The sequence below is a fragment of the Phacochoerus africanus genome, chromosome 1 (genome assembly GCF_016906955.1).
Source record: "Phacochoerus africanus isolate WHEZ1 chromosome 1, ROS_Pafr_v1, whole genome shotgun sequence".
Classification (NCBI taxonomy): Eukaryota; Metazoa; Chordata; class Mammalia; order Artiodactyla; family Suidae; genus Phacochoerus; species Phacochoerus africanus.
The window spans coordinates 214,610,438-214,754,616 of NC_062544.1; the positions used below are offsets into that span (position 1 = coordinate 214,610,438).

Here is a 144,179-nt window from a genome sequence, read left to right on the forward strand (position 1 = left end):
CCAGAGCAGTGCTCTTTAAACATCTTTGACAGTTTTACAAAGAGGAGGGTGAGCGCTGCTGGGGAAGGGTGTGGAGGAGGCACTGGGTGGCCACCTCCTCCCCTCCACAGTTCCCAGCCATGCTGCTCTGGCCCCAAACTTGCAAACCCACTCAGCAAATCTGAAGCCCTGCCCTTCCCCAGAAGACATTTTTTCACAAAGCAATTTAGTAACACATCTCTTGTTACTCAAGCCTGCCCCTGGAGACTCCCGCCGCTACAAAAAATATTCCTACCAATGACATCTAGTTTTCTCCTAAAAGAAGTTCTGGTAAATACAGCTTTCGCCATCCCATTGCATTTCCATGAATATTTTAGCAAATCAAATGGGTTAAGTTGCCCAGTGAGTCTGCCTGTTAATCTGGATCTGGATTTTTTACACCACCTTCCCTCCTGTCCCCCAACAGTGCACGTCCCAGAGCCTTGTAGTGCCTCTACCCACAGGAACCTCTTCTAGATATTCCTCTGGGCTCCTCAACCCAAACAGACCTTCCCAAGCGAATCATCCAAGGACATCTTACATATATGAAGGTGGGTACACAGAGAAGCCATCTTAAGCACTGGCAAATGCTTACTAAATGTCTGAATAAATGAATTACTAAACAGAAGGAGGTGGGTCATGCCAGGGGCAAAAATGGCTCAATGAATGAATGAATAAATAAAAGAGACTAGAGACCAGGTCCCTTTGGCCTGCTAGCCTGGTCCTCACCTGTCTCCTGGTTTGGGGCCGCGGGGCTCAGCCACAGCAGGAGGAGGAAAACCAGCCACATGGCTCCAGGCATCAAGCGGAGACAGTGTTTCAGGGATCACAGCCAGGACTTTGAATACCCACCCACCCCAGGAAGCTCATTTGGTATCTGCAACCCTAGGGAGGAGCCAGCTGACACCTGGGCTGTCACTGGCAAAGGGCAGGGGTGTGGCACCAAGACAGGGGCACAGGTGTCCCAGCAGCTTGGAATAGCTTCCCCAGGCAGAGGTAACACAGGAGAAAAAAAAAAAAAAAAATCTTGCATCTCATGGGGGTTTCCAGGCCTTTGGGAAGAGCAGAATCAGAGAAACCAGAATGTTCGCTGTCAGGGACTTTGAAATCTTTCAAGTCTGACCTTCCCATTTTACATATAAGGATACTGAGGCTCAGGGAAGACAAGAGGCAACCCGGTTCACACAGTTCAGTTACTGAAGAGCTGAAGTGAGACTCTTGATCTCCTGACTCACTCCAGTATTCTTTCAACCAAGTGTGGTGGAGGTATTCAGAGATGCCCCTGGGAGGTCCCATCAGCCAGGCAAATCAGCTAGGTGGCTCTATTCCCGGTATAAATTGTCGGCACCACAGGGCTATTAGAATGCTGACAGCTTCCCAGCTGGAACCATGGAGGACGAAGAAGAGAAAAAAAAAGATTCCTGCTGTGCCAGAAACCCTTAAGAAAAAGCAAAAGAATTTTGCAGAGCTTAAGATCAAGCGCCTTCAAAGGCAAGGTGGAATCTTATCCAAGAAAAAGCTAATAAGCACTATCACAGAGAATACAGGCAGATGTACAGAATTGAGATTTGAAAGGCTAGGATGGCAAGAAAAGCTGGCAACTTCTATGTGCCCAAGGAACCCAAATTGGCATTTGTCATCAGGATCAGAAGTATCAATGGTGTGAGTTCAAAAGTCCAAAAAGTGTTGCAGCCTCTTTTTCTCCATCAGATCTCCAATGGCGCTTGTGTGAAGCTCAACGAGGCTTCGATTAACATGCTGAGAATTGCGGAACCATATATCACATGGGGGTACCCAAACCTGAAGTCAGTAAATGAATTGATCTGAAAGCGTTTACGGCAAAATGTAAGAATCGAACTGCCCTGACACATAATGCATTGATTGCCCAATCTTTAGGTAAATATGGCATCATCTGCAAGGAGGACCTGATTCATGTGATCTATACTATTGGAAAATGTTTCAAAAAAGCAAAAAACTTCCTGTGGCCCTTCAAATGGTCTTCTCCACGAGGTGGAGTGAACAATGAGACCACTCATTTTGCAGACGGTGGAGATGCCGGCAACAGGGAAGACCATATCAACAGTCTTATTAGAAGGATGCACTAAGGTATCTACCATGATTATTTGTAATCTGGTCAATTAATAAATGGTGACAACTTTCCAACAGAAAACAAAAGAATGCTGACAGAACAGGAGGAGGTTGAGGGACAGAGATTTGAGGAGAATATCTACTATAGGGAAAGGTAAAAGTAAGGTCATTCCACCGGCCACTTAGAAAATGCTTCATTACAGTCTGGTACCAGTTATGCCCTTGGCCCTGTGAGGTTTCTGTTCAGTGTCTGCATGTGGCAGAAAGTCTGCTTTACAAGATACAATGAATGGGAGTTTGAGTCATGGCTCAACAGAAATGAACCTGACTAGTATCCATGAGGACACGGGTTCGATCCCTGGCCTCACTCAGTGGGTTGGGGATCTGGCATTGCTGTGAGTTTTAGTGTAGGTCACAGACTTGGCTCAGATCCCGAGTTGCTGTGGCTGTGGCGTAGGCTGGCAGCTATAGCCCCGATTCGATCCTAGCCTAGGAACTTCCATATGTCGCCGGTGCAGCCCTAAAAAAAAAAAAAAGCAAACAAACAAACAAAAAAGAAACAAGAGACAATGAGTGCTTAAGACAGACTCCATAGCCATTCCTACCCACACCCTATCACCCTCTGCTATAGACACCAGAAAAGTTAAATCTTACTTTCCCTACCTTTTTCCTTTTGTGATCAGTGATATAGTTCTTGTCAATAAAACACAGATGGAAATATGCTGGAGAACTTCTGGAGTTTTGCTTTCTTATAAAAGGGACAAGGGGAAGAGGAGAGCTTGCGGGCACTCCTCTTCTCCCTTTTTACTGTTTTTAATGAGATGTGATGCCTAGAGCTGTGGCAGCAATTTACAGTCATGAGGCACCAGTTACACAAGGATGTATATGGCTTGACTTCCTGTTTGTTTCTTTTGATGTGCCGCAGCTTTAAATTTTAAATTAAGGCAAATTTATTAGTCTTTTCTTTTGTTTTTGTGCTTCTTGTGAATTGTTTTAAGAAATCTTTCTTGGGAGTTGTGCTGTAGAGCCGCAGATTAAGGATCTTCTGCAACAGCTCAGCTCACTGCGTGGGTTCAATCCCTGCCCGGGAACTTCCACATGCAGCAGACATAGCCAAAGGAAAAAGAAAAAGAAAAAAGAAACCTTTCTCTATGTCTGATTTCTTAAAACTTAATTTTCTTCTAAAAGTACCTGTATGTGTTTAATAGGGCTGCTGTAACAAATTATCATTACTTTGGATGCTTTTAAACATGAAAATTATATTCTTTTATGGTTCTGGAAGATAGAGGTCTGAAATCAGGTGTTGGCAGGGCTGTGCTCTCTTTGGTGGTGCAAATGAGGAGCCTTCCTTGCCTCTTCCAGGTTCTAGTGGTTGGTGGCAATCCTTGGCATTCCTTGGTTTATAGGAGAATCACTCCAATCTTTCCTTCTGTTGTCACAAGGGGTTTTCCTTGTATGATTCGCCTCCTCTTTTTATAAGTTCACTAGTCATATTGGATTTAGGGTCCACCCTACTCTAGTACAACCTCATCTCACCTTGACTTCATCTGCAAAAACTCTGTTTTCATGAAGGTCACATTCACAGGTATCAAAGGTTAGGACTTGAACAGATATTTTGGGGGAACACAATTTAAGTCACAAGAGTAATAAAATTTTATTTTTCACATTTAGGTCTTTAATCTACCTGGAGTTTATTTTTGTATTGATTTGGGATGTGAATCTATTTTTTTTTTATATGGATAGCCAGTACTAAATAATCATGTACTAAATAATGTATTAATACCTTACTGATTTGTGTTACCACCTCTGTGGTATATCAAGTTTCCTTATATGTTTGGATTTATTTATGGACTTTCCATTTTGTTTCATTGATCCTAATTTGTCTTTTCCTACACAAATGCCACACTACCTTAATTATGATAGCTTTAGAATATATTTTGATATCTGTTAGAGCAAGACTATCCTTGGAATTTCCTTAGCTATTTTCAGCCCTTTACATTTCCATGGAGAATTTTCCTATTGAATCTGCTGTTTCTTTCTCATGGCAATTTATAACATTAATTTTTTAAAATAAACTTTTAATTTTGAAATAATTATAGATACATATGCAGTTATAGGAAATAATACAGAGACAATCCACATATCTTTTACCCCCTTTTCTGCAATGGCAACGTTGCAAAACTATAATACAACATCACAAACAGGATATTAACATTAAAAGAGAAAAGAACATTGCCATGGCAAGGATTCCTCCTGTTGCACTTTTATAGCCACATTCACATCCCTCCTGCCCCATCCTCCCCTTAACCTCTAGCAACCACTACTCTGTTTCATCATTTCAAGGACATTATATAAATGGAATCATGCAGAATGTTTGGAGATTGGCTGTTTTCCACTCAGCAAAATTCTCTGGAGATTCATCTAGGTTGTTGCAAGTATCAATAGTTTATTCCTTTTAATTCTGAGTAGTATTCTAAGGTATGGGTGTACTATAGTTTGTTTTACTATTTAGCTATAGAATGATATCTGGGTTGTTTCCAGTTCTTGACTAATAAAGCTTCTATTAGCATTCATGTACAGGTTTTGTATGAATATATATTTTAATTTCTTGGAGATGAATGTGCAAGGATGAAATTGGTGGGCTGTACCATAGTTGCATGTTTTAGTCTTATAAGAAACTAACAAACTGTTTTCCAGGGTGGCTATACCACTTTACACTCCCACCTGCAATGAATGAATGACAGTCTCTGCATCCTTGCCAACATTTAGCATTGTTACTATTTTTTACTTTAGTGATTCTGATAGATATGAAGTTACACCTTGGGGTTTAAATTTGCATTTTCCTAATGGCTAATGATATTGAACATCTTTTCATGTTCTTATTTGCAATCTGTGTATTTTTTTGGGGGGGGTGAAACATCTCAATATATTTTGTTCATATTTGAATTAGATTGTTTATTATTATTGAATTGTTAATTTAACTTAATTTTTAAAAGTTGAGGTATAATTGGTATTCCTTTGTGGCTTAGCAGTTAAAGGATCTAATATTGTCACTGCTGAGGCTCAGGTCACTGCTATGGTGAAAGGTCAATCCCTAGCCAGGGAACTTCCACATGCCACAGGTGTGGCCAAGAAATATATATAAATATATTATATAATAATATAGATATATAATTGACATACATTCATTGTTGAGTTTTGCTGGGGGGAGGTGTTGTTTTTACAGCCACACATGCAGCATATGACTTCCTACGCCACAGCTGTGCCAACACCAGATCCTTCAACCACTGTGCAGGACTGAGGATGGAACCCGCACCTCTCCAGCAACCCAAGCCACTGCAGTTGGATTCTTAACACACCATGAAACAGCAGGAAGTCCACTGTTGAATTTTGAGAGTTCCTTATATGTTCTAGATACTAGCTCTTTGCTGGATGTGTGGTTTGCAAATATCTTCCAGTTTGTAGCTTGTGTTTTCATTCTTTTAACAGAGTGTTTTGCAGAGCAAAGAAAAATTTTTTTGATGTGTTTTATATAAACCATGCTAAGACTTCTTTTCCTAGCCATAGATACTGAGTTTTCTTTTTTTTCCCTCTAAAATTTTATAATTTTACATTTAAGTCTATGATCCACTTTGAGTTAATTTTTGTATATTTGTGATAATAAATCAAGGTTCATTTTTTTTTTTTGGCCTATGGATTTCCAATTGTTCCAGCACCATTTGTTGCAAAGGCTGTCTTCATTCCATCAAATTGCTTTTGCATCTTTGTCAAAAATCAGGTGGACATATTTGTGTAGGTCTATATCTAGGTTCCGTATTCCATTCATTTGATCTGTGTCTATACCTCCAATGATACCACATAGTCCTTTTTTTTTTAATGATTTTTATTTTTTCCATTATAGTTGGTTTACAGTGTTCTGTCAATTTTCTACAGTACAGCAAAGAGACCCAGTCACACATACATATATGCATTCTTTTCTCACATTATCAAATCATGCTCCATCATAAGTGACTAGATATAGTTCCCAGTGCTATACAGCAGGATCTCATTGCTGATCCATTCCAAAGGCAATAGTTTGCATCTATGAATCCCAGATTCCCAGTGCATCCCACTCCCTCCCCCTCAGCAACCACAAGTCTGTTTTCCAAGTCCATTAGTTTCTTTTCTGTGGAAAGGTTCATTTGTGCCATATATTAGATTCCATATATAAGTGATATCATACAGTATTTGTCTTTCTCTTTCTGATTTATTTCACTTATTATGAGAATCTCTAGTTCCATCCATGTTGCTGCAAATGGCATTATTTTGATCTTCTTTATGGCTGAGTAGTATTCCATTGCAGATACATACCACATCTTCTCAATCCATTCATCTGCCAATGGACATTTAGGTTGTTTCCATGTCTTGGCTATTGAAATACCACATAGTTCTTAATTACTGTAGATATATATTATCTAGAAATTGAGTAGACATACTCCTCCTTTCTTCTTCTTCGTAATAGTTTTGGCTATTCTTGTTCCTTTGCCTTTACATATAAATTTTAGAATAATCTTGTCCATAAAAAAAAATTTTGCTGGGATTTTGATAGGACTTGCATTAAGTCTGCATATAAATTTGGAGATACTGACATCTATAGATAACTGACATCTATACTATGTTGGGTCTTCCAATCCATGAACAGAATATATCTTTATTCTTTACATCTTCTTTAGTTTTTTTCATCAGGAACTTGTACTTGCTGTATACAATGCCTGTACATATTTTGTGTGATTTACACCTAAGGGGTTCTTTTTTTTCCCCCCATTTATTGTAAGTGGTATGGTATTTTTAATTTTGGTGTCCATATGCTTATTGCTGTATTACAGAAATACAATTGACTTTTGTGTGTTTGTCTTATACCCGGCCCCACTGTTAAACTCATTAGTTCCAGGAAGGTTTTTAAAGATAGATTCCATGGGATATTTTACATATACTGAAATATGTACAAATGAAATAATTTGATGTCTGAGATTTACATCAAAATAATCTTGGTAGGGGTAGTGGGTGGGGATATGGATGAAACACAATTGACTATGAGTGGATAATTACTTAAGCTGCATAATGAGTACATGGGGGGTCAATATTCTACTCTCATAACTTTGTATATGATTGCAATTTTCTACAATAAAAAAATGTCCCCAAATGTTATTCCCTGTTTACAGAGGCCCTCATTGCAGGGTAGTTATGTTAGTTGACCTATCATTCAAAGACTTTTATGGTCTGATCTCCCTGCTAACTATTCAACTGTTTCTTGAACAATTCCAAAAGACCCCCTCTTGGAGTTCCTGTTGTGGCTCAGCAGTTAACAAATCTGACTAGCATCCATGAAGACACAGGTTCAATCCCTGGCCTTGGTCAGTGGGTTAAGGATCCGGCATTGCTGTGAGCTGTGGTGTAGGTTGCAGAGGCAGCTCATATCTTGCGTTGCTATGGCTATGGCCTAGGCCTGGCAGCTATTAGCTCTGATTCAACCCCTAGCCTGGGAATCTCCATATGCCACGGGTACGGCCCTAAAAAGCAAAAAATAAAAATAATAAAATAATAAAAACAAAAGACCCCCTCTCTATGTTTCATAACTGTCTAAACACTATTTTCAGATCTAGCTTTGTGTTTTTGCTCCTGCTGCACTGACCCTCTTCTCTGTCCCAGAAGGTCCTTCTTCCTCCTCTCAGAAGATTAAAGCCACCCTGCCTCTGGGAGCCAGCTCCAGAACCAAGAGGATCTGAGGCCTCCCCTGATCACTCTGGCCCCACTGATCTCCCCCTTCTCTGATCTTCTACAACTCTGTCGTTAGCATTCATTTTGGCATAACATAGTCATTAAGAGTGGTATTTTGGAGGAGTTCCGATTGTGGCTCAGTGGGTTAAGAACCCAACTACTATCCATGAGGATGCAGGTTCAGTGGATTAAGGGTCTGGCATTGCTGCAAGCTGTGGCGTAGGTTGCAGATGCGGCTCGGATACCAGTGTTGCTGGGAACTTCCAAATGCCACAGATATGGCCCTAAAAAAGAAAAAAAAAGTGGGGTTTTTGGAAACAGACTGGCTGTATTTGGCTCCAGGCTCCATTGTTTACCAGCTATGTCACTAGGCAAGTTATTTCAATTTCTCTGTACTTTCATTACTTCTTTATAGACTGGAAATGATAATGGTATCTACTTTATAGGGTAGTTGGGAGGATTAAATGAGTCAAAACACGTAAAGAATTTAGAATTGCTCGGCACACAGTAAACAATCCACATGTAATGATTTCATTCATGTAGTCCTAATTTATAATTATAAATTCCTGAAGGGCAGGAACTGCATCTGAGTGTTAAGTCTTGCATATGGTAGGTAAAAAAAAAATCACACACCCGTGAAGTGGATCAGTTCAAGTCAGACAAATAAAACCAATATTTGATTGCATAATTTGTCATTGCCTTCTCTTTGGCCCTTTCACTGCCTGTACCAGGCTCTTTGCTTGCCAGCAATAGAAACTGTCTCCTGCTAACTTAAGAAGAAAAAGGAATGTACTAGAGAGATTTGAAGGGAAAACTATAGAGGTGGACTCAGAACAGGATAGGAAACTGGTGGCCTTAGAGTCCAGGAGGCAGGAGTGACAGTCTCATCACCATGCTAGAATGAGAAAGTGTCAGCTCACTTTTTTTTCTCCATTTTTGGCTGCCCTGTGGCACCTAGAGCTCCTGGACCAGAGATCAGATCCAAGCCACAGTTGCAACCTAAGCCGCAGCTGCAGCAACGGCCAGATCCTTAACCCACTGTGCCAGGGCGGGGATCAAACCTCCGTCATAGGGCTTCCAAGACCCCGCTGATCCCGCCACGCCACAGTGGGAGCTTCAGCCCACTTATTTTTTTTTTGCCCATTGCCTTATCTGTTCATGGTTCAAAATCTAAGGAAAGAGTTCAGGCAATCCAGCTTGATCCATGTGCCCACTCCTTGGTCAGGGATAGAAAAAAAAATGAACTGGAGTTCCTTGTGGCCTAAAGCTCTGGCATTGTCACTGCTGTGGCTCGAGTTTGATCCCTGGCCCATGAACTTCCAAGTGCTGTGGGTGCAGCCTTAAGTAAATAAATAAATAAACAAACAAACAAAAATGAACTTGCTCCTAGTAGTTTTTTGGGGGGGTGGGGAAGATGCTAACTAAGAACTGAAGAGAAGGCTTGCTCTATCCATTTTTCTCTGGGACCCTTGACTTGCACATTGTGGAAAGAATGCAAGCTGGATAAATAAATCTGGCTGGCTGGTAAACCTTTTGCCTCTAGTTTTAAGACTTCACTTCTACTTAGATCCAAAGGGGGTATGAGTAAGAATGAGCAGGCGCAAATGAAGGAATGGTTTCTGTTCACAGTGCTTATAATGGGAGCTCCATGAGCAGAATCAAATAGCTACAAATAGGGTTTGCAGTCTCTGAAATAGCTGGAGTCCTAGAAGCCTCTGTAAATCTGTCCAGATGGTCATTGCCTGGATCTTCCACTCTAAAACCTGGTAGTCAAGAGAATTTTCCTGAGTCCTTGGACTAGTCCTATCTGCCATGGACCCTATCCTGCCCCAGCCTTCCCAGGGATCCTGATTAGTTTGAACCCACCCGAGAAGCTGAAGTTCCTCCAGGACTAAGGTGGTGGTGGGGACCTTACACACTACCAAGGATGGAAACCAAGGTTTATAAGTCTGGATATGTAGACAGTTGATGGAAACTTTTAAGATGTCCTCTCCCTGTGTGCTCTCAGGACAGAAGGGCTGGACGAAGGCACCAGTTCTGAGGAACTATGCGTGAGGCTGAGGAGATCAAGAAGGAAGGATAAAACTGGGAGAAAAAAAAAAAGAAAGGATGGAGTCCTTCATGTTTTATGGGCCAATTTGGGTCAGCTTATCTTGTGCAGAATAATGCTTACAGGTGTTTTAAATTAAGAGCCCTCCAATATCTATATACTTTTGTGCACTCCCTCTGCATTTCAAGGGAAGATATTTTTTCCTTAAAATGAAACAAAAGTTAATTCTTAAAATTATAGAAAATAATATGACCACTTTACAGATAATTCCATAAGCAGATAAAAAGGAAAAAAAAAATCATCCCAGAGTCCCATCATTTCCACAGAGCCAAACTTATTTTATGTATTTCCTTCTCTCCCCTTGTGTATTTTTCTTTCCAGGAATGTTTTTTCCATAATTGTAGGAATGGGGTATACATACTTTTTTATATGTAAACTTCCTACTTTGGAACAATTTTAGATTTACAGAAAAGTTGCAAAGATAGTGAGTTCTTACATATCCCTCAGTTTGTTTTCTCTAATGTTACCATCTTATATTTTTCGAAACTAAGAAACTAACGCTAGTATATTAATTTTAACCAAACTCCAGATTTCATCAGTTTTGCCAGTACTATCCTTTTCCTGTTCTAGGATCCAGTCCCGGATAGCACACTGCATTTAGTCGTCATGTCTCCTTAGGCTCTTCTGGTCTGTAACAGTTAACTCAGGCTTTCCCTGTTTTTCATGCGCTTGACAATGTTGAGGAGGTATTTTGGAGACAGTCCCTCAAACTGGGTTTGCATTATGTTTCTCTGAATACCGAGTGGTGATGTGCCCATCTCATCACAGGGGTGCATAACATCCACAAGACAACCCTGGTGACGATAACCTCGATCACTTGGTGAAGGTAATGTTGGCCAGCTTTCTCCACTGTAAAGCTGCTACTACTCTCTCTCCATGCTCTTCTTTTAAAAGTGAATCACTAATTCCAGTCCAGACTCATGGGGAGGGGCGTTTAAACCCACCTCCTGGAAGCGGGTAGAATTTACATAGATTGGAATTCTCTTGGGAAGATTTGTCTCTTCTTCCTCATTTATTTATTTATTCAATTCTTTATTAGTATGGACTAATGTATACTTGTCTCTTTTTTTTTTTTCATAAGACATTGTGTTATAAGGTTTTTTCGGTGTTAACCAGCATGGCCTTTTTTTTTTTTTTTTGTCTTTTTGCCATTTCTTGGGCCGCTCCCTCGGCATATGGAGTTTCCCAGGCTAGGGGTTGAATCGGAGCTGGAGCCACCGGCCTACGCCAGAGCCACAGCAACTCGGGATCCGAGCCGCATCTGCAACCTACACCACAGCTCACGGCAACTCCAGATCCTTAACCCACTGAGCAAGGCCAGGGATTGAACCTGCAACCTCACAGTTCCTAGTCGGATTCGTTAACAACTGCACACGATGAGAACTCCATTCTTTATAACTATAATTTTAATGGTTGTGTCTACTTTTGGATATTTTCCATGAACTTTGTGCTCTTAAATTATGCTGCTGTAAACATCTTTTGAAAGAAACAATGTTCTTTGTATTCCAGATAGGGCATGGTGTTTGGAACACAGAAACAGTAAATATTCAATAGGTATTTATTTAGGATAAATGGATGGATGATAAATAAATGAATGAATTCTGGGCTGATGATGTAATCTCAGTGCCCACCCCCCCACCCCCCACACCCCGCTTCCCCCATTGAACAGTCTTCCCACTTTGGCCTACAAAGATCTCAAGTTTAAATGTTGGGGAGTTCCCGTCTTGGCGCAGCAGAAACGAATCTGACTAGGAACCATGAGGTTGCGGTTCGATCCCTGGCCTCATTCAGTGGGTTAAGGATCCGGTGTTGCCGTGAGCTGTGGTGTAGGTTGCAGACATGGCTCAGATCTGGCGTTGCTGTGGCTCTGGAGTAGGCCAGCAGCAGCAGCTCCGATTAGACCTCTAGCCTGAGAAACTCCATATGCCGCAGGTGTGGCCCTAAAAAGACAAAAGACAAAAATTGATTAATTAATTAACTAAATGTTGGGAAGAGAAGCTTGAAAACTGGCTAGAAAGTAAGCTTTGGCTTCCTGTGCACCACACCCATATTGTTTGTAACAATAAATAAAGGCCCTTAGAGCCGGTGAAGATTTTGAACTGTAAGCTGTTTTTCCATGATTAGAAAACATTTAGATATTCTATCAGCTTCAGCCTTCTTTCACATGGCCTTATCATTCTTCTCTCAGCTTACCTTGTAGACGTAACTTTTTAAAAAAATACCTTGGGTATTTTTAGGGCATATAAATATCATTTTATCTCTCGGTTTAGTCCTTGCAAAGAAAAAGCTGGCAGTTTAATAATAAAGTGAAGGATATTTAGAATGTTAACTACTCTGATAATGACTGCTGGACAAAACAAAACAGAAACAGTTGCAGACAAAGCTGAGGGAAGAAAAGGGAGATGAAGTAATTTTCATCACTACAAGACTTGGGAAAGTAATCACTGCAGATACTTGCCAGCAAGACAAGAAATAAGAGAGCTAAGAGGGGAGGTAATCGAGCAAGCTCAGAACAATCCCATCCCATGTTCCACAATGTACTTTTGATCATTCTTGTTCCCAATGACAGGCAGAGAGGAAAAACGTCATCAAGAACAAAATGTTTCCCAGGTAGTTCTCTCACTCTCCAGAAAGAGTCGTGTCTATTTGTTGAACCCAACTATTATGAATAGTTGAAGCCACAAAGACTCTGAGGGGGTGGACACCCATAGAATTTAGAGTCCCTTGTGGATCCCTGATCTGGGGGAAAACAGCAGAGATACCTTAAAGAAAAATCATGCGATGAGACTAGAGAGCCCCAGGGTTAGTTGGTTTCATATTCATCTCATAACTGGGTGGGTTCAGGCTCTTTTGGTTGGAGGAAATCAGACCTGCTCCTTTGGTAGTAAAAAGATAGAGGGAGTTCCCATGGTGGCGCAGTGGTTAACGAATCCGACTAGGAACCATGAGGTTGCGGGTTCGATCCCTGCCCTTGCTCAGTGGGTTAAAGATCCGGCATTGCCGTGAGCTGTGTGTAGGTTGCAGACACGGCTCGGATCCCGCGTTGCTCTGGCTCTGGCGTAGGCCGGCGGCTACAGCTTCGATTTGACCCCTAGCCTGGGAACCTCCATATGCCGCGGGAGCGGCCCAAGAAATGGCAAAAAAAAAAAAAAGACAAAAAAAAAGATAGAGGACAGTTATTATGGACAGCAAAGAGAAAACAGACCAAATTTATCTGACTACAGGACCCAATGTGAGCTAAACCGGTCAGGGCCTCCTGTCTGCCTAAGACCTCAACATGGGTTCTTCTGGCTTAATTTTGAAGGGCTGGTGCTGGGTCTTTGGGAATATCACTGGGTTTTTGCAGAGGGAATACTGAGCCTAGGGTGGCTAAAGAGGACAGGAAAGGCCACTGCTGCAACAAAGGCAATCCTCGTCAGAAAGGACCCTTGAAAGGTCATTTCATCTGTCCACGCGCCTCTACGTAGACCAGGCAATTCCTTACATTCATTCATTTACTTGTTTATTCTCTTGGGGAAAACACTACCTTAACAAGACTGTGTGAGACGTGCTCGAACAGGAGGTTTAGCGAGAATGTCAAGGGCTTACAGGGGGAAGGTAGAGAATGGTCAGGGAGAGCTGTGAGGTAGCTGAGTGAGCTCTTTAAAGGAGGAAAAATCAAAATGTATTTAAGAAATTGTTAGTAGTTCAGGGAATGGCAGGAAATCAGGCTATGACGCTCAAGTGTGGTCATGTATTGAAGATCCTTTACGTGCCAGGAGAAGGAACCAAACTTTACCTTAACGGGGAAAGAAATAGTGGTGATTTTAGGCAGGGGAGTATGACCCCACATTAACGCTTTCTTTCCTCTCCACTGCTCCAATCTCCTTATCCCACTATTGGCAATACTTTTCAAAATTACGGACACACTTATCTTTTGTGCCAGCAATTCCACTTTGGAGAATTTATCCTACAGATATGCTTGCCCCATGTGAAATGACATATGACCAGGTTTTTCACTGCAGCATTGTTTATATTAATAAAAGACTGAAAACAACTTAAATGTCCCTTGATAGGTAAATGGTTGAATCAACATAATCTATCCATACAATGGAAAATGTGCAGCTATAAAAAAGAAGCAGCTCTTCATGTAGTGAAAGAGAAAATTCTCTAAGATATACTGTTAGGAGACAAAAGCAAGGTACAGAAATGGGTACACAGTATGCTCATGTGAAGAATATGATGCATGTGTATGATTTGCTGGTATTCACATAAACTCTGTTAAGGAGAAAAAGAAAAGTCCTGAGTGACTAGCAAAGGGAGAAAGGCAGAAACTGGGCATGTGGCTACAGAAATGGGAAGAATTTTTCACTGTATGACTTTCTGTGGGTTTTAAGCATATGAATGTATTAGAAAATGATACTTACACATTCATATTTAATTAAAAAGCTGTATTTATATATTTTATGGCTGCACCCACAGCATACGGAAGTTCCCAGGCCAGGAACTGAATTCAATCAAGCCGCAGTTGCAGCAACAATGGATCCTTTAACCCACACCTCCACAGTGATCCGAGACGCTGCAGTTGGGTTCTTAGCCCACTGTGCCACAGAGGGAACTCCTTAAATATTCTTCGATAACCAAGAAAGAGAGAAAAGGGAAGCTCTGTTTTTTCCCCTTTTTCCTCTGCATGCCTCAGTCCTGCTTTTTACCTTGTCAGGACTTTCTTTTGGCTAGCTCTGTGGTTGAGGGCTTTCAGTGATTAAGGGAGGGAGACATACTTAACATACTTTTTTTAGACCTTTGTGTAGCGAGACCCATTGTTGGCATCTAGCTTGAATTTCTTCAGATTCTAAGTAGAAAAAGGCTGAGAGGTGAGGGGGAGAGGAGATAAAGGTGCCTTTTACTTCCCTGTTTTCCTTTCACCCCTGCTAGCGCTAGAAGCAGTTTGTGTTTGCTATGGAAACAGGAGCTTGTGGGGGAAGCTGGACCTCTGGCTTCTGTACCTGCAGTAGGCCAGCTGCAGAAATAAAACCATCTGGGAGCTATAGGCATCACAGTTTGAAAGGTAAACAGGTGAGAAATTCTGGGGGCTGTGAGAGAAAAGGACAAGACTCACCTAAGGCTCATTGCCTGATGCTTACAGGTCATCTGTGCTGTGCTGTTGCAGACCTGAATCTTACTGGTCTGCTGTAGCCTGAGAGGGCTGGTCACTTAAACTCCCACTTACATCCTAAGAACATTCCCACCATGCAAAGTTTCTTTTAATCCACAAACTCTCTCCTCGCTGGTCTGGTATGAAATATACCTCCAAAACCAGACCTCAGCTCTCTGCTTTCTGTACTTTCCCCAGAAGCAGTTCACAGCATTGAGGGAGGCAAGGGTATATGCACAGCACACCCCCATGTTCTCCACACTCCTAGAACAGGAGTGCTACGTAGATTCTCTTTCCTTTTGAATCACCTTCATCTTTGATCCCAAGAACATCAAGCTTGGGCCAATCTGGCAGCTGCTTCACTAAAACTTTAAAAGCAAACAGTTTGACACCCTGCAGATTAGAAATGGGAGCGGACTTGATCAGGAAAGAGCCAGCAGGATATGGTGGGCAGAGTGATCCCTTTCTCCCATTCTCTAAGCCAAGAGTTCAAAAGAAGAAGGAAGGAGGGCTGGGTCTCATTTTAATCAGGATGCTCTGAAACTTACACCTATGCCTACTCTTCATACCATTTGAGAGCAGGCAAAGTAACCCTACGCACATCTGAGGCCACAGAAAATGATGAATGACAAAGTCAATGCCACAAAGGATGAGCGCCCAGCTCAGAGTTCCCCTTTCTTTGTGGTGTGTCCCTAATCCTCAGGAGGGAGTCCCCATCATAGCCATAACTCTACCCTCTGGCCTGTCTTGCTGGCAGCAGGCTCAAGAGGTCTGCAAATCCTGTAGCTGAGGTTCCAGAGATGCTCTGGCCTCTGCCCTTCCTGACACTTAGTTGTTAATTTTCCTTGGATTCTGTAATGTATCTAATATCTTGCCCCCCCAACCCCAGCCTTTTGTTCCCTGCTTAAAAATGTCAGAGTCAGAACAAAACATTTGGAATTTATCTTGGTTTTAGAGGCTCAGGACTAATGAAGTGACAGTGATGACGATGATATCACACCCTAGTCCAAGCAAACTTGACTTCTCTTCTGAACTACTGCAGCTGTCTCCCTGGGATATCCACCACTAACACTCTGGTTTTACTCTATTTTCTGCCAAATGGATGCTGACATTTTAACCAGTCACTCTTCTGATTAAAACTCTTCAACGGCTTTCTGATGGTCTTAGAAGAATATCTAAACTCTTTGGTGCCCAATGTTCTTATAATAAAACCTAAAATTCTTAGTAAATCCTTCTTGCAGTTTCTTGCCCAAATTCTTCCCATTTCAGGCCCATCATACATGCTAATCCCAGTCTGAAGCCCTTTTCTCCCTACTCTTAGCCTTAGTTTTTAGGCCTTGGTTGAACCTTCACAGGAACCTTAATTGTCTCCAATCTAAATTAGGTCCTCTTGCTATTTTTTTTTTAATGGCATCCACTCTTTCCTCCATAGCTCTATCACAGCTTGCGATTACATATTCATTTTGGCATCTCTGGGCAATGTCTGCCTCCCCCACACGACTCTAAATGCCTTAGAGAGGTAGGGACTATCTACCTTGCTCCCTGCTAGAGCCTCAGAGCCTAGCACAGAAACCAGCATACAGGAGGTATCCAAATATTTGATGGATGGTTAAATAGGAAGAGACCTGTATGCTGGAGTTAGTTGAGGTTTAAGATAAGAACATGAATTTGTGTACCAGTGGTAGAAATGAATGAGATAGCTTCACTTTTTTTTTTTTTTTTTTTTTTTAGGGCCTCTCCTGCAGCATATGGAGATTCCCAGGATAGGGGTCTAATTGGAGCTACAGCTGCTGACCTACATCACAGCTCACGCCAACACCGGATCCTTAAACCACTGAGCAAGGCCGGGGATCGAACCTGCAACATCATGGTTCTTACTCAGATTTGTTTCTGCTGTGCCATGACAGGAACTCCAGAGATAGATTTATTTTAAAGAGAAAAACCAACAGAATTTGATGGCAGGGATTGGGGAGGAGATAATGGTTTCCTGTCATGCGTGCTGCCTAACTCAGAGAGAAAAGAGTCCCCCTAAAAACCCCTAAATTTTCAAACTGGGTTAGGCTTGAGGAAATATGATATCTGTTGGTTTTAGACATATTGGTTGGAGATGACCAAGGGACACTGAAGGGGAAATGTTCAGAAAGTTGAAGGGTGGGTAGAGCCAAAGCTCCAGTGGGACAGGCGCATAAAAGAGAAATTCAGAGCCCACAGTTCACAGAGGTGGGAACTGAAGCGTCTAAGACAATTTAGATGCTGTGCAGAGGAAAATCTACCTCGTTTCATGGGAGAGTTACACCAAGGGGACAGGCAGGAGCACACCCCATGCTTTGGAAAGGGCTATGTACCACCAAGTGCTTCATTCACGAGGAACAGAAATCTAGAGAGATGAGGTGATCTGCTTATGGCCACATTGCAAGTCAGTGACAAAGCATTTCAACCTACTTTTCCTGATTTGCAAGGTCCAGTTTTCTTTGCATTATAACACAGAAACTTCCTGAATTTTCAGACATGCCTGATTTACAGTGCACACCCAATACCATTTCCTGATAGTCAAGGCAAATAAAAAGCAGAATTTTATTTCCTTAGTTTATTAAAGAGGACACTGACCTGTTAGGCTGTGTATGAATTACAGCAAGTAGAAACCCACTTTGGAACATGAGTTGTACACACATAAGAACATCTCTCTTTAGACTCTTGCTCCTTTTACGTTAATTCAAAGAAAGCTCTAGAGCCTTGGCAGAGAAAGTCAGTAACAGCCTCATATAAGTGGAAAATATATGCCCTCCACTCTTCTGCTATATCTTGACTCTTGTCTCCACCTTATAAGTAAACTTTTTTTCCCTTTATTTATAGAAAAGAACACTTCTTCCCTCCCATTTCACTCAGAGGAACTCTCTTCAGTGCATTCAAAGTTTCTCCCCACAACATCAGGGATTTTCAGATACTGGTAAGTTGCAAAGTGCTTTCAAAAGATCCCATCTTCTTTCCTCTCACCCCTTATCCTCAAATAAATAAATTAATGGGTATTTGGACAGTGGTGACAGTAGAGTGTCACAGTTACTAAAACAGATATGCAATCTAAAGGGACAGAGCGGAGGAGGTGGGGAAAAATAAGTGAGAAACCGGAAGCATGTGAGATTGTTGAGCTCAGCTTTAGAAAGTGTCAGCATTGTCCATCCTCTGAGCCTGTGCTACAGGAAACACACCCGGCAGTAACGAGAGTACGTCTCTCCTCCAGTGTAGTGACTTGGAGTAAGGAGTTGGATTTATAATTTAAACCAAATTTGGAAGTAGAGTTCACCCTTTTCACAAACCCCTTAGTCTGAATTTGAGGGCCAGCCCTCAGTGAGACTTGAGTTTCATAGGGTCCCAAAGCTCCCTGAAAGACAAGGGAGCTTCCAGATCGCTCTTTGAAACTGGGCTGTGCTGGAGGCCTTGGCTTTGACATCACCACCCCATGAGCTGAAGGGAGAACAGCTTCAGGGTCTTTTAGCCTGAAATAGCCTTAAGAGCCCAAGTTTGAGGCGGAGGGTTCAACTCCATAGGTCATTTTCTCCCTGCTCCCTCTTGCTCCGGTGGAGCCTCAGCTCTGGACGTGACCTGACTGCCCCTTCTACCTCCTGTGAGACTCCTGGTTGCCTCTAACTCGGGCACTCGTCAGCTTCCACCAACCATGTGCAACTTTCTGTTCAGCTTCCCAGGGCAGCACCCACAGCAAGTGTTTTCTGCTAAAAACCTGCTATGGAAAGGCAAGTAACAGGAAGAAGTCAGTCTCAAAACAAAAATGCTGTGGGCTTTAGCTCACAGAGATGCCAGCCCTCAGAGCAGTGCCCCTGACCAATGTTTTACACACAGATCAGGAGATTCAGCAACTTAAAGAACATCACAAACATATACGCGGTCCCATCAAAAACATACATGAAGAAAGGGTGCGTGTGTGTTAAAATTAGTAATGAGAAAAGGATAACAACATATTAATATCACCAGACTAAAGAGTTAAGTGCATAACTGGCATAAAGGCCCTTGTTATCCCAAGAACACAGGAGTATTCACCTTCACATCTACAAACCCCCCAGTTGCCTAACGCCACTAGTACCAGGAAACTTTTTCTTCAATCTTGACAAAAGAAACTAAGGCAAGAGATCAGCCTCCAGGGAGGGTCCCAGCTCTGCTGCAGGAGGGGAACAAGAACATGGAGTCAGACCAGACTTCTACTCAGAACCACAATGACACCTAACACAGGACACAATGCCAAGAGACCCACTGACAAGACAGTGGATGAGGTTCGGTCATCAATTTAGGATGGCATCAGGGACTTGCCTGAGTTTGAAGGATCAAACTTGTACCAGAGCTATGCTGACTAAAAGGGCCCTGATCACCCAGGAGGAGGCCACCAGCTCCTCAGACTGAATAAACGCTCCTTAAACAACAGAGCTGTAGCCTCTCTTGTGCTTGATGTAAGGCTACAAACAGGCCTGGCCTAAGTATCAGTTCTGCTTTTTGCGTCAAGTTCACCAGGGTAGATAAAGAAAGTCAGCCTGTGACATCGTCTATGCCTAGAATATTTTAAACAAGGAAGTCATGACTGCCTCTTTGAGGCCTCTGAAGATTCTGTTTTTATGGCCTCAAAAATACCTAAATAAAAAATGCCCGTGATGCAGTCTCATTCTCTGCTGCTTCTCCTCAGGGCACACTCTGACCCTATTCCAGGATTGGAGACAGAAAACCCCACCCTCCTGTTTTAGCAGCAAAGGAGAAGTGAGTTCGCTGAGAAAGGCCCGGCTCAGAAGCTCCAGAACGAAAACAAAATAAAACGGAAATGATACTTGAGATGCAGCTGAAACCAGATCTGGTCCAAGTGGAGAAGGCCATGGATGTCAGAAGAATTGGGTTTCATTGTCCATTCCCCTGACAGAGGCACTAGAAGCTTCACTTAAGGACCCATGTGTCAGTTCTGATGGAAATACCTGGTACCTACAAACTGTCACAACAGACTGGTCCCCACCAACCTAACAAAGGTTGACTATACATGGACATTAGACAGGTCATAAAAATTAATAATGATAATAATAAAAAAAAAAAAACAGTGGGGAAAGTCCTTAAAAGGGTGGCTCAGTTCTGCACTACAAGTGACCTAGCCCCTAGAAAGAGCGCTTTACGTGCTTCCTTCAGGTGGTCTCCAGAACAGTGGCCTCCACGGCCAGGGCTTCGGTGGGTTCCTCCTCGTAGTCCGACAGGTAGGACTCCAGGCTCTGCTTGGCTAGCAGCTCCCGCCGGGCCTGCAGCCGCTCACACCGGGGACAGTTTCCAGACTTGAAACAAGCTTTATGGTAACACGCTTTACACTCTACTCATGTAGGGACGGGGAGAGAGAAGAGAACAATGTGTGTTATTTTAAGCTGGAAGTGAGTCACTGCCATAACCCTTCTCACCACCATGGCTTGGTGCACTTGTGGTGAAACACAGAGAGTTGCTGAATCAAACCAAACTCTTAATAATAGCGGTGGCTTATCCAGCACAAATGAACATCTCCTCAGAAAAGAAAATCATGGACTTGGAGAAGAGACTTGTGGCTGCCTGATGGGAGGGGGAGGGAGTAGGAGGGATCGGGAGCTTGGGCTTATCAGACACAACTTAGAATAGATTTACAAGGAGATCCTGCTGAATAGCATTGAGAACTTTGTCTAGATACTCATGTTGCAACAGAAGAAAGGCTGGGGGAAAAATGTAATTGTAATGTATACATGTAAGGATAACCTGACCCCCTTGCTGTACAGTGGGAAAAAAAAATAATAATAAATAATTTAAAAAATAATAATAATAGCGGTGGCTGATGGGAAATCAATTAGTTTTATGTCTTGTCATTTACCCACTCCACCCCAGGCACCAGCCCTCACCTTCACAGGTCCGGCACTTTTGGAGTTCAAAGGGAAAGATGATGTCATCCTCATTCTGACAGAACTCACAGATGAAGCCCTTGGCTTGGCAGAGCTGAGGAGAAAAGGGACAGGCAGCAAAATGAAGCAAGGCACAGTAGGAACTGGCACAAGAGGGCAAACACAAGTGAGGGGAGGGTGTTCAACAACATAGATGGTGTTCCCCTGCCTTGAGGAAAGAGACCAGGATGGACCTGGCGTGACAGCCAAACTGGGGCTGGGGCTGGAGCTAGAGCTAGGCAGTGCTGGACAAAGCTTTACGATGAGACAAGAGAGGAACCAGCAGTTCCTGTCATGGCACAGCGGAAACGAATCTGACTAGGAACCCATGAGGTTGCAGGTTTGATCCCCGGCCTTACTCAATGGGTTAAGAATCCGGTGTTGCCGTGCGCTGTGGTGTAGGTCGCAGACTCGGCTCAGATCCCATGTTTCTGTGACTGTGGTGTAAGCCAGCAGCTGCAGCTCTAATTAGACCCTAGCCTGGGACCTTCCATAAGCCGCGGGTGCAGCCCTAAAAAGACAAAAAAAAAAAAAAAAAGAGAGAGGAACCAGCCATGAAAGTGGTTCTCAATGAAAAGAAGGAAGGAATGATGCCACAAAGGTGCCAAAATTCCAGCCTAGGTAATGATTTTATTTTGAAATAGGAACCACAGCCAACTAGGATAAAATGTAAAAGGCAAGGAGAGTTCCCCAAAATAACACCCAGTCCAGTTACGGTGAAGCCTTCCAACTGCCCCTGCTACACAGGATCTCTACATATGCCCACTGTAAGCTCTAATTCTGAAACTGTTAGAGGAACACACACACAGGACATAGTCTAAGAGGGAAATTCTAAAAATGGAATTTCGGAATTTCTGGCATGTTGGATTTCAAGAACAATAATAACTCCCATCTACAGAATACTTATAGTTTACACAACACATTATTTTAAATTATTTCTTTAATCCTCAAAAATACTGAGAGGAAAGGACAGTGAGCATTAATCATTATCTTCATTTTATTATTATTTTTCTTTGTCTTTTGAGGGACGCACCTGCAGCATATGGAGGTTCCCAGGCTAAGGGTTGAATTGGAACTGTAGCCGCTGGCCTATGCCACAGCCACAGAAATGCCAACTCCAAGCCACGTCTGTGACCTACACCACAGCTCACGGCAATGCCAGATCCTTAACCCACTGAGCAAGGCCAGGCATCGAACCCGTGTCCTCATGGATACTAGTCAAATTCATTTCCGCTGAACCACAGCAGGAACTCTCCTCATTATCTTCATTTTAGAGACAAGAAAATTGAGGCTCACACCACAGAGGGCAAAGTATTTCCCTTGGTCACAGAGACTAAAAATGATAAAGCCAAGACCCAGTGCCTCTCCAAATTCTAATTCAGGTCCTCCTCCCACATCCTGACAATTCTTTAGTGAAGGCCTGCTTAGTCCTGCCCATTTCCCAGTAGAAATGCCAGCAGCAATCCTCTTCTAATTCTACGTTATTTAAATCTGGATGATTTAGCTGTTGGCCAACCCAGGGAAGAGCAATCCTGTCCAGTTTCCCTCACAGTATTGACAGGTCAACTGAACTTCTTGGAACTAAATGGCAAGAACCTTGGATCCACCCTACTCTCCATGTCCCTAAGGAAGGGATATGGAGCAGCATGCTAAAGTGAATTTCTTACCATGCATCGCTCTACATGGGCAGCCCCTGCCCTGGTGAGCTCAGCAAGCCGGGGTCCCAGCTCCCCCTTCCTGGTTGCAGTCAGGTCGTTCAGTGAGTACAGGTGGAGATCCTCTGTCAGGTGGCCTGGAACTGTGTCAAAGGAATCCAGAAGCCTACAGGAAGCGAGGGGAAGTAGATGGCAGCAGAGAACGAACATGTCATGTGGCACATCAGAGTATCAGGGCCTCTATCCAGAAGCAGGATAGGGAAGGGAAGGGTCCTAGGCAGAGGTTATGAGGGTGGGTAACACTCAGCCAGCCCAGGCCACCCTGGCCCTCCATGCTACAGGTGTCTGGATGGCAGAAGTGACTTTTATGCCCTTGTGCAGAGTGATTCATGCCAACCTTCTCTCCAGTGGACCTGCCCTGGAGAGAATAACCCCAGAGCTCCCCTTCCAGGGAGGAGGATATAGGCATGGTTCCTGGTGTAGGAATCTCATTTACTATTTCTGGAATTTTCTTCAAGATCCCCCTACTTTCTTTCTTCACAGAACAAGGGCCACCTGTTGGGACATGTTTCTTCCAGAGACATTAATTCAGCCAGAGGCCTCTGGCCTCCACACAACTTACTCTTTGGCCAGTCGGCATGTCTTAAACATGTTCTTCATGTGATACAGCTGGATCCGCAGCAGCTGGAGAGGAGGGCATTGTGGTGATGGGAAGAGAGTTGGAGGGAGTAAAAAGGAGAGAGGCAACCATTAGAAAGACCAGTAGTACCTTTAAATTCTGGCGGTCTGGAAGCTTTGCATCCTGCAGCCAGAGCCAGATCCTCTCTGCTGTAACTCAACACCTTGCTTCAAGGTCAGGGAAGGCCTTTCTGCTAGGTCAGCCTGCCCAAATCACACACACGGCTGGGAGCCACTGAGAAAACCAGATTCCAAATTGCCCCCCTGCTACCCTATTCTCTGTTGCGTAATATTTTCATCAAAGGGAGAAATCCTGCTTTTGCCATCAAGTGTTATCTATTGCTTTCTAGTGGCCTTGCCGGGTTTAAGACTCTAACTGGACAGATACCTCGAAAATGGCAAGAGGAAGTACACAGAGAAAGGGACAATGACGAGATGGTTACAGCTCTGCCATGGTGACAAAGAGAAATGTGGTGATCTTGGGAAGCTGCTATGAACAGAGGGTAATCTAGGACTAGACCTTTTCAAGGGTCTTACCCGGACTTGATTGAGCAGCTTGACCTTCCTATAGAGAGCACTGTTGATGTCCTGCACATTGAAGAGAGGGTCATTCCAGATCTTAATGAGCAGATCCTTGGAGAAATTGCTGACATAGTACTTGCTGAAGTCCCACTTGCGCAGAACCCGGCTGGGGATAACCATCTGGGCATTCTCGTGGCAGCACTGACAGAAGTACTTGCCCAAGTACTCACAGTACCGCAGCCGCTTGATATAATCTGGAAAAACCGGAAAGTCAAAAGGTCCCATCTATAAGCTGGTGAGGGAGCCCTGCTGTCTCTTTTGAAAGAGGAAGAAAGGTGGCCAATGGGCTCCAGCCACCTCTGCTTGAGCTCCCAAAGCTGGAAGAAACTCAGGTGGTGGGACCTATGGTTTCTGTGTCCCAACCTGGAGGCCATGGAGGAAACAAACACTACCAGAGTTGATAAAAATCCAGCCACCAAGAACCTGGCTGAAAGTACACAATTTTCTCCCATATACGATCCTGGTAATGTGCTCCTAGAAATCATTTCACTCTGACTACCATGTTCTGGCCTGGTTCTACCCCTTTCCCCTCTCCAGGCCCCTTCCCTCTCTTTCCCCATTTCTGCTCTGTCACTTCCTCTCACTACCTCTCTGACCAGCCCCCTCGCCCAAGTGTGTGAGAGGGTGAAGCCCTTGGAGGCAGCACGGGGGTCAGAGAAGATGCTCACCGGGATCAGTCCGGATGCCACAACCTGCACAGCGGTAATTCTGCTTGGCCACAGCGATCTTCCTCCTGAGGAAAGGGAAGGAGAGGGGAGTGGCAGATACCAGCTACATGAGGCCTCTGGGATGTAAAGAATGAGAAATAGACACAGGGCTCCTGTAAGGATGGGAAGAGGGAAATTCACCTATATATTTAGAGCTGGACAAAATGACCCTACAGGGAGAACCAATTCAAACCAAGGAGTATAAGGGGAGAATCTAGGTCTAGGCAGTGACTCTCTCCAATGATGAACCACACTTTGTGTACAAATAAGAGATGAGAAATAGAAAAGAGGAGAGAACAGTAGGAAAGAAAAGCATCCATTCATCTTAAGAAGAGGACAAAAACAGGAGTTACCAGCAGTAATGAACCCAACTAGTACCCATGAGAACTCGGGTTCAACCCCTGGCCTTGCTCAGTGGGTTAAGGATCCAGTGTTGCTGTGAGCTATGGTGTAGGCCACAGATGTGGCTTGGATCCTGAGTTGCTGTGGCTGTGGTGTAGGCTGGCAGCTATAGCACCAATTTGACCCCTAGCCTGGGAACTTCCATATGCTGCACTTGTAGCCCTAAGAAGAAGAGGAAAAAAAACAGCTCATAAACTATTGGGAAGGAAGGCAACGCGTTGGAGGCCAGTGATAAAGGCCTCATTTCTGGTTAGATTGGGGAAGGAACGGAGGACCAAGAAAGAGTAAGCTTGCAACAAGATAGGTAATCCTCTCCCTCTGCCTTTTAGAATTGTGTGGAAGGTTAGCTGGAGGTAAAGACAAGAAGGTGAGGAGACAGCTCTGATAATCCAAAGAGAATGTATCTGTTTATTTTTTTTCACCAAATACATATGTTTTTAATTTTTATTTTTTTAATTGTGACTTTATTTATTTTTATTTTATTTTGTTTTTTTGTCTTTTTGCCATTTCTTGGGCCACTTCCATGGCATATAGAGGTTCCCAGGCTAGGGGTTGAATCGGAGCTGTAGCTGCCAGTCTACACCAGAGCCACAGCAACGCGGGATCCGAGCCGCATCTGCAACCTACAGCACAGCTCACGGCAACGCCGGATCGTTAACCCACTAAGCAAGGGCAGGGACCGAACCCGCAACCTCATGGTTCCTAGTCGGATTCATTAACCACTGGGCCACGACAGGAACTCCTAATTTTTAATTTTTATTTTACATGGACTATAGCTGATTTCCAATGTTGTGTTAAGTTTCAGGGGTACAGCAAAGTGATTCAGGTATACATACACACATATCCATTCTTTTTTGTTGTTGTTGTTTTAGGGCCACATCGGCAGCATATGGAGGTCCCCAGGCTAGGGGTCCAATCGGACCTGTAGCCACCAGCCTGTACCACAGCCACAGCAATGTGGGATCCAAGCCATGTCTGTGACCTACACCACAGCTCACAGCAATGCCAGATCCTTAACAAGGCCAGGGATTGAACCCCCCTCCTCATGGATACTAGTTGGGTTCGCTAACCACTGAGCCATGATAAGAACTCCATTCATTCTTTCTCAGATTGTTTTTCCATATAGGTTATTAGAGAATACTGAGGAGAGTTCCCTGTGCTATACAGCAGGTTCTTGTTGATGATCTATTTTCTATATAGCAGTGTGTACTGCATCTGTTTTCAAAATGGCATAGCCACTCACTACTCACGTTGGGGCTGGATGAACATTAAAAATTATCTGAGGCCGGGGTGGGGCCCACTCCAGGTTGCCACGAACACGAATACGCAGCTTGTAGATGTCAGCATGCTGCCCGTCATCTGGTGAGATGGGCAGGGAGTCGGGGATGGGCAGGAGCTGCAAGAGAAAAGCACAGCGTGACCTAACACGCACAGTCTGGGGGAATACATATGCTTGACCCTTCTGGCCATGAAAGAAGCATAATTAATGAAAGACATTTCAGGAACACTGAAATGTTCCTGAAGCAAGGGCTTCAGGGAAACTCGGCGCTTGAAATAAAGGATAACACACCAGCCTAGCAGAAGTGGGGGCCTTGGGTCCCAAGAATCAAATGGAATAGAAACAGCATCCCAGTGTGGTGGCACCCACGGCTAATGCTGGCCCTGAACCCACCCTGGGACCCTTGGTATGCCAGGGTGCTTCATGCCTTATTCAACTGCAGAGCAAAGAAGAATCCGAATAGTTCACTTTTCCAGAGTCTCAAACGTGGTCACGACAGAGGAGTGCTGCGTCTGGACTAGTGAGGAGTCATGCGGAATGAGACAGTGAAGGAGCCATTATCTCCTATTCTGACAATTACTAGGGAAAACCAAGGCAAGTATTCATTTATTCATTCCACACATTTGTAATGAATGGCTTCTATGAGTAAGGAAGGAAACACACAGGCTCATTCTAGACTGGGGCACATGGAACAAGGGAGAAAGGCTTGAGGCCTCCTGGGGCTGGACAGTGGGTGGAGAAAAAGAGATAAAGAGCCAACCTTCTGAGGGGCGTCGTGCTCTGGAACGAGCCACTCTAGCTCCGAGGCGGCTGGGAGCTGCATCCCCTCAAATTGCTTCAGGAGCCCCATGGCCACTGCCTCAGCAGATGTAGAGTGGAGGAAGCAGTGGGAGCTGAAAAGGAGAGCATCAAGGAAGACTGAGCATGGAGAAAAGACAGGAAGAGGATCTGGATCTGATACCGTACACAGTGAGTGCTGGGCTGAGAGAACACTCATAACACTGAGTCTGCTATGCTTTCTCTCTCATCTTCAGACACACCTGGGCAGTGGAAAACACACTGGTCTACACATATTTCTAAGACTTAAGCTCACATCCCACTTATTGGCATTCATGGCACTGCTCGCTAAGAATTCTGTTTCAGGAGTTCCCGTCGTGGCACAGTGGTTAACGAATCCGACTAGGAACCATGAGGTTGCGGGTTCGGTCCCTGCCCTTGCTCAGTGGGTTAACGATCCAGCATTGCTGTGAGCTGTGCTGTAGGTTGCAGACGCGGCTCGGATCCCGCGTTGCTGTGGCTCTGGCGAAGGCTGGCAGCTACAGCTCCGATTCAACCCCTAGCCTGGGAACCTCCATATGCCACGGGAGCGGCCCAAGAAATAGCAAAAAGACAAAAAAAAAAAAAGAATTGTTTCATATCCCTTCTCTAAACTTCAGTTTAACTGCAAAATGGGGATGACAATATTTGCTCATAAAATAGAGTGAGTAAAACTGCTTTGTGAACTATAAAGACTGTTGTTGCTCTCACATGAACTACTACTTCCCCTAGCTGCATCTACTACATGGAACTTGTTCCATTTGACTTTTTTGTTTGTTTTTGGCCATGCTTGTGACATGTGGAAGTTCCCAGGCCAGGGACCAAACCCATGCCACAGCAGTAATCAGAGCTGCTGCAAGTGACAAGGCCAGATCCCTAACCCGCTGTGCTACAAAAGAACTCCTCAATTTGACTTCATAATCAGAAATCACCATCACTATTCTCTCTTTTAAGACCTGACCTGGAGTTCCCATTGTGGCTCAGCGGTAACAAACCTGACTAGTTTCCATGAGGTTATGGGTTTGATCTCTGGCCTCACTCAGTGGGTTAAGGATCCAGTACAGGCCATCGGCTACAGCTCTGATTCGACCCCTAGCCTGGGAACTTCCGTATGCCACAGGTGGGGCCCTAAAAAGACCAAAAAAAACCCCAAAACCAAAACCAAAACCTGGCCTTCTGGGGGCCTCTGGTACAATCAGAATTAGTGGAGAGGGAATCATCTCCATGCGAGTTCTGCCTCCACCAGAGCCCATCCTGTTTGAACCATGATCTTCTGCTCTCTTCCCGTAGCTCACCACTGTTAGGCAGTCCCATCACATTAACCCTGCCTCTTTGGCTTTATCCCATGGACTTGCTCATCCACAGGCCAAGAACTGGCTTTGTTTCTCCATATATCCCAAAGTTTAATTTTAAAAAAGTACTTACAAGGACTGAGAGGAAATGAAGGATTTGCTGTTTGAGGGGGTGCTCCTTCTGATGTCTGCATCTAAATGGAAACAAAAGTTAAGGGGAGCAGGAAATGGAAAAGGGACATTAATGGAAACCATTCCAACTTATTGCCAGCTAAGCACTCAGGGTGGCAGCTAGGTGCTACATTCTGTGCAGGAGAAGGAGCAGAGTCCAGATGAAGCTCTACATACAATTTATAGTTTGGCTCTGTTCAAGTCACAACCAGGCTGAATTAGTGATATTATGCACGGCACTGAGAAGGTCAAAGTGGCCACAAATCCAGGTGGAAACACACTCAGATTTGGTGCAAAACATGGAAGGAGAAAACGAAGTCTCCTATGGCAAACAGGGACACATTCTCTTCAAAGCAAAAACACAAATAATTCCAATTTCTCCCTCTTTCTCTAAATCTCAAACCCTCTTAAATGATAAACTCTTGGAGGCAAGAACTCTCTTTTTTATATCAGAATAAGTACCTAACACAGAATTTAGATCATAGAGGTTACTCACTAAATGTACGTGGAAATGAAATTTTGCTTCTAAAATCTGACCACTAAAATCTGACCATCCTTCAATCTGACAAGTCTTCCATATCCTTAAAAAAAGTTTCATGGAAAGAGTCCCCTCCTGTCTGGTGGTACAGGGAAGAAAAGAACTTCTCTATGGTTTGGCAATTCCCTGGAGCTGCCTGGTAACAACAAATTCTCATGGAGCTATTCAACAGGATCTTTACTATAGCACTCTTGGGCATAATTATAGGAAACTCTGACAGACTTTCCAAATCCTATTTCAAATAAAGAATTCTGAAGAGGATTTCAAATAATGATATGCCTGACTCTCTGGAGACCTCATCTACCCAAACACTCTTGATGGAAAGAATGTGAAATACAGCAGTCAAGTTCAACAAAGGCAAAGAGAGCCTATTCAAGTCACGAAAACAAGATTGTTCTGGTAAGTCTCATCTCCCACTTCCTTTGAAGCCTCGTGAAAAGACTTTCTTTTCCTAATTAAACCTACACAATGATCAATCTACTGCATTTAAGCCCTTCAATAGAGTGCTAAGCTTACATGACATCACTCTGCACTTAGCCAAGGGCAGTTCAATTGTTCATGTTTCCTCTGTATCTAAATATATATTTGTAAGTATCACTAGATTATAGTATCTCCCTGTGAGGAAATGAGATCATGTCTAATTCTTCTGTTGGGCTGCTCTGTATATAAGCATATACTCAAATAATATTCTTGAAAATCAATGTCTTCAACACTATAAACACAAGTAAGAAAAGAGAATTTAAATCTGTCAGTTTTCACATGCTCTCTACGCATAGAGAAACTTAAGAGAGTTAATGAAATCTTTGACTAGTAAATAACAAATCCTACTATATTTAACAAAGTTCATGTGTATATTCCCTGTCTGAATATGCACCACTCAAATCTAGTTCCCAATATACTGCCAGTTGTGTATTCCATTCTAAACAGTGCTAGTGGAGGAAAAAAAAAAAATTCTAGGCAGTAGATCGTCACAGGCCATTGGATCTGCCTCATTTATTTCAGTAACATTAAACTCCCTCGGATCATACCTAAGCCTTGCTTTGTCCTTATAACCTTCAGAGTGCTTTGTACCTAACAGGCTTTTGAAAATTACTTCCTAAATAAACAACTGGCTAAAAGCAAAAAAGCAAATTTCAGCCTGTTTGGGAGTGATAGGAAAGGAAAAAATGAGAGGAAAATTTTAGGCAGACATCCTTGAAAAAAGAGCTAATAAATGTTGTTACCTTAGGACCAGGCTACTAAAGAAAATACCATACACCAAAGAAGAGAGGTGGCTGACAATTTACAGTTGCTGAAAACCACTGTCTTTATAAAAACTACTTGGCACTTCTTCATCCTCACATAGAGGATGTCTTTGAGAAGAAAAGAAAAAGTCTCCCCTCTTTGGAAAATAAAGTCAAGTCATACTTTATCATGTTTCTTCTTTTTTACCAGAGGTGCAATGACTTCCTAGCTAATCATGAATATTTCCAAGACTAGAAGACTACCCAGGTTTGGGTGTGATGATCTCACCCCAAGAGTGGAGAGGAGAGGCAGCACCTGATGTCAAAAGGGACATGACACCCGTATGTCATGTCAGTATGGAGGTCTTGTGTATACTAGGCCTCTGCTGAAAGCTGCTGATTCTCTGTCAGTTCAAGCAGATGATTAAGTTAATGTGGTTGGAACACTAGTTAAGGATCTAGATAAAAAGTAGACCAGTGCCTAAGATAATTAAAGAGTAAAGAGGATGCAAACTATTGCTTTTGGAATGGATTTACAATGAGACCCTGCTGTGTAGCATTGAGAACTATGTCTAGATACTTATATCACAACAGAACAAAGGGAAGAAAAAAAAAATGTATACATGTAAGTGTAACTTGGTCCCCAAGCTATACAGCAGAAAAAATAAAATTTTAAAAAAGGAGTAAAGAGAAGAAAGCTACTCAATTGAATGGATTAAATACCTCCCAAATGAGAACATTTTAGAAAGAAGTCTGAGAGCTCTTCTTCCAGATGGAAATGAACATAATTACGAAACTTTTTATTAATTCTTTAACAAGAACTGATTTCATATGCTTCTGATGCTTTAGATGGGATGGGGTTATTGCTAATGATTGAAAAAAAGTTCAAAAACAGATACAAACACAAAAACAAAAATAATGACATGTAATAAGAATTTTTGCAGGTCCAGACAATGATATGATCAGGGAAGAACTGGTTAAAACCCTGGTACCCTAGTAAAATCTGTACATCTTTAAGTAAAATAAGTGAGGCAGAAGAACAGAGTCAACTTCAGAATTTACTGGCCAATGTGATATTGGTTTCCACCCTGCTTTCCTTTTAGTAGATAAGGTGACACCTGACATATCCAGAAATCCGACTCTAATGAATCTTCTATAACTGCTGACTCAGCAGGAAACACTTTAAAATGGAGAGCTGCAACTATTCTTGTTTTAGAAGGAGAAAATGCTTATTAAAAAGGGGGAGGTGGGGAGGAGCAACTGATTACCTTAAACTGGATATAATTTTAAAACTTATAAGAAAATATAGTTCATGAACTTTCTTATTTATATATTTTGCCAGTTATCAATTTACTGCCTTTCATCTCCAAAGCTGCCCTTCTTTTTGTCTCCTCTGTGACAATGCTCTGTGATAGTGTTTCAAAAACACTGATCTTCTGCCAGCTGCCGCAATGTTACGCTTTGTCAGTAGAGGGCGCTGGAGGGACACTGGAGGTGACAAGGGTTTCTCTGGCTGGCTCTGGGGTACTCCTCTGGGCAGACACTTTCTTTCAGTTTAGGGAAAGTGCAAGTGACTTTCCCTAGATAAATATGGCTTCAGGAGGCTTTGCAGCACTGGTGGTGATTCCCATACATGACTTCCCTTGGACCTCCCAGAAAAGCTTCACAGCAGGTGCCACAAGCTTGGCCCTTCTCAGGAACCACTTCTCCCAGCACCCCTTGAGTTCTGAGGAACAACACCTCCTTGGGGGCAGCTTCCTCCAGCACCCCAGAGAATGGTCTCCTGGTGAGGGCTGTTGGCATGGCACCTCTCAAGGACGACATCCCCTGACACTCTCTCAGGGCACTTCTGCAGCTTCAGAGAACTTCTCCACCACCCAGGTAGTCAGGAGGTCTGGATCTCAGCCTTGGGGAATCTGACTCTCTTCTACATTTGTTCCTTCCCTGAGGCTCCATCTCAGTCCTAGGGATGGTGACTGCTGCCTATATCTGCTATTCCAGTGCTCTTTAGAGTTCTCCGTACTCCTTATGATGCAGTCTCCCATTACTTCAACCCCCCATTACAGTTAACAATTCTTTATATTAAATTTTCCCTATGCAAATTAGACGCCAGTTTAAAAGTGACTTAGGATAGTTACCTCTCAAGCATGAGAAGACTATGTTAGAATAAATTACGACAGGTCAGGAGTAGAGTAAAAAGTACTTAATTACTTTTTGATATAATCTTTCTTGTTTTGTTTTCTTTTGTTTCAGGGCCACACCTGTGATATATGGAAGTTTCCAGGCTAGGGGTCGAATCAGAGCTGCAGGTGCTGACCTACGCCGCAGCCACAATGACAGATCCAAGCCACATCTGTGACCTACATCGCAGCTCACAGCAATGCCAGATCCTTAACCCACTGAGCGAGGAAACCAGGGATCAGACCCACATCTTCCTAGATACTAATCAGATTTGTTACTGCTGAGCCATGGCGGAAACTCCCTGATTTAATCTTATACATATAATTATTCCAAACGCTAGCGGCTTACAGTATTAATAGTTAAAATCAACTGTGAATTAAAATTTTAAATAAAATAATTAACTGTCAAAGTAATAAGCCCCAAATTTTGTTGTTTTGTGTGTTTTAAAGCCACTTTGAGCAGAAAACTACTTTCTTTCAGTTAACCCCACCTACAGAAAGCCTATTTGTTTCGATCACAAAGCAGTTACCAAGACCAGACATTTGCAGCAATAAATCCTAATTGTATACGAAGTACCTAGAAGAGACAGCTTCCAGAAAGTTGGCTCTTCAATTTCGAAACTCTGAAGAGATATTAAGCTTTATACCATTCTGACTTTTGCTGTCTGAATGTGTGGCAGTAACTGAGCTACAGGTTGGAACTGAAATTTCTTCACCTGACCATTCCTTTCTAAACTGTCCACTACCTGTATCAGCCACAATGACCACTTAATCTACACATATCACCATAAGGAAGAAGCAACAAAGACAATCTCAGGAGGACTGTTGGGGTCACATGAGGAAGAAGAAAATGAGTATCTGAATTGTTCCTGGCTGACTTAAACCCAGTTTTCCCCAGATAGTTCTCCAAACCCTAGTCCTCATAACCCTGAAAGCTGTCACATGATACAGTATGTACAAAAGCTAGTGCAAACATTCACACACATGCATGTATGAGCATACCCACACTTCCAACACAAGCTACCTGAAAGCATGGAGGCCACTGACAAGGAGAGTCCATTCTTTGACATATTAGTCAGGTTAGATCCTTCACTACCATCTGTATAACAATGATTATAAAAGGGGCCCTTTAGCATTCAGAGAGGAAGTAAATCAATGAGAATGACAGACAGCTCTATACCATGAGTTCTTGGAATTAGGACTTAACTTTTACTCCAAAAGATAACAATGCTTTTAGAAAGCTACATCCATAGGCAGGTTCTCAGTACAGACTGGGAGATAGTTACTGCTGCTTCCCCAAACCAGCCTAGCCTTAAAGACCTCCTAAGGCAGTGGTTTTCAACCAGGGAGGATCTTGCACCCACTACAGATATTTGACAATGTCTGGAGACATTTTTTATCTTCATAACTGAGGAGAAGGGCACCTGGAGGGTAAATAGGCCAGGAATTACACTAAACATGGTACAATACACAGGACAGTCTATCACAGTAAAGAATTATCTGGCTTAGAGGTTGAGAAACCCTGCCCTAAAGGTCGTTTCCTTTAAGGATTTCTGTTCTGAACTGACTGGAGAGTTGATTAAACACCTCCTCTGGGGCCACACATGCAGCAATAGTTTCCAATATGAGTGCACTTCATGCCACACCCAGGCAGGCTATTTCAAATATGGCTCCTTCCAATCTGAAAAGCTCCCTCTGGCTTCTTGCTTTGCTGCAAGGAACAGACTGTAGTCAAGTGGACTGTTCCACAGCCCGTGAAGTAGCATGTTTAGGATTTACCTTAAAATTACCCACATGGAATTCTGACTGCTGGTCCTGAAAGATAGGGCAGAAGCCTCTTATTTTCTTCTAACTTGGAGATCAAGTCAATTACAGACTGTGGTTCCTGTGCTCAGGACACTTGGGAACTTGCCCTATGACCTCTTCATGTGACTATTCATCTGTATCCTTCATAATAAACTATACTAAGTATAGTGCTTCCCTGAGTTCTTTGTCATTCTAGTGAATTATCAAACCTGAGTGGGGAATTGTGGGAACCTCTGGGTTTGCAGTTGGCCAGGGAGAAGTGCAGGCAGGACAGTGACCCCATTTGGAGCTGGCATCTGAAAAGGGAGCAGTTTCATGGGACTGACCCCTTAACCTGTGGGTTCTGTGCTAACTCCAGGAGTTAGAGTCAGAAGTGAATTGTAGGACACTAAGATGGTGTCAGGGAACTAAAGAATTGTTGGAAAATCACACCTAAAGGAAAAATGGAGTTTTAAGTGACTATTAGTGTTATGAAAAGAAAATCAGAAGGTTCTAAGGAGAACACAGAAGAAAAACTTCCTGGAGACCTGGGAAAATATGTGTAAAAACTGTGTTTCTGGGAGTTCCCTTCATAGCTCAGCAGAAACAAATCTGACTAGCATCTATGAGGACACAAGTTTGATCCCTGGCCTTGCTCAGTGGGTTAAGGATCTGGCGTTGCCATGTGCTGTGGTGTAGGCTGCAGACTCGACTCGGATTTGGTGCTGCTGTGGCTATGGTGTAGGCCGGCGGCTACAGCTCCATTTGACTCCTAGCCTAGGAACCTCCATATGCCTTGGGTGTGGCCCTAGAAAGACAAAAAAAAAAAAAAAATTGTATTTCTGAACAGGAAAGAAACCCAGCCACCACAGCCTGAGTTGAATGGGTTCTCCAGACTGGTATAAACAGGAAGTCAGAGCCTCCCGCAATAAGAGATGTATTTGTCATCATGTTACAGTGGAGAACTATAGATACAATTCACCTCTGTAAGAAAATTACTCTTGGTTCCACTCATGGGGGAAGAGCTTATACTCCTGAACTGTCTGCTGGGTTTTCCATCTCCTCATTTTTGGTTGCACTGATTGGAAGCTGAAGAAATCTATGATTTTCAGTAATGGATTAACCCATTAACCATGGGTTAACCTGATTTAACACAACTGCCTTCCAAGAGCCCCTCCACTTCTCTAGGCAGATGTTCACAAGAGTCTGTCATTCCACTAAGCAAGTTAGCACTGGTAGGAAAGAAAATAAAGCTCTACTTTGTAAACTTGATTTTTCCTCCCTTTTTCATTTTTCCACCCAGGGACTCTTTGTCCTTTTCTCTTAGCATTATAATAATGCTTCTTTTTAAACACTTTGAAACAATGTCAGTTGTATTATGGGACACAAGAGAAGAGGATTTTAATTTCATGTAGGTATAGGCTAGCTCTAGGCTGTCAGCAGGAGGAATGAGAGTGAGAATCTGAGAGAAAGGTGCCACTGAGGAAGAAGCATCAGGGTGACATCAACAGCCAGCCCACACCACTGGAACACTTCCTTTCAGTGTTCTTTTTTGTTTAAATTTTATTTTATTTTATTTTTTTGTCATTTTAGGGCCAAACCCGTGGCACATGGAAGTTCCCAGGCCAGGGGTCTAATTGGAGCTGCAGATGCTGGCCTATACCACAGCCACAGCAACACAGGATCAGAGATGCATCTGTGACCTATACCACAGCTCACAGCAACGTCAGATCCCTAACCCACTGAGCAGGCCAGGGCTTGAACCCACGTCCTCATGGATACTAGTTGGGTTCGTTACCACTGAGCCACAATGGGAACTTCTCTGCTTAAATTTTAAATGGGTTTTGTTTTTAGCAGGAGAAGTTATCCTTTACAACAGGTGACAACATTCCATAAAGAACCCTATAACATTCCTTACTTAGGAAAAGCTTCTTGGGCTATGATTCATAATTGCAAGAAACAGCTAATGAAGCCTCCCTTGAAACAAAGTGTTAATTCATACCTTGGATTTCAAATTCATCAACTTCATCAGCAGAACCAGAGTCAGAGAACTGTGCTGAATCACGTGAACTGAACTGGGAGCTGCTGGAAGTGACGCGAAAGCCTGTTACGTTAAAAAAAAAAAAAAAAAAGGTAATAAACAGGACAGAAAGAGGTCTCCTACTCTTTCCAGGGTCAAAACAAAAGGGACCTGGTATGATTTTCACAGAGAAGGAAACAGGATACTTGGCTGGGAGTTACAGTGGGGAAATAGAAACTAGCTCTTCTGGCTAGAGCCTCTTCTCGTTTGATCCTTATGCAAGTTTCATATAAACAGAAAGTATCTCTGGGAAGTGGGAAGTATCTCTGGGAAATGAATCTGGGACCAGTGGCCTTAGTTCTCCTCCTATCAGAAATCTAGTTTTTGGCAGATATTTCTGAGGTAGGAAATGAATTCGAGCTCTAGGACTCCAGTCTGGTAGACAACAAAAAAAATTAGAACATAGAAAATCTTCCTAAGGAACTCTTGGCTTGGGTATAGCATCTCATGTGAAGACAAAAAAGAAAGCCCACGAGGTACCAAGTCTTATCCTGAAGCCCTGAAGAAGCGACCCCACTCACTTCCGTGCTCAGTCTCCTGGTACACAGGGAGCAGATTCTTGGTGCGGATCTCCTGGCGACGAAGGCGGATCTTCTGCTTCAGTTCTTGGATCTCCCTGTCACTGTCCTCCTCCCCTTCCTCCTCCTCTAGGCACTGGCTCATCATGTTGCACTTCATCAGCTCAATGGCAGCAATCAGAGACTCTGAGATACTGAAGTGGGCATTCTCCTGGGGAAAGAGAGCATGAAAAAGGGACGCCTGACCAACTGTACTGTTGCAAAGTGGCTTCCAAGATGTGCACTGCTGTTACTTGAAACACCCAGTGCAAAGGCACACTTCTGCCATAAGGAAAAGTGATGGCCAGAAAACCTATTCTACATTCTCTCTGCTCTTCTATCTGCCCACACCTGGCCATCATGTCCCACTTTCTATAAAAAATATGACAGCAAAGATGTCAAATCTTTCCTAAAGCCATACACTTTAGAGAAAGTGCTAAGGTAAATGTGACATGCTTTATAAGCTTGAAAATGCTACAGGGTCATTATTTATTACATATCTGAGCCTTAGAACAAAATATAGAAGCTGATTCTAGAGAAAGTCTTCAGCTAAGCTTCCAGGATCAAGAAATCAATAATCATGTGACTAAAATTTAATGTTCCTCTGATCAAGGTAGTTTTTAAGACAATAATGTAATATTTTGGGTCTCAAGGAGGTACACAGACTCCCCTAAGAGGTTTTCAGAGATGGAACTTGTTGAGCTTATCTTTACTGTGACTTATCTTTACCTGAAGTCTACACCCAAGGTTCCTGCAGTGCACCCAAAACCTCTTTATAACAGCAGCAGCAGAGTGCCTCGGGCCAGATTTCCCAACTCCTGGGCTTTTCAGGTGCTCCTTAGAGTCCTCACCTTTTCAAGGTCTGCACAGCTGCCAAAGTCTTGCTCAGAGAGGTAGCTGATGAGCGACTGTCCCTCTGATGGTCTTCTGAACATGCCTTCCCCTGAGCCCAGGTACTGACTGCCCTCTGAGGGAAAAGGGAACGTGGATATAAAAAGCCCTGATGTGAAAAGCAAATCTTCTTTACAGCCAAGCCTCTCTGAAAAGCCTGATGATTTTAACACCAAAGATGCTCCCGGGTCTTTCCAGATAACAGGTTGGAAAGGTGTGTGTTTTCTAAAGGAATTTCTCTGAATCTCAGAATCCCAGAACACTAAGCCCCTAAGTTTAGAGAATGGTGGAATAAATGGAAGAGAGCCTGGAGACAATCCTTTGACCACCAAAATTTAAAGATGACATACTTGTCCTCCTACCCCACAAAAACGAAAATAAACAACCTGTGCTGAGAGTCAGACAAAGAAACAAACGGCTTCATCCCGTGGATGATGTCCACGTGGAGCTTATCTTCTGGTAATTAAGCCCAGTCACTCAAAGGCCTCTCTTCAAAGTCCCTCTCACCCGCTCAGAGAACCATTCCACCTGGCTCACCAGACGAACACCGTGATAACACCCACAGCATAAGAGAGGGTGGGACCCCTAAGGCAGAGAGGAGCGAGAGAAATGGCAGGGCACTGTGATTTCTAGCACAGCGGCTGAAATGATGAAAGGGAGGGTGAGACTGTACAGTGTGTACCCTCCACAGAGCTAAGATGAGTCACACAGCTGAGAGCGTGGCAAGTCCAAGGGGAGCAGAGAAAACACACAGCTGCAGCCCTGGCCTTCCTAGTACTCACTTACCATACTCCATGTACAGAGAGCTGGGAGAGCTGACTTCACTGCTTTGACCAGAGTAGGACAAGGGGCCTCTCAACTTCGACTTATCACTGCAGGATTCTAGTGTCAGTGGCCACCAGGGAGTAAAAACACACATACGAGGTGAGCGACACAAATATTCCCAACTTCGGAGTTTCAGCATTTAACTGCTCCCATTCCCAATGCCCTCCCATGCAGGAGAGAGGTGGCACAGCAACAGGGAACAGTCCAAGAAGGGAGGAACACATGGAGGAAAGGAAACGGGAAGTCAGGGTATTCTAAGGCGAAAAGAGAAAACATGACCCGGAATGTGGCAACAGCAAGGCGAAAAAGAATCAAATCCAAGTGGGTTCATGAACTTGGTTCTCTCTTCTTCCATCTTCTTCTCAAATGTTTCAGGAATGTCAGCCAATTTCTACCCTCTTGATGAACCAATTTTGAAAATGGTCCTCACGTGGAGATAAGCACAAAGGGTTAACCTCACTAAGGTAACGCTAAGATATGGCCTCTCTTGAACCTGAAATGTCAATCTGTCGTACCTGCAAATTTAACACACTTCTGAACCAGCAGAACAACAAAATAACACCCAGCAATGTCCTTAAAAGAAGCATCAAGACAATGCTAGAGAAGCCAAGGAGGATAGCCTTGTAACCAAAGGGCTCAGTCACAAGGCTATAGACCCAGTCTTCCCAGAGAAGGAAGGGAAAGGTTTCCAGAGAAGGCCAGCAAAATAGGGAGAACCTGGGTAAAAGTTTTCAGGGAACAGCGAGAGCTGAGTGGAGAAACAGCAGCAAGCATGGCGTGCAGGAAATGGAAACTGATATCCTTCAAAGGGAAGCACAAAATTCCCAGTGCCAGGGGAAGAAGAGCAGGCAGAAAAGCAGGTGGGTGCCTGAGAAATGAGCAGGATGCTCTGGGAGAATGAATGTTTGAACGGTCTCCAAGCCATTTCCCTGACAGATGGTGCCAACTTGTCAGATGCTCCTCTCACAAAAAAAATGCCACTGCATGGCAAGTGACAACTCTGTGTTCTCCTGGTGGTCCTCACAGTGGGCTCTGCTCCTCACTACAAACCAGCAATCACTGCACGTGATGTCTAGGCAAGAAACCATGACTTGGAAGGGAACTTTGAGGTCCACAGTCAAATTCAGCCCACAACACAAACTCCAAGACTGGAACCCTATTCCTTTACAGCATGGCGAGGCCATCCCGCTCACTGAGCTTACCACCTCCCTATGCTTCCCATTCAGCTGATCAGCTACAATTCTAAGAATTTCCTTATACTGATCTGAAATCTGTCTCCTTACAATTTCTCATCTCCTTGAGAACAACGCTCTTCTAAACGATGGTCTTGCAAACTTGTTCCTCCTTAACCTCTTTTCAAAGCTAACATACTCAGTGGCTTCATGAAGCATTAGCCATAGTTTTCATTTCTCCCTCACCACTTTGTCTTGCAGACACATTCTAGTGTCACTGTCTCCATGCATTATGGTACCCAGAAGGTTACATGAAATTCTAATTGAACACTACTATAAAAATGAAAGAAACAGACTGAAGTCACTAGAAAAATCCCGTGCAGTGGTTGGGATGAGGGGGTGGGGGAGAAATTTACAGGAGAAGGAAGACGGGTGAAAGAAAAAGGGAACAACGGACTGTAGGAGAGGCAAAAAACATGCACTCAATCCAAGACCATGGGAAGGGGAGAAAACACATTCTGGTGTTAACTCAAGGAAAATAAGGTAATTCACAGTACTCAGTTGTAAGAAACATTCTGCCACTGATTGATTCATTATGATGAATTACACAAAAAGCACACCTCAGTTTTATCTTTGGGCAACACAAGATGGATAAGTCTACCTCCCAGAAGCTGCTGAGAGACTGAATGAGGCATCTGGAAGTGGTGGGCAGAAAACATACCATGCAAAATACTGGTATCAGTTTACAAAAAGGTCCAAACACCGCTACAGGACCAGACTAACCAGATGTGAATTGACACCAGAATGGAAAAGGAAGTTCTTGAACTAGGCAAGATGGTCACAGAGGAGCAGAAGGAGGAGGACGGTGGTGGACGAGGAGGAGGACTGGCTCCCAAACCTGCAATGGGATCTTCAACTATAATGGTGATATTCCTGGGGCCTCCTGTACGTAGACAGACAGGTGCAGAGGAGAGTCCAGAAAAATGAGAATAGACAGAGTGAGAAAAAGAGTGTCCTCTTATCTAGCAAAGGTGGGGGCTTAACTCCTGAGAGGGAACCCTAGCGCAGAGGGAGGGGTGAGTCATGTGAGAAGCTGCACAGGACCCACACTCCCTCGGATCCTTCTGCTTAGGTTTTCTCTAGCTCCCTTTTCCAGTGCAGGTTACCGTGGTTTCTGGAATCCACATGGATTCGAGAATGGGGGCAGGGAAGTTTTACACGCTCAAACGCCAGTGGCCTGGAGTACAGCAGATACCAGGTCTGTTCCAGGCGATGTGAAGGAAGGTTCTAACCCAAACACTCTTCACATCTAAGCAAGCTCGTGGGAAGACAGGCTTTGATTTGGAGATTTTTTCTTTTTCCTAGAGTTCCAATGAGCCAAACCACATCACTGAGGGGACACAGAGACACAAGTTTGCAGTTCAGAAGTCTCAGATGAGGACCTTAGCTTTCACCTTTTAGAAATTACAAATTTCACCTTTTAGAAATTACAGCTTAGGCCATGAAAGGAAACCTTCCTTTTTTGCTCTTAATTTTTAGTTTTATTTTTTATTTTTTGGTGTTTTTTATCTTTTTAGGGCCGCACCGGCAACATATGGAGGCTCCCAGGCTAGGAGTCCAATCGGAACCTAGAGCACAGCTCATGGCAATGCCGGATCCTTAACCCACTGAGCAAGGTCAGGGATCAAACCCGAGTCCTCATGGTTCCTAGTCAGGTTTGCTAACCACTGAGCCATGATGAGAACTCCTTGTTTTATTTTTATATTTTATTTCTGAGGCTTTTCCACCCAGAACTGGCTTTGAGCACAAAGGTCCATGTTCTACTTGCTTTCTGGGAGATTCTCTACAAATGAAACCCAACCAAAGCCTGCCAGACACCAAAAACCTAGGAAAGATGGTGGCAGGGATATGGCAAAAGCAGCGAGATCTAGCCTGGCCATGCCTAGGGTGCTCTCAGATAGCAGCTGGTGTCTGTGTGAGGGAGGTCCCAGCAGCCAGGGCCTCCTTACCTGACTGCCTTTCAACCTGAATTAGCGATGTAGCACTCAGCCCCACCTGCTTGTTTACTAGGTCACATCATCCCACATACACTATTATCTCTGGTTTCAGTAAGGAAACCCTAGTATCCCTCTGCCTTTCCCATACCATTGCTACATCCTGACCAAACTTCTCAGCAATCACAGGAAGGGGAGGAATTTAATGGGACTATTTTTAAAGTTCATTAGTACTTCCCTTCAGTTTGAGAGATGCATTTAGAAGTTGAACTGTGATTAGTCACACTGTCTTCTGATGCTAAAGAACTAGTGAAAGGATCCTGGAAAGTACTTACTATTTAGCAAGGCATAAAGGAACACACACAAATATTCCCAGAGAGATTCCTTGGATAGCCACATTACATTACAAACTTCTCTTTTTCATTATAAGCAGGATACTCATTACATCAACAGAAACTTAACTTCTCTTTCTGCCATTTGAGGACTCTTAAGAACAAACTTTGCCTTCTACCCTACATTTAGGAGGCCCCTTACTGATGAGGGCTGGAGATTATCATTACCTGGAGCTCCTCTGGAGGCAATGTTGGTATCTGAATGGGAGCGAGTATGGCTCTTCTTTGCCCCACTGGTGACAGTGAGTGTTTGCCCCTCGGAGAAGCTAGACCTGCGAAGGACACCGGACAGCTGGCTCTGCCCACCTCCCTCTTGGTCCCCTAGGGAGGAAGCAGCAGAATCTGGCTTCTGGGAGCTGCTGGAGGAGAACAAATTGGAACTGCTGCTCTCAGCATTGCTGTTGTGACTCTGACAGCTGGCCGTCCGGCCGCGGGGGTCCAGGTTGCCGATGGCCAAGTACTCAGGCCCCTCACTGGCATCACTTGGGGAATCATTCTGGCTGCTGACCCAGGATGCTTCTAAAGGGCTGGTCAGAGTACTGGAGCTCATCTCATTTGGGGTTGAGGGGGAGTCCCTGGCTAATGCAGATGCTGGAAGCACAGGAGCTTGGATGGTTTGATCCTCTGCTGATGAGACATGCCCTCTGCTTTCTTGGGGCTTCCGAGGAGGGCCAGACAGTGAAAAGGAAGTAGATCTTCTTTCTAGGATATAAAAATAAATGGAAGGGAAAGGTGAGCTAGAAGCCTTTGGTAAACACGAAGGGCTTCTCCACAACTAAGGACCAAACTCCCTATTGTTACTGGGTGCCCAGGACACATGGTGTCACCTCAGAAAAGATGAAGTCACACAAGGTAAATAAAAAATGCAGCTAAGCCAAAAGCATGAGCTCTTGAGACAGTGGCTTCATTGCTTATTAGTACACATTCCTCATCTATAAAATGAGCAGTAATAATAACACCTACCTCAGAGGATTCTTTTAAGGATCAAATGAGATAATATATACAAATTGATTACAACACAGCCTGGCAGATGGCAGGCACTGAATCAATGCTAGCTAGCTTTTATTACAGAAATGCCTTCTTGGCAACGTGGATTAGAAACCCAGGAGAAAGTAAAACAATATCTCTTTTCTCAGTTACTTTAATGCTTCTACTGAATTATCCTAGGCTTGCTGCATATACTTCTTTAAGATTTCCATATTAAGACATGAAGCCTGACAAACTGCACCAACCCGACAGTCTATAGCCAGCCTGTGAGCACCCAGTAAGTCCTCCACTTTCCAGGGCTGGGGATATGTGCCTTAACTACCCCTTGCTCCCTCCATACCTGAGCTGTGAGTGGGTATGGACTGCTGGTGGCTAGAGAAGGATCCAAAGTAGGAATGCTGAGCATAGCTGGTTGAAGGGGTGTATGTTGAACCAGGCAGAGCTGTCAGGCTCTGGCTCTTTGTCACCAGCAGCGGGCTTTCATGCTTTCTGGCAAACTACAAAGAAAAAACATGTGTCAGAGTCAAGGACAGAGGCCCTCAGAGGAAGAGCACTTAGCGCTACAAACGCTGGCAGGAACTGCCTTTGGCAGCAGGTTTGAACTGCTGCCAGAGACTGAAGGTAAAGCATAGCTATCCTCCAATAGAGCACACAACTCTGAAACCTTGAAGTCCTGCCACACACCACAGCTTCTGCCACTGGAATCCTAGGTGATCCAATTAAGGAGTGCTTAATCATGGAGGCAGCACGGCAAAGTGCTTAAGACTATGCACATGGAGTCAGGAGTCAGATACACTTGGCTCAAACCCAGGCCCTATCATTTACAAGTTATTTGGTCCAAACTTTGGGCAAGTGACTTATCTACTCTGCCCCTCAGTGGCCTCCTTTATAAAATTAGATAAATGCCTATTTTATAAAATCGTGAGGATTAAATAAGATGAGGCATGTATTGTGCATAGCACCATGACTGGCACAGAGAAAGTATTCAATAGATGGTAAGCAAGAATCAAAATTTAGAAACCAGGAGAGACAGGGGATCCCTCTATAAAAAAACAGGGACTGTGATTCCACTGTAGCTGAGACACTATATTAGTGATGGGATGAGTAAATTGGAGAGCTAATAATAAGCAACATCGAACAACAAAATTTTCTCTGTACTTCAAGGACAAAAATGATCCTGTGTTACATTAGGCCACAATAGATCTAATGCTCAATCTATAGCCAGCCTGGCTCAAAACCATATGTCTTCTCCCCAGCTCTTTGTCAAGCCTACCCTTAAGGAGGAACTGACTTAGACTAAGTATTTTTTTAGAAAATAGATACCTCCTTCCTCAATTAGTCCTAAGCTTACTTACAAATAGACTTTTTACTTCAACAAATACTTAGTGTTACCTCCTCTTCTTCTGTAAGGCTTTTTTTTTTTTTTTTTTTAAATAAAGCCTTTCAGTTCACAGTTGCCTAAGTGAAGTAGCTTGAAACAGAGGGTTATATCATGGTGAGGCCAGAATATAGATACAGATACTCCCTTGACCCTTTTACCATAGATGCATCAATCTGAGCCAGGAGACGAGGGTTGTTCTGTTCCACTGCTTCTAGGCACTGGAGCATGGCTGTGACATGGGCGTCGCTTAGCAGGAAAGCAGTATCTGAGGAGAGAAAACTATCACAATGATGGAGACCAGTAGGGAGAACTTTAGCCTCCCTGTAAGGCCTTGGGAGAAGCTCAGGGAAAGAGAGAGGGAAAAGATAAAAGTGACTTGAGGTGAATCATACCCTGTGGACAGAAAGGAACTAGAAACAAAGTTGAGAAGAGGTTAATTAATGTGCAGTATAGCAGACAAGCCATGACAAGAGGCTTCAAGGATCCATATTTGAATTCTGGTTCTGAGTGACTTTGGCCAAATTTCCTGACCTGCTTGAACTCTGCTTTCCTGATTAGAAAACAAGAATATTAATACCCAACTCTCAGGACTGCTACTCAACATATATGTATAAAAAATACATAACAGTAATTGGAACATAGGAAACTCTGAGTAAATAGTAGTTATTCTTTTCTTTCTTTCTTTCTGTCCGTCTGTCTGTCTGTCTTTTTAGGGCTGCACCGAGGCATGTGGAGGTTCCCAGGCTAGGTGTCTAATCAGAGCTACAGCTGCTGGCCACAGCCACAGCAATGTGGGCTCCGAGTCATGTCTGTAACCTATACCACAGCTCATGGCAACGCCAGATCCTTAACTCACTGAGTGAGGCCAGGGATCGAATCCGTGTCCTCATGGATCCTAGTTGGGTTCATTAACCACTGAGCCATGACAGGAACTCCAATAGTAGTTGTTCTTATTGATTTGTGTGTATGGAAGCAGAGAATACCTTAGCGTAAAGTGTGACTGTGTTTACATAGAAGGTTAGAGAGAAGAACAGACACATGTTTCTGATTAGAATCTCTGTGGCATCAAGGGAAAGTAGGAGACCCTGGGATAAGAGTGAATCTATAAAGGAAGAGTGAAGAGGAAGAGAATGAGGAAGTACATGCACCAGTCCTTGCTGGGGTGACCTCCACCTACCTGTGTAGAATTTTCTGATATACTGTCTATCCCCCAGTAGAGGTCGGAGCTGGGCTGAGAGACAATGGCACTGCAAACTATGCTGCAGCCACAGCTCTGCCACGGCACGCTCACTCACGCCATCAGTGCTGCTCTGGCTGCTCTCATGCAAGTTGATGAACTAGAAGGCAAAGAGTCAAAATATATATCCTGGTAAATCCAGCAAGATTGAGGCCTAAGGCCCTGAACTAAACTGAGACAGGTAAGAGAAGGCAATCAGAGGTATTTGTCCTCCAGCTATCAACTAGAGGTGTTAGAGAAAGGACAGGGAAGGAAGGGATTAATGGCTCCACTGCTGGCTTGGGCCACTGGAAAGGGACTAAGCAGTTAAGACCTGATAGTAGCTTCTGGAGAAGACAGAGCTGCTATATCTGTCGCTTTATGTTCTAACTCCAAAGTGGCATCTATTCTGGAGCATTCAGAACAAGAATGAACTTGACCTACTGGCTTCTCTCATATAGTCCTCTATTTCAGGTAGTTTGCAGAAAAGAATGCAAGAAAAACCTGGGAAAAGTGACACCAAAGATTCTTCAAATAGAAACCATCTGATCAGCTCTCATTGGCTCTAGTCACAGCAAAGTTCCCCTATTTGGAACTTCCCTCAATTGGCTGTTTCTAAAAGCAAGGTCTCATAGCCCAGGATCAGTGGTGGGGGAAAAAAAGGAAGATGGCAATTTCAGTCAGCTTCTTAGAGGAAATAACTACAGCAATATATTTTACAAAAGAAAGTTAGAAGGGGGGTCTGGTGGGGAAAATAAAGTGATAAGGACAACAAATCCACACAAGAAAATCACTAGGCTCTAGGTTTTTCTCATAAAAAAGTGTCAGAGCCTAACACCCTACGATTTGGTATCCTGATCATTTAAAAATAGGTTACTTTTCCTGACATCATCTCAGCAGTGAATCTGGCGGTAGGTGTGATATATATGAAACAAGCCTGGCCATGAATCAATAGGTACTGAAGGTGAGTGGTGGATATTTTGGGGTTCATTATACTACTGAATATATTTGAAAATTTCCATGATAAAGAGATAAATAAGCAAATACATAATATTGACAGTGATCGATCAGGAATTAGCTGCGGAACTCCGGCAAAGCCACCTATCCTCCTGGCGCTCTGTTTCCCTGATTGGAAATGAGGGGTACTATGTGAGCTGAGAGGTCAGGAGAGTAGAGTGCTACAACAGCCAAAACTCCCAGGAACATATTAGGCTCTGTTTGATACTGGCCTCCAGATATCTCACATTTCTCTATTTGGTACATTCTCTTCTTAAACAGTCATCATCACCTTAGTCCCATTTACCCCCAACCATTCAGGAAACTTCTTGCTATTTGCCCTGGAATTTGATAAGCTTCACTCTGGTCCCATATTTGCAAATATCTGAAAGTAACAAAAACTTTCACATCTTTCCCAGAAGGAGGGAAAGTAGCCTTGGATTTGCAAGGTTTATTTTTTAAAGTAAATCATCCTCCCCTCCAAATTAGTCCCATAGGAATAATTTCCTCTCCTCAGTTAATTAGGGAACTTCATATACTGTCCTTCTAGCCTGGGAGACTCTTCATACAGAACATCAAACCACGAAGCCTTGTGGTTACCCTCCCTTCTTACCTTTTCCACGTGAAGGGCTGAGTGGGGGCTGAGCCAGCGGATGTCTTTCACAAATTGCCAGTAGTCAGTCTGGCGGCAACACACCTGTTTCAGGAACACATAAAGTAAACAAATCCTCATTTTGAACCACACCTAGTTCTAGTGTTGACATTCAAAGAGAGGAAAAAGAAAAACATAATCTTCCTTTGCCTCAACAAAAGCAATCAAAGGAATATAAACAGATGTGCAAGCTTTAAAGGATAATTGTTAGAAATTACTTTACTCATTCTTTCAAGGAGGTAATACATCCATATGTTATAGAAAGTTACATGGTTGACCCTTGAACAACACAGGTTTAAAAAAAAAGTGGGTTTTTTTCAATAAATATATTGGAAAATTTTTTGGAGATTTGTGACCATTTGAAAATAACTCTCAGACCAACCACATAGCCTAGAAACATTGAAAAAATTAGTAAGACGCTAGATATGTTGGGAATGCATAAAACATACATAGGCAATAGCCTATTTTATCATTTGCTACCATAAAATATATACAAACCTATAATTAAAAAGTTAAAGTTTATGAAAACTCACACATACAAACACTTATGGTGCCATTCACAGTCGAGAGAAATATAAGCAAACAGAAAGATTCAGTATTGCATCATAAGTGCATAAAATTACCTATAGCATATACTATACTAAGGTAATAATTTCGTAGCCACCTCTTGTTGTTACTGTTGTGAGCTCAAGCGCTGCGAGTGTCCACTTAAGACATCATATAACTCTGTTCATTTAAATGTTAGTAGTCTGTCTCCCCGGTAAATTGCATATTGCAGTAAAAGGTGACCTCTCCCAGTTCTCGTGTGTTTTTCATCATGTTTATTTTAGTCCAATGCTAAGGACCCTGAGTAACACTTGTAGACCCATACAAAGTGCCACTAGGATGCTGGCAGTGTTCCCAAGGAGCAGAGAAAAGACATAACATTACAAGAAAAAGTTGAATTGCTTGATATGTACCATAGATTGAGGCCTGCAGCTGCAACTGCTGGGCATTTCAAGATAAATGAATCCAGTATAAGGACCATTGTAAAAAAAAAAAAAAAAGGACATTTGTGAAGCTACTCCAATAGGCACAAAAACCTTGTACTTTTGGAAAAATACCTTTTTTATTTCATATTGAAAATGCAGCTTTATGTGGGTACAGGATTGCTATAGGAAAGGCCTGTACCCCGTAGGCTCTAATAAGATTCAAGAAAAAGTCATTATGTGACAACTCAAAGTAAAATGAAGATGGAGAATTTAATGCCAGCAAAGGATGGTTTGAAAATTTTAGAAAGAGGTTTAGAGAAGCAGCTTCTGCTAACCAAAAGTCAGTAGATGAGCTCCCACACACCATTAAGCAAATAATTGAGAAAGGACATCTGCCTGAACAGGTTTTCAATGCAGATGAAAGTTCCCTATTCTGCAAAAAAAAAAAAAAAAAAAAAAAAAAAAAAGTCACAAAGGACATTTACTAGTAAAGAAGAAAAGCAAGCACCAGAATTTAAGACAGGAAGGGATAGGCTAACTCCACCGCTTTGTGCAAATGCAGTTGGGTTTATGATCAGGATTGTCCTCATCTACAAATCTGCTAACCCCCAAGCCTTGAAGGAAAAGATAAAACACTAGCTGACAGTCTTTTGGTTGTACAAGAAAGCCCAGACAATGAGAACTCTTTTTCTGGATTGGTTTCATCAATGCTTTGTCCCTGAAGTCAGGACATACCTTGCCAGTAATGCAGTAAGACAAAAAAAAATGAAACAAAAGGTATATAGATTGGGAAGGTAGAAATAAAATGGTCTTTGTTCACAGATGACATAATTTTCTACATAGAAAATTTGAAAGAATCAACAACAGAAAAATTCCTAGAACTGGTGTTATTGTAGCAATGTTGCAGGATATATGGCTTCTATATAAAAGTCAACAGCTTTTCTACATACCAGCAATAAACAAGTGGAAGTTGAAATTAAAAACACAATAATACTGTATACATTAGCACCCCCCAACATGAAATACTTAGATATAAATCTAACAAAATATATAAAAGATCTCTATGAGGAAAACTATAAAACTTTGTTAAAAATTATCAAAGTGCAAAGATAATCCATGTTCATGGATATGAGGACTCAATACTGTCAAGATGTTGGTGCTTTCCAACTTGATCTATAGTTCAATGAAATCTGATTGAAAATCCTAGGAAATTATTTTGTAGATATCAACAACTGATTCTAAAAGTTGATATGGAGAGGGAAAAGACTCAGAATAGCCAATCAATACTGAAAGGGAAGAACAATGTTTTTCTTCAAAAAGGACTGACTTCAAGATTTACTATAAAGCTACAGTAATCAATACAAGGTGGTATTGACAAAAGAACAAACAGAAATATTAGTAAAACAGAACAGAGAGACCCAAAATAGACCAACATAAATATAGTCAACTGATTTTTGACAAAGGAGCAAAGGCAATACAATGAAGCAAAAATAGTCTTTTTAACAAATGATGTTGAAACACTGGACAACCATATGCAGACCTTACACCCTTTACAAAAATTAACTCAAAATGAAACACAGGCCTAAATGGAAAATGCAATACTATAAACCTCCAAGAAGATAATATAAAAGAAAACCTTTATTGGATATGGCAGCGACTTTTTAGATACAAGAACAAAGGCATATCCATGAAAGAATGAATTGATAAGCAGGACTTCATTAAAATTTAAAACTTCTGCTTTGTGACAGACAATGTCAAGAGAACGAGAAGATAAACCACAAACTAGGAGAAAATATCTGCAGAAGATACAAATGATAAAAGGTTGTTATCCAAAATACACAAAGGACTCTTAAAACTCAACAATAAGCAATCCAATTTTAAAAAGAGGCCAAAGAACTTAACAGACACCTCACCAAGGAAGATATACAGATGACAAATAAGCATGTGAAAAGAGGTACATCATATGTCATCAGGGAGACACAAATTAAAACAACTCAATACATATCTATTACACTGGCCCAAAGCAGGGGGAGGCAGGGGGCAGGGGAGGAGAAGAATGGCCCAAGTCCAGAACAATGCCTATATCAAATGCTGGCAAGGATGTGTAGCAAAAGGATCTCACATTTATTGTGGGTGGCAATGACAAATAGTACAGCAACTGTGGAAGACAGTTTGGCAGTTTCTTTCAAACTAAAGATACTCTTGCTATATGATCCAGCAATACACCACAGCTCACAGCTCACAGCTCATTCCTTGACATTTATGTATGTCCGTACAAAAACTCTGTCAAATTAAGCAGGGGCAAGACAACTTTCATAGTTACGGGAAAAAAATTAAAATGTAGAAGGTTATATATTCAGTATTACAGATCTTGAAACTGAATAAAGAAATTGAAGCTGGAAGTGCTATGATGTATTATGGGAGCAATTTATGCAAGAAAGATGATGTGGAACTCCATCAATACATTCATACTCACAGAAAAAGTCAGTCCCTATACCCAAAGACTGGTGATGAAATGTGAATTTAGGATGTTTTAAAATGTTTGAAGTGATGTATCTTACCAATGTTTAATTCCCCTCATTTAATCAATCAGCTAATGATTCAGGTTATGTTGCATAAGAAGGCTTTTCCTGACCTTATCAAAAAATGATGTGGCAGTTAACAGGAAAATAAAATGACCTGTAATGTGAATGTGCGGCAGGGAGGGGGGGGAATCAATAACAAAAGATGCTGTATGAGTGAGGGTCTATTCTTTTTTTTTTTTTTTTTTTGGTCTTTTTAGCTATTTCTTGGGCCGCTCCCGCGGCATATGGAGGTTCCCAGGCTAGGGGTCAAATCGGAGCTAGAGCCACTGGCCTACACCAGAGCCACAGCAACATGGGATCCGAGCAGCGTCTGCAACCTACACCACAGCTCACGGCAACGCCGGATCCTTAACCCACTGAGCAAGGGCAGGGACCGAACCTGCAACCTCATGGTTCCTAGTCGGATTCGTTAACCACTGCGCCACAACGGGAACTCCAGGGTCTATTCCTACCATAAAGAAAAGCTCCAAAAATTAAAACTGAGTGATGATGGCACACAAATAGAGAAAAGACCATAACAGAAGTTCAAAAATAGGTCCATGTGCCAAGAGAATTAAATATATTCAAAATAAATTACATATTTAATGGCATAAATGTAAAAATTAAGCCATGAAAAGTAAAAGAAGAAATCATGGAGAAACATTTTTAATAACTGTAGAGTAGAGAAGCCTCTTTAAAGCATCATGCAGAGCCCAGAAGCCCTAAGAGAAATGATTAATCTGACTTCCTAAAAATCAGACATTTCTGCATAGTAAAAGCCACCATGAGAAATTTCAAAAGACAAACTAGGAAAAAATATTTACAATATACATTACAGACAAATAGCTAATTTCCTTTATAAATAAAGCAATTCTACAAATCTGTAGGAAAAGACTAACAATCTAAAGAAAATGCGAACAAAGGGAAAAGTTCATAGAGAAATATTTTAAGGGCTCTTATAAACATCTTTCAGAGTAAGAGAAATATAACTTTCACCTACCATATTGGCAACAGTTTAAGTTTAAGAGCACTCTATACTGTCAAAGGTATGAAGAATCAGAAACTGTTATACAATGCTAGTGAGGGTGTAAAGAGACACGACTTCCTAGAGGGCAACTTCACCATAGCTATCAAAACTGAAATGCATGTACCCTTTAACCTTAGAATTCTACTTCTAGGAAATCCCAGTATTTACTACAGTAAAGGACAAATGACCTATATGCAAGGTTGTTCACTGAGCATTGTTACTAAGAGCAACTGCTTCAAAATAATCTAAATGTTCAGAAGTTCCCGTTGTGGCTCAGTGGAAAGGAATCTGACTAGCATCCATGAGGACGCAGGTTTGATCCCTGGCCTCGCTCAATGGATTAAGGATCTGACGTTGCCGTGAGCTATAGCGTAGGTCGAAAACGTACCTCTGATCCTGTGTTGCTATGGCTGCAGCGTAGGCTGGCAGCTGCAGCTCTGATTCTACCCCTAGCCTGGGAACCTCCATATGCCTCAGGTGTGGCCCTAAAAGACAAACAAATAAATAAATGTTCATTTCCAGGGAACTGATTAAATTATGGTACACACATAGAATGGAATATTATAAAATGACAGTTGTAAAAAGAATGAATAAGCTTGGTAAATAATGAGTTGGAATGAATTACAAGATACATCAAGTGAAAAAAAGCAAAGTATAGAATAATGATTATAGTATGCTTTCATTTAAATGAAAAATCAAAAGACGTAACAAAGAAAATTATTCATTTGTTTTTGTAAACATAAAAATTCTCTGGAAGGAAACTGGAAAACAGTAGTTATCTATGAAATTATAAGGAAACAAGATGTTTTATTGCACATGGTTTTATACTTGTTTTTTTAACCATATAAGTGTATTGTCTATTTTATTTAATTTATTTATTTATTTTATTTTATTTTTATTTTTATTTTTTTGTCTTTTCAGGGCCACACCCGCAGCATATGGAGGTTCCCAGGCTAGGGGTCTAATAGGAGCTACAGCTGCCGGCCTACACCACAGCCACAGCAATTCGGGATCCGAGCCACATCTGCAACCTATACCACAGCTCACGGCAACGCCGGATCCTTAATCCCTGAGAAAGGCCAGGGATCAAAACTACAGCCTCATGGTTCCTAGTCGGATTCGTTTCCACTGCGCCACGACAGGAACTCCTGTATTGTTCATTTTAAAAATTAAAATATTTTAAAGTTACAGAGTGACATATAGAGTATAACTTTACTATTTCAAAAAGTATGTAAATGCATAGAAAAAAAAAGAAAATCTACCAAAATGATAAAGAGTGATTATTATTACTTGATGCTGAGATTATGGGTAAAAACTTACTTCTAAACTCTTGTTAGTATTTTCCAAATTTTCAGCAAATAAAAGTACTCATAGGAGTTCCTGTGGTGGCGCAGCGGAAGTGAATCCGACTAGGAATCATGAGGTTGTGGTTTCGATCTCTGGCCTTGCCCAGTGGGTTAAGGATCCAGTGTTACCATGAGCTGTGGTGTAGGTCACAGATGCGACTTGAATCTGGCGTGGTTGTGGCTCTGGCGTAGGCTGGCAGCTGTAGCTCCAATTCTACCCCTAGCCTCGGAATATCCAATATGAGTGCAGTGCTAAAGCAAAAAAATAAAAAAACAACCTTATATCACTTACATATTTAGAAAAGAAAAATACACAGAGTTCTTTTTGTTATTATTGTTATTTTTCGGGTGGGCCATCTATATTGCCAAGTACAGGTTTCTTCTTAGCGGTGGAGAAAGGGAGGATCTTTGCACTATTATTCAGCTAAGAAAGCTCAGGGATTGAGTGTCTCCACTTTTCTAAACAGCAAAAACGGGGTTGTCAAATATATCTTGCCTTGTGGAAAGACTAAAACGTAGTCTGGATGCAGATTCTCAAGGAAAATGAGATCCTCTAAGAATATGGTCATCATGTTACAGCTTTCCTAAGGCCCTGAGTGATTTTTTAAAATACACTTTACATTCCATAACGGATCCCTAGAAAAGCACAGAAGAGCTATGACCTGCATGAATCGTGGATTCGTCCCCCCCTCTAAGGGTACAACACCCAGAATAGCTTTCTGATGACACAGCAGCCAGAAGCCACTGAAAGCCTTAATCTTTAGGGAGGAAATGAAAGGGAAAGAAAAAGGCCTTGACACAGACTTTAATTTTTAGGTCTTTACAAGGCAGAAGACAGTGGCAGTGAAATTGGTATGGATCTTTTGTTTTTAATTCTTTCCACTAGAGCCTGTGCTTGCTAAAGGTATGTGTGTATGATGGATCTGTCTGGTTTGCTCTGCTTTCACTTACTAACACTATTGCTATTTTGCAGGTGACCACATACTTTAAAATTTTTCATTCTGATGACCAATTGCCTTCACAGATATTATTACTTATTAATAATGATATTATTATTTTGCATTTTCCAAGCATTTTTCATTTTAGAATTTCACTGACTTTACTATTTTATCATGACACATTTTCTCTTTCCAGCACAGACAGTAATCACTTGTAATACAGTAAAGTGATTACTCCAGATGACAATGTAAAATCAGTAATGGAGCCAAGAAAAGAACTTTTTTGCTATTAAGATGCAAGTAACTTGGAGTTCCCATCATAGCACAGTGGAAACAAATCCAACTAGGAACCATGAGGTTGTGGGTTCGATCCCTGGCCTCACTCAGTGGGTTAAGGATCCGGCATTACGTGAACTGTGGTGTAGATCACAGACACAGCTCGGATCTGGCATTGCTGTGACTGCGGCGTAGGCTGGCAGCTGTAGTTCCAATTAGACCCCCTAGGCTGGGAACCTCCATATGCCGCATGTGGGCCGTAAAAAGCAAAAAAAAAAAAAAAAAGCAGGTAATTTAACCACTAAATGACAGCACCACTAATTGAGTATCTATATTGGTCACCAGCCTGGGAAACTTGTATCGGATTCTTACAAAACATTTTGGTGTGATTCCCAAGTTTCTGGCTTGGGAGACTGAATAGTTGGCAACGCCAAAGGTTAATATTAAAAATATCAGGAGGAAGGGCAATCTTATGAAAGAAAATAAATTCATTTTGGGTCAGGTTGTACTTGGCCTATAGAACAGGTAGCCTTACAGCAGAAGCTAGTCATGTGGATTGGCAGAGATGTCTAAGCTGGAGGTTGTTAGTGCAGAGGCGACAGTTAAAGCACTGCAAATGAATGCGACTGTTTTAGGAAAATGTACTAAGTAAGAAGAGATAAGGACACAGGACTGAATCCCATTAAAAAATAAAATCTGGGAGTTCCCTGGGAAACTAGCAGTTTAGGACTCAGCATCGTCACTGCTGTGGTTCAGATTACCGCTGGGGCTTGGGTTCCATCCTTGGCCCAGGAACTTTCGCATGCCTTGGGTGTCAAAAAAACCCACACTAAAATCCAAAAGGAAAAGATTTCAGGGAAAGAAAGGAAAAAGGAATGGTGCAGAGGTAGGAGAAGGTTTCTTGACATCAGAAGATAATAATGCCATATGAGTCAAGGTCTGATGATATTCAACGGTGAAGAACATGAAGACAGTGTCCAAAAGAGAAATGCTCTTGGAGTTCCCGTCGTGGCGCATGGGAAACGTACCCGACTAGGAACCATGATGTTTCGGGTTCGATCCCTGGCCTCGCTCAGTGGGTTAAGGATCCGGCGTTGCTGTGAGCTGTGGTGTAGGTCGCAGACATGGTTTGGATCTGTCACTTCCATGGCTGTGGTGCAGGCCAGAGGCTACAGCTCTGATTAGACCCCTAGCCTGGGAACCTCCATATACCATGGGTGCGGCCCTAAAAAGACAAAAAGACCAAAAAAAAAAAAAGAGAGAGAGAGAGAGAAATGCTCACTGGATTTGTAGCATGGATTTACTTAAACTTCAGTAGCAAGAATACCAGTGATAAGGGAAGAAACCAGATTGCAATGGGTTAACTTGTTTTGTAAATTCCAATGTTTGTAATTTTTTTCCATAGGATTACGTGTACCTTGATACTTAAGAAAAGAAAGGAATATTTACTAATTACTTCCTATGTAGCATGAACTGTACTAGGCAAATTTATATGCTGTTTTATTTAATCTTTCCACCAAACATTATGATATAAATAATACTATCATCATTTTTACGGATGAGAAAAATCTTTAAAAAGTTAAGTAATACCACTAAAAGTTATGTCTGACAGATAACTTTAATATGTTTTCTAGGAGTTCCCGTCGTGGCGCAGTGGTTAACGAATCCGACTAGGAACCATGAGGTTGCGGGTTCGGTCCCTGCCCTTGCTCAGTGGGTTAAGGATCCGGCGTTGCCGTGAGCTGTGGTGTAGGCTGCAGATGCGGCTCGGATCCCGCATTGCTGTGGCTCTGGCATAGGCCGGTGGCAATGGCTCTGATTCAACCCCTAGCCTGGGAACCTCCATATGCTGCAGGGGTGGCCCAAGAAATAGCAAAAAGACAAAAAAAAAAGAAATGTTTTCTAAAGGTTTTTCAGGTTATTATCTCATTTAATGCTCACAACAATCTTATGAGGTAGGTACCAGTATTACTGCCTCATTTTACAAACGAGGAAACAGAAGCACAAAGAGTTATGTAACTTACCTAATACCATATAGTGATGAAGCTAAGATTTTAAAAAAGTGCAGTCTGACTCAAAAACCCATAATTATAACTACTACATCATTTTTCCCCCAAGGGAATCCAAGTTCTGTCTGATCCCAAAGACTTCTGTCAGTCTACGACACAATGTTGCCTCCAAATTCCTGGAATGATGTTTTGTTTGTTTGGTTTGGTTTGGTTTCACTGCACCCAGGGCACACTGAAGTTCCCAGGCCAGGGGTCAAACCAAGTCATAGCAGTGACCCAAGGCACAGCAGTGACAATGCTGGATCCTTAACCTCCTCAGCCACCAGAGAACACTTAGAATGATGTTTAAATAATGATAACCACTGAGAAGTCAGCTTGTTAAGGGATAACACTTTTCTCTGTATCTTCAAACTCTTTAGGAAAGAACACCTCTGGAGTTCTCTTGTGGCACAGCAAGTTTAGGATCCCAAGTCGTCACTACAGCCACTCGGGTCGCCACTGTGGTATGGATTTGATCCCTAGCCCCAGAACTTACACATGCCGCAGGAGCAGCCAAAAAAAGAGGGCCTCACTTTGAGAACTTACTTCAAATAAAGAAAATCTAACCCAAGACAATTTTTCCCCTGAATTCTGAAAATACCCAAGAAGAACACTGTTTTAAAGAGTTTGTTCAGAGGTAATATACACATATTTTTAGAAGAGAGGGTGGCACATTAAATCCTATCAACTATGAATATCTTAATACCAATTAATGGATTAGATGTTTTCCAGTGTGGCTACTAGCTGAGAATAAATTCTGATTAAAAAGAAAGACAAGCATGGCTAAGAAAGTTTCAGGGAAGAATATTAGGCCCTGATATGGAAAGAACATGAATGTCCAGTAACACAAATTATGCAAGTTTGTGAGGTTTAATTTTTTGAAATAAGGGGATCAAACCCAATGACCTACTTGACAATTTTATCCAAAACCAAACCTTATTTAAACAACAGCAGGAGTTCCCATCATGACTCAGTGGTTAACAAATCTGACTAGGCACAACTTGGAATAGATTTACAAGGAGATCCTGCTGAATAGCATTGAGAACTTTGTCTAGATACTCATGTTGCAACAGAAGAAAGGGTGGGGGAAAAAATGTAATTGTAATGTATACATGTAAGGATAACCTGACCCCCTTGCTGTACAGTGGGAAATAAAAAAAAATTATTAAAAAAAAATTAAAACAAAACAAAACAAAACAAAACAAATCTGACTAGGAACCATGAGGTTGTAGGTTCAATCCCTGGCCTTGCTCATGAGCTGTGGTGTAGGTCGAGGACGTGGCTGGGATCCCACGTTGCCGTGGCTCTGGGATAGGCCGGTAGCTACAGCTCTGATTAGAACCCTAGCCTGGGAACCTCCATATGCTGCGGGAGCGGCCCTAGAAAAGGCAAAAAAGACAAAAAAAATAAAAATAAAGAAAATAAACAACAGCAAATGAGTAGTTGCCGAAGATAAAGGAGAAGCCATTGAGTATTATTAGATTCCACTCAGTTTTAATACTCAATGCTTATTAGAATGTTTGAGGATATTAAGGAAAATATCCTTAATAAGTTCAACATCAATGAAGTTTACCTTAAAAAAGGTAAGCTATAACTAAAAATACCATTCATAAGCATCAAGTTATCTACAAAAAGATGCTAATATTTCGAAAATGACAATGTCCTATAAATATTTCTCAGGTACATCCTAGGATAGTCTTCAGAAGAAGAGTTCAATGATTCATCATGATTGTCCTTCTCCTCCTCATCATCACCATATCACAGTCCAGCTCTCAAGGGCTCACAGATCTTCCCCCTGCCCACAACTTAATGCAACTATTTCTTTCCAACAAGAGATTCTAACAAAAAATAAGAAGGAGTCTACATACCTGGTCATGGATGAGCCCATGATAGAGGATGCTCTGCATGTCCCTACAAAGCCTTTCCAGGCCACCATACTTGGACCAGACGTTGGGGCTATTGGCTGATACTAAACCCTCCACAGTAGTCTTCAAATTACCCAGCAACTGCCAGTGCTCCCTCCTGCAAGGGCATCAATTATACCAATGGTTAGTTAGTCTGTTGTACCTGATGCTGACCTTGTCAAAGAAAGTCTAAGACAGAAGCCTCCTGCCCCACATTCTTTCCCCTAGTAATTTTTCACTTGGGCAGAAGACCTAATCCTAAGAGGACTGAAGTTGTAAAGAAAACTAAGGTAAAAACAAAAACCACCCCTCATATTTACATGGCATATTGTGCTTCGTAAGGTGATCTCCATCTACTATCATTTCATCCTCACACAAGTAGGCTAAAACCCTATGTTTCTAAGAGTGTGACCTGTTAAGATCCATTTCTGGGCAATGACATTACATGTGCAATAGACAAAGAGAGGAGGGCATCTGCTCAAAACCAGAAATCTTTTTTTTTTTTGTCTTTTGTAGGGCCCCACCCAAAGCATATGGAGGGTCCCAGGCTAGGGGTCCAATCAGAGCTGTAGCCGCCGGCCTACGCCAGAGCCAGAGCCACAGCAACGCTAGATCTGAGCCGTGTCTTCAACCTACACCACAGCTCATGGCAATGCCAGATCCTTAACCCACTGAGCGAGGCCAGGGATCAAACCCTCAACCTCATGGTTCCTAGTCAGATTCAGTAACCACTGAGCCATGACAGGAACTCCAAAACCAGAAATCTTTTGCCAAAGAAAAAAAACAAAAAAGCAAGTTTTTATTAACTATATTTCTAGCACCAAATACATTTATCTGCACACAAATATTATAGATAAGAATACAAATTGCCCATGACTTTCCTCCATGATTTTTTAAGCTAAAATTGAGACAAAAATGTTTTAATGAGACAAAAATGACTGGCACTGAGTCACTTGGGATAGGTCCCCAAATCAATCAATAATTGGCTTATTCTCCTGGACTATCTGAAATGCTCTAGAGGAAGAGTTTGAAAACTGCTGCCCTAAAGAATCTTCAAGGTTCCTTTAATCCCCAGCAGTTTCCAACCCAATAAAAACTTAAAACTAGTTGCAACTGAATTAAAAGAAGTGGATGCACAGAAACAAACTGGTTAAGGAAAACCTGAGGAGATGAGATATCAAATTCCTTCTCCTTCAACTGTTATGCTGCTCACTTTACCTAGCCTTTTCATTTCTTATTAGAATACTATTATTCTTCCCTCTTCGAGGACCAAGGACCGTCAAGGGAACCATTATAATTTCTTCAAGTAACTTTCAGCATAACGATTTTAATATCATTTAAATACCTATAGGTACCTTTAGGGGTAGGAGGGTCCTGAATTAAAATACTTTTTTATTCTATCAGTACTCAAAACTAACCGCTTGTATGTTTTATACACTTTCTGAGCCATGTTTTGAAGGTGGATGAGTAAAGGTAGATAAATAAAATAAAATGAATGAAGTTGAAGCTAGGTCTAGTACAGGAATATCATATGAAAAGAGAAAGCAGAGAGATCTCATTCTGGTCTTCTCTGAAGACCTTGAGATCAAATTTGGAGACTAAGAAGTTATTCAAATTGGGAGACATAAGGCTTTTTTCAACCTTATGGCATTAAACATTTGAGTCATCACATTTCCCTGTTCTATGTCTTCCCCCTTCCCAGTTTTACTGAGATATAACTGCACAACATAATGATTTGATACATATATATGTATATATAGTGAAATATATATTGTGCAGTTATTACCATATTAAGTTTGGTTAACATCTATCACCTCACAGTTATAAATTTGTTTCTTGTGATGAGAACTTTTAAGAACTACTCTCTTAGCAACTTTCAAATATACAACACAGTACTGTAGCCACTGCACTGTATATTACATCCTCAAAACTTATTTATCTTAAAGTACCTTTGTACCTCTGTACCACCTTCACCCATTTCCCCCACCCCCAATCCTCTGCCTCCTGCAATCATTGATCTGTTCTTTGTTTCCCAGTTTGGGATTTTTTGAGGTAGAGGAGGTTGTTTTTGCTTTTGTCTTGGGGAGCTGTGTCTATGGCAGGCGGAAGTTCCTGGGCAGAGACTGAACCTGCGCCATAGCAGTGGCCCAAGCCATTGCAGCGATGATGCCTGATCCTTAACCCACTGCACCACAAGAGAACTGCATGGGTTTTTTGGATTCCACATGGGTTTTTGGATTCCACATATAAGTGAGATCATATAGTATTTGTCTTTCTCTGTCTGATTTATTTCACTTAGCATTATGCTCTCAAAGTACATTCATGTGTTACAAATGGCAAGATTTCCTTCTTTACGGCTGAATAAAATTCGTGTGTGTGTGTGTGTGTGTGTGTGTGTGTGTGTGTATGTGTGTGTATAAGAGAGAGAGACAGAGAGAGAGGTTTTTGGTTTTTTGGTTTTTTTTACCCATTCATCTGTCAATACACACTTAGGTTGTTTCCATGTTTTGCTATTTTAAATAATGCTGCAAAATCTTGGGGGTGTAGATATCTTTTTGAAACTGTGATTTTTTTTTCCTTTGGATATACACTTAGAAGGAGAACTGCTAGATCTTATGGTAATTCTAGGTTTAATATCTTGAGGAATCTCCATACCCTTTTCTATAGCTATTGCCCCAATCCCACCAACAATGCACAGGGTCCCTTTTGCTCTGTGTCCTCACCAACGCTCATCTCGTCTTTTTGATGCCAACTCTTCTAACAAGTATGAGGTAACACCTCACTGTGATTTTAAATTGCATTTCCCTGATGACTGGTCACGTGGAGTACCTTTTCATGTACCTGTCAGCCTATTCTATTTCTAAACCAGTCCTGAGAGACATTTCAAGATAACACAGATGCACACAGGACTGAGGTGGGCATTGAAAAGGTCATTTATTGCTGAACCGTGAGACACTGCCATCACAGAAATGAACTGACTCCCAAGTTTTGCTTCAGTGATTCTCCATCTCCTACGCTTCCTCAGAGCTAATTTGGCCTGTTCTGACTGATACAGTTTTACATTCCAGCAGGTTACAGTCAACTCTTGCAGGCCTGAAAGCCAGTCTGGTTCCTCAAGTGACTCTGCATATGTGTATTGAGCTTACAAGTTTAACTGTCAAAGGAACACCATGATAAATCTTGAGAGTAGTCACCAAGTACCCTATCACTCTAGGGTTTGATTCCAAATTATACTAAAAGCATTGAAATCCTAGAAATCTTGAACATTCAGATCTACTAACAACCTCTGGATAAAACTAAAGAACTTTGCTTCCACAAAATAAAGTGTCCCTGAGATATCAAAGCTACAAAAGGATGTGATTCATACTCTATGATGTACCAAACCATCTGTATTTGGTGTATGTTCATATTGAAGAAAAGTAAAATTTTTTAAAAAATTGACTTACATAGATAGTCTGCCTAATATCTTTACCTTTTTAAGGGATCTTTTATCCTAATTACACTGTTATCATTTTCAGAGAGTTGAAAGTTCAGTTGAAGCCCATATATAGTGGCTGGATTAATCCATTCATACTTGAATCTTAGATGCAAATAAACAGATCACCATGAGAAATAAAACATCCCTCCCCATTCTTTAACCAGATTTTTGAGCAAGTGAGGTCAGTCTTTCCTAGGCTAAACCTGTTTGGTAATAATTACTTGGATATCACCAGCATTCACATGCAACATTCATCAAGGCACATTTTATGCTGAAAGACTGTGGTCAGGCAAGAACCTAAGATTTTAATGCCAGAAAGCACTTCTTGGAACGTAACGGGTTCATTCTTAAAGTAGAGAAAAATATAATTAAGGGTAATAATTATTGTTAACACTGAGGTAGCAAGAAATTACCATGTTTAATTTTTGTTTAATTTTCTTCTTATTTGGCTCTAAGTTTTCTATTTTTAACTGCACAGTATTTAACTTGCAGAGTATGTAGTTAAATATTTATGATGCTTCTTAAATAAATAATATAGTTATAGAAAAAAAATACTTGAGTCAATACAGTCTCTCAGCTCTGGGGCACCTAGGAGACCCTAACCATTGGCAGTACCATCCCTTTAGTGCCTAAATCTCAAAGTGGAACTCAAAGTCTAGGGGGGCAACCTCAATGCTTAAGGAGGCACTCTTTATAACTTCATACTATTCAACAAATGCTTCACCAATCATATGAACTTTTAATGATATCAAATTTATTACATTTTAATAATGAGTAATTTAACAAAAGGATGGAAAATCTCTTACATCAGAAACCTAACCACTGATGATGTGCAAACTCCTTAGTAGAGTTCAAAAATTCTCCATGCTGCTCAGTACTCCTCAACCTGAACAGTCTCTCTGTCTACCACACTGTCTTACAAACATGCTAACCTCACACCTACTTCCATGATTTTATTCATGCAGACCTTTCCACATGGAATGATTCTCTTCTTGTTCAATGCAGGGATTAAGGTTCAGTTCAATGTTCTTCCAAGAGGGTCTAAATAACCTGACCTGCTACAATTTCTTGTTAGAAACTCCATAATATATGCTGTCAATAGACCATTCCTCCTAATAATAACCCTTTAAAAAAAACCCATTGTTATTTACCAGTATATGGTTGATTTCCTTAAGGAGAGGGACCATGTTTTTTCTATTTATTTTGTATTCTACATCTTATTGTATTTTTTATCACCTATTATTATTTATTCTTTTTTGAGAATTATTATTGTTTATTTTCCTTTGGAAATTTACTTTTTTTAAAAAGTTAAAGCTGGAGCTCCCGTCGTGGCGCAGTGGTTAACGAATCCAACTAGGAACCACGAGGTTGTGGGTTCGGTCCCTGGCCTTGCTCAGTGGGTTAAGGATCTGGCATTGCCATGAGCTGTGCTGTAGGTTGCAGACGTGGCTCGGATCTCATGTTGCTGTGGCTCTGGTGTAGGCTGGCAGCTACAACTCTGATTAGACCCCTAGCCTGGGAACCTCCACATGCCGCAGGTACAGCCCTTGAAAAGATAAAAAAATAAAAATAAATAAATAAACAAAAAGTTAAAGTATAGTTGATTTACAATGTGCCAATTTCCACTGTAGAGCAAAGTAACTCAGTTGTGTGTGTGTGTGTGTGTATACACACATTCCTTTTCTTATATTGTCCTCCATCATGGTCTATCCCAAGAGATTGAATTCCCTATGCTATACAGTAGGACCTCATTGCTTATCCATTCTAAATGTAATAGTTTGCATCTACTAACCCCAAACTCCCCGTATATCCCACCCTTTCCCACTGGCAAACATAAGTCTGTTCTCTATGTCTGTGAGTCTGTTTCTGTTTTGTAGATAGGTTCAAATGCGCCATATTTTAGATTCTACATGTAAGTGATACCATATGGTATTTGTCTTTCTCTGTATTATTTTGTATTTTAATAAACAGACAATGTCATTCAATGGAAAGAGAACAAGCTTCACGATCAGGCGAACTTGAATTTGAACCCTAGCTCTCCACAAACTAGCTGTGCATCCTTGAGCAAGCCATTAAACTCTAAGCTTCAGTTCCTCACCTGTAGAATGGAGAGAACAACAACTGCTTCATAGAGGAGTGTAATTGATAATTTGCAGAAAGCACAACCACTGAGCTGATAATAACAGTATTATTTCTCTTTTCTCCATCCTTTTCTTTTGAACATCTATTGTATAAATCTAACGAATCCAATTAAATCTGAAGGGGTACCTAGAAAATTCTAAGACTGAACTGTCTGCGACGTAACTAAGACTAGCCAGTGCTCCACAGTCAAAGAATATCTTAACTGCATTTAAACTACAGTCAAATCTCTTCTTAGCAGATTCCAAGGCCCTGTTTACGTTCATGGTGCTCTCACTGAAGGAAGATGGCTAGAAAGACTTCCTCAACATTGGATGACCTTGTATATAACAAAGACTCAAATCTGCTTAATGGATAGAATGAAACATAAGGTTTTACTGAAAAACAGTAAGGTCAATTTCATGAGCCAAATATGAAGGTCAGTCTCATTACCTTACAGTCATATCTTACGTTGTCTGGATAGAAGGGTGCTTTACAAGCAAGATAAAGGAGGCAAACACAGGCAAAAGGGGAAAGACACTACCTCAGTGGCCTCAGTTTTAGGGAATACTACTTTAAAGTAAAAGGTAACCATCATTAGAACTAAAACTAAACCATCTCAAAAACTGCTAAGGAGGAGTTCCCACCCTGGCGCAGGGGAAACAAATCCGACTAGGAACCATGAGGTTGCAGGTTCGATCCGTGGCTCACTGGGTTAAGGATCTGGCATTGCCATGAGCTGTGGCGTAAGGCTGCAGACACGGCTCGGATCTGGTGTTGCTGTGGCTATGGTGCAGGCCAGCAGCTATAGCTCCAATTCAACCCCCAGCCTGGGAACCTTCATATGCCACGGGGTGTGGCCCTAAAAAGCAAAAACAAACAAAAAATGCCAAGGAAAGCAAGGAAACAGCAAGAGAACATTTTAAAAATCTTTTTTAAAAGATAATAGAATTAAGACCAAACAGATATGAGATAAAAATAAACATTAATAGAATAAGCTCAACATTTAAAACAAAATATACAATCAAACAAGAAAGTAGGAAACTATAATATTAATATCAAGGTTGTATTCAAGGCAAGAATCATTTAAAAAGACAAAGGGAATAATGAAAATATAACTCTTACTAGTTTTTATGTATGTAATAATATGTCCTCAAAACATTTATCAAACAAAACAAAACACACACACGCACACCAAAAAAACTGCCAAAAACAAAAAAAGAAAAATGGAAATGGAAAAAAGAAAAACAATGGTAATGAGAGATCATGAAAACCAAAAGTAAAAAAGTGATCAGAAGTGACGAATAACATATAGTTAACAAGGCTGTTCTATTACATCTAGAAAACAACATCCTAAAGAATCCTTTTTAAAAGCATGCATAAAACAGTCACAAAAATTGTCCTCATACTAATGCGCACACACACACAAAGTCAATAGATCCTCAAAAGTATAAGTAGTACAACATATTCTATGGCCAGAAGGCAATAAAACAGTGAGCAAATAACAAAAGTAGGAAAAACCAAAACCAAACCAAAACAAAACAAAAAACCCCTTGGAAAATCTAAAATTCTCAAAGGAGTCTTTAGGTATAGCAAAAAATAAAAACACAGTCTTGAAAGCGGGAGTGAAAAGGAATGGCATTATAACCCTCACTACTTTCTTCTCAAAAGTATCCAAATGCAGAGCTCATAGAGAGACTGTCTGAGAACCCTTTAGAAATTATGGGATTCTGCTGTTTTCTAGTCAAAAATCAATCATCTCTCCAATCCAGCAGGGTTCCTGTGAGTTTCACTGGCAAAGAGTATTAGCCCCACAAACTCTGAGAGACAGGTTGCCAAGTCCCTATATAGTCACTACAGTTTATGACTTTCTTTAATAATCTTCTCTCCTCCTGATCAAGTGTGGGTTACACTTCAAGTGAGCCTGAACCAGAGGAACTAAAAACATGAAAGCATGCTGCAATGCTAGCCTGAAAAATGCAGATTTAAGTCTATGACAGCACTGTTCAATTGAACTGTCTGAAATGCTGGGAATGCTCTGTATCTGTGCTGCCCAATATGGCAGCCACTAGCCACAGTGGCTATTAAGCATTTGAAGTCTGTGCAGTGTGACTAAAGAACTGAAAAAAAAAAAAAATTGAGGAGTTCTCATTGTGGCTCAGTGGGAACAAACCCAACTAGTATCCGTGAAGATGTGGGTTTGATCCCTGGCCCCCATCAGTGGGTTAAGGATCTGGCGTTGCCGTGAGCTGTGGTGTAGGTCACAGGTGCGGCTCAGATCTGGCGTGGCTGTGGCTGTGGCATAGGCCAGGAGCTGTAGCTCCAATTCGACCCCTAGCCTAGGAAACTTCCATATGCCACGAGTGTGGTCCTAAAAAGAGCAAAAAAAAAAAAAAAGTTTGAGGGGCCATCCTTACGGCATGTAGAAGTTCCAAGGCCAGGGATCAAACCCACACCACAGCAGCAACTGAAGCCACTGCAGTGACAACATCAGGTCCTTAACCTGCTATGCCACAAGAGAGCTCCTAGAGAACTGAAATTTAAAATTTTTTTTAAATTTTAATTAATTTAGACTTAAATTACCACATGTGGCTAGTGGCCACGTTGGACAGAGCTGGTCTATAACTACCCAGGTAGGCTGGTCAAACTTACAGAGGAAAGATTACAAATCAAAACCCAAAACAGGAAAAAAATCCATTTATGGAAGAAGTGATAAAGCAGCTATAAAAAGCAGAAACAGCTGTGGGAACAGCAGATATTGAGAAAAGATTCAGCTTATGGTCCCTGCTGTCAGCTGATATACCTCCTGCTCCTGGGTTCTGACAATAACATTTCCCCCAAAAGCTTCAAGAGGATGCTTCTAGGGGGGCTTTGGGTACTAATAACTGGACTAGCAGTATATATTACTCAAAAACCATGTGATCCTCTTGCTTTGCTACGAGTGTTATAAAACTGCCAGAGCATGGTCAAAGGAAAAAGAGAAGAAACAGAAAATGGAGATTAAAGTGAAAATGAATAAAAAGGGAAAAAAGAGGCCCCTTCAATGGCAACACTATTACCGACACCTATTCAACCATGAGACGCATGACCAAATTGCTATCATTTTCATTCTTTGAACAAAAATATTCATTAAACACCAATTATATGTCAGGCATTGGGTTATGCACTGGGCTTATGGTGGTTAAAGAGGGAGAGTCCCCAGCTCTTGGGGTACTCAGGGCATTCCGAATGCAAGGGAGGAAGTGAGAAATGCTGTAGTAATAGATGGAAAAGGGCAGGTCAGTGATGCCTTCTAAAGGAGCATTATTTAAAGGACAACCAAGAGCACTCCAGGCAAAGGAGGCAATGCACGGAATGTAGAGGAGCAAGAATCAGAATGGTGAGGAAGGAGATGTGAGAGTGAGTGCCATGGTTTTGTAACTGGAAACTTCATACCGAATACCAGGGAAGTTTTGACCTTCTATTTTCAATGAGAAATCACTGAACATTTCTGAGCAAAATACTACAGTAACTTTGCTTCTGAAAAATTAAGCTGGTAGCAATGTGGAGGCTGTCTGGAATGGAGGGACTGGGTTCAGATTGGGAGCTTAGGAGACTACTGAATGAATCTACGATGAGACATAATAAAGGTCTTAGTGAATATTTTGTTTATATATGCCCAGAATTCATGTCCCTTTCTTTCAGTAACAGAACACTGATTTTTTTTCACAGGGGAATCACCCCTCTAGCACTTAATCTGGTCCATGAAGTTCCAGAAAAGTATCACTCTGCCCCAGGATCCAGGGTTGGGCATATAATTTAGGCCTGAGTGAGCAATATATTTTATACCTGATTACAAGAACAGGAGCATAACACAAGTCAGTCCAAAAAGAGTCAGCCCTGGAATTTTCATTTTGTGGATTGCTTTTTTTTTCTTTTTGGTTGGATTGCTAAACTTGAAGTTACTAAGGGTTATCCTGTAGAACAATCTGCCTGAGAATGAAGCCAACACATCAAGAAAAAGAGCTCACAGATAGGGACAAATTTTTGTTTAAGCACCTACATTTGGCCATTTCTGAGGCAATAATACTCCCTGGATTTTTCAGTAATATAGGCCAATGTATATTTGGAAATAGAGAAAAAGAAACAAAGCTTCAAGAGAAAAATAAGAAATAGAATTCATTGGACCTGATGCCTGCTTGGATATGGGAAATGAAGGAGAGGGGGGTATCAAATTTCACTCTGAAGTTTCTGGCTTGGTTGACTGAACAGAAAACATTATTAACTGAGATAGAGAACAGAGGAGGAAAAGGTTTTAGTCAATGGAATGAGTTCAGTTCAGAAACACTAAAAAGTATTTTAACAGCTGAATTCTGACTCTATCTGGATCACTGCACCAGGAAAACTGTGCAGGTGGCTGGGTTCCAAGCTCAGAAGTAGATTGCATGGCCCAAGGCAGTTGAGGATGACAGAGCAATGCTTAGAGAACCATTCACCAGACAAGCTTCAAATAACTGGCATTTAAGAAACCCTAGGAAAAATAAAGCATCATCCCTTAAGCACTACGGCATTATGCTAGAGTGATGACTAGCTAGATGGAAAACACTAGGGAAATCTATGATATTCCACTCCAAGGGTGAAGTTAAAAGCTAAGCCAGTCCTCAATGAGCTCAACTTGGATAGAGAAGCCCATGGAAGGAGGAAAAACAAGCAATGATACTATTGCAACTGGAAGAGCACACATTCACCCTATTTCAAGAAAACTGGAGAGAAGATGCAAGCAGATATTTTTAGCACTCACTGTATACCAGGCACTCTGTGAGGAGCCTTATGCATATTATCTCATTGGACCCTCACAACTTACTAGTCAGGAAGGCATTATTCTTCCCAGACAGGATGAGCCAAGTGAAACAGCAGATGTATAAGTCAAATGCAGATCCACCGGCCTACAGACTTTATGCACATTTCACCACATCAACCACTTTCAGAAATAACTTTTATCCTTCATATATTAAAAAAATGATGCCATCTCATCAAGGTGTTTTCTGAATTGAGTGTGTTATTGACCATAGAAAGGTTAGATTTATAGTGACTCAGCCACAGTGCCTAAAATCTCAGGCACAAGGCATGTTATTTACCATCTGACTATCTGGAACTAAAGATGTCATCCGTGCCATGAAGTCCCATTAACACATTCTGAGTTAACCAGCCACCAACAGAGAGTAGACTATGGCAACAACGTGAATGATTTTGTGAGGACAATCCCATGCTGAAAAGAAGTTTTGACTAGAGTTCCTTAGTTAAGAGGCAGGCATGGAAAGAATAATAGAAAAAGATAACTGCAAAGGAATGCTCCTATTGGCCTTAATGGTGGGCAAAGAATGCTACACAATTCACTACCTTACACAATCTTTGTCCCAGTAATTAGCATAATGAGAGGCAGTATAGTATAGGTATTAAAAATGGAGCCTGGGGAGTTCCCCCGTGGCCGTGGCGCAGCGGAAACGAATCTGACTAGGAACCATGAGGTTGCAGGTTTGAGCCCTGGTCTCACTCAGTGGGTTAAGGATCTGGTGTTGCCATGAACTGTGGTGTAGGTCGAAGACACGGCTCAGATCTGGCATTGCTGTAGCTCCGATTAGACCCCTAGCCTGGGAACCTCCATATGCCACGAGTAAGGCCCTAAAAAGCAAAAAAATAAATAACTAAAAGTGGAGGCTAGGTTTCAATCCCAGTCCTACCAAGGATTTAGCATATGACCTTGGCATGTTATTTATCCTGTCCTTGTCTCAGATTCCTCATCTGCCAAATGGTGATAATGTGGTACCTCTCTCACCCAGTCATTATAAAGAGTAAATAATACTTGTCAGACTCTTAAGCAATGCCTAGTATATAGTAAGTGTTTGTTAAATACATTAAATAAATAACTAACTCAGGGAAGAAATTTGAACGTGAATTTCCAACCCAGCTTCTCTCACACGAACTGGTGGAAAATAAAATAATCCTAAAATTTGTTGAGAATTTATATGACACCTTCTACATGGAGCATTTTACAGACATCTGGAGGAAGAATGAATAGCCAAATATACATAAGCAGAAATTGAAACATGGAAAAGGGAAGTAAGATATTCAGTTTCACTGACCACATCATTCACAGATCTAAGGCAGGAACCCCAAGGTCCTGTCAGCCCAGGTTTTGTACAGCAGGCCACAGGTTAACTGTGCACATGAAAGAGGAGTCACCCTTTAAAACACCCAGGTCTTCACCCTGGTACAATATTTCATTAATTCTCCCCTGTAGGTATTTTCTCAGAAGTAAATATTCCACTTCCAGTCAAAAAAAATTTCCCTAAGCCACATTCCTGCTCTATCCTGTTCACTCCAGAATCTTAAGAGGCTAAGACCAGAGTTATTAATAAAGCAACCCCTATACATAGGAAGTGCCTCTACAGAGTCCAAGCCACTATTTAATCAGAGTAGTTTTTAAAATCTTAAATTCTCTAATTTCTAGAAGGTATGAACTCAATAACAGAAACTCAGTCTCATAAAAATAAATGGGAACTTGCTTAGCTGCACTGTGAGGACGGAGTGAAGGGTTTAAACATGAAAAGTAAACAACAGGAAGGTCCTGTTACTCTCTGACAAGGATCTAGCATTGACAAAGAGCAACCACTCAACTTCATCTTATTAGCAAGCCGCCCACTCCCATTACAATCGCCCACTTTAATCCACAGGCCCTCCTTCACGTCTTCTTCCTCACACTCATCTTGCCTAAGCTTCTTTCTAGGCCACTCATAATACCTAACCTTTGCTCCCAGAAATTCTCACTCCAACCTTCTTAATATTGGCCTGAATTGCTGTCACCGCAAGTTCCAGTCGGGGCACCAACCTTGTCCCCTACCCCTATCTAGAGACTCTGGCCTATAAAATCTCTTTAGAGCACCTCTCAATATCCACCTTCTCTCCAGCAGCCTAGGGTCTGAGCTTCACCCACTCGTGCTCCTCCTGCCCTCAACATACCCTATTCCCCCTCCCTCACCCTCATTACGCCGGTTCCCTCGTCCGCCCTATCCACGCCCTGCTCGTCCCTCCTTTCAGAATTTCTTCCCAAACAAGTGGCCCACAACAGTTGCCCTCATGCCTGTCGCGCCTGGCACGTCTCCCTGTGCTCTCGGAGCCCTCCCTAAGCCCCCCAGGCTTCAGCGCATCCAGCCGCCAGCGACTCCCCGGCCCCTTCCCAGCCCACCTGCTCTCCTCCGGCAAGCTCTCCTCGCAGCCGCCAAGCTCCATTCCCGCGCCCTCTGGCCGCATCCGGGGCTGCGACGTCGCCTCTTCTCTGAAGAAAGGCGTCCTGCCGCTTTGCCCCTCAGGGCTGCCGGAGCCCCCCGAGAACCGAGGAGGCACCCACGGCGAATGAGCTTAGGGTTATACACTCAGCCGGGTGACGGCACCAACAGTGACTGCTGCCTCAGCTGCGGTTTCTATCCCTGCCTGCCACTTCCGGCTCCAAGAACTACAACTCCCAGCAAGCACTTTCGAAGGCCCGGCTGCTACCAGCATGCACCGCCCTATCCAATCCCAGGCTGAGCTCGCTGCCGACTTCAGACCCTAATTTCAGGCTTGCTGCCGCACTCTCAGCGGAGAGCCAGGGTCAGGAACGCCCACCTGCGCTCGTACCGGGTGTACGTACTGGCGCGGTGGACTCCTGTCCTTACTGGTGTTACACACTCCTGTTACACCTCACCTTTGGGACCGAACTCGGTCAGAAGTCTAGAGTAGAACATAACGCTAGTCTTAATCCAAGTATGGATAACCCCAGTTCAGCGTATCCTAGTTTATCACCTGTTGGTAGTGCTTAGGGACCTCAAATATTTTAATGAAGAATTCACAAACTCAAGAGTTCAAGTTGCTTTGGAATCACAAAAGAAGATCAGGAGGGAAAGGCTTTGGGGGAAGGTTCCTTGGAGGATTGATGGCAGACAGAGTTTTTAAGTATGAGTTAGCCAGTAGAAGGAAGAGAAGGTGGAGAGGCATGCTGGTTTGGGAACAGCTAGTTCTGAGTAGTAATCAGCTGGGAAGCGGTGAAGAACAAAATGGTGTGAGTGAGCTGGAAGACCAGATCCTGAAGTCATTCTTTCTCTTCCTCTCTCTCACTCACTCTTTTGGGGTGGGGAGGGGCGCTGCACACAGTGACATGTGGAAGTTCCCTTGCTAGGGATCAAACTGCACCACAGCTCGGGTAACGCTGGATCCTTAACCTGCTGTGCCGCCGCCGCGAGGGAACTTCCAAGCCATTCTAAAAAGTTTGATTTTTACCCTAAAAACAATTAGGAGCAAATCAAGGATATGCAAATGAAGAAGTGATTTGATCCATCCTGCTTTGAAAGCTACTTTTGACACTGAAGAGAGGAAATAGTGTACGTAGTTTGTTGGAGGTAAGGGCAGAAGAATGGGTACGAAAAGAAGTAGGAAATCTCTATATGGGCCATGCAAGTAATGCCAATGATTGAAGTGACCCTGTTGCAGGAAAATTGTAGAAACTCTCTGAACTGGAACCCCCAGTGCCTCATCCAAGAAGGAAAGTCACACCTTAGCTATAATCCAATGTTGCCAAATGGACACATCTGGGCCTGGACTTGCCAAATACTCTGATTTTTCAATAAAGCTGGAATCCATGTTTTAAGCACAATTTCAAAATGTAAATATTGGCAAAATTTTCTTTTAAATGTAAACATTACACAGGCCTTCCAAAACAAAGTCTGCTAAATGTGGCCTTTGAGATACTAGTTTGCAAGTCTAGGCCTAAACTATGGCAGGAGGTTAGGATTAGAGCCATGGTAAGGCCATAGAATCAGCACTACTCTGTTAGGGAGGGAATCTAGGTTAACTCCATAAAAACTAGTTACTCTGCTAAAAATAATACGTGACTTTCAGGAATTTTCAAATTTCAGAAGACTTTGTAAATTAAAAGTGAAGTGAAAGAGACTTTTAATGTAAATTATGCTAACTTCCATTTATATAAAAAAAAATACTCTGTTCAAACTTTCTATGTTTTCCTACTAAAATGTTACACTGTTTAAGAAAGGAGCAGATGAGTCATTGGGACTTCAGTACCTTCTGTTTCTACAAATGTATGAAATTCTACTTTTTGGCATACAGTATAATTTCAAATTAATGCCACATGATTTTACCATATATTTACATGAAAGTCATTCAGCTGTATCAAGAAATTCTAGAATTAAAATTGTAGTAAAAGTTCTAGAAAACAGGAATTCCATCATATATTCAAGACTGGGTTTACAGTATTTTTTTTAAAGGAGTCAGTTAATAAACTTGACAATAACCTACACTAGCCATGTGCCTGCTCCCCCCATCTCATCATTTTGCTTTCCCTCACTGCAGATCAGCATATCCTAAATTCCTTGTTTATAATTCCACCGCTTTTTTTTTTTTTTTTTGTCTCTTTGCCATCTCTAGGTGCACTCCTACAGCATATGGAGGTTCCCAGGCTAGGGGTCCAATCGGAGGTGAAGCCACCAGCCTATGCTGCAGCCACAGCAACGTGGGATCCGAGCCACGTCTGTGACCTACACCACAGCTCACAGCAACGCTGGATCCTTAACCCACTGAGCAAGGCCAAGGATAGAACTCCGCAACCTCATGGTTCCTAGTCAGATTTGTTAACCACTGAGCCACGACAGGAACTCCCGTGCCTCTCTTTTTATATAGTTTCTTTGCATCTATCCATATTCCTAAAAATTATTATTTAAAAAAAATTTTTGTGGAGTTCCCTTGTGGTGCAGCAGGTTAAAGGTCCAGCATTGTTACTGCAGTGGCTCCAATCACTGCTGTGGTATAGGTTTGACCCCTGGCCTGGGAACTTCCACATGCCATGGGAACAGCCAAAAAAATAATGGTGGGGGCGGGGGTATTAAGCTGTATTTATTCATTGATGCCTTTTTTTGCTTAATATTACATTAAGATTTATTTATATTGTGTGTCACTATAGTTCATTGATTTTTGACTGCTATATAATAGTTCATTGTGTGAATATACCACTTTATTCATGCTATCTTCCACTGATAGGCATTTGGGTTATTTCCAGGTTTTTGCTATTGTAACAGTGCTTCAACGATAATTCTTTTACACCTCACCTTTCATACATTAGCAAGGGTTTCTCTTGGGGACATACCTAGAAGTAGAATTGCCAGGTCACAAGGTTATTGTCTGTTCCAGCTTTTGTTTTGAGTGATGGGCTTGTAGGTGCAGAGTTTTAAAAATAACTAAGAATGGAGTTCCCTTCGTGGCTCAGTGGTTAACAAACCCAACTAGGATCCATGAGGATGTGGATTTGATCCCTGGCCTCACTCAGTGGGTTAAGGATCCAGCATTGCCATGAGCTGTGGTGTAGGTCACAGACGCAGCTTGGATCTGCCATTGCTGTGGCTGTGGCGTAGTCCAGCAACTGCAGCTCAGATTCAGCCCCTAGACTGGGAACCTCCATATGCCACAGGTACAGCCCTAAAAAGCAATAAAATAAAATAAAAATAACTAAGAATGAAATCATAACTAATTATAATCAATTATTTAAAATAATTAACCAATCATGGAAAATGGTGAGAGTATATCATGAACCAAGGATTATGATTAACCCAATTTTGTGCATCTGGGATCCAAAGGCAAAAGTTGTCAAATATGCAAGAATATCTAGCATCAGGGTTCAATAAGCGTTATATTCATGTAATCGTGTTATTAGCAACTGCTTGCAAAATTAATGTTTTAAAAGTCAAAAACTCTGAAGAACTTTATTGATCTTGATCAATCTGTTTGTTTTCAAGATCACCAAGATGAAATTTTTATACAAACAGTAGTTGATCCTAGAATAACAATGGCAGAAACCAAATTTCACTCAAGAATCATTTATCCAAATACCATATATATATATATATATATATATATTTTTTTTTTTTTTTTGGCTGCAGGTGTAGCCCTAAAAAGAAAAAAAGAAAAGAAAAGAAATAGCTTTCTTGAATATATTCAACAAATACCAATTATCGGCATGAATATTTTCTTTTTATTCACTAAAATTATTCTTAGCAGATTGTTTAAAATATTCAAATTTTACCCGATTTGACCCCTAGCCTGGGAACCTCCATATGCTGCAGCTGTGGCCCTAAAAGACAAAAAAAATAAAAAATAAAATAAAACATTCAAATTTTAAAAGGTAAGAGATGGTGCCCACTAGCCAAGTCCAAAGCAATTTGAGTATCAAAATCTGTTTAATTTATGGTATGTATACATATCTATATGCTTTCAAAAGTAAGCACAACCTATACACCCTGCACCCTTTTGCTTTCAGAAGAGAATTTTTAACACAAAATGAGTCTATGAGTGTCTATAAATAAGTATGCAAATAAATAAATAGAAATAGGAAGGAAGAGAGAGTGGGGAAATAAAGCTCTTTTCACAGTAAAACGTCAACTTATGAATGTAGAGGAATGATAGAAAGAGACAAATCACTATTTTTTAGCTATCATGTAATAATTGATTTAGGCAAGAATTATCAATGGACGCTAAAGCTGTCAGTGAAATTTGTTTCTACACAGAATACGTACACAGTCTCAAATCATCTCCCTGAAGATTGCTTATTCATTATATGTGGGGGGAAAAGGTATCTTTACAATGAAGAAATTTGGTAGACATCATCTTAACCTAGTAATCAAAGTTAAGATCACCAATAAGATGAAATGACATTAGAATTCCTGTCATGGCAAAGCAGGAACGAATACGCCTAGGAACCATGAGGTTTCAGGTTTGATCCTTGGCCTTGCTCAGTGGGCTAAGGATCTAGCATTGCCGTGAGCTGTAGTGTAGGCTGGCAGCTACAGCTCGGATTCAACCCCTAGCCTGGGATACTCCATCTGCTGAGGCTGTGGCCCTAAAAAGCAAAAAAAGATGAAATGATATCATGTGCTGCCTGATGTTAGGTCCTGAGAAGGACCTAACATCATTTATGTAGTATTCCTGACAAAAATGAATAACCTAAATCTAATCATAGGCTAAAAATAAGACAAAACCAAACTGAAAGACAATTTATGCAAAAACTGCCTTCAATCTTCAAAAATATAAATATCATAAAAGACTAGGAAAGGCTGACAACTTTTTCTGATGAAAGGAGACAAAGGGGGAAGGACAAAGACATGCAGCATGTGAAGCTGGGTTGGATCCTAGATTGGAAAAGAAATTGTTATAAAAGATAATTATTTATTAGGATAATCAGAAAATCTGAATATGGACTATACATCAGAGGATAGAATTGCATCAATGTTAAATTTCCTTAATTCGATCATTTTACCATGATGATATAAAAGAATATCCTTAGATATATATTATGTAGTCGTTTCTGCAACTTGCTCTCAGATTGTCCAACACCATGGAGAACCTAGACTCCTGACTCTCCAGAGCCTTTCTAGACTACCATCTATTAAAAATTGAGGAAATTAAGGATATATTTTTAAAAAGTAGAAATCTTTACATAACTAGGAGGAAATTGTGTGATTTATGTAAATCAGAGTAGCTTTAGAAAATTCCACAATTAGTCACTCAGTGAATTGACCTGGAACCCTTGATTGACAGGACCCCTGCCTCGCCCAGAGAAGACAAGGCCTAATAAGGAGTGGGCTAGAGGTCCAACCCCTGAGCCCAGGAAGAATTCCCCTTCAAGTTCCTCTGTCTATTCAAGCAGGTTACCTAGTCCAAGAAACAGGGTAATCAGGGACTTGGAGACTAGTCCAGCTATGTCTGCTCTCTTGCCTGTCATGGTTTCAGCTGTATCACTGTACTGTGTAGCAGTGTCTTGTCCAGAGTAGGGACTCAAATTCTTTGAATAAATGAATTAATCCTGAGATTAAAAAGTAGAAGACTAGGGAGTTCCCGTTGTGGCTCAGCAGGTTAAGAACCCGAAACAGTGTCCATGTGGATTTGGGTTCAATTCCTGGCTTTGCTCATTGGGTTAAGGATCTGGCATTGCTGCAAGCTATGGTGTAGGTTGCCGATGTGGTTCAGATCCAGTATAGCTGTGGCTATGGTTCAGGCCTGTAGCTGCAGCTCCAATTGCAGCCCTAGCCTGAGAACTTCCATATGCCACAGGTATAGCCATAAAAAGAAAAAAAAGTAGAAGACTAGAGCAGCTAGAAACAGTCAGAATAAAAGAAAAGGGCAATGCAAAAGAGAAAGAGGAAGTTGTAGCAAAGTGGCAAAAAAAAGCTACTGCAGCAGAAAACAGTGGCACAAGAGGTAAAGAGAAGAACTGAGCAGAAAAGAGAAAAAAAATTGTACTATACATCCAAGTAACTTAAGGGAGTTATGTATAATAATAGGAGTTTCCTGATGGCCTAGTAGTTAAGGATATGGTGTTGTCACTGCTGTGGCAAAGGTTCCATCCCTGGCCCAGTAACTTCCAAGTTCCATGGGTGTGGCCAAGAAAAAAAAAAAGTTATACCTAACTAATATATACTATACCCACATATAATACAAATTATACCTAGCTCCACTATTCCAGTATAATACAAATTACATAAACAAATAAATTCTAAAAATATTCTTCTGCAAAGCATAAGAGTTGATACCAAAATCAGAAAAGACATTATAAGAAAATTATACACCAATATCACTCATGAAAAAGGAAACAATATCCTTGATAAAATATTAGCAAACCAAGTTCAAAAATAAATAAAAGGATAACACACCATGACCAAGTAGGTTTTTTTCTAGAAATGCAAGGGTGGTTCAACCATTTGAAAAATCAGTCCCGTCATGGCTCAGCAGAAACAAGTCTGAAAAATATCCATGAAGATGCAGGTTTGATCCCTGGCCTCACTCAGTGCTCAGTGAGGATCCAGCGTGGCCACGAGCTGTGGTGTGGGTCACAGATGTGGCTCAGATCTGGCGTTGCTGTGGCTGTGGCATAAGCCAGCAGCTGTAGCTCCAATTCAACTCCTAGCCTGGGAACCTCCATATGCTATGGGTGTGGCCCTAAAAAGACAGAAAAAGAAAAGAAAAATCAGTCAGTATAATTTACCATATTAATAAATTAAAAAAAAAACCATTTGGTCATCTCAAATGAAGAAAAAAATTAGATAAAATTCAACATTCACTCGTAACTAAAACCTCCAGCAAACCAGGAGTAGAAGGAACATCCTCAATCTGATAATGGGCATCTACAAACAAATCTAACATCATAGTTAATGGTGAAAGACCAAATGCTTAGCAGTGAAAGACAATTATGCTGAGTGAAATAATCCAGATAAAAAAGAGTATATACTGTATGATTCCATTTATATAAAATTTAAAAAACTTCAAATTAATCTATTTATCATTATCCAGATTATGGTGGTATTTTCACAGGTATGTATTTCATATTTGTATAAACCACACACTCTAAATGTGTCTTTTATTGGAATGCCCTCGTGTCTCAGGAGGTTAAGGATCTGGCATTGTCACTGCTGTGGCTTGGGTTCATCCCTGGCCCGGGAACTTCCACATTCTGTGGGTGTCACCTAAAAAAAAAAAATAGATACATCAAACTAATTAAAAAAAGTTAAGGGGTGAAATATATGAGTCATGCTTACCTTTGAAAAGAGTATAGATCTCTATGCACATTGTGAAAACAGAGCCAGAATGTGTTAATAGAAAAGTATGATGCTGTTAAGGTTGCCAGATTTAGCAACTAAAAACATAAGACTCCCAGTTAAAATTTAATTTCCAATGAACAACAGATAATTGCTTAGTATAAATATATCCAAGAGTTCCTGTTGTGGCTCATTGGTAACCCACTGGACAAGTATCCATAAGGAGTTTGACCTCTGACCTCATTCAGTGGGTTAAGGATACTGAGTTGCCATGAGCTGTGGCATAGGTCACAGATACAGCTCCAATCTGGCATTGCTGTGGCTGTGGCATAGGCCATCAGCTGCAGCTCCAATTCCACCGCTAGCCTGGGAACTTCAATATGCCATGGGAGGAGCCCTAAAAAGAAAAATACATATATATTAATGCACATATATATCCTAAATATTACACAAAATATTCTGTTAAAAAAAAAAAACCTGCTGTTTATCTGAAACCTGGGACAAACTTATATTAAACATTGTTTATTGTTCATTGTTTATTTGGAACTCAAATTTAACGGGACTTGTATTTTATCTGGCCATTCTAGATGTTCTTATTTACATAGTATGAAATCAAGCCTGATTGAATACTTTTTTTTTTTTCTGTCTTTTTGCTATTTCTTGGGCTGCTCCCGCAGCATATGGAGGTTCCCAGGCTAGGGGTCCAATCGGAGCTATAGTCACGGGCCTACGCCAGAGCCACAGCAACTCGGGATCCGAGCCACATCTGCAACCTACACCACAGCTCATGGCAACGCCGGATCGTTAACCCACTGAGCAAGGGCAGGGACCGAACCCACAACCTCATGGTTCCTAGTCGGATTCGTTAACCATTGAGCCACGACGGAAACTCCTTGAATTCTATGTTCATTTTGATTTAGATGAAGATGCTGAACTGAAGACAAAAGCCATATGCTCAAGCATCCAGCACAGTGCTTTATTTACAATATGTGCTCAGAAAATGTTTTTTGCTTTGCAAGTTATGTGAAGATATGGATAGAATTCTTCTTGCTTCCTATTTTATCCCCAGGGCCTATTACAATGCCTGGCGCTCAATGAATATATGATTAAATGAATAGCTGCCTCTCATGCCCCAGAAAATTGCAGGGTTGACCTTTTAACTCCAGCCCTGTAGCTGGCTGGTCAACTTCTTGGACAAGCCCCAGGTCTGATTTCTTGGCTTGTCTCCCTCTTCACTTCACACTGCTGTGTGTCTCACGTTGCCGTTTTGTTTTATATTGTTTTGTGTGTGGCTGACCGATCCTTACCTATGATGCCTCTTTTTTTCTGGTTTTTCTCTTGGGAATCTGGGCAATGGCTCTGAGACCCTGAGACCCTCAGCTCTTGGAGAAATCTGAAAGTCTGAAACAAAACAGCTAGGATTGCTTCATGAAACACTGGGGAGTACAACCTTTAGAGCTAAGGAGATTTGGTATGGAGCTTCAGTTTTGGGGAGATGACCAGGATAAAAGGGAATCTTTATAAACTGATATGGGGAGGATTTTATCCATTTGGGATTCTTATTACCTGTTCTAAACTGCTTATAGAACAAATAGTATCCAAACTCTAAATGCATTGATTTTCTTCCTTTTACAAAATTAAGAAAACCCAACATTCCTCCCTGTAGTTTGCTCCCACAAAGAAGTAGAGATTGCAGAAGTTATTTCTAGTGAGAGAAGGACAGCAAGGAGAAAAATGTCTTTTGCCTAAAAGATTTTAGATCTGTAAGGAATCTTAGAAATAATTAAGTATAACATATATTTAGTTTAACTACTTGCTTTGAAGATGAGTAGGAGGCCCAGACACTCTCCCAAGTTCACAAGGTGAATAGCTCAATTGAGTAAAAAGGTACCACTTAATAAAACCAAGGTCTCTCTTGTACATCTATACAATCCAGTTCCCTAGTTTTTAACAGTAGGGAGAGGGGTGGCAACTGCAGAGTGGAATAGTAGTAAAATCAAGCATATTGTGCTAAGAGCATACACGCTACTCTCCTTGACATGCTGAATATTGTTCTTGGGTCTTTTTGAGTCCAAACATTCCTCTCTCATTTAAGTGTCTTGTACCCCTTCAAAGGTGCCCCTTCCAGCTGATTCACGCTTCTCTTATGGTGTATTTGAGTCTTGGGGGAAAAATAAGTACAGCCTATTGTGGGTTTGAGATACTTTAGGTCACTGGTTCATTTCTACGCAAAAAGAAATTTTAGGAAGTGGAGAGGGGGAAGGTTGCAGAGATTCCTAAATGAACAGAATACTTGTCCCTGATTTTTTCCCAAGATGCAAATGTCTTAGATATTTAAGCTCCTCTGAGGATGATATAACCAAAATACGTCCACACAAGCGGGGTTACTTTAGAGGAGAAGGAGGTAAGAAGACAGGGAATATCATGTTTTGTCAATAGGAGGAAAAAGTTGTTATGCAGGAATTCATCAAATATTAAGAAATTTTCCTAAAGAGATGATTAGGGGGAAAAAAAGAATCTTCCTATCAATTCTCAACGCAAATGAATTAGAGAAAAACGCAGCCAAATAAACAGAAGTACTTACCCCTCTCCCAAAGGAAGGTGAGGTCTTATTAAGATAGCCAGTACCATGCAAATGTTTTGAGAGTGCCAGCTGAGAAGTGGTACAGATATGGGAAACGTTAGCATTTACTTTTATTAGTGTGGTGACGCAAGAATTATCAGTGCAGTCTTTGCTTTTGTGTCCAGACGTGGCGACTCCACAAGCTGCAGGTAGAAGAGCTGGCCAGGGAGAGGGGAACTAGAACGCAGTTCTGCCATCCACACTCGCAGGGTCTGTTTTGCCTCCGAGGCTGCATTGCAGTGGGTTGTGAACATTCGTGTGTACCAAAGCTTAGAGGGCATTTCCGTAGCAGGAAGGACTCGAAGGGCACAGAGGAACATGATCTCATTTAAGGCATGTGATTCTGAGGCGCTCAGGGTCCAACATAATTTGGGTAGCACGGCGAACTGCCGAAACAGCTGGCTGGCTAGTGGCCACCGCAGCGGCTGCAAGGTTTCCTCCCCTCCGGCAAGAGCCGCTAGGCGCGAGTCGCGTGGAAGGGGCCGCTCTCGCCCGCCGCTCATCTCTGTGGTTCCTCCCCCCGCCCTCGGCCGCTGGTGGGAGGGGAGGACGCCGGCGGCACGCGTGCGCACTCCCTCGGTGCAGCTAGTCTGCGTGCGTGCGTGAGTGGGAGGTGACAGGCCTCAGCCTCTGGCCTTCTCCGCTGACTGCTCCTACGCGACATCTCTAACCATGAACCGGTTTGGTACCCGGTTAATGGGGGCCGCGGCGACCCCGCCACCGCCGCCGAAAGCCCGGAGCAATGAAAACCTCGACAAAATTGATATGTCTTTGGGTGAGGAGCCGAGTCGGACCTTGTTGGAGCGGGGGGAGGTGTGGGTGGATCCAAGTACCGCGGTTGGTGGGGGAAGGGGCGGTTGGCCGCAGTTGTAGATCGAGTTTTCTTGCGGGTGGGCGGAACCAAGAGAGAGCTGATGGGGAACCCGGCGAGCGCTCGCTGGTGTCGGGGTCGAGCCTGAGGGCCTGGGGGTGGAGTGTCCCTTCGGCGGAGATGTGTCTGAAGGGGGCGGGGGGCGCTTCGGGCCCTGAGCTTGGGAACGTCGAGGGGGGCGGACCCTCTTCGCCCCGGCGGGGCGCTACCACTCGCGGGTGACCCCGGCTCTTTGTGAGGGAAACCGGCAGATTTCACCTCAGGCTTGTGCACTGTGGGCATTAGCGGGGGGGAGGGGGGTGGGCGAAGGCAGGGGTCCGACGGAGCCATTCTTTCTGAGGAAAGCTGCTCGAGAGCCCAGCTGGTTCGGTTAAATCCGTGCTTCCAGCGATGGGCTGGTTGGGCGTTTTCTGCGCCCGGGCCTACGGCCTGGCGCCAAATAGAAGCTTAAAGACGCCCCGAGATTTGGCCGTTTCTGACGGGCGCTTTGACGGAAAGGAACGATCGTTAGGAAGGCCTTCAGGTGGGGTATTAGGCAGTGCCTAGAAGAGCGCGTTCTCCCCAGCCAGGCCTCCAAGTTAGCACGTTAGCGCAGAACGAAACGAAAACCAGAGTTGGGGAAACCAGATAAAGCGTAGAATCTAGAAAAGTGGGGTGGTATGGTGGTGATTAGGTGAAAAGTAGGAAGACTGGCGATTCAATTAAAAATTTAGGCCTAACACTATTGAGGCATCGGTCTTCTGTGTTTGCTTACTTGGTTTTAAAGTAATTCCGTTTTTGTCGGAATTTAGGTTATGGATTTGATGTATTAGCTCTGCCTGCCCTTTCTGTGGCCTCCAGTTTGTCGGTTTGTCGGATATTTGAAAAGTACCCGGCTTTTCCGAGGGCGGTATTTTTCTTTTCTTTTTTTTTTGTGGTTTTTCTGCATACTTCTTGGTCAAAATTCAAGAACTCTTGGTTTCTATGATTGCCACAAGTTAGAACCCAATGTGTAAATCAAGCAAATCATCAGAAATCATAGGTTTGACCTTAAGTCTTGCCTATTCCTAAAGACCTCCGAAGAAATGAGAAATCTATTGAACTAAGGTCAAGAAAAAATATAATACGAGAAGTTCCCGTCGTGGCTCAGTGGTTAACGAACCCGACTAGCATCCACTAGGACGCGGGTTCGATTCCTGGCCTTGTTCAGTGGGTTAAGGATCCGGCCTTGCTTGAGCTGTGGTGTAGGATGGCGGCTACAGCTCCGATTTGACCCCTAGCCTGGGAACCTCCATATGCTGTACATGCGGCCCTAAAAAAAAGCAAAAGACAAATATGTGTGTGTGTGTGTGTGTGTGGTACAAATCTTTATTGAGTCCTTACTCCTTGTCAGGCAGTGGAATAAGCATTTTTTTTTGTCTTTTTTGTTGTTGTTGTTGTTGCTATTTCTCGGGCCGCTCCCGTGGCATATGGAGGTTCCCAGGCTAGGGGTCTAATCGGAGCTGCAGCCACCGGCCCACGCCAGAGCCACAGCAACGTGGGATCCGAGCCTCGTCTGCAACCTACACCACAGCTCACGGCAACGTCAGATCGTTAACCCACTGAGCAAGGGCAGGGACGGAACCCGCAACCTCATGGTTCCTAGTCGGATTCGTTAACCACTGCGCCACGACGGGAACTCCAGAATAAGCATTTTATATGTGTTGACTAAGTCCCATGATAACCCTATGAGGTATATACTCCTGATGAAAAAAAAAATCACATTCAGTTCAAATTCTGCCTCTGCCACTTAGTAGGAATGTAGTAGTCTTGGGCAAATTACTTCTCAGTGCCTCATCTCTAAAAAGGTGATGATAATAACAGTGCTAATCTACCTCCAAGGGTTGCTGTATTGAATGAGTCAATAGGCATGTATAAACTGCTCAGAACAGTACCTGGTACAAAATAAACACTATATTTACATACATACACTCTCTTCCCATTGTCGTTTTTCCCATTTTGTAAACCTGAGGCAAAGAGAAATTAAATAACTTGCCCAAAGTCATAAAACAAGTAAGTGCTGGAGTCAGGATTTCAATCTGGCTCTAGAGCACTGGGCTATAGATGAAGGAAGTGTTAAATATGTATTTCATAACTAATGCACTTCTTAACTTTCTTAAGTTTTTTCTTTTTTCCCCTAAGTTTTTTGTTTGGTGATTAGGATGTTCAAGTGAAAACTGAGGGATAATTCTTTTTGAAGTTAGAAATGAAGTTCAATGGATAGCTGAAATAGGGTTTGGTCTCTTTACTCCCTTATGAACTTATCAGCCTTCTGTCAGGTGTGTGCCCCCCCACCCCCACCCCCTCGCCTTTTTTTTTTTTTGGAGAATTCAGAGATAGGATGAAGAAATATCTATTTTAGACAATTATTATACTTTGTGAATATCTTATTTTATCAGGTCTGCATAGGTTTTAGAATATAATTTTTTTGTTTAAAATTGTGGCTCTATTAGATGTATATGAATGTTCGTATGGAATTATCTACCAGGATTATCTATAGCTGCCCTCATTGTGGCTCAGTTTCTTAATTTGAAAATGGGTATTATAGTTATTTCATAGGGTTGTGAGAATTGAGTAAATACATGTTTTCAGAACAATCCTGTTAGTAGTTACTGCTATAATCATTATCATGTATATATCCCTAGGTTTTTTTTTTTTTTTTTTGTCTTTTTGCCATTTCTTGGGCCGCTCCCGCGGCATATGGAGGTTCCCAGGCTAGGGGTCGAATCGGAGCTGTAGCCACCGGCCTACGCCAGAGCCACAGCAACTCGGGATCCGAGCCGCGTCTGCAACCTACACCACAGCTCACGGCAATGCCGGATCGTCAACCCACTGAGCAAGGGTAGGGACCGAACCCGCAACCTCATGGTTCCTAGTCGGATTCATTAACCACTGCGCCACGACGGAACTCCCTATCCCTAGTTTTTTATACAAGTAGCTCATAATGGATCTTTTTTCTTTTGATACCTACTCTATCTACTCCTTGATTAGGTAAAACCTTTTTTTTTCTTTTAAATTGCAAATCCTCTCTGTCATAGTAGCTCCATCTTTTTAAAAAGTTATTTTTATGGCCCCATCCATGGCACATAACCACCTGGAAGTACCCTGGGCCGGGGATTGAATCTGAGTGGCATCTGCGACCTTGCCACAGGTGCAGCAACACTGGATCCTTAATGAACTATGCCAGGGATCAAACTCTCAACCGTCGGTCAGGTTCTTAGCCCACTGTGCCACAGCAGGAAGTCCATAGTAGTTCCATTTAATTTGAGGATTTAGATAATAGAATGTTTAAATATGAAGCATAATTTTATATTTAATATGCTTTGCTACTTTTATTTTTCAGTTAAGTTTATACTCTCTGATGCTCTGTTTTTTTTTTCTTTTAATTTTTCTTTTTTCTTTTTTTTTTTGAGGGCCACACCCTTGGCATATGAAGGTTCTCAGGCCAGGGGTCTAATTGGAGCTACAGCTGCTGGCCTACGCCACAGCCATGGCAACACCAGATCTGAGCTGCGTTTGGGACCTACACCACAGCTCCTGGCAACGCTGGATCCTTAACCCACTGAGCGAGGCCAGGGATCGAACCTGCAACCTCATGGTTCCTAGTTGGTTTCATTTCTGCTGCACCATGACAGGAACTCTTGATGCTCTATTTTTTAAATTAACCTGGTTAGTCAAAATTATACTCTGCCTTTTTTTGTAGTGGTTCCCCAGCTCAAGTTCTTTTTTAGGGGGTACTCTCATGGCTCTGAGATTTCAGACTTCTGGAGTTCTGGTCGTGGCTCAGCATTAATGAACCCGATTAGTATCCATGAGGATGTGAGTTCAGTCCCCGCCCTCAGTGGGTTAAGGATCTGGCATTGCCATGAGCTGTGGTGTGGGTTACAGAGAGTCTCAGATCAGGAGTGGCTGTGGCATAGGCAAGGCAGCTGCAGCTCTAATTGGACCCTTAGCATGGGAACTTCATATGCTGCAGGTGCAGCCCTGAAAAAAAAGGTTTCAGACTTCTGATGAAGAATAAGAACACAGTTAAAGGAAAATAGTGTTTTATAAGTAGCGTCTTTCTATTCCCTTTCAGATCACTGAGAATTTAACATGTTCTTGCATCTACTTGTGAAATCTCTGTATTTTTGTAAAAAGCTTTTTGAATGTCTTTACCTTTTTTTAGTTGAAGGATTGGTCTCAAGAAAAATAATAAACTACGTTGAGGAGATTTAAATTACATAATGTGAATATTTGTGATTTAGAGTCTTAAAGATTACAGATGAGTGAGGTATTGTAGTAATATGTAAGAAAGGATTCCTGTAATAAAAGACTTGAGTGATTTATTTTTTGATTGCCAATGGTTTTTTGTTTTTTTGTCTTATTTAGGGCCACACCCTCGGCTTGTGGAGGTTCCCAGGTTATGACTAAATCAGAGCTGCAGCGGCTGGCCTATACCTACACCATAGCTCATGGCAATGCCAGATCCTTAACCCACTGAGCAAGGCCAGGGACCAAACCTGCATCCTCATGGATACTAGTCAGATTCGTTTCTGCTGAGCCATCACGGAACTCCTCCAGTGGTTTTATTGAAGGGTGGTTATTTTAAAAACTGGAGACTTCTTTAATTATGGAAAATAAGTATGAGTAATTGTTGTAAATAGGCTTTTGCTTATTTACACTTACCAGAGAAAGACATACTATGAATAATAGCAGTCTTAATTAGTGGATATGCTTTGGGCTGTTGCTTTAAACTTTTCCTATAAAAACTTTCCTTAGTACTCCAATTGTATTGACTGATTTAGAGCCTTTATGTTCTTAGTTTTATTATGCTCTCATGGAAGTGCTTTCAAAGTAGAAAAGAAATTAGGGACATAAGAAGTCTGTCAACTAGAAAATTAGACTGAGTAATTGATTCATTAAGTTAAAATCCTCACATTTCATCTGTCACAGATGATATCATCAAATTGAATCGAAAGGAAGGAAAGAAGCAGAATTTCCCGAGACTAAATAGGAGACTCCAGCAAAGTGGTACCCGACAATTTAGAATGAGAGTACGATGGGGGATCCAACAGAATTCTGGTAAGTTTTGCAAGTAAGCTTTAATAAAGAGCAGTTATTTGTGGGTTTGTAGTATGCTATCTTTGGTACATACTTAAAACATGGAGGAAATTTACCCTTTGTAATTTATATTTTTTCTTCTCTCAGGATTTCGTTTAACCTTAAAATCTGGTAAAAATTCAAGTTATATTAAACAAGTGATAATACGGTTTCTTAAAAACTTTAAGTCTTTTTTAGTAACGGTAGATAGTCTATATTATATTTAAGGCTGTAGATTTGTAAAGGATATTACATATTATGAAGTCTTAATCTCCTTCCCAGTTAGAATATTTCTTTAACAGTCTGATAGATGACTCTGTAACTCCAGCTTAAATATATTCAGTGGGAGTTCCCATCGTGGTGCAGTGGTTAATGAATCCGACTAGGAACCATGAGGTTGCGGGTTCGGTCCCTGCCCTTGCTCAGTGGGTTAACGATCTGGCGTTGCCGTGAGCTGCAGTGTAGGTTGCAGACGCGGCTCGGATCCCGAGTTGCTGTGGCTCTGGCGTAGGCCAGTGGCTACAGCTCCGATTAGACCCCCAGCCTGGGAACCTCCATATGCCTTGGGAGCAGCCCTACAAAAGGCAAAAAGACAAAAATAAATAAATAAATAAATAAATTCAGTGAAAGAGCATACCACCTCACAAGATAACTTATCCATTACTGGGGATAGCACTCTTTACTACAAAATTATTATTATTACTATTTTTTTTTGCTTCTTTATATGGGGGCTGCATTTGTTGCATATGGAAGTTCCCAGGCTAGGGGTTGAATTAGAGCTGCAGCTGCTGGCCTACACCACAGCTCACGGCAACGCTGGATCCTTAAGCCACTGAGTGGGGCAGTTATCCAACTCATATCGTCATGAATACTAGTTGGGTTTGTAACCTACTGAGCCACGATAGGAACTCCCCCAAATTCCCTTAATATGAATTAAATCAGGAGTTCCCATCGTGGCGCAGTGGTTAACGAATCCAACTAGGAACCATGAGGTTGCGGGTTCGGTCCCTGCCCTTGCTCAGTGGGTTAACGATCCGGCGTTGCCAGGAGCTGTGGTGTAGGTTGCAGACACGGCTCGGATCCCACGTTGCTGTGGCTCTGGCGTAGGCCGGTGGCTGCAGCTCCGATTAGACCCCTAGCCTGGGAACTTCCATATGCCATGGGAGCGGCCCAAGAAATAGCAAAAAGACAAAAAAAATGTATATGAATTAAATCATGCCTTCCTGATAATTGTACAGAGTTACAGGAAGCAAACTCCCTTTTCTATGTGAAAACCTTTTAAATATGTGGAGACTACTGTTCTGCATGGAAAATGACTTATAGATTATTTATCATGTTATCCAGGACCTTTAGGATTTGTTATATCCTCTAAAGGTGACACTGAATTAAATGCTTTAGATGTAATCTAATGATCTTGGACTCTACATAGAGTTATTTTTGCTTTTTTTTTTTTTTAAAGGGCCACATCTGTGGCATATGAAAATTCTCAGGCTAGGGGTCAAATCTGAGCTATAGCTGCCAGCCTGTGCCACAGCCACAGCAATGCCAGATCTGAGCCTTGTTGTGACCTACGCCACAGTTCACGGCAATGCTGGAACCCTTAACCCACTGATTAAGGCCAGGGATCAGACCCTCATCCTCATGGATACTAGTCAGATTCATTTCCACTGAGCCACAATGGGAACTCCCTAGAGTTATTTTTGGTAAGCTAGAAGCTTATTTATTTATAACATCTAGTTCCAAAATGGACTTATGGAGTAACTGAACGCTATTAATTAGATATGACTCATTAATTTTTTTAGTAGTTACATCATCATTTTAGAATAAATATTTGTTCAGATTTTTAAAACTTCTAGATCTTTTTTACGCATATGGAAAAATGTTTGAAAAACTAATTCCTAAGTTGATTTTTATCCTATATGTTAAAATACAAAAAATAATCTCCAGTGAGTTGAACATAATTAATTCTGTTTAATAGTTAATACGCCAACATATTGTCAACACGTCTGTTACTAAGATTAGACCCTAATAATTGTTCACTAATAATTTCATAGCTGAACCCAAGTGAGGTATCTACCTATAGAAAATTAATTCCAGTGATTTATATAAAAGTTTCTTATAAATGCTACTCAGTGTAACATATTTTATATATGACTGTTCTAAAATAATATTAGAGTTCATAGAAGCCAGAAGTATGTTTATTTTTATTAATTGTATGTTAAATACCTGATAAATGTTCTGAATGGACCCAGTTGTCAGGGTATGTAAAGATGGACTTTTTTATTTCAAGCAATTTCTGGTAACAGAGATAAAGTATAAAGCAGAGTTGAGAAATGTCATATAAGAGAAATATCAGTTGTACTGTAGGATTTTAGATAGGGATTTTTGTGCTAAAAAAATTGGTGATTATTTAATGGATAAGGTGAAATAGGATCTGGTTCACGAAGGATCAGAAAAACTTTGCTTTTACAGGGGTTATAATCTGAGCCTTGAGCTAAATGATACCTAGGGACAGCTTAGGATCTCCTAAGATTGAATTTGAGCTTGTATGATCTCCACTTACATATGACAGGGCCTAAAATAGAACAGCTGCTGCTGTCATTGAATGTTCAAAGAGATATGTGATTGTCTTAAGCTCTGATTGGTTAGGGAAAGTTCAGATTTCTGCATTGTAATGTCAGTGAGTATGTTAGCTGGAGGTAGAGAACAAATAACACAGAGAGCCCTTAGCAAATTATTTATTTATTTATTTATTTATTTATTTATTTATTTATTTATTTTTGTCTTTTTGCCTTTTCTAGGGCCACTCCCACAGCATATGGAGGTTCCCAGGCTAGGGTTCTAATGGGAGCTACAGCTGCTGGCCTATACCACAGCCACAGCAATGCGGGATCCGAGCTGCGTCTGTGACCTACAGCACAGCTCATGGCAATGCCAGATCCTTAACCCACTGAGTAAAGGCCAGGGATCAAACCCGCAACCTCATGGTTCCTAGTCGGATTTGTTAACCACCGAGCCACATCGGGAACTCCTGCAAATAATTTATTTTTGATGGCTGAACAAGTAAGTGAATAAAATCTTCCTAGTTCTGTGCCTAAAATATAATTTAGTCACTCAATAAATATTTGTATGAATGAATGTCCTTCAGAAGTGGAATACTATACATCAGCAGTTTTCAAAGTGTTGTCCAGAGACTAAAGGGGTCCATTAGGTCAAAATTATTTTTATAATAATGCTAAGGCATTAATTGTGTTTTCAGTCTTTTTTTTCCTGATTATTTTAAATTTTTTTTCTTTATTTTATTATTTTATATGATTTTTGTTTTTCCATTATAGCTGGTTTACAGTGTTCTGTCAGTTCTCTACTGTACAGCTGGTGACCCAGTTACATAACTTGTATACATTCTTTTTTCTCGCATTATCGTGCTCCATCATAAGTGACTAGATACAGTTCCCAATTCTATACAGCAGGATCTCATTGCTTATCGATTCCTAAGGCAATAGCTTGCATCTGTTAACCCCAAATTCCCAGTCTATCACTCCCTCTCCCTTCCCCTTGGCAACCACAAGTCTGTTCTCCATGTCCATGATTGTCTTATGTTTTCTGTCTGTTCTCTCATGAATATGCAGTGGACTTATCCAAAGTGTACATGGTAAAATAATTAAGCAGATTAGATGCAGAAGCAGAAATGAGAATCTAACTATCTCCTATTAAGCCAGACACTAAAGAGATTTACAAAAATGCAAAACAGTGCTACTCTTCCTAATAAATATTCTTGTTTGTTTAGGAAAATAATAGTTATTTTTCATTGAAAAATTTTTGCTGTACATATAGTGAGTTTATTACTGTTTTAATAAAATAAGTTTTTAAATGTCTTAGTTTTCACTTTCAGTATGGTAAGTATCAGTAAACATAAACCCACAGAAACAAAAACTCTTTGGGGTCCTTAGTAATTTTTAAGAATGTAAAGAGGTCCTGAGACCAAAAAGTTTTAAGAATGGTTATTTCTTGGAGTTCCCTTCATGGCTCAGTGGTTAGCAAACCGTACTAGGATCCATAAGAATGTGGGTTTGATCCCTGGCCTTGCTCAGTGGGTTAAGGACCTGGCATTGCCGTAAGCGGTGGTGTAGGTCTCAGAGGAGGCTTGGATCCCAAGTTGCTGTGGCTGTGGCATAGGCCACATTTGACTCCTAGCCTCCATGTGCGGCCTAAAAAGCAAAAAACAAAACCAAAAAAACCCCCCAAAAAAACAAGGTGGTATTTCTTTTAGAGGTAGAAGATACAGGGGAATATTTGTAAATGGCTTTGGAAAGGAGCCAGTTACATGATTGCATACACTCTGTGATATAATATTTCCCAGAAAATCCCTCAAATCTTCATGTAAGTGATTAGACTACGGAAATTATTGAGACAAGTGGATGTGTGTATAAAAAAATTCATGAAGGGATTGGGCTAAGGATTCAAAGCAAAGATGAAAATTCTTGTGTCCAGTTTTAGTTCTCAACCTTGGTTGTGACTATGGAGCTTTATAAATCAGACAGATGCTCTGGCAGCACTCCACTGCTACTGAACCAGAGTCTGCAGAAATAGGGCCTAGGATATTTTTTTTCAAGCTCTGTATGGGGTTCTGATATATGGCCTGTGTTACACTGATGCTGTAGTGGTGCTGAAATGTGCAAGGATCTTCAGAGAAGTAGTAGTTGAAGTAATGAGAATGAAGTTACTCTGGAAAGACAGAAGAGAACTTACTAAAGGGGTTAAATCGATGATAACTGAGAAAGACCATTGCATGAAGTGTAATAATGAAACCATTAATTTTACCAAATAAAACCATTGTTAAAACTGAGATAGGGCCTGGTCAAGTTTGTTCAAAGGTAGAAAAGGAGGGGGGAGGAACGAATGATCTAGATTTGCTAGAAGGTAGAGAAGAAGCTACTGAAAAGATGGTAGAAAGGATAATAAGTATGGGAACAATGATTATAACAGAGATAAAAGGCACCCAGGAATAGAATTCTATCCCATGCTTTTCTCCTTTTAATTACTTTTATTCTTGTTAATGAGGTTTTTTCATGAATCTTTTTCATTTAAGCTTAAAACTTTGGTATGGTAGTGAATTTCTCCTCTCTTTAAACTTTCTCTTTGCTCTACTAATTCATTAATTCTTTTGGAGTACTTTCAAATATCTTTGTTCTTCTCCCAGTACCTTATCATGTTATGTTTGAGTGTTATGATAGCATCTGAAATGGCCTTAACTGCCTTCTCCTATTCAGGGTAAAATATACTTCTAGACTGAAATAACCTGATCATGAGTTCTGTGACAACCCCCTCCCCCATTTCTTGTGAAAGGTAGTCTTTATCCCTATTTAAAGCCCTCTGATTTGTGCTCACTACATCCATTCATTTCTTACCTTTTTCCTAGATTGTCTCTCAATATGGTGTGGTTGCCCTTGTCTTTGTACTTGTTACTTTATGTCTCTCCCTATTCACTTCTTGCCTGTTTTGTGAAACCTAGTTCAGAGCCTGCTTTTTCTGCAATAGTTGTTTTTTTCTCTTTGGAAATATACCATAGATTGTTTTCTGCCTTTTGTTATTCTCTAGTTTATGTATGTAAGTTTAGAAAAGTGTTAATTTTTCGAGCTACACAAGCTTGCACTTAGATCATGGCTCTGCCATTTTCTTTTTACTGCCACACCTGTGGCATATGCATGTTCCCAGGCCAGGAGTTGAATTGGAGCTACAGCTGTAGGCCTGTACCACAGCCACAGCAGCACGTGATCTGAGCTGCTTATGTGACCTACACTGCAGCTTGCAGCAACTCCAGATCCTTAACCCACTGAATGAGACCAGGGATTGAACCTACATCCTCACAGACACCATATCAGGTTTTTAACTCGATGAGCCACAATGGGAACTCTGGCTCTGCCATTTTCTAACTGTGATGTCTGAGTAGTCACTGTTCTTTGCCTCACTTTGCTCATTTGCAAAACTAAAGTGTAAGCATCAACTTTATTAAGTTCTGTTCATTAACTGCCTAGCACAGTTAATGGTAGCTGCTTCATTATTTAATACAAATAAAAAGAGCAAGTACTTGTAGATTTAATTTGAACATACAGGCTTCCTCAACATGCTTAATCCTCATTTGGTTGCAATTCTAGAAGGAAATCACATATAGAGTAGCAAAAATTTGATTTTAATATTTAAAAAATTGTATCTTTATTGGTTTTTTGCTGATCATAAAAGTAATAAAATCAGTAACTTTAGTGCTGAGGCATAGCACCCAAGAAAGGAACAAATCTGCAAGAACTTCAAACCATACTCAGTTGCCATGCTGGTGGAATTCACAGGGAAGTGATCTGTAGGGTGATGCAGCTTAAATTCACTGGAGGATGAGCAGGGCCAGAATTAAGAGTGATGCCTTAGGACTAGACCAAGATAGATACCTAGGGCCTAAAATTTAAGGCATCACTCACTCTCAGATTTTGTGCCCTAGGTGTCTCTCTTGCTTCACAATAGTCTCAGCTTGTGGGGGAGGGATAATGAGTGCCACTGGGTGTCCTATGTCACAGGAACAAGCCTTGAGGTGCACATTGGAACTTGGAAGAAAAGCTCCTTCTTCTTCTAGAGTCCCTCCAGCGCCCCCTGCTGACAAAGCTTATCGTCATGCCAGCTGGCAAGATATGTTCCAGTAACAGGAGTGAGGCAGTAAAGAGTGAATTGAGAGCTGAAAGGCAATAAATTGGTAAATGGTTCAACCATGATAACATTATGGTTTTCCAACTGTCTTGTTGAATTCTGGTCTCAAAATAGGTACTGTACAAAAGCATTCTGGAATTAGATATATTTGAGAGTGACAGATTATTTATGACTTGAGACTCATCACAAACAATAGTCCTCAAATGCTACAGTACACTATTTTAACTTCATTTAGTTTGACTATGAAGCAGGTTGGAAGACCTGTTACTGTATTGCAGGTATAGTATTCTATAGGATACCATTCTAAGGATAGCCTTCTCCCTCCCACCTCTGAATTAGAATTAAGATAAGACTGCCCAATATCAGTTGTTACTTAGTATAGTTCTCTGGAATTTTTGGCCATTGCATTAAAAAGTAAAAGAAATTGAGGTGTAATTATCGGGAGGGAGAAGGCAATATCATTTGTGGGTGATAACGGTTGTCACTCAGAAATCTCAAGAAAATAATTTGAAAGACTGTTAGAACTAGTATGAATTCAGTGAGATGGCTGATAAAAAGGTGTTAATCAGAATACCTTTGATTATAGCTTTTAATTATAGCTTTCTATAATCATAAGAATGACAGTATGAAAATTATTAATAGATAAGGGATCTTTTTTTGTGATCGGCAACAAACGTGTAGAAATACCTAGTAATAAGCTTTGATGAGAAATGTGCAGGACCTATGGGAGAAAAGGCTTGAAACTTTACTGAGCCAGTTTAGTGACAAAAGAAGACTTGAATAAGTGGAAAGACCTAACATGTTCCTGAATATTGTAAAAATGTCAATTCTTGGAAAATAAATTATAAATTAAAAGTAACTCTGTCAGAACATTGAAGGAACTTAGAACTTTACCCTAGAAAACTGATTTATGAACGTAACAGTTTGTGAATGAAATACAGATAGCCAAAAAATATATGGAAAATGTTCATTTTCACTAGTAAACTACCAAATATGACAATTTTTTTTTCAAATCCTAAGTGATAAAGATTAAAAAGAATAATATGCAGAGTAATGAGTGAAATGTAAAATGGCACTTTTATATTCCTGGTAATTTTAAAAAATATAGTCATTTTAAAGGGCATTTTTTTGTAATACGAATCAGAATTGTTAAGAATTTGTGTTACTCTTTGTTATAGCATTTTGACCTTTGAAGATTTATATATTAAATAATAATGGATGTGTATAAAATGTTATCTATAGTGTTATTGCAATGTTATTTATAATAGTGTAACATTAGAAGTAACTAAGGAGTTCCCATTGTGGCTCAGCAGAAATGAACCCGACTAGTATCCATGAGGACATGGGTTTGATCCCTGACCTCGCTTAGTGGATTAAGGATCCAGCATTGCCGTGAGCTGTGGTGTAGGTCACAGATGGGCTTGGATCCTGTGTTGCTGTGGCTCTGGTATAGGTCAGCAGCTGCAGCTCCTATTCAAAGCCTAGCCTGAGAACCTCCATATGCCTTGGGTGCAGCTCTTAAAAAGAAAAAAAGGGGAGTTCCTGTCATGGCTCAGCAGAAACAAATCCGACTAGGAACCATGAGGTTGAGGGTTTGATCCCTGGCCTTGCTCAGTAGTGGGTTAAGGATCCGTCGTTGCTGTGAGCTGTGGTGTAGGTTGCAGACACAGCTCAGATCTGGCACTGCTGTGGCTCTGGCGTAGGCTGGCAGCAGCAGCTCCGATTAGACCCCTAGCCTGGGAATCTCCATATGCCACAGGTGCGGCCCTCAAAAAGACAAAGACCAAAAAAAAAAAAGGTAACTGAAATGATTAGTATGAATATTAAAGACACGGGATTGATATTCACAATATGTAGTTACTAGAAGATTGACACAGTCCACTTTCTGGGCACTTGGTACTATAGATTTGTAGAATGTGAATTATCTCACGTTGGTAGTCTTGTGAGTTGCTTAAAAACAGTTAAAACTGAAAGTGTTAACTTGAAATGAGGAGTTCCAGTCGTGGCTCAGTGGTTAATAAACCCGACTAGTATCCATGAGAACGCAGTTTGATCCCTGGCCTCACTCAGTAGGTTAAGGATCCGGCATTGCCACGGGCTGTGGTGTAGGTCGCAGACGCGGCTCAGTTTCCAAGTTGCTGTGGCTGTGGCGTAGGCCTGCAGCCACAGCTCCCATTCATCCCCTAGCCTGGGAACCTTCATATGCTGTGAATGTGGCTCTAAAAAGTCAAAAGACAAAAGAACGATGACAACTTGAATTTAAATATATGTATACAAATAAAAAACTCTAGTTTTTCTAAAAACATAGAATGTCAGTAGTTATCTCTATTTTCTTCTTTGTACTTTATATGTTGTTTCTAAGATTTCTGCAGTGAGTGTAGTTTTTCAAAATTAGAAAATAAGTATTTAAATAGTGAATAGGTAAGATACATGATAACAAAGCAAAGTCAGTAATGTCAGAAGTCACAGAGATTAAAATATATCCTTTGGAGCTTACTGCCAACTTTAGCAAAAGCAGTTTGACTACAATCAGACTGAAAATAAGTCAGATTGAGGGAGTTCCTGTTGTGGTTCAGCGGTAACAAACCTTACTAATATCCATGAGGACATGGGTTCAGTCCCTGGCTTTGCTCAGTAACTTAAGGATCCAGCGTTGCTGCGAGCTGTGGTGTAGGTCACAGACTTGGCTCCGATCCAGTGTTGCCGTAGTTGTGTAGGCCAGCAGCTGCAGCTCTGATTCAACCCTTAGCCTGGGAACTTCCATATGCTGAGGGTGCAGCCCTAAAAAGACAAAAATAAATAAATAGAATTTGAAAAATAAGTCAAATTGCCACATAGTAAGTAAATAGATGAAGTAGTGATTCCACTCTAGATCATACCATCCAACAAATAAAATGTAAGCCACATATTACTAATATATTTTGTTTAACCTAGTATTTCCAAAATATCATTGTAACATAAGATTAATATAAAATTATTAATGAAATAGTCTATATTATTTTGTTACATCTCAATTCAGACTAGTCCCATATCAGGTACTCAATAACCACATGTTGTTAGTGGCTGCCACGTTGCATAGTGAAAGTTGAGGCCATCCTGTTTAGAAATGCCAAGAGGATAGCTGGGGGGAAATATGAGAATCCTCTAGTCCTTTGTAGTCCATGACAGCAACAGTACCCTTTCCAGTGCAGCTTATTGCCTCTTTAAAAATGAAATATTTTATGTAATTTTAAAGAGGTGTATATAAATGGTAATATAATAATATAAATTTATATAAGTAGTAATAAATGAAAAAACTTTTGTGTATGCCACACTGCTTAAAAAATAGAATATCCTGGAGTTCCTGTCGTGGCGCAATGGTTAACGAATCCGACTAGGAACCATGAGGTTGTGGGTTCGGTCCCTGCCCTTGCTCAGTGGGTTAACAATCCGGCATTGCCATGAGCTATGGTGTAGGTTGCAGACGCGGCTCGGATCCCGCATTGCTGTGGCTCTGGCGTAGGCCAGTGGCTACAGCTCCAATTCGACCCCTGGTCTGGGAACCTCCGTATGCCACAGGAGCGGCCCAAAAAAATAGCAAAAAAAAAAAAAATAGAATATCCTGTGCCCTGTGTACCACTCAGTTGCATTCTTAGATTGATTTTTTTTTTCCCTCCTATCCTACAGGTTTTGGTAAGAATAGTCTGAGCCGTAGAGGAAGAGTGATGCCTGGGAAGAGACGTCCTTATGGCATTATCACTGGCCTTGCAGCTAGGAAAGCAACTGGAATTCGAAAAGGAATTAGTCCTATGAATAGACCACCTCTAAGTGACAAGGTAGGATGAAGTGTAATCCTGAGTCAGAAACACTTTCCTTACAAATAAATCTGTATTCAAAGCAGAAACAGACTCACAGACATAGGAAACAAAGTTACAGTTATCAAAAGGGAAAGGGAGGGTGGAGGGATTAATTAGGAGTATGAAATTAACAGATACAAATTATGCTACATAAAATAAATAAGCAACAAGGATTTGCTCTATAGCACAGGGAACTATATTCAGTATCTTATAATAACCTATAAGGGAAAATAATTTGAAAAATATAAATATAACTGAATCACTTTGCTGTACACCTGAAGCTAACACAGTATTGGGTTTTTGTTTGGTTTTGTTTTGATTTTAGGGCTGCACCTGCAGTATATGGAAGTTCTCAGGCTAGGAGTCCAGTTGGAACTGCAGCTGCCAGCCTTTGCCACAGCTATAGTAATGCCAGCTCTGAGCCGCATCTGCAGTCTACACAACAGCTCATGGCAGTGTCGGATCCTTAACCCACTGAGCGAGTCCAGGGATCAAACCTGAGTCCTTGTGGATACTAGTTGGGTTTGTTACCACTGAGCCACAAGGGGCACTCCCCAACACAATATTGTAAATCAGCTATACTTCAGTTAAAAAAGGAAGAAGAGTTCCTTCTGTTGGCACAAGAGGATCAGATCGGTAGAGTTGGGATTACTGGGACACAGGTTTGATCCCCAGCCCAGCACAGTGGGTTAAGGATCTGGCATTGCCACAGCTGCGGCTTAGGTCACAACTGTGGTTGAGGTCTGATCCCTGGTCCAGAAACTCCACATGCCTTGGGGTGGCCAAAAATGGAAAAAGAAGGAGTTCCCATTGTAGTGCAGCAGAGATGAATCTGACTAGTATGGATTCATTCATTCATTCAACAACCTGACTCAGTGGGCTGGGGATCTGGTGTTGCCCTGAGCTGTTGGTGTAGGTTGTAGACATGGCTGAGATCCTGTGTTGCCGTGGCTGTGGTGTAGGCCAACAGCTGTAGCTCTGATTCCACCCTAGCATGGGAACTTCTATATGTCAGTGTGGCCCTAAAAAGCAAAAAAAAAAGAAGAAAGAAATCCTTTTCCTTTATTTGTGTTAATATTTCTCTGAAAGTGCTGGAGAGATAAAATATTCATTTTATTTGAATATTTTGATTTTTTAATGTAGTACTTTGGACTTAAATAAAAAATTTAATAACTAAATGATTTTCATTCATGAGGAATACCTAAATTTTCACATTCTCAAATACATAATTTTTTTACAGCTTCCTGGCTTCCCCTGTATGTGTGTGTGTGTGTACAGATTTTAAATAGATTAGTGTATGTGTATGTGTTTTAACAGGTCATACTTTATACTATAAAATTTATTTAAGTGTACAATTCAGTGAATTTTAAAAAATCATCAGAGTTTAACAGTCATTGAAATAATTAATTTTAGAACTTTTCTATCACTCTAAAAAAGAAATCTCACATCCATTCACATAGTCATTACTCCATCATCTGCCGCTAGGTAACCACTAATCTGCCTGCTGTAGATTTTCTATAAATTTGCCTTTTCTGCACATTTCATGTACAGGCATACCTTGTTTTACTGCACTTCGATTTATTGTGCTTCACAGATACAGTGTTTTTTCCAAATTGAAGGTTTGTGCCCATCCTACATTGAGCAAGTCTGTTGATGTCGTTTTTCCAACAACATTTTCTCACTTTGTGTGTATGTGCATTTTGGTAATTCTAGCAATATTTCAGATTCTTTCATCGTTATATTTGTTATCATGATCTGTGGTCAGTGATTTTTATTTTTATTTTTTTGCTTTTTTAGGGCTTCCTTCCTGTGGCATATGGAAGTTCCCCGGCTATGGGTTGAATCAGGGCTACAGCTGCTGGCCACAGTCATGGCCACAGCTACTTGGGATCCAGGCCTCATCTGTGACCTACACCACAGCTCACAGCAATGCAAGATCCTTAACCCACTGAGCGGGGCCAGGGATCAAACCTACATCCTCATGGGTACTAGTTGTGCTCGCTAGGGCTGAGGCATAATGAGAACTTTCTGTGATCAGTTATCTTTAATTATTGCAAAAAGATTACAAGTCACCAGAGGCTCAGATGATGATTAGCGGTTTTTATCAATAAAGGTTTTTTTTTTTTTTTTTTTTTGATTTTTAGGGACTATGGAAGTTCCTAGGCTAGGAGTCAAATTGGAACTACAGCTGCTGGCCTGTGCCACAGCCACAGTAATGTGGGATCCGAGCTGCGTCTGTGACCTACACCACAGCTCACAGCAGTGCTGGATCCTTAACCCATTGAGCAAGGCTAGGGATTGAATACACATCCTCATGGATACTAGTCAAGTTCATTTCCGCTGAGCCACAATGGGAATTCCACTACTTCATCTCTTTTTTACTACTGGATAATGTTCTTTTATATGGATATGGTATATTTTGTTTATCCATTCACCATTTGATGGATGTTTTGGTTGTCCCTACTTTTTGGGTATTGTGTATAGTGTTGCTGTGAACATCATCTGTAAGTCTGTATGGATACAGGTTTTCATTTCCCTTGGGTGGGTACTTGTTTCCTTGTTGAGATTTTTTTTTGTCTTTTTTTGTTGTTGTTGTTGTTGTTGTTATTGTTGTTGTTGTTGTTGTTGCTATTTCTTGGGCTGCTCCCGCGGCATATGGAGGTTCCCAGGCTAGGGGTTGAATCGGAGCTGTAGCCACCGGCCTACGCCAGAGCCACAGCAACACGGGATCCGAGCCGCGTCTGCAACCTACACCACAGCTCATGGCAACGCCGGATCGTCAACCCACTGAGCAAGGGCAGGGACCGAACCCACAACCTCATGGTTCCTAGTCGGATTTGTTAACCACTGTGCCACGACGGGAACTCCCTTGTTGAGATTTTTAATTAGAGTTAACAGTTGTTTACCCACCAGAAGTTAACTGCTTTTCAAACCTTAGCTGAATTTTTGTTTACATTTCAATGAGTAATTTTTGAATTGGCTAATAAGTAAAGTATTACTTAAAATAGTTTCACAAATGGTTTTTCTTTAACTTATGTTTAGTAAGTCTGAGCCACCAAAGAATTTAATGTTTCACCCTTCTATTTTTTTTAATCCTTTTTGTTTCTCTGATTATGGAAGTAATATATTTGTAAGAAAAAATTCAGGATATTCATTTCTTCAAGTTATCTTAAACACAACTGTTGCTTGGTTGATTGGTTAAAGACAACTGTCATTACCCCTTAACTTTTCAGTTCTGCTGTCAGCAGCAGCTGTTCTCTAAAACTTTTATCACAGAACTACCGCCAGTAAAAATTTAAGTTACCACATGTGGTAGTCTTTTGAGTTGTTTAAAAATAGTGAAAAGGAATTCCTGTCATGGCACAGCAGAAACAAATACGACTAAGAACCATGAGGTTTCGGGTTTGATCCCTGGCCTCACTCAGTGGATTAAGGATGCAGTGTTGCCATGAGCTGTGGTGTAGGTTACAGATGTGGCTCAGATCTGGCATTGTTGTGGCTGTGGTGTAGGCCACGGTGGCTATAGTTGCAATTCAACCCCTAGCCTGGGAACCTCCATATGCTGCACATGCAGCCCTATAAAGCAAAAATAAATAGGTAAATAAATATACTGAAAATTTGGGGATTCCCGTTGTGACTCAGTGGAAACGAATCTGACTAGTATCCATGAGGATGCAGGTTCAATCCCTGGCCTCTCTCAGTGGGTTAAGGATCCACTGTTGCCGTGAGCCGTGGCGTAGGCCCCAGACGAAGCTCGAATCCCCTGTTGCTGTGGCTGTGGCATAGGGCAGTGGCTGTAGTTCCGATTCAGCCCCTAGCCTGGGAACCTCCATATGCCATGGGCACGGCCCTAAAAAGACAAAAAAAATTTGTGAAAATTGAATGTCTTACGGAGTTCCTTCTGTGGCTCAGCAGATTAAGGGTCTGGTGGTGTGGCAACTGAGGCTCAGATTTGATCCGTGGCCCAGGAATTTTCATATGCCAAGGGTGTGGACAAAAGAAAAAAGATGGAAGTTAAATTATAGAATACTAAGTATAACTGAATGGTAAAATACATTTATTCAAAATTTGAATGAGTTTGGAAAAAGTATGGTTTGAAATTTACTGATTAAGAACCCTAATTTGTATATAGATTAATGTCTGAACAGGATCGAATTTGGTACTTGTGAAACAGATCATTTTCTAGCAATTAAAAATTTTTGGCATTTCCACTGTGGTGCAACAGGATCGATATTTATGGGGTGTTTCTTATGTTCTGAAAATATAAAGGAATCCATATGAATTAAAAGACACAGTCCATATTGCCAGAGTTTTGAAAAGACTTAATGGAAAATAAGGAAACCTGAATTAGGTTTTAATGATGGGTTGAATTTATATAGATGGAGGGAGAAAAATGGACTTTTCATGTGCTTATTTTCTATGACATTGAGTTTTCTTAATTCCTAATTTTCTCTGTAATCATGTCAACTCAGGCTTCTTTGCTATCACAGCCTCCTTTTTTTCATCCTCATACATTTGTTTTGGAACTTGGCTCTCTTATCCCTTTACTTACTATGAAAAATCTTACTCACATAAACAGTTCCTTAATTTACATCTGGCTTTCTGAGCTTGTGCTCCAGAGTCATGTGCATCCCCCAGAGTGCCCAAACTGAACATACCCAAAGTAAAAGAAATTCATTTTTCTGTTTGAACTGTTTTTTGTTGTTGTTGCACGTGTTTATAATGTGGTCATCTTTTGAGTCACTTAGACTGGAACTATTTGTTTTAGTTTCTCTGTCTCAATAACCTGTACATCTAAGCAGTGGTCAGTCCCTGTCCATTCTTCCTCTGAAATATTTATTGTAGTAGGGCATAGAGCACAAAGCAACCTAATTAACATAATTTCTTGCCTTCTCAAAGAATATAGAACGATATTTTCCAGCATTAAAAAGGAAGGCCAACCTCCTGAGACAAAATGAAGTGCAGAGAAAACCAGTTGCAGTTCTCAAGCGACCTAACCAGTTAAATAGAAAGTAAGTACTCAAATATAAAAGTGTTATCCTTCATAAATAAAGATGGACTTCTTGGATTGAGAATTCTAAGGAATGTATTTGCAGTGATGCTTGTAGTTAGTTATCGAGTCATTTTCAAGACAAATATTTGGGATGTCTGTCTGATCATGCAGTATGGAACCATTCAGTATAGCTTCCTTATATCTTAGACTCCTTGTTATTGATGAATTGAACTTATTATAAACTTAAAAAAAATCAACACTCCGGGAATTCCCTGGTGTTTCAGTGGGTTAAGGAACAGGTATTGTCACTGCTGTGGCTTGGGTCACTGCTTTGGTGCATTTACAGTCCATGGCCCATTAACTTTCAAATGCTGCAAGTGCAGCTAAAAAAAAAAAAAAAAGAATACGTCTTAAAGTTGAAAAAAGGGAAAAAAAGGCATCACTCTATTTCTTTAACTCTCTTGACATACAGAGTAAAATTGTGAAAGGTGATTGTTTTGGTAAAAACAGCTGAGCCAGAATTATTCAAAACTGAGAATTCTGAAAGGTAAGTTTGTTACCTCAGTGGCTCTTAATAGAACAGTGTATGTTAAGAGTTCCCGACGTGGGTCAGTGGTTAATGAAGCCAACTAGAAACCATGAGGTTTCGAGTTCAATCCCTGGCCTCGCTCAGTGGGTTAAGGATCCGGTGTTGCCGTGAGCTGTGGTGTAGGTTACAGACGTGGCTCAGATCCCAAGTTGCTGTGGCTGTGGCGTAGGCCAGTGGCTACAGCTCCAATTGACCCCTAGCCTGGAAACCTCCATATGCCAAGAGTGTGGCCCTATAAATTGGAAAAAACAAAAAAACAGTGTATGTTATTTGTGGGAAAAGCAAATCTGGAAGAATTATGCATGAATGCTTCTTAAGCTAGAATTATTATTATTATTGTTATTGTTATTATTGTCTTTTTGCCTTTTTTAGGGCTTCACGGTGTATGGAGGTTCCCAGGCTAGGGGTCTAATCGGAGCTGTAGCCGCCGGCCTACGCCAGAGCCACAGCAACGCGGGATCCAAGCCGCCTCTGTGACCTACAGGGAAGCTCACAGCAACACCAGATCCTTAACCCACTGAGCGAGGCCAGGAATCGAACCAAAACCTCATTGTTCCTAGTCAGATTTGTTAACCACTGAGCCACGATGGGAACTTCTTAAGCTAGAATTATTTTTATATTAAATTGAAAGGTATAACAAAACTTTAAAATTGTGACCTGTTGTTAATGGCATTCTTTTCTCTGTAAGGATAAAGTAGACAGAAATTGACAAACTGTGAAGTTTTCTTATTATTTCAGTTTCAAGTGCCAATTATTCATCTCTTATAGAAGATAATTCAAAACAAAAAAACCCCAAAATGAAGTTTTTTTATAAATGGAATGGCTTTAATTGCAGGTTTAATTGTGGGGATCCATTTGGGGGTACTTTTTGGAGAAAGGAAGCTGCTCAAATAAGAACTTGTCCATTACATGAGCCATGTTAATTGGGCTGGCTAGGGAAATTTGCATTTGAGCCTTTATAAGATTGGAAATAAGCTTAGGTGACCTGTTAAACATTTTTTTAAATAAATATAAGTAAGTAGGAGTTCCCGTTGTGGCTCAGCGGTAACAAATCTGACTAGGACCCATGAGGACTCCAGTTTGATCCCTGGCCTTTGCAGTGGGTTAGGGAAGGATCGGGCATTGCCGTGAGCTGCGGTGTAGGTCACAGACGCAGCTTGCATCTGGAGTTGCTGTGATGTAGGTGAGCAGCTGTAGCTCCCATTCAACCCCTCGCCTGGGAACTTTCATGTACTGTGGGTGCGGCCCTAAAAAAATAAAAAAGTAGATAAATATGAAAATTTGTTTTCTTGTATCTTACCAACTTTCTATAGAAACTAGAAAGAAATTGGTTAAAGTCAAGTAAAACATAATTAAGGTTACACTGTTCTATGCAGGAAAAAGCAAAGAGTAGAAGAGTACAAGTTTCTGTGTGACTTAGATTAATACATGAAAGTTTCTGAGTGAAGGAGAGAAAATTGGAAAACATACTATATTTCAAGATTTTTTCTTTATTTTTTGTTTTTAGCTCTTTGACCATAATATGCCTAAGGTGTGATTTTCTTTGTACTAAATTTTTTTTTTGTCTTTTTGCCTTTTCTAGGGCCGCTCCCTCGGCATATGGAGATTCCCAGGCTAGGGGTCTAATCGGAGCCGTAACCACCGGCCTACACCAGAGCCACAGCAACGTGAGATCCGAGCCGCGTCTGCAACCCACACCACAGCTCACGGCAACACCAGACCCTTAACCCACTGAGCAAGGCCAGGCATCGAACCCGCAACCTCACGGTTCCTAGTCGGATTCATTAACCACTGTGCCATGACAGGAACTCCATCTTTGTACTAATTTTTTAAATAAATCTTTACATTTGTCTTTTACCAAAATTAGGTAATAGCATAAAAATGTTATTCTTACAATATTTTTGTCATATAATGTTAGAGATATTTGTAAATCAAATCTCAATAGCTTCATGTAAACAAGGATATAATTCAGGGTCTGTGTGTTTAGTATATCTCAGATTTTCAGCCTGTGAATTTAACTATTTTTGCTTATTTTCCCAAGATATTTGAAAATCGTTAGGTGGCCCAGAATATTTATGATACATGTGTTTTTGTTGCAGAAATAACATTCCAGCCAATTTTACCAGAAGTGGAAATAAATTAAGTCATCAGAAAGATACTCGTCAGGCAACTTTTCTTTTCAGAAGAGGCCTGAAGGTATAAAAAAACCTTTGCTATTATTTTCATTTAAGGATCCTGAACATCTGCCTTTAGTAATCCTCAATCATAGACATGGCCCATGGTTGAAGTAGAGTTTGGGTTTAGGATATGGAGAACATGACATTAGATTAATTATTTTTTTCCCCCCCAGTTTTCTCTTTTGTTGTTCTCAATGGTGATTTCTTGTAAGAATTTAACACGTTATTTAGGAATAAACCTGTTTTTGCTACTTGTCCTGGTACAGAAACCCTAACAAAGAAGTGTTATCAGAATAGGCACATGCTCTGCGATGTATTCATACACACACCACTGTGGGTTATAAAGTTATAGTGCAGGATAGCTCTTTGGATTCAAATCCTCTGCTTTCTGTGGGATCTACTGCTTTTTTTTTCCCTTCAGGTTCAGGCCCAGTTGAACACAGAACAACTGCTAGACGATGTAGTAGCAAAGAGAACTCGTCAGTAAGTTTCAATTTGCTTTTCAAGATGTCATTTCAAAACTCCCAAAATACTAGTGACCCAAAAGAAATTAAATGAGAGCCAAAGTTAATTAACCATTGAGCCTGAAATAAAATAAATACTATTTTGTTTTTGTTTTTTTCCCCGAAAACTTTTTGCGTTTTCACATGTCAATTTTATAGATTTTAACAACAGATACATTACCCTAAATTTTAATTTTTTATTTTCTGTTTACTCCATTTTAATGAAATAGCTCTTTATTTTTTATGATTACCTTCATACAAATGAACCAATTCAGAGAATAAATAGAAGAAAATCCAGTAGAGCTTTTAGAAAATTTATAAAATTTTAAAACAATGGGATTTTTTTTCTCATTCTCTTTTTCTCCTTACCCTGTGAAAGTTTTTTTTTAAAGAATATATTTTTGTTTGTTGGAATTGCATTGCTGAAGTATAAGTTGTAACATTCCATCAATATAATCAGGTTTGAAATTAAATCATTATAATGGCTACCTCTGGGAAAACAGCGTACAAAACATGATCACGGTTCATATATGTTGCCATCTAAAATGGCATAATTTTGAGCAATTAGGAAGGCAAATATTTGAACTTGATCCCGGCAGTATTTTTCTCTTTCTTTCTTTTTTTTTATTTTGTCTTTTCAGGGTCACATCGGAGGCATATGGAAGTTGCCAGGCAAGGGGTCAAATTGGAGCAACAGTTGCTGGCCTGCATCGTAGATACAGCAACTCGGGATCCGAGCTGCATCTGCAACCTACACCACAGCTGACGGCAATGCTGGAGCCTTAACCCACTGAGCAAGACTGGGGATCGAACCTGCGTCCTCATGGATACTGGTCGGATTCATTGCCACTGAGCCACGACGGGAATTCCTGATACTGGCAGTATTCTTTTGCATAGGAGCCTAGGCGTTGGAAACCAAAAGGAAGGAAATGATAGTCATGGCCTATTTGCTTCTGCAGTAAACATTTTTTTCTCTTCTCTTTTTCCATTTTCATTTTTCTTTTTTTCAACATTTACATAATTTGAATAATGTAAATGCTGTTTATTTGTTTTGAACTTTGAGAATCAACCTGTAGAACAAAACACAAAATACAAAATACTAAATTACATTACAATGTAATGTAAATTCTAGATTTTGAGCAACATAAATATAAAAGTAGAGCTGATAAAAAGTGGGAAGTACAGGAGTTCCCCCCGTGGCTCAGCGGTTAATGAATCTGACTAGCATCCATGAGGAGGCAGGTTCCATTCCTGGCCTCGCCCAATGGGTTAAGGATCAGGCATTGCTGTGAGCTATGGTTTAGGTTGCAGACATGGCTCAGATCCCACGAGGCTGTAACTGTGGTACAGGCCAGAAGCTGTAGCTCCGATTTGACCCCTAGCCTGGGAACCTCCATGTGCCATGGATGTGGCCCTAAAAAGCAAAAAAAAAAAAAAAAGGGCAGGGGGGTAACAAAGTAGGAGAAGAGTTGAAAAGAAAGAATTAGAAATACTACTATCCTTTATACAGAGTTGGTAGTAGATGATGTCAAGATATACTTGGAAATAAAATAGTGATACAGCCATCAAAATGTTCAGAGGTAGGAAGAGAAACTAGAGGATAGTGTTATAAACTAAATCCTTATAGCAAGACATTATTACATAAGCATCTTGTTTAGTAAAATTGAGGTAACTAGTAAGCAAACAAACCAGGAACGGTTAAAAGTGCTGCCACTGGGGAACAGGAGGGAGGAGAATTAGTGGGGTAAAGGTCTGTTGTTTTTTCTTAGAAGCCTTTGTGTATTATTTGATTTTTTTTAATGTACATATATATTTGTTACATTGAAGAATACTTAATAAATTTAGGTGTCCAGCTCCTATACCCAAGATGCTGATTATACATACCTTCATGGTGGGGGCCCAGATATCTGTATTTCCTAAAAACTAAGAACACATAATGGCTACTTTAAAATGTATATTTTTATGGGGAATACACTATAGGTTTTATAAACTTTCATTTGAATGAAGTTTTTGGATTTTTGAAACTAGATGGCGGACTTCTACCACAAATGGAGGAATTTTGACTGTATCCATTGACAATCCAGGAGCAGTGCAGTGCCCTGTGTAAGTCTTTTTATTTTGCAAAAATTATAATCTCTCTTGCTCAGAGTATGATGTCCAAGTTAGGATAAACTGAGACAAAGATAAAGGTAATAACTTGTGGTATAAAATGGAAATACTATAAAATTAAAAGTCAAAGCACCCTTGATTTCCTCTAGAATAACCACTTTTAACAAGTTTATATATTTATTTTAAAAACTTGGTGCCCCAATGACATAATATGTACATCTAGTTGTTGTGTGTAATCATAAAAAAGATAATACTGTAGATACTTGCGTCTTTTCCCCTCTCCCCCCCAGATATGTTTTGGACTTCTTTACTTTTCATTACATACAGATCTACCTTCTTTTTAAAGACTTCACATTGTATTGTTTTATCTTAGATGACCTTAATTTAGTTAACTGTTCCATTATATTTTTTGAATTATAAAGTTTCTAAGTTGAAACTAGAAATGTTGCCTGGGGAAGTGTGGGGCTTGCTGAACCCTGATTTGATGGGTGAGATTTGAGACCTACAGCACTGGGCTGGAGGTCAAGGATACATTTCAAGAAAGTTCAAAATGGATTTCCTGTCGTGGCTCAGTGGTAACAAACCCAGCTAATATCCATGAGGATTTAGGTTTGATTCCCTGGCCTTGCTCAGTGGATTGCCGTGAGCTGCAGTGTAGATTGCAGATGTGGCTAGAATCTGGTATTGCTGTGGCCTGTGGCATAGGCTGGCAACTACCACTCTGATTGCACACCTAGCCTGGAAACTTCCATGTGCTGTGGTGTGGCCCTAAAAAGACAAAAAAAAAAAAAAAGAGAAGGTTCTAAAACTATATCATTAAGAGTTCCTTCTGTGTTGCAATGGGGTCAGTGGCATCTTGGGAACAATGGGGTTCAGGTTTGATCCCTGGCCAACCACAATGAATTAGGATCTGGTCTTGCCGCAGCTACGGCTTAGGTCGCAACTGTGGCTCCAATCTGATCCCTGGGGCGGCCAATCAATCAATAATAAATAAATAAAACCGTATCATCAAATTCACCCAGATAATTGAGCCAGCCCTGGAAAACCTCACTGGATCCTCACTAGACCATTTGCCCATTAAAAAGTATCACCAGTGAAAATCTAAGTTATATACTTAAAACTTAAAGTCCTATACCAGCCAGTAGTCTAGCGGATTGACCTAGTTTCTTTGATCATCAAGCAGATGCACTTAAGCTTCTAACACAACAAAAGAAAGTGTCTTTGTGTCGATGTTTTTCACATTAGTGTGTAGCCCAGTAGTGGGCTATGAAATCAATTCTGTGAGTCATGATGAACATATTTTTAAAAGAAATAAAGTGTTAAAAAAAAACAAAACAGTGGGACCTAATCAAACTGACAAGCTTTTGCACAGCAAGAAACCATAAAAAAACCCCAAAAAGGAGTTCCCGTCGTGGCGCAGTGGTTAACGAATCCGACTAGGAACCATGAAGTTGCGGGTTCCGTCCCTGGCCTTGCTCAGCGGGTTAACGATCCGGCGTTGCCGTGAGCTGTGGTGTAGGTTGCAGACGCGGCTCGGATCCCGTGTTGCTCTGATTAGACCCCTAGCCTGGGAATCTCCATATGCTGCGGAAGCGGCCCAAGAAATAGCAAAAAAAGACCAAAAAAACCCCCAAAAAGACAACTTACGGAATCGAGAAAATAGTTTTAAACAATGCAGCTGACGAGGACTTAATCTCTAAAATATACAAGCATCTTATACAACTCAACAGCAAAAAAGCCAACAACCCAATGGAAAAATGGGCAAAAGACCTGAATAGACATTTCTCCAAAGAAGATATGCAGATGGCCAACAAGCACATGAAAAAATGCCCAACATCACTGATTATTAGGGAAATGCAAATCAAAACTACCATGAGGTACCACCTCACACCAGTCAGAATCGCCATCATTAATGAGTCCACAAATAACAAATGCTGCAGAGGTTGTGGAGAAAAAGGAACCCTCCTACACTGTTGGTGGGAGTGTACGTTGGTACAACCAGTATGGAAAACACTATGGGGGTACCTTAGAAAACTAAATATAGAACTATCATATGACCCCAGCAATCCCAGTCTTGGGCATACATCAGGAAAAAACTTTCCTTGAAAAAGCCACATGCACCCGTATGTTCATTGCAGCACTATTGACAATAGCCAAGACATGGAAACAATCTAAATGTCTGCCGACAGATAATTAGATTAGGAAGATGTGATATATGTATGATGGAATACTACTCAGCCATAAAAAAGAATGAAATAATGCCATTTGCAGCAACATGGATAGAACTAGAGACTCTCACACGAAGTGAAGTAAGTCAGAAAGAGAAAGACAAATACCATATGATATCACTTATATCTGGAATCAATATATGGCACAAATGAACCACAGAAAAATCATGGACTTGGAGAACAGACTTGTGGTGGCCAAGAGGGAGGTGGAGAGTGGGATGGACTGGGAATTTGGGGTTAATAAAGGCAAACGTAGTGCCTTTGGAATGGATAAGCAATGAGATCCTACTGTATAGCACTAGGAACCCATATCTAGTCACTTATGATAGAGCATGATAATGTGAGAAAAAAGAATGTATGTATGTATGTGTGACTGGGTCACCTTGCTGTAGAGTAGAAAATTGATAGAACACTATAAACCAGCTATAATGGAAAAAAATAAAAATCATTAAAAAAAATAAAAAAAAACTTTCAGGAGTTCCCGTCATGGTGCAATGGAAATGAATCCAACTAGGAACCATGAGCTTGTGGGATTGATCCCTGGCCTCTCACAGTAGGTTAAGGCTCTGGTGTTGCCCTGAGCTGTGGTGTAGGTCAAAGATGCGGCTCATATCCTGTGTTGCCGTGACCTTGGCATAGGTCAGCAGCTGTAGCTCCGCTTTGACCCCTAGCCCTGGAACCTCCATATTCCGTGGATGTGGCCCTAAAAAGCAAAAAAAAAAAAAAAAAAGACCTATATGCTGAAAACCATAAAACACTGATGAAGGAAATTTAAGATGATTCAAAGAAATGGAAAGACAATCCTGTGCTCTTGGAATGAAAGAATTAATGTTGTTAAAATGGTCATATTACCCAAAGCAATCTACAGATTTAATGCAGTCTGTATCAGAATACCTAGGACAGGAGTTCTCTTGTGGTGCAACAGATTAAGGATCAAACATTGCCACTGCAGTGGCTTAGGTCACTGCTGTGGTGCAGGCTTGATCCCTGGCCTGGGAAGTTCCATTTGCCTTGGGTGCAGCCAAAAAAAAAAACGGGGACATTTTCCACAGAACTAGAACAGATAATCTTAAAATTTATTTTACGTGGACCTACTAAAGACCTCAAGTTATCAAAGCAATTCTGAGAATAAAGAACAAAGCTAAAGGTCTGACCCTACCAGACTATAGTACAAAGCTGTGGAAATTGAAACAGTATGATACTGGCACAAGAACAGACACATAGATTAATGGAATAGAGAGCTTAGAAATAAAGCCATATACTTATGGTCAATTAATCTACAACAAAGGAGGCAGGGGTATACAATGGAGAAAAAATCTCTTCTACAAATGGTGAAAGGGAAGTTCCTACTGTGGCACAGCGGAAATTAATCGGACTAGTATCCATGAGGATGTGGGTTCAATCCCTGTCCTTGCTCAGTGGGTCAGGAATCCAGCGTTGCTGCTAGCTGTGGTGTAAGTCACAGATGCCGCTTGGATCCTGCATTGTTGTGGCTGTGACATAGGCTTGCAGCTATAGCTCTGAATGAACCCCTAGTCTGGAAACTTGCATATGCTGCAGATGTGGCCCTAAAAAGCAAAAAACAAAACAAAACAAAAACAAGAGGCGCAGGGAAAACAGCCACATGTAAAACTGAAATTATAACTTTTTTTCACACCATATACAAAACTAAACTCAAAATGGCTTATTTATTTTTTAGGGCTACTCCTGAGGCATATGGAAGTTCCCAGGCTAGGGGTCAAGTAATAGCTACAGCTGCCAGCCTATACCACAGCCATAGCAACTCGGGATCTGAGCTGAATTTATACCACAGTTTAAGGCAACGCCAGATCCTTAACCCACTGAGCGAGGCCAGGAATGGGACCTGTATCCTCATGGTTACTAGTTGGATTTGTTTCCGCTGCACCACAGCGGCAACTCCCAACAGTTTAAAGACTTAAAGGTAAGACACGAAACCATAAAACTCCTAGAAGAGAACAGAGATGAAAATCTCTGACATAAATCGTAACAGTATTTTTGTTTTTGTTTTTGTTTTTTTGTCTTTTTGCCTTTTCTAGGGCTGCACCCACGGCAAATGGAGGTTCCCAGGCTAGGGGTCGAATCGGAGCTGTAGCCACTGGCCTATGCCACAGCCACTGCAACTCGGGGTCTGAGCCACGTCTGCGACCTGCACCACAGGTCACGGCAATGCTGGATCCTCAACCCACTGAGCAAGGCCAGGTATCAAACCTGCAACCTTGTGGTTCCTAGTCGGATTCGTTAACCACTGAGCAATGACAGGAACTCCCCATAGTAGTATTTTCTTTTTTTTTTTTTTTGTCTTTTGTCTTTTGTCTTTTGTTGTTGTTGTTGTTGTTGTTGCTATTTCTTGGGCCGCTCCTGCGGCATATGGAGGTTCCCAGGCTAGGGGTTGGATCGGAGCTGTAGCCACCCGCCTACGCCAGAGCCACAGCAACGCGGGATCCGAGCCGCGTCTGCAACCTACACCACAGCTCACGGCAACGCCGGATCGTTAACCCACTGAGCAAGGGCAGGGACCGAACCCGCAACCTCATGGTTCCTAGTCGGATTCGTTAACCACTGCGCCACGACGGGAACTCCAGTAGTATTTTCTTGATCAGTCCCCTCCCAAGGCAAAATAAATAAAAGCAAAAGTAAATAAATTGGATCTAAGTAAACTTAAATACTTTTACACAGCAAAGGAAACCATAAACAAAATGAAAAGCCTTCCTGTAGAGTACAAGAAAATATTGCAAGTGATGAGACCAACAAGAAATTAATATCCAGAATATACGGGCAGCTCTTACAATTCAATATTGAAAAAATAAACTCCAAGCAAAAAAATGGGCAAAAGACCTGAATAGACATTATTCCAATGAAGACATACAGATGGCTAACAGACACATGAAAAGATGCTCGGCGCCACAAATTGTTAGAGAAATAAAAATCAAAACCACAATGAGGTATCACCTCACACCTGTCAGAATGGCTATCATAAAAATGTGTACAAATAACAAGTGTTGGAGATGATGTGGAAAAAAGGGTACCCTTGTACACTGTTGGTGGGAATGCAAATTAGTGCAGCCTCTATGGAAAATAGTGTAGAGTTTCCTTCAAAAACTAAAAATAGAGCTACCATATGATCCTACAATTCCACTCCTGGATATATATCCAGAAAAAAACGAAACACTGTAGTGTTCATAGCAGTGTGAACAGTGTGCAATGGTCAAGACATGGAAGCAACCTAAGTGTTCATCAACAAAGAAATGGTAAAGAAGATGTGGTACGAAGTGGTTAACGAATCCGACTAGGAACCATGAGGTTGTGGGTTCAATCCCTGGCCTCGCTCAGTGGGTTAAGCATCCAGCGTTGCCATGAACTGTGGTGTGGGTTGCAGATGCGGCTCAGATCCCGCCTTGCTGTGTCTCTGGCATAGGCCGGCGGCTACAGCTCTGATTTGACCCCTAGCCTGGGAACCTCCATATGCCGCAGGAGCAGCCCCAGAAAAGGCAAAAAGACAAAAAAAAAAAAAAAGCGGTATGGTATTCCACACACACAATGGAACATTACTCAGCTGTAAGAAAGACTCAAACTGTCATTTGCAGGAACATGGATGGACATAGAGAATGCTTAGTGAAATAAGTCAGAGAAAGACAAAGTAACTCTATGATATCACTTACGCATGGAATCTGAAAAATAATACAAATGAGTAGATATACAAAGCAGGAATAGACTCAGGATGCAAAAACAAACCTGCTTATAAAAAAGAGAAGGGGGAAAGGACAGATTAGTTGTATGAGATTAACAGATAGCAATTACCAGATATAAAATAGATAAGCAGCAGGGTTTACTGTATAGCACAGGGAATTATACCTCTTGTAACAACCTGTAATGGAATGTAATCTGTAAAAATACTCAATCACTATGCTGTACACCTGGAACTAATACAGTATTGTAAATTATACTTCCAAAAATAAAAAGAATCAGGTTGGGGTTTTTTTTTTTTTAATATACATATAAATAAAGTAGACCTGATATGTTTGAACATGTATGTATACAAGTCAAGAAATCTTAAGTATCAAGTGATTTATTCTTCTTTTGATTAAGTTGGTCTCACTTAATTTTAATTTTTTTCTGATAGAACTCAGAAACCACGACTAACTCGTACTGCTGTACCCTCATTCTTGACAAAACGGGAGCAATCTGATGTAAAGAAAGTTCCTAAAGGAGTCCCCCTACAATTTGACATAAATAGTGTTGGAAAACAGGTAAATTTTCTCTCTCTTTCTCTGGGCCAGTCACTCAAAATATTTTAATTAACAAAACGAATGTTGTATAATGAATTAAGTAGAGTGTCCTAACTCTTCAAGCCTAGGACACCACTGGTGTATCTCATATTTTGTCTCTGGATTTGCCTTTTTTTTTTTTTCCTGTCTTTCTAGAGCCGCTCCCATGTCATATGGACATTCCCAGGCTAGGGGTTTAATCGGAGCTGTTGCTGCTGGCCTATGCCAGAGCCACAGCAACGCCAGATCCAAACTGCGTCTATGACCTACACCACAGCTCATGGCAATGCCAGATCATTAACTCACTGAGTGAGGCCAAGGATCAAACGTGGAACCTCATGGTTCTTAATCGTATTTGTTTCTGTTGCACCACGATGGGAACTCCTGGATTTGCCTCTTTTGGACATTTCACGTGAATGGAATCATGTAATATGTGAACTTTTGTGATGGGCTTCTTTCACTTAACATACTTTTTTCATGGTTTATCTATAGTGTGTATAATTATTTCATTTTTTTTATTGCTGAATAATGTTCTATTGTATGGATATACCATATTTTATTTACTTATCAATTGATGATCATTTGGGTTGTTTCCATTCTTTGGGTATTGTAAATAATGTTCCTCTGAACATTTTGCTCATACAAAAACATGTACATTCATGATTTTGTGTAAGCGTATGATTTATTTCTCCTTTGTAAATACCCAAAAATGAATTGCTAGGTTGTGTTTTAACTCTGTTTAACCTTTGAGGAAGTATCAGATTGTTTTCCAAAGAAGTGGCTGCAATACCATTCTTACCAACACTTATGAGGGTTCTAAACTTTCTCCATGTCCTTGCCAACATTATTGTCTGTCATATGGTTATATTCATTCAGATGCAGGTGATGTGATGTATCTCACCATGGTTTTGGCAGTTTTTGTATCGACCTTCTATCTGGTAATCTTGCTAAAATTCATTTAATACTTTTAGTAATTTTGTAGATTTTTTTTTTTTTTTGGCTTTTTAGGGCTGCACCAGCAGCATGTGGACGTTCCCAGGCTCGGGGTCTAATCAGAGCTACAGCTGCCAGCCTATACCACAGCCATAGCAACACCAGATCCGAGCCACATCTGTAACCTAAACCACAGCTCACGGCACACTGGATCCTTAACCCACTGAGCAAGGCCGGGGATCGAACTGGTAACCTCATGGTTCCTAGTCGAATTCGTTTCTGCTGTACCACGATGGGAACTCCAGTAATTTTGTAGATTACTTAGGGTTTCCTTGGTGACTGTTCATATCATTCTCCAAGTTTCTTTCCAATCTTTAAACCTTTCCTTTTTCTTCTTTATTAAATGGCTTGGACCTTCACTACTGTGTTAAGCAGGTATGCTTGCCTTGTTCCCAAGCTTGAGGAGAAAGCATTAAATTTTTCACCATTAAGTATGATGTTAGCAGTAGGTTGTTTTTAGTAGATTATTTTTATCAGATTGAGGAGGTCCCCTTCTATTTGTAATATGCTGAGAATTTTTATCACGAATGAGTGTTGCATTTTGTCACATGTTTTGTGTGTGTCCATTGATACAAGAATCCATTGAATTGAAGGTAAGGGAATGGACAGGAGTTTGACCAAATTTATTTTGCTTATTTCCATCTTATTTTGTCACTTGTTACTTTCTTTTCAGAAATGGTAAGGTATAATTCACATGCCTTTTCTGTTATTAATAAACATCTGATTTTGATTTGAATTTGATTTAAATTTCTGATATGAACTCAAATTCAAGAAAATTTGTTTCAAAATATTCACAAGTCTACACTTTTATCAGAGACATCACTAGAGTTGGTGGCAGTGTTTTCAGAGCCTAAAAATAATTCAGATAGAAAAATCTTTGGGTATATGACTTATAAGCATTATCGTATATATGTTTTAAGTAGTATATAATATAGACATAGTGATTAGGAGATAAGGATTCTGAGTTAGTTTCTAGAGCTGCAAGTAGGCAAGTTAACTAACTTCTCTAACCTTCACTAAATTTATCTCTTTTGTATGCTTTTTGTTAGAATTAAATAAGTTCATACACCTAAATATTCAGAAAATGTTAGCTGTTGTTACTGTGAATTACCATTATGATTCACGTTATTGTTGCAAAGCAAATGTGGTTTATAGTCAGGTTGTTAATTTTTGTTTTGTTTTATTTTCTCTAGACAGGGATGACTTTGAATGAACGATTTGGGATCCTGAAGGAACAAAGAGCCACTCTCACTTTCAACAAAGGAGGAAGCCGCTTTGTAACTGTGGGATAGATCCCATGTCAAAGGGACCTTTGAGTGATGACTCTTTTAAAAGTCGAATTTCTCAGAGTTCATCACAGAAATTCAAGAAACTTTATTTCAAAATATTCACAAGGCTAAAATAACTCTTATTTTTATTTTTGAAGTTGTTTTTTTTAAAATATGTATAAATAATGCCCTGGAAGAATAACAGGGAATAAACCTATATGTTCTTAAAGACTTCATGGTTGACCCAGACAGAACAATTCTCTGTTTGACTTCTTCGGTTCCTTATGCAGCAGAAAGAAGGCAGAAAGACAGAAATTAATTATTTTTATGATAGTGGTATTTAGGATCTCATCACCTTTGCCCATTTTTTACACTTTGCCATGGTAAATTTTGGTCTTGAGAAGTATGAGTAGGTCCTTTTGTTGCTCTCACTTACCCTTTAATAGCATTAATGTAATTAATACGTGCAGTTAACTTTTCTTCATTAAGGATATTTTAAAAATTACCAGAGTTCAGTTTGGGGGTTTGAGATTTATGGGAATATTTGGAACTTGGCTCATTTCACGCATAATGTTAGGTTACTCCTCCAGAGTTTTAAATCTTTAATGCTGAACTTTTAACAGGAAATGTGACTCTAGGCATTAGTCTCAGTTAAAATGTTAAAGGCTATGAATGGGTGTTTACAAAGTTATCTGATAGAGCCTTGGAGGAGGAAGGTCTAGTGTAAAAATCTGATATTTTGTTTAATACATGGACAACGCATGAGAGGAAGTAGCAGGTGGAAGACAACTGAGATGAAAAACTTTAAAACCTAGGTCATAGGCCTACTGTTTGAATTTAGTATAGGTTCCCCCACCCTCTGCTCCCATGGCATGTGGAAGTTCCCAAGCCAGTGATTGAACTGGCACCACAGTGACCTGAGGTGCTGCAGTGGCAATGCCTGATACTTAACCTGTGGCACTGCAAGAGAACTCCAAGATTTAGCGTAGTCTTGAGTCTAGTGTCACAAAGAATTCTTCAAATGATTTTCAGAATAATTATTAAAGTGGATTGAGTCCCTTAGATATTTTGATAGTAGAATTAGTCATAAAGCCCTAGATTTCTTGTTCAAAAAGTTACATTTTAAAAGCTTTTAAGTTTGCAGTATACAAACTTATACAAACAGTATACAGCACTAAAAATAAAATATATATATATATTCATATATGTCACAAGGTAAATGTAAAATCATTATAGTAATGTTTAACCTTGTTTTGTACCTTTGCTTCTGATTTCTTGTATAAAGTTCAGGCATGGTAGGAAGAGAGCTTTTCACTGTACACTCTGGAGGGATAGGAGGAGTTTGTTGTGCCAAGCTAGTGCTAAAAATCCTCAGATGGTTGTAAACTATTAAGTTATGGTATAATGCCAAAATGCAGCAAAATATTCAAACTAAAGTTTACAATTTTCGTCATTTTGAAGCTTAATTTTTTGGTTTTCTATAATGTTAAAACCTCTAAGTAGGTATTAGTTTCCCTACAGTGTATTATTAGTGTTGATTTTCTCTGTTAAAACACACACACACAAAATATTAAGTTATGGCTTCTGTCTGCCTTGCAGTGTATACTAGGCTTTCATTATTGTCTCTCATGCTTCTTGAATTACTTCGTTTATGCTAGCCACGGAAAGCTATCAATAACAGTTTCATGCTTATACCAAAGAACCAAATCTGATCCTTAATATCTGGTATTTTGCTTGTAAGTCTACTGATAAGGGATTATTGAAAGCCAGTCATACAATTTGAAAATAAACTCTGGTCTCTCCGGAGGCCAAGGACTCATTGCAAAACAGTTTTGCAAGTGTGAATACTTAGATTCGATCCATGAACAATACATTTTAGACTGGTTTAGAATTTACTGATAAAAAAACAACTGAGCGTGAGTTTGCTGCCTTTAGAACAGATTGTAAAAAAATGGTATAAAGGTGTTTTCATTTTCTTATTATTTTAAATATTATATAGAGCTATTAATAATGCCTTTTTCTGGGAAAAATCTTAAAAATTGCCCCAAATATTGATATTAAATGCATCAAACGAAGTGTCTTTGGTATACTAAAATTTGCTCTTCATGCATCTGTAATTTCATTTTCTTTTTAACTGTAAAAATCTTGCTTTTGTTACAACCAAATTAAAATTCTTGAGTGCTAACATGTTGTATATAAACAAAAGAATATGCTTTTTTTGCAGGAAAATTTTCCTTTCTTGGAATGTGGTTGGTTGTAGTCATCCTTTTTTAGTTCTTAAACTTTTTTTTTTAAATAGGATGCAACTTAAATTTCCCTTTGCATCAAGGTGTATACAAAACATTGATGCAGTGCATCACAAAATGAAAGTTTGTATTTAATGAGGAGATGCTTTACACTGTACTTTTTTGGTGTTTTTTGGAAAAGTTACATTTAGATCTATTCTGAAGCTGTTCATTTTTAACAAATAAAATATTACAGGTCTCACGTGGTTTATTCTTAGCTGCAAGGATTGAATTGTGTTTTTTAGATTATTGTGTATTACACAACTTTGTAATGACTATAGTTTTTAGGGTTTGAAAAGCTACCTACGAATTAAATTGGTAAACCAGTTCAGTCTATTGACATCCCACCAACTGCCTCTGGACCATTTCCTTCATAGCTCCAACAGGAAGTAGCCAGGACGAGTTAAAATAGAGAATTTAATTTACTCAGAATGAGGAAAATTAGGCTGAATGAGCTTTTAGAGATCATCCACTTCTAACTGTTCTTTTACCTCTTGGTTCACTGAGACCCAGCTTTTCAAGACTTTTGTATGGTAGAGTCATACTTAAAGCTTAGATCTTTTAGTACTCAGTTCATAATAAACTTCCTGTGAATCGAACACCCAAAGAAAGTAGTGAAATGTGTGGCTTGTCAGGTATTTAAGATGTAGTAGCTGTGTATTAGCATTTGTAGGATAGGAGGTGAATATACATTGTCAGTGATTATTGTGAGATTTTATCACTTTGGGTATTCCAGTTAGGTAGACCTCTTGGAAAAGGCCATTGTTCCTAATCAAACATTATGCATTTTTTTTAAGTAGACATAAACCTTACCACAATTTTATCTATAAACAAATCATAAAATGCTTCCAAGTATGAAGAAACTAAAAGACTTTACTGCCCAGTGGTTATTTTTTGTTGTAATAGATATGTATATCAAATTTGGTGTCAATAGCTTTATAATTCACACAACATACCCAGTGTCAGGTAATTTTTATTCTGACATATCTACATTACTGTATGGAGATAAGAGAGAAGAAATAACTGTGTACTACAGAGAATGAATATCATACATTCAGAATGCAGGTAGTATTAGGGTAGAAAATGATTTCATTTCTCATCTTTGAAATTTCATCAGACTTACATGATCATTTGTTTTTTGCCACTGTAAAAAAACAATGAAGCATGTGATTTAAGCTTTCTTTAAAATCGAGTTCTTTTTTCATAGATCAGTTTGGAGTTAGGCACATTTTAAAAAATGATAACTAATAAACCCCAAGCGTTTGCAACAAGAATTTCACACTATTGTGGACAATTAATAGAGATTTAAGGATTGTTTATAAATTGGTGACTTTTAATGTCTTTTTTCCCCTGCCATTATAGTTTACTTTCTCTCTGAAATCTGTTCAACAAAAAGCTTGATAAAAACAAGGAAATGTGATATTCTAAAACTGAAATTACTTTTTATCAATATATTCAAATGTTTTACTGATCTTTAAAGATGAATAAGAAACTATTTCCCTAGTGTGTGTGTTTAATTTCTATTTCCTTTTACCTCTGAGAAGAAATATCATATGGTCTAAATTTCTTTGTCTAGAGCTTTAAAAGTCAATTATGGAGTTCCTGTTGTGGCTCAGTGGAACGAACCTGACTAGTATCCATGAGGATGCGGGTTCGATCCCTGACCTTGCTCAGTGGGTTGAGGATCTGGTGTTGCTGTGAGCTGTGGTGTAGGTTGCAGACACAGCTCAGATCCCACGTTGCTGGCAGCTGTGGCTCTGATTCGACCCCTAGCCTGGGAACTTCAATATGCCACAGGTGTGGCCCTAAAGAGCAAAGAAAAAAAGTCAATTATTAGTGCTTCTTATTAAAGAGGGAAGGACCAAAACATTTATTGAATGTAACAAACCAATTCTATGCTTGCTTTTTATTTGAAGAGAATGGGATTGGCCAAGATCTTAATCCTACTTGCTTTTGATATTATAAAGTGGAATCTTAAAGGAGTGACCATTATACCCACATATACTCATTAGTATATTTCTAATGAGTAGAAGTAGGATAAGGACTTCCTTTCTACATAATATGAAATACAGAGTTGGAGACAGTGAAACTTTTGCCCCTAGTATTCAGTGAGTAAACTTTCAGCCTGTAAAATACACAGAAGCAGGGAAGTTATATTAATTCCTAACATTCAGTAACTCACATTGCCAATTTTTCCATCTCCTGATTCCAGACCACAAGGAGCAGCAGTAGAATGAGTTGTAGATCCCTTGCCCTTTTGCTCACAGCCCTTTTGCAACTGTTTCTCATCACTTCTCTTAATCACTAGTCTCTTTGGTCAGCTTCCTACAATGACTCCATTTCCTACCCCTCATTCTTGTCAATGATCTTGTCTTTTGCTTTATGGAGAAGACTGAGGGAGTAATATGAGAATTCCCTCATATTCTACCTTGACTATGTAGGTGAAACTGTAGATCCTTAGAAGTCTCAAATTTAACACCTTGACCTATCATTTTTTCTTCCAGCCCTTCTTTACATAGGACTTGTTCTCATGTAGTAGCATATGTATAACACCTTCATTTTTCCTATATCAACAGGCTTTTGTTTTGGCCTTCAAATATCTACAGATATTTTGCTTTCATTAACACCCTGTTCTCAGAAATTGTAGTTTTTGTTTTGTTTTGTTTTGTTTTGCCTTTTTAGGGCTCCACCCATGGTATGTGGAGGTTCCCAGCTTACACCATAGCCACAGCAACTCGGGATCCTAGCTGCATCTGCAGTCTACACCACAGTTTATGGCAATGGTGGATCCTTAACCCACTGAGCGAGGCCAGGGATTGAACCTACATCCTCTTGGATACTAGTTGGGTTCATTAACCACTGAGCCACAACGGGAACTCTGAAAAATTGTACTTTTTTTTCTTTCTCCTAACTTTCTGTATTAGAACATAACCTCTGTTGTATTAGGACATAACCCATCTTCCATCTCTGCTTCTTTCCACACATTCTTACTATATTTAAAGTAAGATGGACTTCTTTTGGTGCAGTAGGTTAAGGATCTGGCATTGTCACTGCAGTGGCTTGGGTCACTGCCGTGGCAGGGGTTCTATCCCTGGCCCAGGAACTTCTGTATGTCACAGGCAAGGCAAAAAACCACAAAAAACAACTATTGATATATTCAACTGTAGGATATGGAAGGTAATTGTAGAGTTTAACATATTAAGGGCCTTAAAATCTACTTGGCTAGGAGTAGCTCAGTAGGTTAAGGATCTGTGGTGTGGGTTTGATCCTTAGCCTGGAATCTTCCATGTGCCCCACTGCGGCCAAAAAAAGTTCACAGAACCACCATTACTGATCTGAGCAACCATTACTGATCAGCTTTGGTACTGAGACTAAACTTTTTTACAGGGATTCTCATAGTGGCTCAGTGGTTAACGAATCCAACTAGGAACCATGAGGTTGTAGGTTCCATCCCTGTCCTCTCTCAGTGGGTTAAGGATCTGGCTTTCCCATGAACTGTGGTGTAGGCTGCAGACATGGCTCAGATCCTGCGTTGCTGTGGCTCTGGTGTAGGCCAGTGGCTACAGCTCCAATCACATCCCTAGCCTGGGAACCTCCATATGCCACAGGTGCGGCCTTAGAAAAAGACAAAAAAAAAAATTTTTTTTTTGCAATCCCTTGCATTTAGGAGTTGGGCAAGTACTAATAAAGTTTTCATTGAAGAGTTGCACCATGAATGATGGACGGGCTCTCTCCAACCTTACTTTCTTTTGCTCTTTGACATGATCTTTATGGCCTATGGTGATGTTCTCCGCATGTACCATTAGAAATCACACCTGGATGTGTTGATGCTGATGTACCTTCCAGCATACCTCACATCAGAATCCTTGAGATTTGATTCAAAACCTCATCTATGACTTTGCCTTTCACTGAATTCTGGTGGTTAATCCCCACCATCCCTATTAGGCCCTTTTTTTGTGGTTTTAATCTAATTGGTTTATTTGTCCGGATTTTAATTACATTACAATCTGAGAAAAGGACTGTATCTGACAGTCTATTTCCCATGGTAAAAGTTCATTGATTGTAGGGGAAACGTACATCATTTAGCAGGAATGGCTTAAGTGTGTGAAAGCAACAATATGCTGGACTAGTTGCAATATATATGAGCTCTAATTGGTTTAAAATGTAGTATTTTCTACTTTTTCAGTAACTTTTTTTTTTTTTTACTATTTCTTAAAATTGTCTCTAAGCCCCACGTGTAGATTATGGCCAGATCATTTTATATTTCTCAATTTTGGTTCCAGACCAAAAATTTGGACTTTAATACCTCTCACCCAGCTTTATTCAACAATCTTGCCTAAGGGACAGATACTATTTAAGGTGCTTATTTTCGTTAAACTATTTCGTAAAAGGAAAGGCCTAAAATATCTATACGTCCCTTTCAGTGAGAATTATGACATTTGAGAGCCAGGTTAACATTTCTTTTCCTCTCGGGCAATAATAGTTAATAAATCTGCAAGTCTCCATTGAGATCATTTGGCTTATAGAATGACAGGAGTCAGGAAATGTTTCTCATCTCACCACCCAAATTTCTGGCACCAACGGTATTGAGCCCTAATGTTTAATCTAGTACTGAAGGAGGACGGTGGAGAAGTTTTGGTGAGGAGCGTGGTCTGAAAAGTATTTTTGTAGAGGCTTGTCGGATAGGTTACTGGGACTAGAGCAGGGCGCCGCTCCCGATTTGTGAGTTCCGTTTTAATTTCGCCTGGAAACCTCAAGTGGGCGGGGGCTAGCGCCGGGGTTAGCGGAGGGGCCCTGCAGCCCAGCCCATCAAGGGACCCGTCCGGGGTCTGCAAGCCCCTTTCCCCGCCCACCCATCATCTGGCCGCGCATGCGCTGCGCGGGCGGGCCAGAGAGTTGTCGGCTAGGAAATGGCGGCCGCAGGGTTGGTGGCTGTGGCCACGGCTGCAGAGTACTCTGGCCCGGGAACGTCGGGAGGTAACCTCTCCGTTGTTAACTGCGGCCCAAACTCCGGCACAGGCCCTGGTCCCGGCCCGGGCTCGTGGAGCCGCTCCCTCGACCGAGCGCTGGAGGAGGCGGCGGTAACCGGGGTGCTGAGCCTGAGCGGCCGGAAACTGAGGGAGTTTCCCCGGGGAGCGGCCAACCACGACCTGACGGACACCACCCGTGCGGGTGAGTGGGGCGGGGGTCATCCCTGCCTACAGGAGGCCCGGGGCATGGCCAGAGGCGGCCCCAGCCTATGGGGGGGAAATCGCGAGTGGTTACAGCAACTGGTCCTGTAGCTTCGAGTCGGGACTCGAGCAACGGGGAGAAGCTGGCGGCCCCCACCCACCCAGCCCCGGGGCCTGCGGGCCAGACCCCGAGCTTGGGGCCAGGCGGACAGTAACACCCCCTCCCCCGGGGGAGAAGAGCACCGTAGGGGACTGCCGGGTAGTCTTACTCTCCTAGAAAATTAACTTCTGCCACTGCTGAGCTAGACCCTTGCTCCGCCGGGATTCTTCAGGCCCTTTCGAATTTGGGATGCCAGATTGACTTTGCTAAGATTTGGGATTGTAGCGCGCTCATGATAGGTCAGAATAGCATTGGTCACTGCATTGTCAGGGGGGCATGACTCTCAGCACTGGCCTCTTTTTATGAGTTGTGTTTTTAGTGTGAACCCGAACGCTTTAATTTTTTTCTCCTTCCCCTTCATCTAGCTGACTTACCCAGTGTACTTGTGAAAATAACTAGAGCCCACCTTCAGATACGCACTCTTTTCCTCTCTCCTCATGCGGCCTCCAGAAAAGTTGAAGGAAGAAAACTGTTTAGAAAAGATACATAGGTTGCCTACCGTTTCTGTATTTAATGCTTTTTACCCCCTCCCCCCCCAGTACTTTACCGTATACTTATTTTTGAACACAGAAAAGATAATAAATCAAGTATTATCTGGTTTTCTTGGTTGTAGAGAACAATCTCTGGTGACTGAGGTGTTCAACATAATGTTTCTCTTGTGTTTAAAATATAGCTTCCTCAGAGAGTAGATTAAAAAGGGAATCAATATAAAGGAGAAAAAAAGCCCCTTACTTATAGTATGGTATGATGTAATTATTTTCATATGTTTTTGCAACCAGAGAATGTGTAGAACTTTGTGTTTTAACCTTTCCTATGTTTGTGCACTCATTAAGATTGATAAGTATTACACATAACTGACTCATGTTAGAAAAATAAACAACTGTTAAACTACTTCAAGAAACTATTCTTTCCAAATAAATTTTTCCTCGTGTAAAATTGAAAAAATGAGATGCCTACTTGTTTATAATCTCTTCTTGAAAACAGTTGTACTGAATATACTTTGTATTTTTTAGTGAATGACATTAAAATTAAACTTTCCTGCTGACCTAAATATGAACAGCCACTTGGCTTTTACATATGTTCTGATAGTAAACATCTAAAATTGTCATTCATACCCCAGATTTCATGATTCTGTTCAGGAGATGGATGGAGTAGTGATTTCTTATTGGTGTCATTTCAGTATTACTACATTAAGCCTGAAGTTAAAGAACAAGGTGATTACAGGAGTTTATCTAGCTCATTATCTTACCTGCTTTTAAATAGTTCTAATAGGAACAATGTGTTTTGCCTTTAAGAAATACTTTATTAACCGACAAAACCCAAGGGCATTTATACAGAAGAATAAGTAATCCCAATGAGTTTTTCCCTTACCATGCTCTGAATTTTTAATTCATTAATATCTACACTTATTTTATTACTTTAATATTAAGTTTCTTCATAAACCAAATTTTTTGTTGGTTAACATTTTATCTGGTCAAAAAGTGTAAAGAGAAGAAGTTTACAAGGTGCTTTATAACCTACTAGACTAGATTCATTTCTGACATGTTAGAAATATCACTTATTAAGTATAAGTAACCTTTGGCAATCCTTGCTAAGTACAAAAATAGTGAATTAGTCTCTGAATTATTTTAAATGTCTAATTTTTTGTGGATAACATTATTGAGTTTTCACTGTTTCCTATTCATTATCATAGGTGTTTTAAAATACATTGCCTTTCTAAATGCTTAACAATCAGTGGATTAAATATTATTATCCTGGAGTTTCTGCTGTGGTGCACCGCACCGGGATTGGTGTCCTTGTGGTATCGTTGTCTCTACAGTGTCAGGACGCAGGTTCCATCCCTGCAACTGTGCATCAGATCTAATCCCTGGCTGGGCAACATCACGTGCCAGGGAGGCCAAAAAAGAAAAAAAAATTATTATCCCAAATTTGCATATGAGGAATCACTCAGAACTTACAGATGAGAAATCACTCAGAGTCATATAAATAGTACTAGTGGTAGACTTTCAGCCTGGGTCCATCTTATTACTCTTCTCTGCACTATACCACACAGCCTCCTTAGGTACAGATAGGTATTACCATTACTGCTTTTACAGATAGTGAAACCAAGTTTGGAGAGTTTGCTCAAACACCTGTAGCTAAAGGCCAAGGAAAGTGGTATTAGCCAGGACTTGAGCCTGATTCAGATCCTGTTTGAGGTAACACTAAAACCATCATCTACTTGTTTCACAGGGTACTTTGAATTCAGACCCACCTTATGTTAGCTAAAATGTTTTGTTCAGACCCTATAGAAAATTTAAAGCCAAGAAAATTATGAGTGCTATATTTATCAAAACTGCCACGCAGTCTGTTCTTTCTTAATGTATAGACTTTATCTGGTAGAGCTGCTGTCTTTACATTTTAAGAAACAGCACATATTACCTATACTGTTTATAACTTGACATGATTAAAATTCTTTGGAGTTCCTGTTGTGGCTCATCAGTAGTGAAGCTGACCAGTATCCATGAGGTTGTGGGTTCAATCCCTGGCCTTGCTCAGTGGGTTAAAGATCTGGCATTGCTGTGAGCTGTGGTGTAGGTTGCAGACGTGGCTCAGATCTGGCATTGCTGTGGCTGTGGCATAGGCTGGCAGCTGCAGCTCTGATTCGACTCCTAGCCTGGGAACCTCCGTGTGCTGCAGGCGAGGTTCTAAAAAGCAAAATAAAATAAAATTCATCATGCAACATTTTCCTGAGACTTTCCTTCCTGTTTGTTTAAAAGGTAGATCTTTAGTAAAACAGAAATATTTATTTGGGAATAAGTTACTTAATTCAGTGGACAACAAAGATCTTAAATCAGGGGAAACTTTTTAGGGCAGAACGGTTTTAACTTGGATTTAGGGAGGCAGAAATGAGAAGGAAAGCCATTCTGGGCAGTGGACAACAGAAGTGTGTGCACATTACTCAGGCTTGCCAGTCAGTGTAGTCCATCCCTTTGGCAATAGTGATGGGTTCATAGATGGACATATTTTCCATTAAGCACGCAAGAGTGTTAATTCTGAAGTTTTTATTGGAACTGTTGAGAAAGAGGCATGCTTTGAACCCTGGGGTTGCTGAGATAATAAAATGTGAGCCTGAAGTTTGCCAATAAATGAAAGCAGAGCCAAAAGATAGAAAGAGTGACGCCAAGTTTGAATGATAATGTTTGAACCTTTGGATCAGTAGCCATGCCTTAAGTTAGTGGTATCCTTGGACTTTCTTGGTTTTTTGGGTTTTTTTTGTCTTTTTTTTGCCTTTTCTAGGGCCGCTCCCACCGCATATGGAGGTTCCCAGGCTAGGGGTTGAATCAGAGGTGTAGCCACCAGCCTATGCCAGAGCCACAGCAACTCGGGATCCGAGCCGCATCTGCGACCTACACCACAGCTCACGGCAATGCCAGATCCTCAACCCACAGAGCAAGTCCAGGGATGGAACCCACAACTTCATCGTTCCTAGTTGGATTCATTAACCACTGCCCCACGACAGGAACTCCTCCTTGGACTTTCAAATTATGCAAGCTAATAAATTCCCTTGCCTGCTTAATTTGAGTAGACTTCTTGACACGATGTAAGAGTTCTGACTATTATAGTGAGACTGCTTTTGATGAAGTTGTGGAGAGGTCAGTTAGGTCAGAATAAATAGTTGGATTAAAGAATGTAAGAGCTACCTTTTGCCTTTAAGGCAGCTAGATTGATGATAGGTTTGGAAATAAGAAGACTAAATCACAGTCATTCATTCAGCAGATATACATGGAGGACCAAGACACTCCCTGTCCTCGAAGAACTCAAGGGAATCTATCTAGTGGAGAATAAGTAGATGTAAAGATTATTTGAATTGTCTAATAGTAGCAAAACTTTTATGTGTAAGGCATTATGCTAGGTAATATAGTGGAAAGAAAAATAAGAGACTAACCTCTAAGTATAAAAAAATCAGTAATCTTATTGGGAGACTGCAATAACAATCCAGGAATAAAAAACAGAGGTCATATTGGAAAATAAAAATGTACAAGTGCTGACTGAATTTATTTCTTTTTAAAGAGACAATGCATCGGATGACCGAGCCATTAAACCTAGAGGACTAGGAAGATGGTAATGCTCCTGATGATACCAGTAGCTAACATTTATTGAACTGTTAGCATATTCCAAATATTATACTGTTATATATATATATATATATATAAATGGACACACAATAACCATTTGAATTGCAAGTACTATTTTTAACCCCGTTTTACATGTGAAAAAGTGGAGACAAGACTAATCTGATCAAGGTAATGCTAATAAATGACAGAGCTAGGATTCAAATTCAGATACATCTGAGCCTAAAACTCCTGTTTTTGATCTCTAAGCCATACTGACAAAGTTTGGTACACAATTTCCTGATACCTTTACGGGGCTGATAGCACATCTAGTTCATTGTGTGCAGCAAATAGAAATGCAAATCTGGAACTCTAACAGTGAAGTTAGGACTGCAGAATTAATTGAGAGTCATCATGAACAGTTATGAGATTCTTGGAGAAAGAGTGTGGAAAGAGGAAAAGCTTATCACAGACAACCATGGGGTACACCAGCATTTAAAAAGGCAAAAAGCGGGGATTCTCCCATTGCTTAGGGTTTAAGGACTTGGCATTGTCACAGCTGTGGCTCTGGTTACAGCTGTGGCTTGAGTTTGATCCCTGGCCTGGAAACCTTTGTATACACAGGCGTGGCCAAAAATTTTAAAAAATTATAAATAATAAATAAAAAGGCAGGAAGAGGAATCAGCCTGAGAAAAAAACAAAGTTTCATAATTATACCAGAATTCAGAGACTTCTAAAGCCAAAGGAAGCAGAAGTAACCATTTTAGTTGTTTTACAAATGAGAAGCAGTCTCAGAGAGATTAAATGATGTGTTATATAGCAAGGTGGTGCTGTTTCACAGAAGGCAAATAGGTTTATAGTCAGAGGTGTAAGAAATCTTTTCTGGGAGTTCCTGTCATGGCTCAGCGGAAATGAATCCAACTAGGAACCATGAGGTTGTGGGTTCGATCCCTGGCCTTGCTCAGTGGGTTAAGGATCCAGCATTGCCGTGAGCTGTGGTGCAGGTCATAGACGCAGCTCAGATTTGGTGTTGCTGTGGCTGTGGTGTAGGCCAGCGGCTATAGCTCCAATTAGACCCCTAGCCTGGGAACCTCCATATGCTGTAGGTACAACCCTAAAAAGACAAAAGAAAAAAAAAGAAATCTTTTCAGAATGAAATGTCCAAAAATGAAACCATGAATTCAGCTTTGGGGAAAAAACCTGTGGTTGAAGTCAAATGGGGAGACTAAGAAAAAAGAAAACAAATTGAGAAGTGGTGGGTGAGCCAAGGTAGCGAAATCCTATTGAAGCCGTAAGAATTAAGGCTTTCTGGAAGTTCCCATTGTGGCTCAGTGGAAATGAACTCAACTGGAATCCCACTAGAATGCCACTTTGATCCCTGGCGTTGCTCAGTGGGTTAAGGATCTAGCATTTCCCTAAGTGCAGTGTAGGTTGCAGATATGGCTCAGATCCTGCGTTGCTGTGGCTGTGGTGTAGGGTGGCAGCTGCAGTTCTGATTTGACCCCTAGCCTAGGAACTTCCGTATATCTCAGGTGCCCTAAAAAGCAAAAAAAAAAAAAAAGGCTTTCGAGAATTGGGTACTTATTTCCTAGGTAAAGAATGATGATTGCTTAAAAGACTATGTAATTTTTTAAAAAGCAGTCTGTAATCCACAAAATTATGATTTCATTAGTCTTGAAAAAATGTACTGCAGTGTCATGTCTTAAGTAGAAGTCATATTTTTCTTGGATCCTTATATATGTATATTTTGTATCAACCACAGTATATGTACTAGGGCAGTTCTGTCCAATATGGTAGTAGCCATATGTGGTTATTAAAATTAAAATGTTATAAATTTAAAATTTGGTTCCTCAGTCGTTCTAGCCACATTTCAAGTGCTCAGTAGCCAAATATGTCATATTGGGCAGCACATTAGACAGACCTACTGTCTGTTGTATGGACAGCACAGATAATAGAACCTCTTCATCATCACAGGAAGTTATACTGTAAAGTGATGTTGGGGCATACTGACTCAAATAGAATTGAAATTTTCTTCAACATTATTTATTTTATAAATTATACTTCTTTTGGCGGTATTTTTCTCTATCCATGAATACAGTAAGCCTCTGTGGTGATTAGAGATGAAAATACTTTTAGGGAGTTCCCATCATGGCGCAGTGGTTAATGAATCCGACTAGGAACCATGAGGTTTCGGGTTCGATCCCTGGCCTTGCTTAGTGGGTTAAGGATCCAGCGTTGCCGTGAGCTGTGGTGTAGGTCGCAGACAAGGCTCGGATCCTGAGTTGCTGTGGCTCTGGCGTAGGCCGGCAGCTACAGCTCAGATTAGACCCCTAGCCTGGGAACCTCCATATGCCATGGGTGTGGCCCTAGAAGAGACCAAAAAAAAAAAAAGGAAAACACTTTTAAATAATGGTTGAGAAGGCAGAAGCAAAGAGAGGAGGTAGCGGCAAATGGGGCTCAGTCATAATTACACGATCTTTGCTGACATCTCAGCTAACACCAAAGCTAATTTTATTTGATTAATCAGGCTGGTTCAGTTTAGTATACCTAAAAATCATTCTTTCTGATTTTAAAAATTGTGTGTGCTCATTATAGTACAAAAAGTTATAAAGAAGACACTAAAGATCATTTGTAATTCCATTTATGGTGGTGAACCCTGGTTTGAAATCATCTAACATTTTCTTCATCAATATGTACAGTCACATCTTTTTTTTTTTTCTGTCTTTTTAGGGCCACACTCATGGCACATGGAGCTTCCCAAGCTAGGGGTCCAGTCGGAGCTACAGCTGCCAACCTACACCACAGCCACAACAATGCCAGATCCTTAACCCTGAGCAAGGCCAGGGATCGAACTTGCGTCCTCATGGATGCTAGTCAGATTCGTTAACTGCCTGAGCCACGATGGAAACTCCCCTGTACATTCTCATTTTTTTAAAAAAATCTAAAAATGGAATCATTCAAAGACTATTTTATTGTCTAATTTTTTTACTATGTGAGATACAAAATCAGAAAATATTAGGTCTGTAGCATAATTCTTAATAGTAGCCCACTATTGATACACATTAGGATTGTTTTCACCTTTCACAATTGCAAATGTATTTGCTAAGAATAGCTTAGTATTTATGTCTTGCAGACTTCTAAATTATTTCCTTAAAATAAATTCCTAGAAATATAATTGATTGGTTAAAAGGTATTCACAATTTTAGGGTCTTTTTTTTAAAAAAATACAGATTGTAAAATCGTCCTTCCAGAAGGATTGTTCAGCTTAGATTTATACTAGTAGTGCATGCATTGTCATTACTTTGGACCCACTGATCTCATTCATTTTGATCTGTGTCATTCTGGTAGGTGAGAGATAATATCTCCTTGTTCTGTATTCAGTATTATCTTGAGGAATGTAATTTTGACTACAGTAAGCAAAAGTGGAGTTCCCATCGTGGTGCAGCGGAAATGAATCTGACTAGGAACCATGGGGTTGCGGATTTGATCCCTGGCCTCGCTCAGTGGGTTAAGGATCCAGTGTTGCCATTAGCTGTGGTGTAGGTTGCAGATGTGGCTCGGATCTGGTGCGTTGCTATGGCTGTGGTGTAGGCTGGCAGCTGTAGCTCAGATTGAACCCTTAGCTTGGGAGCCTCCATATGCTGTGGGTGCAGCCCTAAAAAAGCAAAAAAATTAAAAAAAAATAAAAAGAAAGAAAAAGTTTATAAATACAAGGGGAAAATATTTAGTTTTTCTATTTTTTCCTGTGACATTTTGTCATAGAACAAATTGAGAAACAGAAGTTCTTTGTGCATATATATAAACTCCTGCATATTTAATTTGATTCTTTTGTAATTGTAAATTGTATATTTACTATAGAACATTTGGGAAAGCAAATACACAAGGTAGAGAAAAGAAAAAAGGGATAGTGCTACTGCAAAGATAAACACTATGAACATTTTGACTTATTCTTCCAATTCTTTTTAAAATTTTTTAAAGTTTAAAAGAAATTTTGTTTTTTATTTTTCTTTTTAGCGTCTCACCCATGGCATATGGGAGTTCCCAGGCTAGGTGTCGAATTGGAGCTGCAGCTGCTGGATCATGCCACAGCCACGGCGATGCCAGTTCCAAGCCACACCTGTGACATACACCACAGCTCACAGCAACACCAGATTCTTAACCCACTGAACAAGGCCAGGGCTTGAACCCACGTCCTCATGGATACTAGTCAAGTTTGTTATTGCTGAGTCACAATGGGAACTCCTCTTATGATAGAATTTTAGTGGCTGCGGAGTATCTAACTGTATCTTTGTACTTAACCAGATAGCTTTTATTGGGCATTTAGACTATTTCTAATTTTTTATTATTAGAAATAATACTATGAACATTTTTATACATAACTCTTTGCTAGTGTATTATTATTTCCTTTGGGTAAATTCCTGGAAGTGGAATTGTTCAAACAAATTGTATGCAACTTTAAAAATGTAAATACAGGAGTTCCCTTTTGGCTCTGTGGGTTAAGAACCTGACATACTGTCTGTGAGGATGCAGGTTCAATCCCTGGCCTCACTCAGTGGATTAAGGATCCAGCCTTGCCACAAGCTGCAGTGTAGGTCATACATGTGGCTCAGATCTGGCATTGTCATGGCTGTGGCTTAGACCAGTATTGCAGTTCCAATTCGACCCCTAGCCTGGGAACAACCATATGCCACAAATGTGGCCTTTAAAAATAAAATTAAAAAAAGTAAATACACATGATTTACACACAGAATTATAAAAAGCAGTTTCTCATATAAAAACTGTTACATATTGTATATAGCTTAACTAGGTTTATAGGCCACCCACAAAAACCTTTTTTTTTCCTAAACATGAAAATCATTTCAACTCACTGATTTCATTCCTCTTTATACCTAAAGGCCATATCTCCCACTTACCTCTTTCTATAAAGAATGTGTGAATGTGTTAATGACACAGATTTCTTCTTTTTCTTTCTTTTTTTTTGTCTTTTTCTTTTTAGGGCCGCACCTGTGCATAAGGAAGTTCCCAGGCTAGGGGTCAAATCGGAGCTACACCTGCCAGCCTCCACCACAGCAACACAGGATCCTAGCCGCATCTTTGATATACACCACAGCTCATGGCAATGCTGGATCCTTAACCCACTGAACCATGCCAGGGATCAAACCCATGCCCTCATGATTACTAGTTGGGTTCATTACCACTGAGCCACAACAGAAGCTTCAATGACACAGATTTTTATTGAAGTACCTCTAGCCTCAGAGAAGGTCCGAGGTATAGAGCTTGAAGTTACCTCAGTAGGGAACTTGAAATTTGAAGGCTTGGAATTTTTTAAAGAATTCTACCCTATGTTATGTCTTCATGCTTGTTTTAATGCAACCATTTAATTATGAACCATTAAGGCAGACCAAAGTAAGTTTCTATAATGTTTATTCTCTTGTTTTCTGTAACCTACCCTCCCTACCATGAGTATCTCAGTTTCACAAATATGGATATAATATTATATATAATACTATTTATAACAAAGTTTCTGTGGAAATAAATACATTGAATTGAAATGTGGTATGCTAAGAACACATCTCAGGAAACATTTGTAACTCCCTTCCTCTTATAACTTTGCCTGTTGTTTGGAATGAGAAATCCTATAGCTCTAATACAGTCTCATCCACATGCTTCCTTTCTCTTCTGAGAGGAACAGCACAATTCTTATATTGTACTGACACAATAGGAAAGACTTAAAAAGATTTCTGTTACTTACATCCTCTCCACCCACCCCCCTGCAACAGACACATATTTTATAAAAAGAAGCAAAGACCATGGAGAAGATCATGGCTGTTGGGTATAAAGGCGTCTGGAATAAGATTTAAATTTATGTTTCAGGGGAAAAATCTAGACTCAACTGTACTGGCTTTGTTTTTTAAATAGGAAGGGTTAATAGATAGTGCCTTTAGGAGGGATGAGAAAGTGAGTCATAGATCACTACAAAATCAATGTTGAGACTAGAAGAATGGCAGCAGTGTTGGCGCCAAGGATTTCCTAGGGTTCATTTCCTTTTATGGTGGCTAGATGAGTAACGTTATCTCATAACATGAAATATGACTTTTAAGTAGTAACGTACATGTTCATTATTTTTCCAATTTTTTAATGAAGCAGTTATTTCACTCAGGCTTAGGAAAAAAATACGGTAAATGTGGTAATTCACAAAAGGAACATTATTTTAAATTCTGAAGTAGTCAGTAATATCAAATGCAATGATACTAGTTTTAGAATCAGAAACTAGTCCTAAAAATTTAAGGTATTTCCTTACTTTTAACTTTCTTCCTTGCTTCTCCAAATATGTAGATTTTTAACATCTGAAGGAAATCTTAAACCAAGGATTTTAACTATTTTGTTAAACACATTTCTTACAGAAACTAGGTAATCAGTTTTTCCATTAAAAACAGGTTTTAAAAAATGACCTACATTCATAGGGAGTAAAAAGATAAGCCCTGGAGTAGGAGATTTCCAATACATACAACAAACAAATGATATCCAAAATATGTATAGAATTTCTCCAAGCAAGCAAGGAGATAACACAGTAGAAAACTGAGAAAACACTTTAATTGGTACTCCACTAGAGAAGAATCCACATGACTAATAAATAGTGAAAACGTGCTCAATCTCATTAGTAATCAAGGAAATGGAAGTTAAAATCAAACTGAGGAGTTCTCTTGTGGCACAGTGGGTTAAGTATCTGGTGGTGTCACTTCAGGAGCCTGGGTCACTTGCTGTGGTGTAGGTTCAATCCCTGGCCTAGGAACTTCTGTGTGCTATGAGTGCAGCCAAAAAAAAAAAAAAAATTTGAGATACTATTCACAAGTTGATAGTACCAAGTACTGAAAAGAAAGTACAGTTGTCCCTCAATACCCTCAGGGGAATGATTCCAGGGCCCTTTGTGGACACCAGAATCTGCAGATTCTCAAGCTCCTTGTGTAGAAATGGCATAGTATTTGCATATAACTTATGTACATCCTCCTACTTTAATTCATCTCTAGATTACTTATAAGATTTAATATAATATAAATGCTATGGAAATAGTTGCTGGCACATAGCAAATTCAAGTTTTGCTTTTTGGAACTTTATGGAATTTTTTTCCCCAAATATTTTCAATCCAAGGTTGGTTGAATCTGCAGGTGCAGAACCTACAAATACTGAGGACCAACTGTAGAGCTTTGGGGACACTTACATAACGCCAATGGGATGTGAATTGGTGCATTGCCTTCGAAAAATACCTAGTAAAGTTGAAAATACACATACTTTATGAATCCAAAATTCCAAGCTCTGAGGAACATACCCCAAAGAAAGTTGTATGTAAATACACCAGGACAAACGCATAAGAACATTCTTAGCATTGTTCATCTTTGGCAAAATGGAAACAACCCACATGATCATCAATAGAATGGGTACATCACTTGTGGTATATTTATTTATGTGATTTTATAGCAGGGAAACTGCATGCAATTATATAGATGTACCTTGGAAACATGCTGAGTAAGTAAAGTACATGATACTATATATGCAGCACAAATATATTTAAATAAAGTTCAAAAACAAGCAAAATCAGGGTTACCATTGTGGTTTAGCAGTAACAAACCCCACTAGAATCCATGAGTACGAGGGTTTGATCTCTGGCCTTACTTAGTGGGTTAAGGATCCAGCGTTGCTGTGAGCTGTGGTGTAGGTCACAGGTGTGACTTGGATCTGGCATTGCTGTGGCTGTGGTGTAGGCCAGCAGCTACAGTTAAAATTCTACCGCTAGCCTGGGAACTTCCATATGCCTTGGGTGCAGCCCTAAAAAGACAAAAACAAAAAAAAAGCAAAATCATTCATAAATGCTGCAACTATTTTTAAAAGGCTAGGAAATGATTATCATAAGAGTTAGGATAATGGTTACTTGCAGGGGAGAGGGAAGATGTTAGAGGAAAGGGTCCATGGGTTAAGGGTGGGTGTATTTCTGAAGTACTGAGAATATTCTTTTTTTTTTTTGTCTTTTTGTCTCTTTGCCTTTTCTTTCTTTTTTTTTTTTTTTTGTCTTTTTGCTACTTCTTTGGGCCGCTCCCGCGGCATATGGAGATTCCCAGGCTAGGGGTCGAATCGGAGCTGTAGCCACTGGCCTACGCCAGAGCCACAGCAACGCAGGATCCGAGCCGCGTCTGCAACCTACACCACAGCTCACGGCAACGCCGGATCGTTAACCCACTGAACAAGGGCAGGGACGGAACCCGCATCCTCATGGTTCCTAGTCGGATTCGTTAACCACTGCGCCACTACGGGAACTCCTCTTTACCTTTTCTAGGGCCGCTCCCAGGGCATATGGAGATTCCCAGGCTAGTAGGGGTCTAATCGGAGCCGTAGCCACCGGCATACGCCAGAGCCACAGCAACTCAGGATCCGAGCCTCATTTGCAACCCACACCACAGCTCACGGCAACACCAGATCCTTAACCCACTGAGCAAGGCCAGGGATGGAACCTGAAACCTCATGGTTCCTAGTCAGATTCCTTAACCACTGAGCCACAATGGGAACTCCACTGAGAATATTCTTTAACCGAGGTTATCACATGTATGGTTGCTCACTTTATACTTGTAAAAAATTGTACGTTTATGGTTTATTTACTTTTTTTCATGTACTTCTTTGTTTAGGCTTATTTACTCATTGCTGACTTGTGTATTACTCATGGCACCTCTTCTTTTTTACCTTTCCTTTTTCCTTCTCCTCTATTATCCCCCTTCCCCAGTCAGGTATTTTTCTTGCTTCCCTAATACCTCGTTCACACTTTTCTACTGTCACAATGAAAAATACTATCTTTTCTCACACTAGATTGGGAGCTTCTTGAAGAAGATATATTAGTTTTCTTTTGCTGCATAACAAATTACTGTAGACTTAGCTTAAAACAACATCCATTATTATCTTACAGTTCTGTAGCTCAGAAGACTGGACTCAACTGAGTTATCTACTCATGGTCTTCCATTGCCAGGCTGGACTCTTATCTGGAAGTTTGGGGAAAGAACTTCCAGGATCATTCAGATTTGGGCGGAATTCATTTCATTGCAGTTATAAAACTCAGGTCCCTATTTCATCTTTGGGCTGCTCAGAGACGCAGTCCACATTCTTTGCTACATAAGCCCCTCCACCTTTAAGCCAACAATAGTGTGTCCTGCTCAGAATCTCTAACTTCCTCTTCTGCTACCAGCCAGAGGGCTCATGTGATAAGATTGAGTCTAGCCATATTATCTCTCTTTTGTTTAATTCAAAGTCAGTTGATTAGTAATTACTTAATTATGTCTGCAAAATCTCTTCAGAATATGGGGTCAGAATATATTTCATATTCACAGTCCCAAGGATTAGAATGGGGGCCATTTTAGGATTCTTCCTGCCATAGAAGATTCTGTCTTATTGTACATCATTTAGTACAATGCCAAATACCCTTTGAGTGTTTATTAGATGGGTGGATGAATGGGGTGGGATGGGATGGATAGGTGACTGAATGAGAAGTTAAAACAGGAAATGAGCCTTTTCACTTTCTTAGTTTTGGAAATAGTGACAGCTGACTTGTGTGTGACTGGGCTTAGTGAAGACCTTTGGGGCTTCAGTGATATAGTAGAATTCAGTCAAAGCATTCTCAAGCATGATACCAGTGAACATATTTTATGTCAAAGTCAGGCATTTAGACCCCCCCCTTTTTGGGGGGGGGCACTCCAGTAGCATATGGAAGTTCCCAAGCCAGGGCTCAAATCTGAGCCACAGCTGTGTCAATCCTGAGTCCTTAACCCATTGTCCCACAGTGGGAACTCCTCCCAGACCCTCTTTAATTGGTGTCATAAACGGTAAGGGTGATGATTTACATGTGCTAAGAATCAGTACCCCCAAAATATAACCAGTAGCAATTGAGAATTTTTAGGTGTTTGAAAATTTTCAGAATGGGACCTTGATTTGCTAATAGAAGTAAAACATTTTAAATTGCGTATAATTATAGGCTTTCCATGTATATTTGATATTTATAACATTGATAATTATGCAAATCTCAGTTATCTAAGGAGACTCTTAGCCTGGTAAATATGTGATCCTTTTTCTAGCTCAGTAATGTTGTGATTTCTGGTCATGTATTAATCAAGTGACATACCACAGCCTGTTGGTTCTCAAACCTTAATGTACATAAAATCCCCTGTAGCACTTTAAAAAGATGTATATTCCTGTGTCCACACCTTAGAAAGTCTGATTCAGGAGATCTGGGGCAAGGTTCATTAAGCTGCATTTTTATTTTTATTTTTTTTTAATTTTTGTCTTAAGCTGCATTTTTAACAAGCAACCCAGTGGTTCTAGGTGCAGGTGGCCTAAGAACCACCACTTGAGAAATTCTTCCGTAGGCTTTGCTGCTTTACTTTAGAATTCATTTAGGAAAATAGTAGTTTTTCACTTCCTAAAGATATCTTGATTAGGAAAGCCAAGGGTTTTATTCACTTGAAGAAAAATTTTAACTAGAAAACGTACTTCATTTTGCAAAATTGGGCACTTTGGTATAGAATAAACATCGAAAGCTTGGTTTTATTTGTTTTAAAGGTTGTGTCACTGTAAAACTGTACTGTTAGGAGTTCTCATCATGGCACAGTAGAAACGAATCCAACCAGGAACCATGAGGTTGAGGGTGTGATCCCTGGCCTCACTCACTGGGTTAAGGATCCAGCATTGCCGTGAGCTGTGGTGTAGGTCGAAGACGCAGCTCTGATCCTGTATTGCTGTGGCTGTGGCGTAGGCCGGCAGCTGCAGCTGATTCGACCCCTAGCCTGGGATCCTCCGTGTGCTGCGGGCGCAGCCCTTGAAAGCAAAAAAACCCACAAAAAACCAAAACACTGTACTGTTAAAGTTATAATAGATAACCAATTTACATGAAAAAATATACTATGAAAATTAAGCATATATGATTTAGGGTCTTTGGAGCAACAGAAACCAACCGTGGTTATTAGTGGCTCACCAAATCTCTGAGGGGGCTGGAGAACAAGGCTAGAAGGGTTGGTAATTAGGAATAATGCTCCAAATCCTGTGACGGAACATATCCTGTGCAGACAACACTAGCCTTGCCACCTGAGGATAGACACCTCAACTTATACCACCAATACCAATGATAATGGACACTATACCAGCACTGGAACTTTTGCCACCGCTGCTTGTGGATATTGAGGTGTATTTTTACCACTCTGCTTTCAGTTCAAAGTTAGGGAAGGATCTGTCTGCTTGAGGGAACCTAGATCACTTGCCCGTGCCCCCAGCTGCAAGAAAGGCTGGGAAAGCAAGCACACCATGTGAAAATTTTCAGCTTCTGTCGAGGAAAAAACTCTTTTTTAAAACATACTGTATTCCCCAACATAGGAATAGTGTTTAGATCCTGGGCAGCCTGAAAAAATGGCATATGTCTAACTACAAGTTGTATTTAATATAAAATCAAGTAACCAGCAGAGTAGATAATTATAATGCACAGTAAGGGATATATATGATGCAGTGGTAGTCACTTTACTGACTAATTAGTGTAACTTTTCTGCAACTAAATGTTCCATTTCTTGTTTCAGTTGGGAGAGGAGGAAAAACTTGCTAATTAGACTCTTTAAGAAGTATCTTCATTTTTTCTTTTCTTTTTTTATTCTTAGAGTACCTTAATTTCTTTCAATATCTAAAGTCTGCATTAATTTGAGGAGAAGAAAGAGTGTTGCCTACCTCCTGTCGTTTCAGGTGTCTGCTGTGTCTCAAATCCCAGTACTTAGGGACAGTATTCTGTTGTCATTTTAGCCAGTGGTCCCTCTAGTAAGAAATTTTAGACAACCAATGTATATTTGTTTATGTATTATGTGCTTATCCTAAGGCACTAAAATTGTATGTATTATAAAATAGACATAAAATATAAAATTTAAAGGAGAAATTAAATGTAAATAGAAAAGTTCTAATTTTTTTTTCCATGCTCCAGTGGATCATTTTAAGTATCCCCTGGATAGCAGGCTCACATTCCCTCCTTGAAGACTACTGATTCAGACAGTGGTTAGCCTCTTAATGATCTTTAAATAGGAGAAAGGGAATTTAATGTTAAGTATCTGAAAACATTCTAGGCTCTATTTTGAGGCTGTGTAGGAAATGAGACACTGTCAGAAGTATGGAGTCCCAGGATAGAGAGCTGTGACCTGTTGAAAAGGAAAGGATGTTAGAAGACAAAGGCTTAAGGAATTTCTTGAAGCAATGCTGTAGATGATGAGGGATTCCTTTCATAGCATGTGCAAAACAAACCAGTGTGTATATGAAGTGGGCTGAGCTGTTCTCATGGATTGGAAGGGGTGGGGTTAGGCAGGGTAGGGGCAGTGTTACTTTGGGAGTAAGAAGATTTGAATATTCTCTGCCTTTAAAATTTTCTTTTCCTTTGTCTTTGATCTTCTGCAGTTTGATTATGATGTGGCTTTCCTTATATACATCCTACTTGAGGTTTGCAGAGTGTGTGACATTTGTGGATTGAATAATCGTTGGTTGTTATTTGGTTTCAATAACACAAGTTTTTCTATTTTCTTGATTGACAAATACTATTCAAAGTCATAATTATTCTTTTGTTAGGACTCGCTTTTCCTAGAATTCTACTGTTACATAAGCATCTTTTGAAAATTTTAAGAGTGACCTAAGTGTATATAAAGTTTTGCAATTCAGAGTGGACCAGCAATATGGCATCACCTAGGATTTTATGAGAAATGCAGAATTTCAGGCTTCATCCCAGAATTAGAATCTGCATTTTAATGAGATCCCCAGGTGCTTATGAGGACATTACAGTTTGAAAAGCACTACTCCACAGCTAGTCAAGTAATTGAAGTTGCTTTTTTCCCCCAGAAGGTCTCTGAGTTAAATAGTTTACCCCTGTTATTCTAACCCCATGCCGCATAGGCCAACCAAATTGAGCACTCTCAACACCATACTATTAAAAAAGAGAAAGATGAGGTTCCCAATGTGACGCAGTGGATTAAGGTCCAATGCTGTTTCTTTGGCGGCACGGATTCCATCCCCAGCCCAGCACAGTGGGTTAAGGATTCTGTGTTGCCACAGCTGTGGCATAGGTCACAGTTTTGGCTCGGATTCTGTCTCTGACCCAGGATTTTCCATATGCCATGGGTGTGGCCAGAAAGAAAAAGAGAAAAAGGTACAAAGAAGGTAGAAAAGAAAGTTATGTCACCTTGTTCTAGGATACAGTGTGTTCATGGTCTGGGCATATCGTGAGAACATATATGGCTAGGGTAAAATGTGATAAAATAAACCTATGCTGGTCACCGTTGATGTGATCTCAAGAATGTTTAGTTCCTGTTGTTACTAAACAATAGCAAGTCCTTTTGGGCTGTGCCTTGGCTCATTTGGGCTGAGGTCAAAATTATGCTGAAAGGTTAAAAATGAAAAAGCAATTGATAGAACACTGTAAACCAGCTATAGTGAAAAAAAGAATCATATATTAAAAAAAATCTTAGTATGTCATCCTGTAGGTGCAGTAAGGATCCCAGCTTGTGCAGAAACCCCAGACTCTGTCCACAGCTCAGTTTTTTTGTTGTTTTTTTTCTGCCACTCCTGTCACATGTGGAAGTTTCCCAGCTGGGGATTGAACTTGCACCACAGCAGTGTCCCAAGCCTCTGCAATGACCACCCCAGATCCTTAATCCATTGTGCCACAAGGGAACTCCCACAGCTCAATCTTTTTGTGTTTTTTTTTTCTTCTTCACTTCTATTATGAGGATTGAGACTTTCCACCCCAAATCGTTACACCATAAGCAGGTCTTTATTTCTCATTGGTATATTTGTTTCTAATATTTGCTTTCAGAAGCCTAATTACTACTGGTTGAATTGTTTGTCTTGCTTATGAAGACATAGTTTACTAACAGTAGGAACTAAACGTTCTTGAGATCACATCAACAGTGACCAGCATAGGTTTATTAATTTTGCTGTCTTAATCATAGTACTTGCAATTTATAAATACTTCTTTATTTTCCAACATAAGATAATAGCAAATACAACTTAAAAGACTTACTTTCTGAGAATCTGTATCTTGATTATCCTCTCCTTTTGTTGCAAAAGAAAGGGAATTTTTCGTAACAGGTATTGATTTCTTCACATTGCAGTTCCTCTTATCTTTCCTTTTTAGGGTTCTTTGGGGCTTAAGGATTTCTTAGAGATTTAAGAAGTTTATCACTGGCTCTATCTGTTGTGTGTCATACTCACATGACTGCCTAAACTCTTCATTTGTGGGGACCCTCCTCTTGAGCAAGCCTTTTCCCATCCCAGCATTGCTGCAGAGAACTTGAAAATTGCATTCCAAAATCAAAAAGATTTTCTAGATCCATCTTCTTTCCTCCTTCCCCAAATAACCATCTGTTATCTTTAAGCAGTCTTAGTTCTTTTTAGAGAACAATAGGATGCAGCATTACATGCCTACTGGAACCTCCTTTTATATTGTTTCATCTGAGACCTGATACCAGACAGGATGGCATTAGGAACAACTTAGATAATTTATATGAAGGAGTAGGAGCCTTTCAAAGTCAGGAATGTGGGCTCTTTTAACTCTTGTTTGACCAAATTATTTTCTTGCTGTGGTGTTAAAGCTCTTCAGTTGATTCTCATTTATGTTCTAATCTGATTTACCAGCTTTTCCTTTCCTTCATTCCCGGTCATATTTTATGTCCTGTATTACTGTGTATTATTACACCACACTATATTTTGAATTAAAGTACTATCAAAAGTTTCAGAAATAGTGACATCTAAATGCCAACTTATAATTGCTTATTTTCAGTAAGTCTCATTTGTATGATGCCATTGAATCCCCCCTTATTTTTGTGGCTGCACCCGAGTTATGTGGAAGTTCTCAGTCCAGGGATGGAACCCATGCCATGGCAGCAGCCCAAGCTACTTTAGGGACAACACTGGATCCTTAACCCGCTACACCACAAGAGAATTCCTAAACCCATATTTTTGAAAGCTCCTGAATTTAATTTCCTTAGCTTCATCAGTATAGTTAGTCTGATTTTATGTGTATCCAGTAGATTAATCAAAACTGATTTCAGTGAAACTTTCTTTTCTTACTTTAAACAAGAGAATATTTCATATGCACAATGACTTTCTAACAAAATGTATTTAAACTAGCATACTAAATAATTTAAAAACCATCATTTAAATTCAATGTAATTTTATAAAGATTAAATAGTATTGAATTATTTCATGTAATCTGTGCCTCAATGAGTGGTTATGGCTTTTACAGAGTACATTATATTGTTTGCTGTCTTACATTATCCTTCTTTGTCAAAAAAGTGATTTTTTACTTTGCCAGGTTTCTTCGTATGACTCATAACTTCCATTTTTCTTTAACTTATTATGTTCTTGTCATCATTAGTGT

General features: G+C 40.7%; 3 protein-coding genes and 1 pseudogene across 18 annotated transcripts in view; 3 read left to right on the forward strand and 1 right to left on the reverse strand.

Moving 5' to 3' along the window:
* Positions 1 to 1,210: 1,210 nt before the first annotated feature.
* LOC125132632 (60S ribosomal protein L7-like) lies at positions 1,211 to 2,424 on the forward strand (annotated as a pseudogene).
* A 15,255-nt stretch (positions 2,425 to 17,679) lies between these two features.
* On the reverse strand, positions 17,680 to 71,634 carry RUBCN (rubicon autophagy regulator). 3 transcript variants are annotated; one of them, XM_047790165.1, is made up of 21 exons: positions 71,390 to 71,634; positions 58,533 to 58,686; positions 47,456 to 47,539; positions 45,808 to 45,967; positions 44,789 to 44,895; positions 43,590 to 43,746; positions 42,431 to 42,964; positions 38,666 to 38,761; positions 37,840 to 37,955; positions 36,953 to 37,160; positions 36,354 to 36,455; positions 33,591 to 33,665; positions 28,588 to 28,648; positions 27,107 to 27,239; positions 26,318 to 26,463; positions 24,627 to 24,691; positions 23,914 to 24,152; positions 23,321 to 23,382; positions 22,711 to 22,864; positions 21,005 to 21,098; positions 17,680 to 20,454 (listed from the first exon to the last, which is right to left on the reverse strand). In XM_047790165.1, exons 1-21 carry the CDS (start codon positions 71,452 to 71,454, stop codon positions 20,276 to 20,278), a joined length of 2,991 nt encoding a protein of 996 aa, XP_047646121.1. In that variant the 5' UTR covers positions 71,455 to 71,634; the 3' UTR covers positions 17,680 to 20,275. The 3 variants fall into 3 exon arrangements, with proteins under 3 accessions (XP_047646121.1, XP_047646139.1, XP_047646130.1); XM_047790183.1 differs by lacking the exon at positions 38,666 to 38,761; XM_047790174.1 differs by lacking the exon at positions 33,591 to 33,665.
* A 10,343-nt stretch (positions 71,635 to 81,977) lies between these two features.
* Positions 81,978 to 120,822, forward strand: FYTTD1 (forty-two-three domain containing 1). Of its 3 annotated transcripts, none has more exons than XM_047790192.1 (9): positions 81,979 to 82,171; positions 87,221 to 87,349; positions 97,727 to 97,875; positions 102,796 to 102,908; positions 105,578 to 105,674; positions 106,077 to 106,138; positions 108,166 to 108,261; positions 114,637 to 114,763; positions 116,968 to 120,822. In XM_047790192.1, the coding sequence occupies exons 1-9, from the start codon at positions 82,069 to 82,071 to the stop codon at positions 117,064 to 117,066; spliced, it is 975 nt and encodes a 324-aa protein (XP_047646148.1). In that variant the 5' UTR covers positions 81,979 to 82,068; the 3' UTR covers positions 117,067 to 120,822. The 3 variants fall into 3 exon arrangements, with proteins under 3 accessions (XP_047646166.1, XP_047646148.1, XP_047646156.1); XM_047790200.1 differs by having other exon boundaries at positions 81,980 to 82,171; positions 108,187 to 108,261; XM_047790210.1 differs by lacking the exon at positions 87,221 to 87,349 and having other exon boundaries at positions 81,978 to 82,171.
* A 3,298-nt stretch (positions 120,823 to 124,120) lies between these two features.
* The window catches only part of LRCH3 (leucine rich repeats and calponin homology domain containing 3), a 133,559-nt gene continuing 113,500 nt past the window's right edge, over positions 124,121 to 144,179 (forward strand). For 2 of the 12 annotated variants that reach the window (XM_047790223.1, XM_047790232.1), the window contains exon 1: positions 124,124 to 124,499. In XM_047790223.1, coding sequence (XP_047646179.1) covers positions 124,238 to 124,499 — 262 coding nt within the window. In that variant the 5' untranslated portion in view covers positions 124,124 to 124,237. Of the gene's footprint in view, positions 124,500 to 144,179 lie in introns of all 12 variants that reach the window. The other 10 variants (XM_047790248.1, XM_047790239.1, XM_047790265.1 and 7 more) reach the window with 9 other exon arrangements.

Excerpts from the sequence above, each read along its gene's own strand:
- RUBCN (XM_047790165.1), bottom strand. The coding sequence starts at position 71,454 with ATGCGGCCAGAGGGCGCGGGAATGGAGCTTGGCGGCTGCGAGGAGAGC. Across the intron at positions 44,896-45,807 it reads TATCAGAAAATTCTACACAG|ATACTGCTTTCCTGCTAAGC; the intron begins GTAGGTGGAGGT and ends TTCTCTCCTCAG. Across the intron at positions 23,383-23,913 it reads AGCTGCTCAATCAAGTCCGG|CTGCTGCGGATCCAGCTGTA; the intron begins GTAAGACCCTTG and ends CCTCCTCTCCAG.
- FYTTD1 (XM_047790192.1), top strand. The coding sequence starts at position 82,069 with ATGAACCGGTTTGGTACCCGGTTAATGGGGGCCGCGGCGACCCCGCCA. Across the intron at positions 106,139-108,165 it reads GTAGCAAAGAGAACTCGTCA|TTTTTGGATTTTTGAAACTA; the intron begins GTAAGTTTCAAT and ends ATTTGAATGAAG. Across the intron at positions 114,764-116,967 it reads TAAATAGTGTTGGAAAACAG|ACAGGGATGACTTTGAATGA; the intron begins GTAAATTTTCTC and ends TATTTTCTCTAG.